Here is a 139,046-nt window from a genome sequence, read left to right on the forward strand (position 1 = left end):
ATACTTTATCGATTGTTAGAGGTAAGACGTGTCTTCACGGTTTATTCACTCAACAAATGTGAGCGCTCTTCTGTGACAGGTGCCAAGGGCGGGGCTGGGATACCCCTCTTTCCTCTCCGAGCCGGGACCTTGGTCATGAGAGGCCCCCCTCCTCCGTGTGGCCGGTCCTTTCATCTCTGACGTCACTTTCCTCATCCCCGGGAGGGAATGGCATTCTATCCCAGAAGGCAGTCACGAGGTGGAGGAGCTGGTGGAGGACAGAGGCCCTGTGCTCCCACGCACACGAGGGTCATGGCGTGTCTGGCGCAGAGGCAGACGGAGGAGGTGGCCCGGGCCAGGGAGAGGGGGGGTGGGGAGTGAAGTTTAACGGGTAGGAGCTTCAGTTTTGCAGGATGACAAAGTCCCGGAGAGGAACGGGGTGGTGGCTGCTCAACACTGTGAAGTATGTAGTGTCACTGGCTCTTTTTTAAAGAGAGAGAACGGGTGGGTCAGCTTTTATGAAGCCTCCCTCGTGGCTGTCGGGCTTTGCTGCCCCCCACAGTGGACTCTTGAACCCCGAGCCCTTTGCTCCTTGCAGCTGTCAAGCGGCCCCCCTATCCCAGCTCGTCCATCGCTCAGTCCCTGCGCTCATCCATCATCCCAGGCGCCCCAGGCACCCGCCCATCTCTCAGTTGGACCCATACCGCCCGCCTCTTGCCCACCTTCCCCAGCCCGCCAGCCCTGCAACATGGGGCTTGTCTGCGCCATCTCTCTGCCCCACCCGCCTCTCCTCCCCCCTTGCCTCTGGGACCCTCTCTTCTGCCCTCCCTCATCCTCCTCCAACCGAGGGAGACACAGGAGCCAGAAGGCAGCAGGTGCTACCGTGGCCGAGATGGGACCACCTGCCTGGAGCTGATGCCCTGTCCCATTTCAGGGGAATCTGCGATTCTAAGACAGCGCGGGCACGCCAGTCGCCGGGGCGTCTTATGAAGCGCAGTCTGAGCCCGGAGGTCCAGGTGGGAACTGGGACTCCGCCTGCCGGCCCGCCTCCCAGGCGGTTCGGATGCTGCAGGTCCAGGGACCACCCGTTGAGGAGCCACATCTAAGACGCACCCAATCCCCCGCCTGCTGCCTGACCCCGGACTCTGAGGAGGAACCCCAGTGATATGGGGGATCTTGCTTGCACACTTTGGGGAAACTCCAATCACCATTTGGACGCAATCACAATGTGGGGTGCGATCTTTAAGTTGCCTAGCAGGTGTCAACCCTCTGGGAGGAGGATGGGTCGTCAGGGGAATGTAAGAAGTTCTCTTTTTACAAAAGTAATTGATGAGGGAAGAGGACAAGCTTTCATCACAGAAGAAACCCAAACAATGTAAGTAAATATGGCCCCGACCAGGGGGTGGGCATAAACCCCTCCTCCCAACAAGTGAGAGTGGAAAGGAGGAAAGTGGCTGAAGAAAGTGGGCAAACACCACCTTGACCAGGCGATCAAGGTCACCACCACCTGTGAGGACAGCGACCGCGTGATGGGAAAGGCACTTGGTCTCTGTGCTCTTCCTCCCGGGCCCCCGTCACCCGGTCTCAGCGTGAGAAAAGCATCAGACAAACCCCACTTCAAGGACATCCACAAACGCCAGGCCAGAACTCCTCAAACCAGTCAAGGCCCTCAGCCAACAAGGAGAGACTGGAAAGTTCAGAGATTGAAAGAGACGTGAAGAGTCTGTGCAACGTGTGACCCCGGATGAGACCTAGAAATGAAAAAAGAAACACGATGGTATAAAAGGTGGTGAAAGCTGAAGTCTGAATGAAGCTTAGCCCAGCCGGTGTGGCTCAGGGACTGAGCGTTGATCTGTGAACCAAGAGGTCGCCGGTTCGATTCCCAGTCAGAGCACATGCCTGGGTGCAAGCTCGATGCCCAGTGTGGGGCTTGCAGGAGGCAGCTGATGGGTGATGTTCCTCTCTCATCCATGTTCCTCTTTATCCCTCTCGCTTGCCTGCGTTCTAAACATCGATAAAGACATTTAAAAAGTAAGTAAAGTCCGAATGAAGTTTAGTTAACAGTTACATGCCAGGTTGGTTTCTTCCGTGCTGTGCCCACCGTCAGTCACGGTCCCAGGGCCGCCCCTGGAGGACAGGAAGTCCCGATATCCCCTGTCTGTCAGCGAGGGCTGAGCCACTCCAGTGCCCATGCGCAGTCTCCCCTGGAGAGGGGTGTAGATTCAGGCCACGGGAGCGCCACGCCTGGGGATGGGGACACAGGCAGGGGACTGGGACCTCGGGGACCTGGGGGAGAGCCACCAGGAATGAGTCCCCTCCCTCCGTCCTGGGCGCCTCCTGCCCTGGACCATCAGGCTGACCGCAGCGGCACCAGCCCCGGGCTATTCCCTCCTGGCCACCGCTGTCCTGGGTCCGGGCCCGGGCTTCCCTGTCGGACCCTCAGTCGCCTCCTTGTGAAAGGAGATGGTCATTTGATCGGAACGCCATGATCTTGATTCCCTTTTCCCTTCAAATCAGAGCAGAACCTTTTCTCCCGACGGCGTATCACACAGATGCCTTAAGCCTGGAGCTAGAAAGGGCGGGTGGCACATTCCCCTCCCAGTCCCCGAGCCTCGGGGTTGTGGGCACCTCAGCAGACGCTGGAGGGAGGGTGAGCCGCTAGAAAGCAATCTGATGAAATCTACTGAAATCGCAGAATTCCGTCGTCTTTGACCCACTCCTGGAACTTTATCCAGCCACACAGACATGACGGTGACTACCCAAGGAACACGGGCAAGGGTTTTGATGGTGGCACATTTTGTAACATCAAAAAAATGGGCGTGCCCTGGCCGGGGGCCCAATTGATTGGAGCGTCCCATACAACAACGAAAGGCGCAGGTTCCATTCCTGCTTGGGAAGCATCCTGGAGGCAACTGATCGATCGATCACAGCAATCTCTCTCTCTCTCTCTCTCTCTCTCTCTCTCTCTCTCTCTCTCTCTCTCTCAAAATCAATTTAAAAAGAAAACATATCCTTGGGTGAGGATTTAAAAAAACAAACTGGCACAGGCCCGTGTCCATCAGTAGGGAGGTGGCTGAGTGATGACGATGCGTCCAGTGTGGAATAGTATGCAGCTCTCAAAAAGAATGAGCCCCCCCTGGATTTTAACTTGAAACTACGTCCAGGACGTATTAGTGACCAAGGCACCTGGCGGATGAGATAGGGTGTGACCCAATGTCTGCAAAGGGGACAGTCCCCCGTGCACAGTTATTATCTGGACTAAGGAGAGGGGAAGGGATCACACAGCCAGTGATTTCTGTTGCTTGGCTGATGGGAGAGGGTGGTACACCCCGCTGAGTGTCTTAGTTTTCCTTATTTCCGTAACTACTGCCTGCGCACAGCCACAACGGTAAGAATCAAAACCAACACCTCTCCGAGCTGCTGGCAGGAGGCGAGAGGGAAGGGCAGCATCGGCCTCGCCTTTGCCCTCGGCCCCAGGCTGTCCTCCCGGCTGGGCCATTGGTTGCAGAGCACCCCCACCCCACCCCCCCCCCCGCCTGTCCCGGCCGCCCCTGGCCCTCCCAGCAGCCCTCCTGGGCTGTCTCAGGTTGACAGGGTCCATGCTGCCCAGCCCACCGGCTCTCAGCAGGCCTGCTGCCCCGGCCCTGACCCCAGCTCTCCGAGAGGTTGAAAGGCCACTGTGAGATAACCCAGCTCCGCGCCCCCGCCCCGCAGAAGGTCAGTTAAAAAGCATCGACGCGGAGGAACCCCCTTGGCTGCCTCTCCAGGGTCTCTTCAGAGCCTCCTGTGATAACACCACACGGCACTGAGCGCCTGCGGCGTGCCAGGCTCTGTGCTGGGCCCTTTAACGTTTTCCTGAGTCTCAGCCTCACAGCAGGGCTCACAGTGAAGAGCATGGACTCTGAAGCAAGGCACCTGAGATCTCTGGGCCTTAGTTTGCTCATCTGTGAAATGGGAATGATAATAGTACCTTCCTTCCCTGTAGGGTTATTGAGAGGATTAAATGATTATGTGTGTGTGTGTGTGTGTGTATAAAATTACATAATTGTGTATGTATACATATATCTCTTATCTGTATGTTCTTTTATCTATATCCTCCTATCTACATATTCCCTTTTCTATATATACTCTTATCTATGTGCATAAATAGTTATATATATGATAGGTAGGTAGCTAGATAGGTGACAGATAGATGATGGATAGATAGATGGATAAATATGTGAATAGATAGATGATAGATGGATAGATATGTGGATAGATAGGTGATAGATGGATAGATATATGAATTGATAGATGATGGATGGATAGGTAGATAGATAGATGATAGATGGATGGATAAATAGATGACAGATAGATGGATAGATAGATAGAAGATAGATAGATGGATTAGAACAGAGCCAGTGTTTACTAAGCACTGACCCAGGTAATTTGTCTTGAGGATGGTAGATAAGGGCTCTGGTGTTGAACCCGGACTGGGCCTGGTTTCCAGGCCCTTTTCTGTGGATAATCATGAAGTCTCTCAAGATGATTGGCAGGGGGAGGCTGGTGTCCCCTGTTGCTACCCCTCGGAGAGTTGGTGTCAGATGGGACGTGCCCCTGCCCATTAGGAGCCACTTGGATGAATCTCTCCAAGGAGAGAAGACCTCTGGGCGGGCATTGGAGGGGTTTCCCTACCCGCTGGGGCCTGGTCTGTGCGGGGATGGGTGCGGGGATGGGTGAAGAGATGGCTCATCCTGCTGCAGAGCAGAAGGGGGCACCGCGTGCACTGCATTCTGGGTGGTCTGTGCGCACAGCTGCTCTGGGGGCTGTCAGACTGTGGCCCCGTCAGGACCGGCTCAGCCAGTGACCTTAGGAGTGTGCCGAGGAGGAGGTAGAGGGGGGTCCACGCCCAGGCCTCAAGGCAGCTCACTGTCCTATCCGACCTTCGTCAGAGGTTGGCCTCGTTCATCTACTAGAGCTTCCTGTAAAACGGGGACACTAGCAGACCAGGACCTTAGACTACTAAAAACAACAAATTGTCTGTTCATGGTTAAAACGTTACGGTGCAATCAACGGAACCTCTGGCTAGGTACATTATGCGTGCTCTCTCGTTTCGGTCTCCCCACGACCCCCATGAGCTGGGGCCTATTTTAGTCCCCAGTTTTCAGGCAGGAGGCTGCGGAACTGACAACATGAAAAGCTGTCACGTACCGAGCGCCCGCCAGGCACAGTGCTGAGTACCCACTTTCCTCACCAGGCTGCTATGATGAGTAGACCATGTGGGTAAAAGGGCCGCTCCCCCCATTTCTCAGATGGGAACCCTGAGGCGCAGAGAGCTCCAACCACGCACCCAAAGCCTGGGAGGGATGCAAACCAGAGGCTTTTCGGGCTCCAAGTGCCTTTCTCCTTCCGCAAAGGGTTGCTTCCGCTTGAAGAGCGCGGGGGCCCCCTTGTGGCAAAATTGCGCCTCGTCTGAAAACAGTTCCTGCGGAAGGGGGAACGGTGGGCTGGCAAGGGGAGGGGTGGGGAAGCTGGCCGGAGGGATGTTTTCCCCCCTTGTGGCGAGAGAAAGGGAGACTCCCGTGAAAGCAACTGAATTATTTCATCTCAGCCGTGGCAAGAGGGTGAAAAATGAAAACCAACCCAAATGTGCAACAACAAGAGATTGCTTCAGTCAATCCATTTATATAACGCCCTGCAAGAGGCCGCTTAAGCTCGTGTCACAGGACAGTGAGTAATTTGGAAAGAAAATGTTCAAAAGCTTCGTGGAAAAGCAGGCTGGAAGCAATCATGTCCGACCACTCCGTCTTTTAAAAAAATAATCTGCGTCTTACAGCCTCTCGGCCATGCAGTAAATCAGTGGTGCCTGCTGATACCTGAATGGTAAGATTAATTACAGGCGCTTTTTCAATATCCTTCCTTCCTATGTAGTCTCCAAATCTGATACACCTAACCGCTTTACTTTTCCTCTGGATAAAGACACTGTTCTATTAAAGATTAAAACTTCTTTTTATCATCCTAGGAGAGAAGAAAGTCCTCGCCCTTTGAGGCCTCAGTCTACCCACCTTATAGATGACATTGGACTACACGACCTTCACATGACCCAATCGTGTCCCATTACTAGACACACTGCTCATGTTTTGGGATGTTCTCAAAGTTGGGGTGCACCCAAAGAGCTCTTCTAGTGGGGCTGGGAGGGTCATATCATCCACCGCTCATTTCCATCCCCTCTCTGTCCCACAACCTCCCGGGGAAGGCGGGATGCCTGATTCTACCCATTTGACAGAAGGGCAAGTCGCTGGCACGTGGGCTTCCGGTTCTCCAAACTCCATTCATGAGCTGCAGCTAAAATTCTCCAAAGTGGGGGGCCCTGCAGCCCCTGCTGGGCATAGTCTGAGGACCCCCTGCCAGGAGTTTCAGTCAATCCTCTGATCCGGGTCACTGGCTGCCCACATGACAAGGATTCACTCATGGACACAGCATGCCTCAGTGTTGCTTTCTGTTAAATGGGGCAACAAATTGCATCTTGAATCCTTCCTACCAGGAGTTGGACGGGACTGGCAAAAACTGAACTGTATGGGCCCTGGCTGGGCAGCTCGGTTGGCTGGAGCATCGTCCCAGTGCGCCAGGGTTGCGGGTCAATCCCTGGTCGGGGCACATGCAAGAAGCAACCCAATGAATGCATAAGGGGGTGGAACAGCAAGCTGCTCTCTCTCTCTCTCTCTCTCTCTCTCTCGCTCTCTCTTCTCTCTCTCTCTCTCTTTTTCCCTCTCTCTCTCTCTCTCTGTCAAATCAATATATTTTTTAAAAATTGAACTCTATGTGGCCAACAAGGACCAGTTCTCCCCCTAAGCCTGTCCTTAGGGTGGGGGTGGGGGTGGAGGATAAGTTGGGGTGAAATCTGGAGAAGGGGGGGGACATTTGAAAGCACCTAAGAGAAACACTTTCAGAGAAACATGCCTTTAGAATGTGCCCAGGAATGGTGTCGCGCCCTCTGCCTGACACTTGGCAGGGGCCCTGCAGGTATTTACAGAATATAAGCCTAACCAATGGACATGAACACCAGGGGGTTGAGGGCATGAGTGGGGGGATGGGGTGGGTTGGGGGATTAATGGAGGGATGAGGACACATATGTAATACCTTAATCAATAAAGAAATTTTTTAAAAAGAAATCCAGCCGCCTCACGCTTCATCAGCCGCATCCTCAGGCTCCAGCCATCCGTGCCTCTAGCCAGCGAGTCCCACCAGCTGGCGTCTTCCTCTCTCCGAAGGATCAGCCTCCCCAGATCGGGGCGGGCTTCTGGCTGCGCTAGCCTGCCGCCTCGTTCTGCAGAGCATTTGAAACCAGTCAAGCGACTGACATTTCCTGGGACATGGAGCCGTGGCAAAGGTGGTTAGAGGTCTGGCCCTGACCCTGGCTCTGCCACTTCTATTTGGGGGACCTTAGGCACCTCCCTCTCCTCATCTTACCTGGGAAGAAGCAGGCTCAGAGCGGAGCAGTGATGCATCCAAGGTCACACAGCTGCTAAGTGGCAGAGGAGAGCTTAGAACCCAGGTCTGTCTGGACTCAAAGCCCTCTCTCCTCCGCTCTGCCGCCTCTGCTCTGCCTCTCGGCCCTGGACCGCCCTGGCAGCTAAAAAGGGAGCATCCCAGGTTAGGGTGGGCCACCTGGTGGCAAAGCCCAGGTGTAATTAGAGAGGTTCAGGGAGTCCTGGTCCACCCCTCCCCAATCTCTCGGCCCCCGGGGCAGTGAGCCCAGCTTTCAGATGCTGTCTGAGCCCTGCATGAGCAAAGGTGGTGGGTGGGCCTTGGGGCAGAGCCGGGGCCCCAGCACAGCCCTCTGAACCCAAATCCAGATGCTAAGAAGGTCCCAGGGGGTTCCCGTGCAGCAGCCTAGACCCCCATGAGGTACAGGTGTACCCGTTATTCCTCCCACCCCCTGGCTCTCATACACTGATGGTCTCCCCTCTCTCAGTGGGGCGCGGGGGAGCTGTGAGGCGCCCTAAGTTAAACTCGATGTTATTTTCCGGCCAGCTCTCACCTGATGGGACTCTCGTTTATTGAGCACTTACTACATACAGGGCGCTGTGCTCAGGGCCCGGTGACTCACATCAAACTCTCCTGCCCTCGGAAGGAGGGGCGCCATCGCCCCGTTTCCTGATGAGGAAGTAGAGGCGCTGCTGTGTCACCTCCTGGGGACACCTGGGTGTTTGGAGCTACCTGGGCCGAGGTCGCGGTTCCCAAAGTGTAGGCCAGGCCGGCGGCGACAGCAGCAGCCTCCCCCCCTCCCCCCCCCATTGCAACTTTCCTCTGCGACAGAGGCGGCCTCCCTCTCCTGCCCCCTCCCGGGCAGGGCACCTGCAGTTCCTGACGTCCCGGGGCCCAGGCCGCCGCGGGGCTGAGCGCACGCAGATTCGCAGCCTTGCCCGCCTGGACAGGCTACTTTGGGTCACAGCCTCCCCTGCTTGGGCCCTGAAGCTCCAAGTTTCTGATCCACCGGCGACTGCAGCGGCTTCCCTCACTCGGCTCCTTCTCCCAGGCTGAGAGAGTGCCCCCTCTGTGCAAGGACTGTCTCCCGGGCCCCCTGCCCGGCTGGGCCAAGACACACAGCTCCCACCTTTCCACCCAGCCCGAGCCCGGGGCCCGGCGCCTCGGAGAGAATGAGCCACTTTGTGAGCCCTGCCGGCCGCCCTGCCTGGGGTGGTCCCCCGGCACCTGGGAGCCTGGCCGCCTCTGCCCTGGCCCCCGGCAGCCCCGCCAGCTGGCCTGACACTGGGCTCTGGGGCCGCGCACGCCCAGGGAAGGCCACACCCCCCTCTCTCATCAGAGGTCCGAGGCGTTCTAGAAGCGTCCCATGGTGGTTTTCCAAAACCCTATTTTACTTCTGTTCTGAAATAAAATAATCTTATAGCCAAAGGAAAGGCGTGTGGGTGGGGGGCTGCCCGTGCATGGCAAGCTGATGAAGAGAGACACCCCCCTTCTGCCTCACGCGTTTAGAAACTGACGGCAACTTGGGGTTCTGTCCTCACCTTTCCAGGAAGAGTTTCCCCCATGCCACCTCAGTCATCTCCAAGTCTCTGGGTCCTGGGACAGGCCAGGTTACCCCCTTCTCCTCCAGAAGACACTCGGCAGCTACAGAGCCCCTCTCTTTTGAATGGAATTAGTAGCAATCTGTGACACAAGGTGACCCTCATCGTCACCTTCCCCGCCACAGTATCTCTTGACGCTGTGACTGTTGGGCCGTGGCCACCCCCAGCGTAGCGGCCACCCGCCTCTCGCACCAGGATGGCCACAGGGGCTCCTCCTGGCCTCCCTGCCTCCATGCTGCCCCCTGCCGGTCACTCCTTGAAACAGCTGGGAGGGCTCTTCAAAGTACTAGGCCAGTGGTCGGCAAACTCATTAGTCCACAGAGCCAAATATCAACAGTACAACGATTGAAATTTCTTTTGAGAGTCAAATTTTTAAAAAATATATTTTATTGATTTTTTTTACAGATAGGAAGGGAGAAGGATAGAGATTTAGAAACATCAATGGGAGAGAAACATCGACCAGCTGCCTCCTGCACACCTCCTACTGGGGATGTGCCCACAACCAAGGTACATGCCCTTGACCAGAATCGAACCTGGGACCTTTCAGTCCGCAGGCCGATGCTCTATCCACTGAGCCAAACCGGTTAGGGCGAGAGCCAAATTTTTTACACTTAAACTTCTTCTAACGCCACTTCTTCAAAATAGACTCGCCCAGGCCGTGGTATTTTGTGGAAGAGCCACACTCAAGGGGCCAAAGAGCCGCATGTGGCTCGCGAGCCGCAGTTTGCTGACCACTGTCCTAGGAAGTCCGCTCCAGGGACTGGTCTGCAAGTCCTCTGAGGATTGAACAAACAGCCTTCTGTGAACAGAAAGAAAGAGGCGCTCCGTGAATTAGGGCTGGAGGGGGCCTTGCTCGGCCCTATCACCAGGACCCCACGGCAAGCACGGGGCTTGAGGACGGAGACTGCTCGCCTCCTCCAAAGAGCAGGGCCCAGACAAGGACGGCCACTCTCGCCACGGCCACTCCGCATTGTCCTGCAGGTTACAGCCCCAGACTCAGAGAAAAAGAAATAAAAGGCAAGCAGACTAGAAAGGAAGAAGTAAAACTGTGTCCCCTCACAGATGCCCCCACCCCCTGGGGCACGCAAACCCGGGAGTCCGGACTCGTAGCAGGTACCGAGTTCTGTGGCCGATTTGAAGACGTCAGAATGGTGGCCCCCAGAGTGCAGCAAGGAGACGTGTGCAGAGCCGCCCGAGGAACCACGTCAGGTTCCAGAAGAGACCTCCCCTCATGTGGCTCTTCCTCCGAAAGCCCTGCTTTGACTTCAGTGGCACGTGTCCGGCTCAGAGCAAACACTGAGCGAAGATACATCCAGGCGGGGGCTGCAAACACTCCCCATGGTGCTAAGCGAAGTCTGATGTCCTCACTCGGGCCTCCGAGGCCCTGTGTGGCGCGGACCTGCCCACTCTCCAGCTGCTTCTTACAGTTCCTCCCGCCCTGCATGCAGCCACTTCATCCTTCCTTCTCTCCCTCCAATGATCCAAGTTCTTCCCGCCCCAGGGCCTTTGCACGTGCCGCTTCCTCTCCCAGAATGCCGCCTTCACTCAGCTCGGTCTTGTCCCTTAAGTCTTTGTTGAATGCGGCGGGTCTCAAATGGGGAGAGATTTTTGGTGGCCACAACCGGAGGGAAGCTACCAGCGTCTAGTGAGTAGGGACCAAGGATTCTTCTCAGCATCCCGCGATGCCCAGGACAGCTCCCAACTGCAGAGAATTGCCCAGCCCCGAATGTCAGGAGTGTAAGATGGAGACGCTCTAGCCAAATGTCAGGGTGCCCCCCCCCGCCCCCTCATCCTACCCCCCCTCTGCCTCCCCGCTCACCTTGTTAACAGAAGGAGGTTTTCCCGTTAGTCTTTCTCCTCATGTCCCTCCAGCGCAATCTGGACCATGTTATTTACCGGCCAGCTCTCACCTGATGACATCCCAGGGTATTTGAGAAGATGCGTGGATGCTCAGAACGCACAACATGGTCCCGCGCATGTCAGGTTCGCAGAAGCAGGAACTGACACGGAAGAGGTTTGTGCACGTGATTTATGAAGGAAGCGCCCTGGGGGAGCCCGAGGCGAGGCAGCGAGGCGGAGGGGGAGCAGGAAGAGCCGGGCAGGGCGAGGTCTCCGCAAAGCCCCAGCTTAGCCTGATCCTGTGGGGACTCAGGAGTGTAAATTACAGCTCGGCGATCGTCCACCTTCTTCCAGGCAGAGCAGCTGGGCTTCCGTACCCCTGTCCTGTCCCTCCAGAGCGGTGCCCGGGCGTCTTCCATCGGCCACACCATCGGCCCTCCGGGCTGCAGGCCGGGCAGCGGGCAGCCTGGGAGCGGACCGCCAAGGAGAGCCGCAGGTGCGGCCCGTGGGCCGGTGCTCACGGAAGCGAGAGGATGTTCGCACAGACACCTCTGCAGGGTCGGGACGGAGGACTGACCATGCGAATCTGCAGGAAACCTGGGCCATCTCATGTGACTTCGCTGGTCTGCAGAGTGACAGGTCCTGTGGGTGTGTCCCGCTCTCCCAGGGCCCGGCAGAGGGGACAAGCACCGGTGAGCAGCCCCCGGGAGCTGGGAGAGGGGCCGTGACATCAGTGGGCCTTGTTGGTACCAAACCTTTGCCCGGAGCTTTTGCCGCGCATGCCCCTCCCGTCACGGAAGGAGAGAGGCTTCGCTCCTCCCCGGTTTATGTTCCTGCGGAGTTTGCTCATAAAAAGAACATTCGTCTGTCAAGTCCACTTGACTCCATCAGCTCCGAGGGCCTCTTCGCTCCCGTGAAATCCTCCGCCTCTTTGAGCCGCTAGCCATCTCCAGGAGGTCTCTCATGCCACCACGGACGGACGGACGGACCAGGTTGGGGGTGGCTGAAGTTGTTTCCAGAATTCCATGTGGGTCTGCGTTCTCAAAGTGAGGTCTGTTGGTGTCCAGGTGGCCCGAGACCCAACACACATCGGAAGGTAGAAGGTAGAAGGTAGACGTTCCGCTGGCTGCAGCACCGAATGTTCCATTTCACCACGTCCATTGGTTTGCTCAGGCTGCCGTAACGCAATGCCGCAAAGCGCGGGACTTAGAAATTCACTCTCCCGGTTCCAGAGGCTGGAGCCCAAGATCAAGGTGTCGGCGGGTGGTTCCTTCTGAGGCTGAGGGCGGAGGTTGGCGCCTCGCCTGTCCCTGGCTCCCGGTGGCTTGCGGGCAATCTAGGTGTTCCTGGCTGGAGGGTGTTTCACCCTGACCTCCGCCTTCACCTTCCGGGGGTGTTCATGTCCGCCCCCCGTCCCCCATGTGCAGTTCTGTACCCACAAGCCCCCTTTTTATAAGGACACTGGTCCTATTGGGCTAGGGGCCACCCTGCGCCAGTATGACCTCTGCAACGACCCTATTTCCAAAAAGGTCAGGGTTTCCAGATAAGAACATTCGGGAAACTCAATGCCCTGCCCCTCACTCCTACTCCCTGGGGTCACCTGCCTGCACAGGAGCCCTTGCCTCAAGCTCTGGTTCAGACCTGGGCTACGATATTCTGCAGGCGATGGCGACCGGGAAGCAGGGGTGGCCTTCTCCGCGGTGCCATCAGCACGTCCCCTGTGGGCCCTGATGAAGCTCTCGGAAGGGCGAAGTGGGAGGTGAGAGCAGGAGGTGCAGGGACTGGGGCATCCGGGCCCAGGGACAAGCACTAGGACAGCCCCGTTCCCCCAAAGCCCCGGATGTCACACACTGTTGTTTGTAAGCTTGCTTCCCTAACACCCCATTTCCCCCCAAATGAAAAATGCTCTCTCCCTGCTCCCGAGCAGCAGGAGTGCACAGTCCTGCGGCCACAGCTCGAAGCTTTGACGCCTCGCCAGTTACTCAGAGGCTCTGCACCTCGGTTTTCTCATCTGTAAAATGGGCTCATCGCAGTGCTGGCCTCAGAGTGTGGGTAAAAGGTTCATGTGAGGTCAGTACTGCAGGCGGCTTCCTGCCCTGCCTAGTTCCCAGTGAGTGGCAACCAAGAAAAACATAAGCCAGTGGTTTCCACAGAGCGGGGAGTAGCGGGGGGAGGGGGGAGGAGGGGAGCGGCCGGGAGGGGGCGTGGCCAGAAGGGTGAGTGACCAGAAGGGAGCACGTTGACATTTATTGGGGCTGAGAACTTGCCGCTGGTGTCCTGGCTATGACAGCGCAGGGCGCTGACGCACACTCTCTCCTGCATGTGATTTACTTTATTTAAAAAACATGTTCTTACTGATTTTTACAGAGAAGAAGGGAGAAGGATAGAGAGAAACATCGATGAGAGAGGAACATCATCGATCGGCTGCCTTCTGCACACCCCCTTCGGGGGATAGAGCCTGTGCCCGGGCATGTGCCCTGACTGGAAACCGAACCAGTGACCTCTTGGTTCCTGGGTCAATGCTAAACCGCTGAGCCACGCCAGCTGAACTGTGTGGTATCTATATATCTCTCTATATAAAAAGCTAATATGCCAAGTGTCCTCTCGGGAGTTCGACTGGGATATAGGGAGTTTGATTGCTCGCTATGACGTGTGCTGACTACGAGGGGGCGGCGCAGAACCAAGGAAGGCCCCGACCAATCAGCCCTGATTGCAGGTCAGGCCAAGGGACCCTACCTGTGCACAGATTTCATGCACTGGGCCTCTAGTACTTCAATAAGACATTTGAGGCCAGGAAGTAATAACATTGCCCGTTGCTGCCGGTGGTGGCATCATCGAACCCAGCCTGCAGGAGGAGGTGGGAGGATTCTCGGCCTCAGTGAACAATCTTGTTAGCAGTAGCCCAACCCTCCCATTTAGGGTTTGGGGTACCTCCCAGGTGGGCTGGTTCCTGGGTGCATGACTCCCCACCTCCAGACCTCCGTTTCCCCACAGGTCACATGGAAAGAAATCCCCCTTGCCTAATTGCAATGTCTCGTCCTGGCTCTCCATTTTACTGATGGGGAAACTGAGGCCCTAAACAGTTCCACTGAGGAGGCACTACTATTCTTAGTAGTGCCACTGAGGAGGCACTACTATTCTTAGAATGGCCCTAACTGCCCTGGCCGGTATGCTCAGTGGTTAGAACGTCGACCCACACACTGAAGGGTCACGGGTTCAATTCCCGGTCAAGGGCACGTACCTGGGTTGCAGGTTGGATCCCTGGCCCCAGTTGGGGCACCAGCGGGAGGCAACCAATCAATGTGTCTTTCTCACATCGCTGTTTCTCTCTCTCTCTCCCCCCATCCCTCTCTCCCTTTCACTCTCTCTAAAAATCAGCGGGGGGGGGGTGGGTGGGGGAATATCCTCTGGTGAGGTTTTTTAAAGCAAAGAATGGCCCTAAGGGCACAGAGACACCGGCTGGCGTGCATGCGCTCCGGGGACCACGCACTCCCGTCTTCGCTCATTTCATCCTCCCTCGGTGCTCCCATTTTGCAGAGGAGGAAACTGAGGCACCAGGAAGTCAGAGCCACAGAAGCAAGGCTCCTGCTCCTGACTGCCCTTAGCGCCAGGCCCCGTGGTTGGGGACGGGGGGGGGGGTTGTTGCTCCTGGCTTCCCCCCTCCCCGGCCCCGCCTCCCCCTCCCCCTCCCCCTCCCCCTCCCCCTCCGGAGCATTAGCCGGGCTGGGCCCTGGCCAAGTCTCAGCTGTCACAGCGTTCCCACCTTTGATCACCAGTCAGCGTGCTTGAAGTGCCGAGTCTCCCAGATGTTGGGCTGATCAAAGGCAGCTGTTGCCCGGACCCTCCCCAGAGCACGAGATTATGGAGCGGGCTGGAGGGAGGCTGGAGGGAGGCTGGAGGGAGGCTGGAGGGGGGCGGGCGCTGGGCGGGGCAGGCACGTGACTGACGGACGGAGCAGCGGGGCGGGGCCAGGCTGGGCGCAGGGGCTGCAGGTTGAAGAAGGACCGGGTTCCGCCAGCGCTGGACAGAGAAACTGATGCTTGGACCACATATGCCTTGGGCTTCACTTCGAACACGCAGGCACTAGCTACAGGGACCCTCCCACCCAGATCGGAAGCCAAATCTCAGAGATTAAATTCATTACGTCACTAATAATGACATCATTCTTTTCAATGACATGGATGCCGTTTTTTCTTGCAGGTCGTCAAGAGCTGGATTTTATTTTTTTTATTTTTTAAAAAATATATTTTATTGATTTTTTACAGAGAGGAAGGGAGAGGGATAGAGAGTTGGAAACATCGATGAGAGACATCGATCAGCTGCCTCCTGCACACCTCCCACGGGGGATGTGCCCCCAACCAAGGTACATGCCCTTGACTGGAATCGAACCTGAGACCCTTCAGTCCACAGGCCGACGCTGTATCCACTGAGCCAAACCGGTTTCGGCAAGAGCTGGATTTCATATTTCCAATTAATTAAAACCTCGGAGATGTACAAATAATGGTGGGAGTCTTGTGTTTTCAGCAGTTACAGGAACGGGGGGCGGGGGGCCAGGGAGAGACGCTGGAGGGCTACACCAGAAACCTACGTGGTCTTTTACTTTTATCCTCATTCATTGATCCTACAAAATGCATGGGCATTATTCCCAAATAACAGCGCCTAAGATTTACTAAGTGCTTGTTGGACTCAGAAACAGCTTGTCTCTATTTTGCACTATTAATATACGCTATTTTTGTAATAAAGAGATTTTTCAAATTTAAGCAAAATATTAAATGGCGGATATCAATTTTCTAAAAGACATGACACAGCTACGTAAAGGATAGATGATATAGAGACAGATAGATAGACAATCAAGTTATAATGCTAAAAAAAAAAAAAGCATTGATGGCGGGCATGGCTCAATGGTTGAGCGCTGACCTATGAACCAGGAGGTCACAGTTCAATTCCCCATCAGGGCATGTGCCTGGATTGTGGGCTCAATCCCCAGTGTGGGGCATGCAGGAGGCAGCCAATCAATGATTCTCTCTCATCACTGATGTTTCTATCTCTCTCTCCCTCTCCCTTCCTCTCTGAAATCAATATATATATATATTAAAAAGCGTTGATGTACACAAAAGCCCCAGCACCTGCAACTTGATTGGCAGGTGGCTAATCTCACGGCCCTCGTGCCTCAGTTTCCATTTCCCGTGGGAGAAATAGAAATGCCTGGTGTGTGAGAATGGCTCTGGTTCCCACCCTCAGAAACCCCGCGGTTACAAGCTCTAACCGGACCTGGGATGATGGCGGCTCCCTCTTCTGAGTGTGTGGCCTGGGCCAAGCCTTTGAATACATTTTCTCTAACCCGCTCAACACCGATGTAGCAAACACGGCCCTGACTTTACCAGCTGAGGAAACCGGAAGGCAGGCGTGTGCAGGCGCGGCTCTGACCAGCTCTTGGGAGCGGACTGTTCAGTTTGCAGGAATTTTGTGCATCGGTTGTTAAACATGGCTGTTATTAACAATTAAATTGTGTAAACTTACAATTAAATAGATTATATTAAAAACCAAGGAAATGCTCAAAACTCCCCCCTCTCTCATTGCTTTACTGCACTTTTATCTATGTTCTAGGGCAGTGGTTCTCACCCTTCCTAACGCCGCGACCCTTTAGTACAGTTCCTCATGTTGTGGTGACCCCCACCCATAAAATTATTTTCGTTGCTACTTCATAACTGTAATTTTGCTACTGATATGAGTCATAATGTAAATATCTGTGTTTTCCGATGGTCTGAGGCTCTACAGCAGCGGGTCTCAACCTGTGGGTCGCGACCCGCTAGCAGGGTCGCCTAAGACCACCGGAAAACACAGATATTTACAAGACGATTCATAACAGTAGCAAAATTACAGTGATGAAGTAGCAACGAAAATAGTTTTATGGTTTAGGAACTGTATTGAAGGGTCGCGGCATTAGGAAGGTTGAGAACCACGGTTCTAGAGGTCACTTCTGGCTGGTGGCATGCTACATTGCGTTTATAGAAATCAGCCATGGTGGGGCCATTGACACCAGGGAAACTGGCAAATGCCAAGTCTCCCAGGTGCGTAAAGAAATAAAAGCTAGTTTCACGTCAGCGAAGACGAGTCATTCTATTTGCCACATAAAGCACGCAAGTCGAACCCTGTCCTGTCGATGCGCCGAGCTTTCAACAAGGTCCATCCTCGCTGCACCCCTGCCTGGGAGGTGGGCGGTGCTTCCCTGAGCACACAGCTGAGACGTGCTCCGTGTTGGTGAGGACCGTGGCTCTTTATTGAGCGCTTACTGTATGCCAGGGCACGTGCAGAGCCCTTTAAGAAAATTATCTCATCTATTCCCCACAGCAGATGTTTGGGCGTTTAATACGTTCAGGGAGACCCACCCACTTCATTCCCCTGTCCCCCTAGTCGAGGCCCCAGGTACACGTCACCCTTGGGAACAGAAGGTGCCCTGACGCGCAGCTAACGGTGCCCGGCCTTGCAGAATCTGTCCTCCTCCCCAAATGCCATTTCCTAAGACACAAGAGCAGGCACCGGAAGTCACTGCCAATAGTGAGGAAGTCCGGCGCCCGCCCTGGTGCCGCCCACGGCCAGGGTGGCCTGGGCACTGCGCACGGCCACGGGGTTGGAGGTCAGGTCAACCACGTCCCCGCCCCATCCCGAACCGAGATGGGGCAATGCCAACTCCCGAGCAAGGTCAAGGCCCAGCGTGCTCGGACCCACATTTCCGCCTTCAGTTCATCCTCGAGGTCCCTGTTTCCTTTATGACCCGGCTCCCCACGCATCTCGGCCCGCACGTGCCGAGGCCCCCACCCTCTGCCCTGCACTCAGGGTGCTCTTGCCCGAATCCTCTCCTCCTTCCAGCGCAACTCTGGGGCCTCCCTCTCACTTCCTCTGGGTTTCTTCCCTCCTGACCCGCCCGGGCAGCTGAGGGCCTGCTCCGTGACCCCCAGGCTCTCCTAGACACCGCAGGGGTGAGCATTCAACATCGCTGATGAGCAGCAAGCGGGGTAGCCGCCCCTCCAAAGACTTGGACTCCAGCAGAGGGATTATGTCTTGGAGACAACTGGTCTACCTGCACTGCCGGGCACGGCTGAGCATCGCCTCTGCTTAGCCCTCTCGCCACGCTGGGCCACACGGTCTCTCTCCATCTCTGCCCCCTCCCCTGAGGATGTGAGCCGTGTCCCTCTGGAGGAAGGAACCACGTCCCACGGTCTCGGTCAGTATCCCCTGCGTGTCGAAGGGACTCCAGCTTGCCTGGTTGGCAGCTGTTCTGAGGCCCATTGGTAAAATGGGTCCATAGACGTATCTGCCTGCGGTTTGGCATCAGGGGGGCAGAGAGCTTAGCCTGCTCCCATCGGTCAGGGGACTTGTTTATGATGGCTTTGCCGGGTCGGTTTCCTGGGCTTGTTGGCTGAAAGAAGTCCTTCCCAGGGAAGGAGAGAGGGCGTGAGCGGCGCGGGTGCCAGCGAGGGGTGCTCCCGGGGCTGGAGTCCCCTCGCCCCTCCGTCCCGCCCCGAAGAGCATGAGACCAAGGAGGGCTGATCAATCACCAGGACTTTAAAGGCCGCTCGGCTCTCATGCCCGTGTCCTCCCAATGTTTCTCTTAGCTGCGTGCTAACACCCGTTTGTTTGGGGCTCGCAGCAAATACATCTCGGCGAGGACTTTGATCGCTGGCAGCTGTGTACGTGTGAGTGAGGCGGAGTCCCAGGGGCAGACAGAGCCTGGGAAGGAGGCGGGCTGGCCTCGCCTCTCTGATGCCCCCTGGGTCCGGCCCTTCATCCCCTGCGGCCCCCCCCCCCCCAGCATGCTGCCCGTGGAGGCAGAATCAAGAGCAAAAGCCCCTGGCTCCAAAGTCACAGAGTCCTGGGTTCCAACCAGAATCTCTTACTTTCCAGCTGTGTGACCTGGGGCAAGTCACTCCACCTCTCTGGGCATCCCTTTCCTCATCTGTTAAAAGGGCGTTAGAATAGTTCTGGAAGCCAATGGTTGGCACAGGAATAAGTAAGGTCCTGCCCAAAGCACTTGGAGTGAGGGAAGAACTTAAGTGTTTGAATGAGCAAACATTTTGGTTCTGTTTGCAAGGAAGTCGCCACAACATTGCCAGTAAAAGCACAGACAGTCAGGTGCCGGGTGACGCCAAGCTCCGAGGGTCCTGCTGTGTGACCTCGGGCGTGTCACTTCCCCTTTTTGAGCCTCAGTCTCCCCATCTGTGACATTGAAAGCATACCAGCACCTCCCTAACGGGGAAGCGAATGGGAGCATGATGGAGGCGGGACTTGAAAGTGCTTAGGACTGCGCTCAGCACACTGTGCACTCAGCACCTGTGATCTCCATCCCCGTCGGGACCTGCGGAGTAGCACCGCCCTCCCCTCTCTGAGCGGATTCCCAGCAGATGATAGCAACCCACAGATGGCGGAGGCACTACGTGAGGCCACCTGGGCAAGAGCCCGGCCTGAAGGTGCCTCCATGAAGACAGGTGATGTGATGGGTCATGGGGTCATTTAGTTCAACATTTCCTCGGTTTCTCCAGCCCGGGCTGTAGGACGCTGCCCCAACCCGATGACTCAGACGTGGTGCTGCACGTGGCCCTCTCCGCGGCCCGTGGGACGCGACATCTCTCCCAGCCTTGCTGAGGAGGTCCCCTCTCGCTGAGCAGAGCGCTCCATCGGGACCACGCAGGAGGGCAGCGGCTTCTGACGGTTCCTCTCCCTTCAGCCTCAGGGGCGGTGAGTGGGAGGGTCTTCCAGGCTGGCTCAGAGACGAAGGCGAGGAAGGACCCAACTCGTTCCTCTCCATCCCCAGTGCCGCCCTCCTAGTCCAAGCGACCACCCCCTCTCACTGGACAACCGTGGCGGCCTCCTCAATGGCCTCCTCGTGCAGAAAGACCCAACACCCATTCTTGTTTGCTCCATTAATAGGACTCTGAGTTGGTCAATGGTGGCAATGGTGCACCTGAAGAACTACACTTCCCAGCATCCCTTGCAGCTAAAGAGAGCCTTGGGTTCTGGCTACTAGTCAGTAGGCAGAAGCTGTTGGGAGGACCTTTAAGGGCATCTGATTTACTGGCAAAGATAAAGGAGAGGGAGCAGGAGGAGGCGGGGAGACCCTCCAGATCAGGATACAGGCCGGGCACTTGGGAAGGAAGGGGAAGGAACAGCAGCAGCACAGCTGGGGGACAGGGGAGGGGCGGCAGGAAGGGGGGAATCTCAGACAGCCCACTAGGGGGCCCAGAGCAAAGACGGTCCATCAGAGGAGTCCCTCAGCAGCTGGGAATAGCCTGGCTCCAGGACCCCACGCGCTCAGGGATGGATGGAGACCAGGCTGGGAGGGAGTGTGGCCTTCACATGGACCCAGGACCCAAAGGCGTGGCACCTGCGGGTGGCTGGACAGCTGTCCTGCCTGTAACAGGTTTGGAAGGAGCTGAGTGGCTCTCCACAGCTGCCATGTCACGTTCTCCTTTCCACACTTCCAGGAGGGACAGCTCCCCACTGTTGCTAAGGCCCCCGGAGCGCCTGCACCCCCCCTCCCCGCCACTTTGTTCTCTTAGCCCCGACACTTCCCTGCCTGGAGTTAGCTGGCTTTAAAGAAAAGCAGTCCTGGCCTTTGGGGGGCGGTCCCACGTAAGCGAAGCCTTGTGGCCAGGGCGTTCCAGCCGCTGTAACATGTTCCTGTGATGTGTGAGGCAGGAAGGGACAGGGCATTGCTTTGTATCCAGCTTCTAATTAAGAACGGGCAGGGCCGCCTGCAGCACATAGTAGGCTTTATCCACATAGTAGGCTTTATCCACATAGTAGGCTTTATCCAGCAAGGCGACCCCTGAGGAGAAGAAATGATAAAGCACTAAGGCCATAGCAACAGCAGGCAGCTGCTCTCTCCCCAGGAAGCTGAGGCTCTGAGGGGCACTCCTGTAGCTTGGGGGCAAGAGGGGGCGGTTTGCCAGCATTCCTGGCTCGTGGCTCCAGCACCCCAGTCTTCAAGGCCGTCGTCTTGAAATGTCTGCTCCGTTTCCCATCTCACTCCGCCTTCCTCTTCCAAGGACACGTGATTGCACTTAGGGTCCACCTGGAAAATTCGAGATGCTATCACAAAGCCCTCAACCCAGTGGTTCTCAACCTTCCTAATGCCGCGACCCTTTAATACAGTCCCTCATGTGGTGGTGACCCCCAACCATAAAATTATTTTCGTTGCTACTTCATCACTGTAATTTTGCTACTGTTAATGAATCGTTATGTAAATATCTGTGTTTTCCGATGGTCTCAGGCGACCCTGCTAGCGGTTCTCAACCTGTGGGTTGAGTCTTTGCAAGAAAGTCATCACAACATTGCCGTTAAAGGCAGACAGTCAGGTGCTGGGTGCCGCCAAGCTCCGAGGATCCTGCTGTGCGACCTTGGGCAAGGCTTAACCTAATCACACTTGCAAAGACGCCAATTTCCTTTCTTTGGCCACCTAAGACTCAGGTTGAGGGTTTGGGGTGTGGAGATTGTAGTGGGGCCATTTCTCAGCCTGCTGTGGGCTCCCACTGTCTCACATCCTGGGCATCTCCTTCCCCTGCCGCTGGCTCTGCAGGCCATCCATCCCTTCATTAAAGACTCTGCAAGCCCTCAGTGGCCTTCTCTCTGCTCGATGCCCTGCCCAGCACAGGGTCCCGCCTTCCTTCCCAGACAGCACTCTCGCTCTTGCTCTCTGCACTAGGCCCCTCTGGCTTCCTGTAACTCCCTCCAGGTTCAGTCACTTTATCCAGCAATACGCACTGCCCCACTGTTGGGTTCAGTCAGGTTCACAAGTGGGGTTTCCCGGGTCCCGCCTCTCTGCACGGGTTTATACGCGATCCTCTGGCGCCGCCTAGTGGCCCACCTGTAGATTTGCAGGGAGCCGTTCTAATTGGGCCGCGCAAAGATAGCTGAGAAATGCTGCTTCTAGCCCAGTAAGGAAAAGGGGTGGAGGGTTGTGGGACGTGATGGGCATTTAGCAAGAGACCTGGGAGACAGGAATTCAAAATGAGCAAAAAGGCGGCAAGCTGAGCCTGGCCATTCAAGGAGCGGCTTCTACTCTGTACAGAATAGTAGATGGAATGCAGGCTCTGGATCAGGGCTCCTCACACTTTTTAACCGGGGGCCAGTTCCCTGTCCCTCAGACCGTTGGAGGGCTGGACTATAGTTTAAAAGAAACTATGAACAAATTCCTATGCACACTGCACATATCTTATTTTGAAGTAAAAAAACAAAACGGCAAAAACGCCCGCATGTGGCCCGCGGGCCGCAGTTGGAGGACGCCTGCTCTGGATCCTCGCCTGCTGCTTCCTGGCTGAGCAAGCTCACCTGTGAGAAAGTGGCCGCCGGTGTGGCCGGAGCTGAGGGATGGGCCGAGGTGGTCAGTCAGTTGGCTGCATCTCACAGGAGCTCAAGGCCAAAGTCAGGAAATGAACTTTCTTTTCAAACCAGGGCTTGGGGGTCATTGGAGGCATCTGCCCGCAGCACAGCTGAAAAAATCAGAAAACGAAGGACAGTCCTGGTTTTATTCCCAGTTCATCCCCTGATCATCCTGCCCGGCCTCAGCCCAGCAGGCGGCCCGGGATTAAACAGGAACGGGAATTTGGAGCCTCCGAGTCCAGAATAAGGCCCCCGTCCATGTGCCTCCTTAGACGGGGCTTAGCTTTTCCCAGCCACACCCTGACTGATGAACGATTTGTGACGTCGGCTGAGAATGTTTAGGTTCAGCGCCAAGAGCAGGAGGGGCCCCAGTTCTCTGCTGTTCAGAGCCCTGCAGGGCCTGGCGGGGAGGGGCGGCAAGGTTCAGCCACCTCTGCCTGCCACCGGTGAGCCGCCGACGTCCATGCAGGTGTGGCTGAGGCCGGTGCACACCTGCCCTCCGAGGGGCTGCTGGGGGATGGGCTGTGGGATGCTGGGGCCCCATTCAAGGTGGGAGGTGGAAACCCCCTGGTTGGTGGTCTCTAGCACCACGTAGCTACCCCTACTTCCTGACTCCTGGGGGTGATCACAGGCAGAAAGGAGCAGCCCCCTTGAACCTGACCTTGGTCTCTGCTGTGTGATCTTCAGCAAGTGTTTTCTCTCTGGGCCTCCATTTCCCTGTGTATGTACAGCTGGGAAGACCAGGGCCCCGGCGCCTGTCTGCTATGGAAGCTGACATGGTCTCCGAGCCTTTCTAACAAGGCTTTCGTACACCCACACGGGACTCGGTAATGACAAAGGGGAAAGCTGTTCAGAGAAGGGACCTGGCAGACGGCTCCTTAGCCATCAGAGGTGCCGTCACCCACGTGGGGGCAAGTTGACATCTCAACCCGAATCTAATCATGCAGAAATATCAGGTTAACCCACAGCCAGGGAGAGAGACGTGCCGTTCCACCCATTCATGCATTCATTGGTTGATTCCTGTGTGTGCCCTGCCCGGGGATCGATCCCCCAACCTTGGTGTATCCGGACGACGCCCTAACCAACTGAGCCACCCGGCCAGAGCGAACGTAATATTTTTGAAGAGTTCTGATCAGGGTGGGTTTTTTTGTTTGTTTGTTTGTTTGTTTTTTAGGATGTTCCTCCACTGGGTTTGTCTGATGTTTCCCCATAATTAAACTCCTAATGTGGAGAATATTGAGTTCTGGGTCCTCCCTCCCTCCCTCCTGCCTCTCCCAACCCCTTCCAAGCTCTCTCCTCACTGCGGGCCTTTCCCTGGCGGGCAGTTAATTCCCTCAGGTGCAGACACGTCCTCTCACAGCCTCGAGGGTGAAGGCGCCGTTGGGAGGGGGGAGGGGGGAGGGGGGGGCTGGCTCAGACCTGGCTGGTTGTTGTGGTGTTTAACCCCCAGGTGTAATCACAGAGGCCAGTCCCGCGGGCCCAGGCGCCCTGGATCCCATTTGCTGGGAGAGAAAAGGAGTCAGGAGACCAAACAGGAAGTCAGGAGAGCAAAGAGGCTAATAACAACCCTGTCCCGTGGCTGTTTATTAAATGCTCGGATATATAGCCCGGGAGCGGCCCCTCCTTCCCTGACATGTGGCGACCATATTTTCTTGGCCCGGCGTGGAAACGTATGGATTGGTCAAGAGCCTTTCGTTTTCTTTTAAGACCTCCGATTTGTGAATTTCCTTAGGGAAGGCTGCGTGTAGTTGCGCATTTTTAAAAAGGCAGTTTGTGAAAATAATGAAATAAAAGAGTCCGAAACCAGGACTGGCCGGGCAGCCCACACTTGCCCCCTCCTAAAAGGCCAAGCTCTCGGAGCTGCTCCGAAAGCCCGCTCCTCCCGTCCTGACGCCGGTCACAGGTTGCGCCAAACAAAGCCCTGATGGGCATTTCCCTAAAGGGCACTGGCACCCGGATCAATACCTACCTGTTGCATAAACAAGGGACTTGAAGCACAGTGACCCCTGAGGTCATCTGCTCTGAGCCTGAGGGTATTTTTTCCCATGTGTAGGGATGTTTGCTCTGGATAGACAGTCAATCTGCCTGTTTCTAAACGAGGCATGCCGCCCGCGGGCCGCGAGTTTGACATGCTTCGTCTAGATTTCAGATGGGCCCTACACCCAATGGCCCTACACCCAATGGCACTGTCCTAAGAGGAAAGAGGCAGGTGGGTTTGGCTGGGACACTAGAAGGGAGGCGCCCACGGGCAGATGGAGGTAGAGGGGGGAGTGACCTACGTTACCAGGAGCTGCCTGGAGCCACCAGGGGCCGCGAGAGGCAGGGAGGCCGGCCCCTGAGCCTTCCAGGCGGACACCTTGAATTTGGATGTCTGGCCCCCAGAGCCTTGACGAAGGAGATTCCTGTCGTTTTAAGCCTCTAAATTCCCGGTAATTTTTTTTTAAATATATTTTTATTGATTTTTCACAGAGAGGAAGAGAGAGGGATAGAGAGTTAGAAACATCGATGAGAGAGAAACATCAATCAGCTGCCTCCCGCACACCCTCCACTGGGGATGTGCCCGCAACCAAGGTACATGCCCTTGACCGGAATCGAACCTGGGACCTTTCAGTCCGCAGGACTACGCTCTATCCACTGAGCCAAACCGGTTTCGGCAATTCCCGGTAATTTGTTACCGCAGCCCAGTAATCCCATCGCTTAAAACCACTTCTTCAAAGGACTTGTATGCATGCATATAAGCATAACCAATGGATGCAAAACTCTGGGGGGTGAGGGCATATATGGGAGTGGGGTGGGGGGTGGCAATGGTAAGATATGTACACATATAATACCTTAATAAAAAAATTGAAAAAAAAAAAAACCACTTCTGCTTCATACTGCTGGGGAGCCACACGCCTCGGAGCAAGCTGCTTCCCTCCTGGGGTCCCCAGTTTACTCGCTGGCAACACGGGGATGTTTTCTTTCCCGTGTCCGCATTCCCGTAGTCACAGGCGATGCTCAGCCGTAGGCTCACGGCGCCTGGCAGCCTCTCCGAGCCTCCGTTTCCCCATCTCTAAAAGCTAGGCAAGAACCGCTAACCCCGTCCCCGTCCTCAGGCTTAGAACGCGACACTAAAGGGCCACAGGAAAGGCGGCCAGCACGCCTGGCGCTGCGCTCCTACACGAAGGGGCCACCTCAGCCCCCGGCCGAGGGTAGGCACCGCCGCCCCCCGCCGACGTAGCGCTGGTCTCCTCCGGTGCCGCCCTGACAGCCTGCGCCTGCGCAGAATGCAAGCGCTCAGGCCCGCCCCTCGTGGGTGTGACTTCCTTGGGTCGCTCGGCCTGGCCACGCCCACTTCCGGAAGGGGCTGCCCCAGGCCTGGAGCACGTGACTGCAATCCGGCTCGGTGAAGATGGCGGCGCCCAGGGCTGCGGCGTGAAAGTGGTCTGCGGGGGACGCTGTGCACCGTGCTGGCGTCAGGACCGCGGGGCCGTGCGCCATGTCGCGGCTGATCGTGAAGAACCTCCCGAACGGGGTGAGTGCAGGGGCCTGGACCCGGGGATCTGAAATTAGGGCCGGTCGGGAGCCAAGGGTCGGTAGGAAGCCGGCTGCGGAGAGTTGAGGGGTTTTCCCTCTGGGGCGGGACCCTCGGCTTTTCCCCCTTTGACAGTGGGCGGGAGGGAGCGTAACTGCTCAAGGTTTCGCAGCCGGCCGGTGGGTCCCTGACGCCCAGCCCGACAGCTTCTCCCAGGGAGGCCCCAGTCCCCACCTTGTGCCGGCCTGGCTCCCCCAGCCCCTCGCGTCCGGTCACATTTCGTGGTTGTTGACTCGTGGCTGGGTCACACCCTGTACCTAAAGCCCTTTTCCACTCGGGGGGCTGATGGGCGGCAGGTGGGGAGTCATAGGCTGAGGGCCTGCGTTCCGGTTCCCAATCCCGTCATCGGGGCAGGTCAGATTAGTTTAAGACAACCGATAAACGGGCTTTGAACCATTCATTTATCCAATACTCGGACTGTGTTTCCCCAGAGTCCAGCACAGAACCTGTGGTAGGCATTCAGTACACACGTGCCCAGTAAGTGAGGGGAGAAGCAGGTGAATGTGGGGTCAGAGGATTGGTGCTCTGGGTCATCCTCACCTCCCTCCCTGTCACCTTTCCTGCGTGGGAAATGTACCACCCCGCTGGTGCGGCCAGTCACCCCATCCCCCGAATCCAAAATGTGCCATTTTGGTAGGAGGTCTTCTGTGCTCTTGACTCTACCCCTTGGGACTCTCGCCCCTTAGAAAGAGGAAGGACACAAAGTCACTGCTGTTTCATTGCTGTGATTTTTTTAACCTCACCTCCCCCTTGCCCCTCCCCACCACAGATTGGGCATCGGAAGGCTATGACACAATTTTTTTAAAATATATTTTTATTGATTTCAGAAAGGAAGGGAGAGGGGGAGAGAGATAGAAACATCAATGATGAGAGAGAATCACTGATTGGCTGCCTCCTGCATGTCCTCTACTGGGGATCAAGCCTGCAACCCTGGCATGTGCCCTTGACCGGAATCGAACCTGGGACCCTGCGGATGACGCTCTGTCCACTGAGCTGAACCAGCTAGGGCGGCTATGACACAATTTAAAAAATTTGGACAGCACAGTAGTGTATAAGCTGAGAAGCAGAGTTTGTTCCCTCTTACCCTCCTCTTTCTCCAGGAGTAACCATCTTTGGCTTATTTTTAGGACTCCCCATAGGTTTCTTTCTCTGCCCAAATATGTGCCCCCATTTCTTGGCCTGTTTACCCAGTGACTATCTGCTGACCCCCACTATGAAAGATGAGGAACCTAGGTCATCTATTCCTCCGTTGGTAATTTTTTATTTTTAAAAATGTTCTTATTGACTTCAGAGAGAGGAAGGGAGAGAGAGATGGAAACATCATGATGAGAGAGAATCATCAATCAGCTGCCTCCTGCACGCCCCACACTGGGGATGGAGCCCGAAACTCAGGCATGTGCCCTGACCGGGAATTGAGCCTTGACCTCCTCTCCTGGTTCATAGGTCGATGCTGAACACTGCGCCACACTTACTGGGAGTGTTATTCGTTATTTTTAATTCACCCATCATTTACCTTAAAATGGTCTACCTTTAAAGTATCTATTATTGATCTATCCATCATATCCATCAGCTTTAGGCAGTGTCTTTTTTTTTTTTCAATCCTCACTCGAGGATATATTTTTATTGATTTAGAGAGAGAAAAAGAAACATTGGTATGAGAGGGAAACATCAATCATTTGGTGGCCTCCTGTACGTCCTGACTGGGAACCCGAAACCTTTGGTGTATGGGACGCCGCTCCAACCAACTGAGCCACCTGGCCAGGGCTAGGCAGTGAGTGTCTCTTGCTGCCTCACTGTGACGGATGAGGATGCTCCCCTTCCCATCCCAGCTTCCATTCTGTCCCTGGGCTCTGACCTCCCGCGCTCCCTCACGGTGCCCCTCTGTCCTAGATGAAGGAGGAGCGGTTCCGGCAGCTGTTCGCCGCCTTTGGCACGCTGACGGACTGCAGCCTCAAGTTCACCAAGGACGGCAAGTTCCGCAAGTTCGGCTTTATCGGCTTCAAGTCCGAGGAAGAGGCCCAGAGGGCACTGAACCATTTCAACAAGAGTTTTGTTGACACGTCCCGGATCACGGTGAGTCGGCGAGAATCTCGCCCCTGCCTGCCTGTCGAAAGCGATCTTTCCCTCCCTACCCCTGTCCCCTTTCAGGCTGTGATGTGCTCAGCGTCCCTCTGCTTCTCAATCTTTCCTGCCTATGGATCCCCGGAGAGTTTGTTAAACTGGTTTCCTGGGCCCCGTCCAGAGTTTCTCATTCAGTGTGTGTGTGTGTGGGGGGGGGGGGGGGGGGCCCACCAGGAATGTGCATGTCTAACAAGCTCACAGGTGATGTGACACTGCGGTCCCCAAATGAGAACCATTGGTCTATGTCATTCATTCACGCGCCTGTTCAGCCAGCACTTGATGAGCACTTACGTCACGCGGGGGATTTAGAGTGGATGTGGCCCCCTGGCCCGTCCTCATGGAGCCAGCAGCCCACGGGAGGACGGGGGGCCGCTTTCAGTCACTGTGGTCAGTGCTGAGGAACAAATGAGGTGCCTTCCTTGTTGGGGGGGGGGGGGGGGGGGGAGTCAGGAAAGCTTCCTGGAGGAGGAGGTCCTACTCTGTCACTCACGTGCATTTAATGACTTTGTAAAGACATCGAGTTTTCCAGTCTCCATTCTGACCCTTTCTACCTGGGTGATCTGGGGCAAGTCACTAACTTCCCTGTGGTTCGGTTCCTGGCCTGAGAATTGGGGGAGTCACGGCTCCTCCCTCGCTCTGTGGGGAGGCTCAGCGTATTTCTACTTGCAAAACAGCAAGACTGCCTGGTAAAGGCTCACGCCCACAGGGCTGTGAAGAGGGCAAAGCCCAGGCGAGGGGAGGGTGCGGAATTTGCTTCAGCCAGCTCAGCGAGGCTGTGGCAGCGGCCTTTTTAAAAGCCCAAGCTCCTGGCTGTGAAGTGTGGCTGGGCTGGGCGCAGAGGCAGGTCCCCCCTCACCCCCCTCCCTCGCCCGTGCAGGTGGAGTTCTGCAAGTCGTTTGGGGACCCGACGAAGCCGCGCGCCTGGAGCAAGCATGCCCAGCAACCAAGCCAGACCAAGCAGCCTCCGAAAGACAAGGACTCGGTGCCCCCAGAAACTAAGAAAGTGCGTAGAAGGCCACTCCTGCCCTCGAACCCGGTGTCAGCAGGGTGGTCACCCCTGGGGGCTCGGGCAGGGGAGCAGGGGTGACCTGGGACTCCCTCTCGGGTGGTTCCTGCAGTTTCGTCTCCCCTCGCCCTTCACCTGTGGGCCTCACCATCTGCACCTTCCGTTTGTAGGACAAGAAGAAGAAAAAGGCAGCGAGTGAGCTGGAGAAGGTGAGTCTGTCCTGGTGCCCAAGAGGGTGGGCAGTGGAGGGGTCTGGGGAGCGCTGGAGCCGAGTCTGGTTTCCTAGGCTTCTTGTCCGGTGAAGCGTCCACTCGGCCCTCCTGGGGCTGCCCCGGCTGCCCCAGGGGAAATGAACTTGGAGGGTGCTCTGACCCGCCGGGAGTCAGGAGGGGTGAGCTGACTGAGTCGTCCTGGCCTGTGTTTCCCTCTTCCCGCTGCGGTGCCACCAGCTGAAGGAAGACACTGAGTTCCGGGAGTTCCTGTCGGTTCACCAGCGGCGGACACAGGCAGCCACTTGGGCTAACGATGCCCTGGACGCGGAGCCCGCGCAAGGGAAGAGCAAGCGGGCCAGTGACTACCTGAACTTCGACTCCGATTCGGGCCAGGAGAGTGAGGAGGGAGCCGGGGAGGACCCCGAAGGTAAGGGCAAGGACACGCACCCTCGGGTCCCTGCACGCCTGCTGGCCTGTGCTCACGCGGGCCTGCACAAATGCCCTCTAGTACGTCGGCCTTGACTGATCTTGGTCACTTATTCATTCATTCAGCCACTCAAATATTGAGTACCTACTATGTGCCAGGCACCGCATTAGGCATTGGGGATACAGCAGTGAGCTATAGACGAAGAATCCTGCCCCCATGAAGCTGTCATCTGGTGGGCGGAAAGACACCGTAAAGAAATCACCCACTAATTAGTGTGTTATGTGAAGACACAGAGAGAAAGCGGGGAAGGGGAAAGGAGTTCCCGAGAACAAAGATCGGAGGGAGGTGAGGGGCAGCCCCGCCCTCAGAAGGCGCTCACGGTGTAGTGCGGGGACGGATGGGTGTGTGAGCAGTTGCAGCCCAGGACGCGAAGTGGTGGGTGAGGGACGGGAATCCATTGTGGCTTAAAGCACAGAATGGGTTCGATGTGGATGTTACATACGGTATAGCTTCTGTGCAAAGCTGGGGTCCGAAGAACTCGCTGGGACTTGGTGGGACACGGTCGTGGAGGGGACAGGCGGGGTGCAGGCAGAGGGAGCAGCGTTCTGCAAGGCTCAGGGTGGCTGCAGCGTGGGAGCTGGAGGGCAGTCAGCCGTCTGAGGGGCAGGAGCTCGGGTTTCTCCCTGCGAGCACCTGGTAGTCGCCGGAGGGTTTAATCCAGGCCAAAAGGTCCTCTAGGTCGCAGTTGAAAGAGTGGATGACGAGGGCAGGGCTGCTGCGGGGAACACGCAGCTCCCGACGTGTGGCACGTGGAACCTCAACACTGCAGCGTCTCACCCATGTGACTGTTAATCAGAGGGCTCACCAGGGCTGCGTGGCACAGGCCCCTGGTCCTGGTGGGCTTGGCACCTCGTGCCCCTGCTGTCCCAGGCCTCCTCCCTCGGTGCCAGGACCCGTCCCTGACTCCCGGCCTCCCTGTCTTCCCAGAGGAGGGCGGCCTTGAACCGAAGGCAGCCGTGCGGAAGGAGCTGTCGGACATGGATTACCTGAAATCCAAGGTGGTGCGGGCCGAGTCGCCATCTTCCTCGGAGGAAGAGGAGGAGGAGGAGGAGAGTGAAGATGAGGCCGTGAACTGTGATGAAGGCAGTGAGACCGAGGAGGAGGACCCCTGCGCTGCCCCCATCCGGCAGGGCCAAGAGAGGACAGGGCCAGGCCCAGAGCAGGGCACCCTGTCTGGGACCAAGAAACCACAGGGGGCCAGCGCCACGGTGTGTGGATCGGGGTGGGTCTGGGGGTCCGGGGAGCCGGTGGGGGGTCCCCCATGTCCTCGCCCGCGTACCCTGCAGGCCCCAGACCTGGCTACACATCTCAGCTCTGCTATTTGCTCTGTGACCTGTGCATGCACTTCTGTCTGAATCTGTTTCCTGTCACTGGAGAGTGAGCTGCTGACGGGTACCACCTGTTATACTTCGTATTTAGTGCAGTGTACACAGATGTCAGCCCATAGTCGATGACAATACGTACGATTAAGTGAGCACTTACTACGGGCCGGTCCAGTGCCTTCCGTGTCCTTTGTCGTTGACTCTTAAGACAGTCTGAGGGGCAGGCATTCTTCATGTGCGGTTTCACAGGGGAGGGCGCTGAAGTCCAGGGGAGACCCAACCAGACTGTGCCTGATGGTGCCTGCACAGTGTGCGCAGAGTGAGCCCCGTGTTGGTGGCGGTGAGCATCACCTGACCTCAGGATGCTCGCCGGCACCCCGGCTCGCCCGGCAGCGCGCCTCTGCGCACTCAGTGTCACCGTGCCAGGGACTCACTCCCACTCTGTTCTCTGCCGTCACTCAGACAGAGAAACCAGCCGTCCAGCGGGTACCCAGCACCCCCCACACCGTGAAGCTGCGTGGAGCCCCGTTCAACGTCACAGAGGTGCGTGCCCCTAACGGGACAAGGGCCAGAGCTGAGGGTGGGGTGCTGGGAACCCCTGCTGCAGGGGCCTCAGGATTAGCGGAGGACGAGCTGGGAAGAATTGGGGGCTAAAAGCTGCACCAGCCCGAGGAGGGCGGCTGCCTCACCCATGGTGCGCCTAGGGCTGCGCATACTTCTCCTGCTGGAAAAAGGGAGGGCAGCGGGTCAGTATTGAAGGCTTTGTGAGCCATACTCTGTGCTAGTGCATTTTAAAGTGTGTTTGACTCGCCCTCATGTTCGGATTAGAGAGACCGGGGGGCGGGGAGGGGGTGGGGGAGGAGTACGGGGGACGGCCTGCAGCAGCACCATAAGCGGCTGCGAGCCATCACCCTGAGGGGACAGGGACAGGTATGCCTGCACTGAGGAGAAGCGGGAAAGGCCAGACTTAACCCCAAATATATAAAAGGCACTGGGGGGAGGGGGGTGTCAGACACAGTGCCTTAAAATGCCGATGGTGCATTACTATTTTATATTTACATCCTTCACATCCAGCTTTTCTTCAGATTTTTTTTCTTTTTTTAAAAAATATATTTTATTGATTTTTTACAGAGAGGAAAGGAGAGGGACAGAGAGCTAGAAACATCGATGAGAGAGAAACATCAACCAGCTGCCTCTTGCACACCCCCCACCGGAGATGTGCCCGCAACCAATGTACATGCCCTTGAACGGAATCGAACCTGGGACCTTTCAGTCCGCAGGCCGATGCTCTATCCACTGAGCCAAACCGATTTCAGCTCTTCAGATTTTTTCCAAGTTCGTTTTATTTAGTGATGGAGGAAAGCTGTGTATATTTAGAGGAAAGAAATGAGAAAGGATGAAACACTGGTAATCTTTCCTCGTCCAGAACTTCGGCCCGGGTTTCTTTGTTTGGGCTGCGCTTTTATTACCAGTTGATAAAGGAGGAACCTTCCCTTCCTCTAGAAAAACGTTACGGAGTTCCTGGCGCCCCTGAAACCGGTGGCCATTCGGATCGTGAGGAATGCTCACGGGAACAAGACAGGTGAGGTCTGGGTGTCGGGGGCCCAGAGGCAGCTGGGGAAGGTGGAAGGTCAGGGCAGTGGAGTTGGGGGACCCTTAAGGGGTGGCTGTTCTTGTTCCTTTGTGGTTCCGGCTCCGTGGATTGGCTAGGCTGCTCGGGCGAGGGTCTCTCGTCCCTGCCTGAGCCTGGTGCGTAGTTGTCACTGGTTCTCTGTCTCCGCTCTTGCCAGTGGGCTCGCCTGTTGCTTTAAACAGATGTCCCCGGCCCAGGTTTGCTGTGCCGACAGGCAGCACTCTGAGCTGCCAAGAATGGGTGCTGCTGCCCCTCACTGTCCTCAGCCAGGGTTCCACTCTGGGCAGCGAACATGCTGGAAGGAAGGGTCTGAGCTTGGAGAGGTGGGCGCCCCCTTATGCCCCGGCGGGGGCTGCAGGACACGCAGCAGCAGAGTTATGCTCCCAGGAACCTCGCCGAGGCCTCTGGGCAGCGCTGGGCATGCAGGCTGTCCTTGGCAAGAAGCTGCAGGAGCTGCTGGGGCCAGAGTCCGGGGAAGAAGGGCACCTGCTTTAGGGGTGGTCTTGTTGCCTTCAGGTTTCTGTGTCCGCTCCCCGGCCCTCTGAGCACGCAGCCCTGCTCTCCAGGCAGGCCCCGTGGCCAGCGGCCCTCTCTCCCTGCCCACCTGTTCGGGTACAATACAGGGCAGGGGAGAGCCTGCCCAGCTTCAGATCCCAGCTCGGCCACTTCAGATCCTTTGCCGGTCCTGGGGCCTTAGACCAGAACATAGAGTCAGTTTCCTCATCGGAACAATGGGGTGGCCTTGTCTCGTTTAGTTGTGAGGACTCAGTGAGTTAGTGTGTACAGCGTTTACAACAGTGCTGACCGCCCATCCACGCTCCCTGCGAGCCAGCGTTAGGACTGGCTCTTCAGAGACCAGCGGGAGGGGCACACTTGAGGTGTCAGGACAAGGAACCATATTGGAGGCCTTGGAGCTGGAGAGAGCTGGCCTGTGAGCATGACGCTTCAGGGAAGTAATCGGATGTCCCCATGAGAGCTGCCGAGGTGGCAGGCTGGCCCCGCGCTGAGGGCTCAGTAATGGCTGGACTTCAGCCCCCGGTGCAGGCTGAGATTGGAAAAGACCCCCACGCTGGTATTTATAACACCATTCATGGGCCATACAAAATTACCGACTTAATTCTTAACTCACCCCTGATGCCTTGGCAGGGCCAGACCAAATGGTTCCGCAGGCCTTGGACGGCCCCTCCCTCCTCCCCCCCAGCCTGAAAATTCTGCGAAGGGAGATTCGGCCACAGTGGGAGGGAATCTGCATTTTGGAGAATTGGCAAAGCTGCAAGTTCTTCCCCACTCTCTGCTCAGCTTCTCCTGAACACCTAGCACAGTGTGGGGGACTCCTGCGCGTGTCTGCGGACTTGACCTTTGTCATTGTCCTTCCTCAGGGTATGTCTTTGTGGATTTCAGCAGCGAAGAGGAAGTGAAGAAAGCTTTGAAGTGCAACAGAGAATACATGGGTAAGGACACGGGGACAGGCCCCGGCTCTGTGTGGAGGCAGGGTGCGTTCATTCATTCCTTTATTCATTCCTTTACTCCATCACGTTTGGTCGAGGGTCTGCTCTGTGCCAGGCACTGCTCTGGGCACTGGTGAGACAGCAGCAAGCAGGACAGCTTGTGCAGCTGATGGAGAGTAAATGGACATAAGGGGAGAGAGGGGGCGGCATCCGGTGGGCTGTGCTGTGGGGAAATGCAGAGCGGAGAGTCAGGATTGGAGGAGGCACGTTTATAAACAGGAGTGTGTCCACTTGGGCCTCCCCGAGAAGCTGAGAAAACCCAGAGGCTCAGAGGGAGCAAGCCCTGGCCTGGTGGGGCAGGCCGTTCCGGTACAGGGAACAGTACAGGGGCAGCATGTGCAAGTCCCTGCATTGGTCTGCGAGGACGTGACCTTTGACCTGCCCCTGGCATGGACAAGTGATTCAGATCCAGCCATCGGCCCCTAGTGAGGACGCAAGTTCTGTCAGGGAAGGAGAGAAACCACGCAGTCTTGTCAGCCAGTCAGGCAGTAGGTGTTTATTGAGCACCTACTGTGTGCACGTGGAGGAGATAGTGGTGGTCACTGTCTAATCAGGCCCCGGGTGATGCTTGTGAAGAGTTCACTAGGGCAGGGCGACGGGCTCCTCGGCGTTGGGTGTCATACGTCATGTGTTGCTGTCCTAAGGCAGAGTAGCCATCGGTGCCGGGACACATGCCCTCAACTCAGAGGATGCAGATCTGGACGGAGGCGGCCCAGGCAGGCTCCCCCCGGTTGACACTGACTTGCAGGATGGATGACATGGGGAAAGGGCCTTCGGGTCAGGCCAGCGCTGCGGCCTGAGCCTGGGCCTTGGCATCCGGAAGGCGGCGATGACGAGTTTGGAATCGTCAGTCAGGAGTCACTGGCAAGTCCCAGGCCTCCCCGCAGAGCCCTGACTCCTCTCCCTGTGCAGGTGGCCGCTACATCGAGGTGTTCAGGGAAAAGGCTGTCCCCGTGGCCAAGGGGCCCCTGAAGAGCAGCAGCAAACCCTGGCAGGGCCGGACGCTCGGGGAGAACGAGGAGGAGGAGGACCTGGCCGACTCGGGGCGGCTCTTCGTGCGCAACCTGCCCTACACCAGCACCGAGGAGGACCTGGAGAAGATCTTCTCCAAATACGGTGGGCGCGGCTCCCCGCAGCACGCGGCTGAGAGCAGGCAGGCCCGGCTTCAAGTCCCAGTCTGCCCCTCAGCTCTTGACCTTGGGCTCATGTCGTCCCCTCTTGTCTCGGTCTCCTCATCTGTGAAATGGGCTGATGATCCCTGAGCTGCTGTGAGAATTCGCACATGCTGTGTTTGATAGCGAGGGTGGTTTTACTGTAGGCATTGTTGCTATTATTTCACAGGACATGAACATGAACTTGAAGACCTGTCGTTTAGCTGGGTCACCCTGGGCTGTATTCAGTTGTAAGGTCACAGCTGTGAAGGGAAGGAAGTTAGGGTTTAAAGTGACGGTGAGGTCTTGATGCCTCTGAGATCCCTTGGAGGCTCTCCTACTTCTATTCGGAGGCCGTCTCTGGGTGGTGAGGGATCGGGGCGTGGTTGAGTGCCTGGTGTGGGACAGGGAGGCCCTGAGCAGGATTCTGCCATTGGTGTAACCTTCCAGCCTGCGGTTACTGCTGTCCTGAGCACGGATCCTTCCCCCCAGGCCAGCACCCTAGTTGATAGCAGGGCCGGCTGCACACGAGAGGGAGTCAGTAGATTGGAAGCACTTCCAGGGCACTGAGCAGGCGCTGTTAGTACACTTCATGTGTCAATGCCTTTAACCCTCCCAGCACCCGTGAGTCAGGTGCTCTGATGATGCCACTTTGCAGATGAGAAGACTGAGGCACCTGAAGACCACACCTGTAGGTGGTGGAGGCAGGACCTAGCCCAGCACCTGTGCTGTCAGGAGAGACGCATAAAGGGTTGTGTCCGGGACACCCTTGACCTTTGAGGTGGTCTCACTGCAGCCTCTGGCCACGGGCCGACCCAGAGCGGCAGCCCGATGCTCTCGCCAGTGAAGACCGTCACCTGCTCAGTGCCGAGGTGCAGGCCCACCCCGGCCCCAGACACTGATCCCCCTCCTGTCCGCAGGCCCCCTGTCCGAGCTGCATTACCCCATCGACAGCCTGACCAAGAAACCCAAGGGCTTTGCCTTCGTCTCCTTCATGTTCCCTGAGCACGCGGTGAAGGCCTACGCGGAGGTGGACGGGCAGGTGTTCCAGGTGACTGCCCAGGGCCTGGGGCTGCTGGGCCCAGGTGGCCGGGAGAGGCCGTGTGTGTGCATGCATGAGTGCGTGCGTACGTGCGTGTGCACGCCCCCACATCGCTAAGGAAGCACACTAGTGGCTGGGAGAGGCCGTGTGTGTGCGTGTGCACACCCTCACATTGCTAAGGAAGTGCACTAGTGGCCTGGGAAGCTGTCCTCACACCCGCCCAGAGGGCAGCGCCCTGGGGGCTGGTCGGCTCTGGTCCCACTGATCTGTCAGCACCTGGGACAGCGCCTGGCGCCTAGTGGGCACTCCCAGAGGGTTTGCTGAATGAATGAATGAATGAATGAATGAATGAATAGGCTCTCCGTCTGGAGAAGCAGCACTTGGGAGAGGAAGAAGGAAGGAAGGAGTTGGGCGTGGTCATGTTAAATGGCCACAATAGAGTGGAAGGCGCTCTTGTCTTTTTTCCCAGCACCTCCAAGTAAGGTGCTCAGTGCGCACCCCCAACCCAGGCTCCGTCCCCCTATTCCCTTTCCATCCGTGCCTGCATAGTGCAGTGAGCTCTGTGGCCTCCGGACCAGACCTCCCGTGCAGGCCCTACGTGTGCAGGGGCAGGATGGGCCTGGCCTCGGGGTGGGGGTGGGTGGCACTTACAGGCTGACCAGTCTCCCTTGTGAGGCTGTCACTTGCCCTCCATCCCAGTGTCAGGCCCCGGGTCCCGTGGCCACGTCCCCATTCTGGGTTGAGGGTAACCACAAGGTCGTTCGGCCTGAGGCCACGTCTGAGGGTTTCAGCACCCGGTGCTGCCGCCTGCTCTCGGAGAGGCCGATCTCCCGGGGCAGGATGTGGAGGCACCTGCCCCCTCCCTCCCCTGACCCCTTTCCCTCGCCCCCTCTAGGGCAGGATGCTCCATGTATTACCCTCCACCATCAAGAAAGAAGCCAGCGAGGACGCCAGCGCCCCGGGATCATCCTCTTACAAGAAGAAGAAAGAGGCCAAAGACAAAGCCAACAGCTCCAGGTTCTTACGCACGCGCAGCCTCGGGCCTGACCAGGCTCCTGCTGCCCTCGCCCCCTCTCCCCCAGCCGCCGCGGGGCTCTGGCTCCTTGTGGTGGGTCCAGCCTCGCTATAACCTTGCTGAGCCCGTTTCTCATCTGCAAAGTGGGAGAATCAGCGGTGCTGTGCTATGCGGAGTCCTAGCGATTAAACAAGTGAACAGGCAGAGCTTGGTCCCCGGCACAGAGTGGGTGCCTGACACATGGGAGGGTTGTCCATGTCATCGTCGCTGTCCGCGTCCCCAGGCCCTGGGTAGGTGGCCCACTCCAGGGGAGTTGGGGGGAGAGAGGCTTTGGGGTTTAGAATGGCAGGCCGAGGGCTCACTTCTCAAAGGTTTCGCATCTGAAACAATATCCCCGTCGTCGCACTGCGGTCTGACGTCCCTCTCCTGCCTCAGCTCTCACAACTGGAACACGCTGTTCATGGGCCCGAATGCAGTGGCCGACGCCATCGCACAGAAGTACAGCGCCACCAAGAGCCAAGTGTTTGACCACGTGAGTGAGCGGCCCGTCTGATGTACCCGGCCGGCGGCCAAACCTGAGGGGGCCAAGGGCAAGGAGGGGGCATCGTGCTGGGCCGCCTGGGAGTGGGCCTCTGCTGCACCGTGGGCAGCCTGGGCCCCGGCACGTCCAGCCACCCCTCGACCCTGGCTCCTGCGGGGTTGTGTGGAGCCACCCCGAGAGGTGAAAGCCACAGCCAGCCGGTCAGTGGGTCGGGGAGGGCATCGGGGGGTCCTCTCCATCCAGGCCTTCCTCGCAGGCTGTGGGCCACGGAGGCTGCTCGTCACCTGCCCGACAGCCAACGGCCTCTTCCTCCCCTCCCACAGGAGACCAGGGGCAGCGTGGCCGTGCGCGTGGCCCTCGGGGAGACCCAGCTCGTGCAGGAAGTGAGGCGCTTCCTCCTGGACAACGGGGTCAGCCTGGACTCCTTCAGCCAGGTGGGTGCGCACCAGCTCGGCGCGGCCGCCGGCCACGGGAGCCCGGAGCTGGGCGGCGGTTCAGGTTGGCGGCGTGGCAATGGGTTTGAGGATCCGGCCTGTCGAGGGTGATGCTTGCTGTTAATTTTTAGTTTCCAAAGATAGGAAGAAAACCACACGGGTCAGACAAGGCGCCTGTCTGACTGGATAGTGTCTCGGGGGCCATATGCAAGAGGGCTACCTCGTAACCTTCATGCAGACCAGGGGGCCCCAAACATCCCGTCCCCCCCCACCACCACCACCCAGCTCCTTTCTAAGAGCAGCTGCTGTCTGTCTGAGTCGTAGGCCTTCCTTGAACCAAGTAGGGGAGCGGTCACCTCCATGTGCTCACTCCACCAGGTGGGGTTCTTAGGGTTATGGCTGATGAAGTCTTGGGGGTCCAGTGAGCACCTAACATCCTCAGACAAGGAAACTGAGGCCCTGAGGGCGGGGGGTGACTTAAAGGTCCAACAGAGAGACTGTGGCAGGAGCCTGGGCTCGGTCTCAGCTCCCGCCTCCCAAACAGCAACTTCCTCAGGTTTACCTGCCTTGGACTTGACCTTAAAAGGTGCCTAGGATGGAAGGATGGGCGGATAGCTGAGTGGGTGGGAAGCGGGGGCGATGGATGAGAGGGAGGTAGGGAGGTGGGTGGATGGCTAAGTAACTGTATCACTAGCTAGCATCTATCAGGACTTACCAAAGCGCCCTTCCGAGTTTCACGTTCCTAACCCTCGTGGGAAGCAGCACTGCTGTGCCCGGTCATACAGAAGGGACCGTCACAGAGGTGCAGGCCCTCGTTCCAGGCCACGCAGCTGTTCATGGTGGAGCCAGACTTGAAAGTGGCCCCGGAGTCCACGTCCCAAATCGTTACACTTGCAATCTGAGTTGCACCTACAAAGCCCATGGGTGCCCTGCCTCTCCCACCTGCAGATGTGCCCTCCCCTATGAGGAGACCCTGGGAGGCCTACAGTATGGGTGTTAACCATTAGCCCATTTCACAGATGAGATCACTGAGGCCCACGGGGAAAGCAGCTGACCCGAGGTTTCAGGCCAGGTCAGTGGCTGAGCTGAGAGTCCTGCTCAGATGATCCCAAACCTGGAACTTGCCCATTACATGTTTTTGGCTCTCCTGTGCCCCTCCAACATTGTTTTCCATGAAACAGTTGCTGGCATTCACACAGCGCTTACGCTCTGTGCGCCCTTTGCCTGTGTGAGCGCGGCTGTTGCAGCCCTCTCCCGGAGCGGCCCTGGAGATGGCCCCGGGTCCGTATGTTAGTGAGGGGCCGGGCGCAGGGCAGTGCGTCTCAGGTATCTAGTGTCTTGGTTTGGGTTCTTCCAAAAGCAGACTCAGAGGCAAGGGCAGGTGTCGTCTGGGGCAGCAGACAGTGAGAAAGGCCAAGGGCAGGGCAGGAGCCCGGTGCAGGGCGGGCTTATGACAGCACCTCGTCCGGCAGGGCTGAGCTGGATCTGGGGACATCTGCAGAGCCCTCCCTGGGACTGTCCCACCCACAGGACCAGGGACGCACCAACCCCTGGGAGCCCGGGCTGCTCCCAGCCCTGTCGCCTGCCATGATGTCACAGCAGGCGCCTGCAGTCGCAGGAAAAGGCCCTGGGCCTGGGCTTGGGCCGTGAATGCAGATGCTGCCTGGGCTGGAGCGCCAGGATGTCCCGCAGGGCTGCGGTGGGCAGTGGCGGCATCTGCCACGGCTCCACAGTGGAGGGGCGGGGATTTGACCCAGGGGGTCCACCCTGGTGTCCTCACCCTTACCCACTCCACAGAGCCGCCTCTTATCCAGGAGCCACGCGCCTGAGATGGTGCCGTCTCCCGGGCCGGCCTTTGGAGTGTCTGGTCTGGAGTCGACCACAGATCGTGCTGGTGGCAGGGCCGGCCTCCTGTTGTCCCTGATGTGTTCCTCTCCTCCCTCGCAGCCCGCTGCGGAGCGAAGCAAAACCGTGATTCTGGTGAAGAACCTGCCGGCGGGCACCTTGGCGGCCGAGCTGCAGGAGACCTTCGGCCGCTTTGGCAGCCTGGGCCGCGTGCTGCTGCCCGAGGGCGGCGTCACCGCCATCGTGGAGTTCCTGGAGCCGCTGGAGGCCCGCAAGGCCTTCCGCCACCTGGCCTACTCTAAGGTAGGCGCCGCCTGCGCCCCGGGTGACGGGAGCGGGCCCAGCGACGGTCTTAGCAGGGCCTGGCCCGTGGGAGCCCCTCTGAACGCCCCTGCTCTGTGCTGACGGAGCTTGAGCCCCCACTGAGATCACAGATGGAGAAGCTCGGGCTCCTCGGTCTCCTCGGCGTTCTGCTCCCTCGGACTTGACCCTCATTCTCCTGCTTTTGGGATCTTGTACCCACAGTAGTTTAGAAGTCAGTTCTGTAGGCGGCTGTCTCCTGTCCTTGGTATAAACAAACGTACACTCACACACAGATTAATTAGTGTGGTAGTTTCCTGTGGCCGCCATAACAGGCTACCGCCAGCCTCGTGGCTTAAAACAACACAAATGTGTCCTCTCACAGTTCTGAGGCCGGAGGTGGGAAATGGGGGTGTTGCAGGGCCGTGCTCCCTCTGAGGCTCCAGGGAGGGCCCCCCCCCCCCCAACTGGTGGCGCCAGTGCCCATGGCGGTGGCTGCTGCACTGGCCTCTGCCTCCTCACGTGCCTTTTCCTTTCCTCCATTTCTGGCTGGACCCAGGATGACCTCACTTTCAGATCCTTCACTTAATGACATTTGCAAACCCCTTTTCCAAAGCGGGTCACACAGGTGCTGGGGGTCAGGACACGGACGGATCGTCTGGGGCCACCTTTCAGCCACTGCAAGTAGCTTCTCTGTCAGGCTCGTTAGCGATGTGCAGCCTCTGTCAGTGTCTGGTTTGTCCTTTCAAAGAACAGCCGCACGCACGTATGTGCACATGCGTGGCCGAGAGTCTGTTGCGGGGAGAGAAAGCGTGGTCTCCAGCGGCCCCACTGCACTTCCTGCACGAGAGCTGCATGTCACCCTGGTCTGTCCCCGCCCCCTGCCCGCTCAGACCCCGGCCACGGCAACCGGGACTCACATGCTTGGCCCCTCCCCCGCCCTGAGCTGCAGCAGGCCCCGTGCTTCTCAGGCATCGGGCGGCGGAGGGTTCTGGGCTGTGTGCCCCTCGGCCCCCCCCCCCCGGCTCTTCCCCGGGCGAGTCGCTCGTCCTCTCTGACCCTCGTCCTCTCTGACCTTCATCTGTGTAAGACACCGAGTCCCTCCTCACCTGTCTCTGCAGTTCCACCACGTCCCCCTGTATCTGGAGTGGGCTCCCATGGGCGTCTTCTCCAGCTCAGCCCCACAGAGGGAGGAACCCCAAGACACACCGGTGGAGCCTGCGGAAAAGGATCGGGCGGAGCCAGAACCCGGTGAGAGCTGAGTCCCGGGACAGCGGCGAGGGAAACGGGTGGGCGGCACCATTTATTAGGTTTAAAGTTCATTATTCGTCCCCAAGGCCAGTGGGTCTCAGACTCTTGGATTTCATAGGCGCATTCTTAGAAAATAGAGCGTAAACATGATGGGTGCAGCCAAGGCAGCCAGCTTTTTGGCTTGTCAATGAGAGGGTGTAAGGACAGTCAACTACTTAGAACCTGTTACTAGGGACTCGGAACACAGCCAGTGAAAACAGCCTTCACACACCGCGGGGATGCCTCCTGGGCCAGGGTGGCTGGTGGAGGAGTCATTCCGGAGGGTCCGGGAGTGGCGCAGCGCCCTCTGGCGTCCAGGGGCTGCAAAGGCAGGGAGGGAGGGAGGGGTGCCATTGGCAGTGGGGCCTCGCAGCTCTCTTGTGGCGATGTCCTGAGGATGGTGAGACACTGCACGTTCTGGACCCACCAGAAGGGTCAGGGGCGCCCCAGTGGTGGATCACCCGAACCCCCCGAGGCCAGTGCAGCCCCCAGTTGAGAACCACTTAGTCTGGAGACGGTGACCGCATCCTAGAATTAAAGGCCTTTAGAAAAGTTTTTAAAAGCACTGTGACGGTTTTTAGCCAGGGGCCAAGATCTTGGCCGTCAGTAACATTTCTCCCCCTTTCCCTCTACCCCTTGGGGGTTACCAGTTTATTTAAAAAAATAAGTCTGGTATCTACCATACCCATTGTTCCTGTTTTTTAAAAAGTGTTAACAGCAAGGAGAAGAAGTGCAGGTTGGGGCCATGTCTGCTGGTTCCGAGCCCTGTTGTCAGGTGAATCCCCCAGAGCTCACCCGGGGCCTCTTTTTGTTCCTTTGCTAACACCATCACGTACACAGCCCCCTCTGTCCCCTGCGCTGTTCCCTGTCACCCGCTCCTCCCTGACGGCCGCCTCTCCGCATTGTTCCCGCAGCTTCCCCAGGCCCGTCCGCACCGCACGGGCTCAGCAGCCAGCCCTGCGTGTCCTCGGGCTCCCCAGGGGGGCGGGCAGGAGGGGCGTGGACGAGCCTTTCTGTTCACCCCTCTGTGCAGCCCTCCGCTCTCTGTACCAGTCCTGAGGGAGGGGGGCCGTGTGTTTTATCTCCCCACAACCAAGACCTTCACCTCCAGATAAAGGCCTCCGAGGGGGAGGGGGCCCCGAAAAGCTGCTCGCTGCTGATAACAGTCTGTGCTGGCGGCCGTCGCCCCGAGCGGAGGGGAGGGAGCGGCTAAATTCTGCCGCCTGATTACAATGAGGCCCCACGCGGCGGTGCGTGACTGGATTTATTGTGCTAACCCGATGGCAGCGCGTTCTCCCAGGCCTCCCAGCTCCCTCCCGCCCCCCTCTGCCCACCCTGGGCCCAGCCCCGCCTCCTTTCTTACTTCTTCCCTCTTCTGGTTCCTGGTGATTTCGTTGGCAAACATCTGTTTGAGTTCCGCAGTTCCTCGTTTATGCTTTCTAGTCTTTCTACTGTCTCTCCACGCGGGGCCAGGAGCTGAGGGGGTGTGAGTGTGTGCATGTGCGTGCACACGTGTAAGTGTGCGTCTAACTCCATTCTCTCGGTGAGGATGCTGCGGCTCCGTGGGTAAGGCACAGTTACCCGGAGCCGCACTAGTATCGGCATCACTCGTTTCCCAGGCCGCGTGCTCTCCCAGCTCTGCGCTACCTCCTGATGAGTCTGGGCCCCTTCTCGTCTCTCCCAGGCCCCTCTTCTCAGCAGATCACAGGCTGCGGTGCTCTTGTCTCCTTAGTTCTTCCCGCAGCCCAGGGGGGTGCAGGGGCGGGAGGCGGGCGCGGGGACACAGGTTTAGGGAAACGGCAATGGCTCCGTGCTGTTGGAGGAAGGCCAGGCCGCATTCGATCCATGGCCTTTATTTCAGTCAGATGCTCCTCAGGTGTTGGGGTCCGGAGTGCTGGTTGGCTCATTAGAAGTGGGAGGGACCAGAGGAGCCGGGCAGGTAGCAGGTCCTGGCCGTCCTCACAGGCCCCTCATTCATCCTGGGCCGGGCCTGAGGGCAGCTCACTCGCCAGGGAAGGAGGCTCTGTCTGGTTCTGGGGTGCTACACTGACTGTCGACTCAGAGCTGTCACAGCCCAGACGTCACCCCTTCTGGGCAGGTACCCGGGGCTTTAACCAGACGCAGACCCGCCCCTGCCCCTGGGTCGGGAGGCAGCTGGCGTGGGGAGACTCTGGCCACGCTCAGAGCTGCTGGGCCCCTGAGCTGTTGGTCTTGAGGCTGCGACGCCTGGATGCCACACTGGGCCTGGCTGGAGTCCCGACCCCCGGGAGAGGCCGAGGGAGGGGCCAGCGGGCTTGGCCAGGAGTCTGCCCGGGCGGGAGCGGTGGAGCACAGGGCGCCGGCTGACCGCTGGCGGCCACGAGCTGACCATTGCCCGGTGCAGAGCTGCGACATGCGTGAGCTCGTTGCCAAGGCTTTCCACCATGGGTTTTCCCGGACGAGCTGGACTTTCAGCTTCTCTGGAAACATCTTAACATCTGACCACCCTGGGCTGACCGTCCTACGTGGCAGCCGTGGCCAATGTCAAGAGGGAGCTGCCCCTTAAGCTGCTGTGAGCCCTCTTGGTCTCCATCATCCCCACCGTTCTTTTTTTTTTTTTTTTTTTTTTTCAGTCTTCCATAAACCCCTCTCCAACCTGCAGGCACCTGAGACTTAGGGTTCAGCCCCAGAATTTTCCCTGGGAATGTGGCTGCTGAGGTCCCTAATGAGACAGCACACTGAGGCCTGGAGCCGCGTGCCTGCCCAGCGTGCGCCTCAGTCCCTTCCTTTCCCCTCCCCTCCCCTCCCCTCCCCTGCCCTCCCCTCCCCTCCCCGACGCAAATGCAGGGAGAGCCAGGGTGGAGCTGTCCTCCCAGCTAAAGGCCAGCGTTCCTTTCGATTGAAGTTCTCACTTGGAACCTAAGTCTTAGCTATTTGCATAGCTCTGCTTCCCCATCGTTAGTGATACAGTTTGTACCCTGCTTTGCTTTGCAAGTGGGGATTGAGTACACATGGCCACACCATGGGGGCCCTTGTTGGGTAAATTGTGTGGGAAGGAGCCTTTATGTAGATTCTTCTTTGGTCCTGGAGAGATGCTGGGTTCTAGCTTCACCTCCGAGGGAGGGAGGACGCCTGTCCCACTGATGTTCAGCGGCCAGTGGACAGCGCGATCGCCGTCAGCGGTTCCCTTAGGGCTTCAAAGGGTTGTCCTGTGACAAAGCAGTTGGCGCTTCACTAGGACTTGTAAGCATTAGGCGTGCAGCAGAAAGGGGGCGGGATGGAGAGGCTTCGGTGCTCAGCACAGGTGTGGGGGACAGACCTGAACCCGAAGCAGCCCCCACCCCAAGAAGCCCCCGTGGGTCACAGAAGTTTGAACCCTTTGAGTGCTGGTGTGTGCGAGAGGCAGGGATGTCTCTGTCAGCTCTGGGTGGCACGCCGAGCAGCCTGGCCAGCCTGTGCCAGCCAGCCAAGCAGGGTCTGGATCTGCAGGGAGGGGCGGGCCACCTGCTCAGAGCCCTGAGGGCGAGGGGGGCGGGCCCACTGAGGGAGGGCTGCCTTTGCTGAGATGGTTTATTTCCTGGAGTCTGTGGGAGGGGCGTCAGAAGCTTGGATGTGGTGGGGGATTTGTCCCCAGCCCCGATCATGTGACTTGGGGGGAAATTGGGGAGGTTGATGGAAATTGAACACGTTTCCGGGCATCCCTGTGAGGCTCGGGCAACCTCCGGTGGAATTCACACTCTCAGCACCAGGGCTGGCCGCCTCTGTGTCGCAGCCACACACCCACCTGCCAGCTCCCTGCGTCACATCTGCTTTGCCCTCTCCCTGCGATGCTGTTCCTTCGGAGCAGGAGTGGGGGCGGGGGGACAGATGAAACCACAGCCTCTGTCACCTGTCTCCAGAAATAACCAGGAGCACCGTGAGCATTGCTTTCCTGCCTCGTGTGTGTGTGTGTGTGTGTGTGTGTGTGTGTGTGTGTCATAGGATGGAAGTTACTAAACTCCAGAGTATTGGGCGTACGTGAAATAAGCCCAGCCTGCACAATTGGCGAGTAAGTAGAACCTTAAAGTGTCTGCAGTCAGAGCTGGTTCACAGTACACACCGTGTCCGCAGGACGGGGCGAGTGCAAACACGGGAAATGAGTTCCTTAAGGAAGGGTGAGAACGCTTGTTTGAACAACTTAAAGTATGAATGAGGGCACGCAAACACAGAACCAACCGAAACACTGTTTTTCTTTTTTGAATGAAAAACTCACACCCTGGCCAGTGTAGCTGAATGGTTAGAGCACTGACCCGTGCACTGAAAGGTCGCTGGTTCGATTCCAGGTTAAAGGCACATATCTGAGTTGCAGATTTGATCCCCAGCCCCAGTTGGGCGCGTGTGGGAACAGCCAACCAATGTCTCTCTCACACCGATATTTCTCTCTCTCGGTCTCTTCCTCCCTCCCTTCCACTCTCTAAAAATCAGTGGAAAAGATATTCTCTGGTGAGGGTTAAAAAAACAACAACCAATTGTCCTGCTTCCTTCCAGGCCTGCTGAGGAAGTGTGAGCCCCCTCAGGACAGTCCCGGGAGCTCTGCTTCTGTGCCGGGTGTACGGAATGTGAGGGGAGTGAGCGGCCTTGTATAGTGTTTCCTGGCTTACTTTTCTCCTAATCTTCTGTTATGAGCATCGTTTTCTTTTTAGCAACTCGAGCTGCCCGTGAACTTGTCCGCGTGGTCTCACATCCTTCGGAAGCATCGCTGCCAGTGACCACACCCCTTATCCCAGCCGCGGGTGGCCCTGTACCCTCCTCTCCTGCTCGTGTGAACGTGTGGTGTGTGTTTCCGCGTTCCCACTGTGATGCTGACTCTGAATGGAACATGTCACGTGTGGGTGAAAACACTCCTTCGTGAAGTGCTCCCTGACGCTGTGCGTGTTGGGAGTTGTAATTGAATGGAACATGCCTTAGCCTCAAGGGCTATTGAGGATGTTCTGCGTTCTGTTCGCATTCTGTAATTTCTGAAAAGTTTTAAAGTTGAGATTTAGTTTGAAAGTTCACTGAGTATTTTTTCTTTTAGAAAAAATAAAACTTGCTGTGGTTTGGGGTTCAAGAAAACTGTTCACACAGCAGTTGACCCAGCAGTTGACTTGGAAGTTTAAATGAGTGTGGGTAGTCCGAGCCTTCCAGGGCCATCGTTTGGGGTCTGTGTTTCCTGTTCCTTTCTCTTCAAAACAGGAAGGGGCGGGACCGCCTCTCCCAGGCTCTCAGGACTTGCTAACCCAGCCCGGGCTGCGGGCGGGGGGGGGGGGGTCCCTCCTGGCGCCGCCCACCCAGCGTAACACCCTGGATCCAGCAGGTTCTGAGCCTGAGGCAGAGTAGGCGTCACTTAATGGATTTTGGGTGTTTTTTTGTTTTTGTTTTTTTGATGGGGATCCAGTGCCAGACAGCGAGAGCCATGAAGGTGAAGAGCCAACAGAGGGAGGAGCAGCCGACTCTTCGTTGAAGATGGAGGAGGAGGAGGAAGAGGAGGAGGAGGAGGAGGAAGAGAGCCTTCCTGGGTGTACCCTGTTTATCAAAAATCTCAACTTCGACACAACTGAGGAGACGCTGAGGGGGGTGAGTGATGGCTCCGGGGTTTGGGCTGGAACCCCGTCGGCTCACGTAGTCGCTGCCGTGCCCTGCCTGTCAGCAGGCTCTTGTGTTGATACAGTTGAGCGGCCAGCGCCCACCTGCCTGACGTCTCTGCCGGGCCGTCCAGCGGACGTGTCGCCCGAGACCCGAGCAGCAGCCAGCCCAGCCTGGGGCTGGGGAGGGAGGGCCCCCACAGCACCCACGGGACACGCCGGCTGCCTGGGAGGCGCCCGCCCTGTGAAAGCGCAGTCCGTCCGCGGCACGGACTTAGGGAGCAGGCCCTCGCTGTCTGCGGCTGCGCAGCCCGTGTTTAAGGCCCCGCCTGGGACGGCTGCAGGAGCGGCCGGCGACACCTGGTGCCACTCTCTTCCAGGTGTTCTCCAAGGCGGGCGCGGTGAAGAGCTGCTCTATCTCCAGGAAGAAGAACAAAGCAGGTACCGCCTTCGGAGCCTCGGCCAGGACGAAATGGTTCCGGATAAACTGGGAGCTTTGGGTGGGGTGAGGGCGGCTCGCACGGGGTTGTTCCGAGAGTCCTCTCTTGTTCTGAAATCCTGTCACTGCCGAACCCGCTTGGCAGAGCGGCCCTGGGTCCTGTGTGCCCGGAGACCCTGGTGCCCAGCGGGGCAGCTGCGCACATCAGGTTCTGGGAACCTGGACTGTCGGACGGCGGGGGGGCAGGCCCTGGGGCCAGGAGGGTGGCACCGTTCAGAGGCAGAGGCCCCTCCCCCCCCAGCACCTCTGCCCTGGGGACTTCCTGGGAACAGCAGGCAGTGCCGATCCAGGGCTCCCTTCCCCTCCGAGAAGTAACCCAGATGGAGAACATCTGGAAGGTTCCACCGAGGCATTAGCCACGCACCTCGCTGGTCGGTGGGTGCCAGGGCCATGCAGAGGCCGCCGTGGTCTCCATTCGGCCTCGGGTGTTGTCCCGAGTTGCTCGGCCTCTGCTATGTCTCCTCTCCAGCCCTGCCTCCTGCAGGATGTTCTGAGAGATTTGTTTTGTGTGTCCTGTAAAAGCCCCTGTGTGTTCACAGCCACGCAGTCCCCATCCCCTCAGTTTGGGGGCATTTGCCGGGATGCCACAAGTCCTGCAGCTGTGTCCTGAGCGACACACGAGCTGGTGGCTGCAGCACAGGGCGGAGGGGGTGGGGGTGGGGCAGCTGGCAGGTGGAGGCAGCAGGCAGCAGGCAGGGGACAGGCTGGAGGCGGGAGCAGCTGAGTGCCGGCAGAGTGCGCAAGGCAAAGGCGGGAGACGGGAGGGACAGGCTGGTTCCAAAGGACAGAGTGGCCTCCGTCAGGCCCCAGCCAGTCCTCCTGGAATTCACCTTGTGGGGGGCACAGAATGGGCTCAGTAAATGTGTATGAAATGCCGGGGGAGGCATGCATCCCATTTTGTGTCAGAAGGGCAAGATGTACTTAGAGATCTTACGTTGCGTGTCCTCTAAAAACCCCGCCCAGTGCTATGCACCTGAGGTCGGGAAGCCCGAGCTGCTCATACCGTTTGAGCTTCCCTTCCTGCCTGACGGCCTGATGCCGCCTCCCTCCCGCTCCCAGCCTCATGTCCGACGCTCAGAAGCACTCGTAAAGAGTGAGCCTTGGGCGTGTGGGACTGCCACACGCATGTCCATCTCAGGCGTGACGTACAGGAGGGCAGGGGACTGCCCCGGGAGAGGCTTTGCCACTGGTCACTGCCATGGCCGTCCCCGTCGGTTCCCTCTCCCTCCCAAAGGCGGAATTCTATTACGAAGCTAATTATCACGTCAGTCATCTGTTAATTCATAGGCAGCCGCCTCGGGTGGTGGCTATATAGCTTCCTTGGCTGACTCTTCGAGATGACTAGTAATAAATGGCCAGCCAGGAGCTGAAGTGTTAGGGGGACAAAGGGGTGTGGAGAAGTGAGGATACGAAGCCGAGGGCCAGGGGCACACAGGGGCCCTTGCACGTGGCCTTGGGCTCCCTGTTTGTGTTCCTCCCCACCAGCCACGCGGCGTGATTCCCGCCTCTCTCTTCCAGGGGCGCTGCTGTCCATGGGGTTCGGCTTCGTGGAGTACAGGAAGCCGGAGCAGGCCCAGAAGGCGCTCAAGCAGCTCCAGGTAAAGGGTTTCTCGGGAGAGGGCCGAGTCACGTGGCAGGCGGTGGGGCGGGTCCCGCCAGCCCTCCCACACGGAGTGGGACCGCGGGATCCACCCCCCCACCCCACCCCCGCTCCCTCCAGTTCCCAGGGGACTGTGGCCCAAGAGGAGCCGGAGCCTTCCTCAGTGTCCGTAGTCACTCGTGCATTCCTTCATCCACACCTCGTCGTCAAGGGCCGGGGTGTGCTCACCACCCCAGCTCTCGTTCCTCTCGCAGAGGTGCGCGTGGGCCGGGCACAGTGGAAAGGGCGCCCTGCTGGGTCCCCGCCCGGGCAGCTTCGCTCATTTGTAGGAATGTAACTGACTCTCCCAGGAGAGCTTCCCGGTCAAGGGAGCGGCCTTGCGGGTCCTAACTGGGCACGTGGCCAGCACAGTTGTTCTAGCAGAACGCTGACCTTCCCCTTGACTCAAGGCAGCTGCACGGAGGGCTGAGTTGGGTTTGGGTAGGATGATGGGGACGTGATGGCCTGGGGGCCTCCCTCCGCCTTTCGTTTGAAAGGCTCTCTGCAGCAGGGATCGCACAAGCAGGTGCCCACGGGGGCCGAGCGGTCAGTGAAGGGGCAGGCATTACCCGGAACAAACCCGGCATCCTGCCCGGCCTAAAGGGGCAGCCGCTCCTTGGCCTCAGGAAGGTGGGCCCGGCGACCCGGGTCCGGGGTGTTTGGTTCGTGCTGTTTTCTGAGCGGCACTGGGAGTCAGCTCTGCACACCCCGTGGCCCTCCTTCCCTCCCATGTGAACCGGATCTGCAGGGCTCTGCTGGGCACAGCGTCACCTGTCCTCGCGGTGCGCACACGTGTGCACATTGTGCAGAGAATCGTTTGCACGGAGCCGTGCGTGCTGTGTCTCATGGGCGATTTAAGGGATTTCTAAGGGTGATTTTGCTAATAGCCCAGTTTTGCCTTGAGGGACCGACCTCAGAGCCTCGCTTAGATGCAGCTCCACTGGGATTAGACCTTTTTTGAAAGAGCATACAAACCAAACTGAACTCTGCAAGCTGGACCGAAGGGGCTTGCTGGGCTGAAAACACTTGCAGCCACGGAAAATCCTGTGCCCTCGCGTGGCAGAATGGTCCAGGTCCCTCGTGGCTCGAGAGGACATTGGAGCGCCGGGTCTCTGACCACCAGCTGCTGCCGGCTCAGCGCGAGCGTTTCCAGGAAAAGCCCTGCTCTGTCCTGGGCTCCAGCTGGTCCCTCCTCCCGGGACCGGTCAGTGCTCCCTGAAGCTCCCGTCCCCTCACTCAGCCGAAGCCAGGCCTGGGGCAGGGCAGGGGGGTGGGCGGGTGTTTCTAAGAGGAAAAGGGACAAGAGTGTCGTCTCACCTCATCTTACCTCGTAGGGTCTCGTCGTGGACGACCACAAGCTGGAAGTGAGGATCTCGGAACGAGCCACTAAGTGAGTCCTTTCGGTGCCGGTGCTGGTGCCCCGAGGGGCGTCTCGCGGCCCTTACCATCCTCTCCCTGACCCTTCCTAATTAAGGTGGTGGCACACTCACCAGCTCTGTCACTGTTTCCCTGACGGATGGGGGGCCAGGCCAGGCCAGTCCTTGGAGTAAATGTTGAATACTCGCAGCGGGATACAGGGACGCAGGCGGGAGAAACAAGCACATCTCACTACCCTGGGCCATGCCCGTAGACCAGGGAGGGCGTGCCCCTGGCTGGCACGTGGGCCGAACCAGAAGCCGTGAAACCTAGACGCGTCCCTTCATGGGGCTTCTTATTGTGGAGCCAGACAGCAGTGCCCCGACGGCCTCCGTTCCTTGGAGATTCAGTAGGTGTTAGAGGCGGTGACGGGCGGCAGACAGTGCCCGGGCGCAGCTTCCTGAAGCAGTGAGCTCTTTTGAGCTTTAGTTTTGCCCGTATATCTCCACCTGTCCGTACGTCTAAATGGGCGAATATACGTGAGGGGCTTCACACGACGCCCAGCACGGAACACGTGCGCAGTGTACGCCATCATCACCATTGCCGTTACCATCCACCGGCCTCAGGCGATGGAGCGACCACATCTGACGGCCCCTGGGCCGGTCTCAGACATGTTGGTACTCTCAGCCACTCGGTCCTTTGTGTGGTCCTAGAGGCAACTAGCTCTCAGTGAGCTCACCTGCTGTTTCCTCCCTCTTCTCTGAGGTTCCAGCCCAGGCCGTCCGGGTGCTCCCATCCCGGTCTGTGCCACGCAGAGCATCCTTAGCGAGAAGAAGTCTCGGGACAGGAGCCCTTAGAAACCCGATGGGTTCCCAAGCTGCGGTGTGAGCCTGGGCGTCCAGACTCCCACGGCTGTGGGTTCCAATCCAGGGCCGTGGGACCTTGGGGGTGACTACGCCTGGAATTGAAACGCAATGGCTGGAGGTTGTGCAGAGCATCTAACGCGCGGGGCACACGAGAACTTGGCCAGGGCGGCGATCTGGCGACCTTTCCTTAGTCCCTGTTTCTAGGGAGTCGGGCTGTTGGCCAGCACAGCCCAGACACAGACAGTGAATAGAAACGTGGGTGAATGTCCTTGGCTGTGAGACAGCGATTGGCCCCAGGAGGAGAAGCGAAGCTGGGGTTCCTATGTCAGCGGAGATGGTAGGGAGGGCCTCTGTGGCGGTGACGTGGGGCCGACCTTCAGGAAGCGGGTCGTAGCACAGTCATCGTGGTGACAGCTGCCATCAGAGGGGTGCTTATCACACGTGGGTGCTGCTGCACGGTGTTTGACGTGACCTCTCCCGTTAAGTCCTCAGGCATTTTGAGGTTGGCACCATTTCTAGACCCTCTCTGTGGTTAAGGAAACTGAGGCCTAAGGGGCCAAGTGACCTGCCCCAGCCACACAGATCCCAAGTGGCCGAGTTGGCATTTGCCCAGGATTGTTAACTCACAGCGTGCCTTGCCCTTCATGGAGCGGGAGGCTCCTGGGGAGCAGGGGCAGGAAAGGCAGGGCTGTGTCAGGGTGGCCTCGGGCCTCAGGCTAGTTTCTTCCCTCCCCCTCCCCCCCGGTCCAGCTCCCCGAGTAGAAGCTGGATGTGCTCCTTGGTGAGTGAGGAAAGCTCGCCGGCAAGACCTTTGGACCAGCTGAGGTCTTTCTGCGTCCGGAATGAGACAGAGGAGACTGGGTTTGGGGAGAAATAGGCCTCTCCTCATCAGGGCTCCTGTCTTCAGTCCCAAGGGCCTCTAAGTCTCTTGGATGAAGGGCAGGAGACACCCAAGGGTGGGATGTGTCGACCGGAGAAGATGATTATGGTCTATATTCCTCGGGGAGACTGCCTCCTGCCCTGTGACCTCAGCCTCGTCCACACTCACTCCCTAACTCCCTCACCTGAATGGAAGACCAGCCTTGGTTTGGGGGGAGGGTGGTCGAGTCAGTGTAAGGCAGCAGCTACCGACCCCCAAGTGACCAGCCCCTCCCCCACCCTCCAGGCCAGCCCTGACATCCGCTCGGAAGAAGCAAGTTCCCAGAAAGCAGACCACCTCCAAGATCCTCGTGCGGAACATCCCCTTCCAGGCCGACAGCCGGGAGATCCGCGAGCTCTTCAGGTGAGCAGCGCTGGCTTGGTCCCGGTTCGGTCCGGGGGACGGCGTGTGCGTGGGAACCTGCCGGAGCTGTGGGGAGGCGGCCTTGGGGCCGCGGTGGCTCCCCTGGAGGCCAGCGCCGTGGTCTCTAAAGGTCGTCGGTGGCTGCCTGTGATTTATCTCCCTGAGTCCCAGCTCTGCTCTCCCGTGGTCTTTCTGACGTTTCTTCCGCTCAAGGCCCTCCTTTGGTTTAAGCCAGTGGTTCTTCACCTCGGCAGCCCCTTCGAATCACCTGGTGACTTACGAGCTTACCTTTGTCAGGCCCAACCCCCAGAGTTGGATTCCCTTGGAAAGTCCAGCCAGGTTGGGGACCCCTGGGCTGCGTGGCTGTCTGTGGGGAGCACCTTTTAAAATGAAGGTGCATCCCCTACATAAATAATGCCACCCAGCAGAGCCCTCTCGGGCCAGACAGGTGAGGGGACCTGCAGGAGCAGGCCGGGCGGGGACTGACGCGGGGATGTCGTGCAGAAATGCAAGTTTGATCAGCCAGTTCTTCCCACGTTTGGAAAGAGAAACTGACAATCCGAGTTTTTAGGGGGAATATGTTGGCAAGTCGTTCGCTTTCTAAAATCAAACACCGTGCAGGACAAAGCCTGTGTGGACCGGATACGGCGCAGGGGCCACTGGGCTGCAGCCTGTGCTGGTACATCACCCTGTCCGCTTTCTCAGGTTGGTCAGCTGTCCCCCAGCACCAAGTCCCGGATGCAGCGGCGCTATGAGAGGGGATAAGGGAATGTTTAAGCCAAGGCATGCCCAGCTGTGTGCTGGACAGCACAGAGAGGCCTTCTGGCCCTCAGAATGGAAGGGCAGGTGACATTAGCCCCAGCCAGGCAGCTCGTCCAGGCTTGAATGGGACCTAAGAGAGTTCTGGAAACCTGCATGGGTGACTAATGAAGGATTCTACACACCAGGCCTCGGCCATGCAGCCTGTGTGTCTAGTTCCAGCATGAAGAGCTGAGTGTGTTAGAATTGCCAGTTAGCATCTTACACGGTCCGCTGTGGATGCAAAGATAAGTTCTGTGTTCTAGAGACTAGAGCGACGTTTCCTTGTGGGAAATCTACCCCTTTGCTCTCACTCGGTGGTTTAAAGAAAGGGAAGCTGGTTAGAGGATCTGCTTTAAAAATCTCCGTCCTCCCGCCATGCTAAGTCACATGCTGGCGCACGATTCCTGCAGGCGTGGGTTCCTGCAGGCGTGGTTGGCCGGGGTTGACACAAAGACACCGGCCCCACCGGGTTCTGAGGAGCAGGGTCTTCGCTGTGGGCCAGGTCCCCTGTGTGGGGACAGCCTGGTGAGATGGGGTCTCACTCTGGGGGGATGTTTTCCTGCAGCCTGGATATCAGTGGAGAAGAGTGTGTGAGCAAGGGCGTCGCTACAGTGGATACGGGTCGTCTGCTTGGTTTAACATGCCTCCACTCTTTAAAAAGAATCCAATTTAAGAGCTGCCAGCTCAAAACGGCGCATGTTGATCAGGAAATAGTACCCTTCGAAATGACAGTTTCACTTGGCTCGCAGTCTATTTAGGATGACACTTACCCAGGGAACAAAAGACCGCACGGCAAGGGAAACGCACTTTGTTTGGTCTTGTGTTTTATCATTTATTTTGAGAAGACAGGGAATTAGTGTCCACTGAACATAATTACACGCGGTGCCTTCTCCCTGCCATTGTTCTGCTGGGATTTGCATCAACCCTCTGAGACGGAAAGGCCTCTGCCAGGGCTCACCTTGCTTTGTTGTGCCTGTGAGCTAGGAGTTTGAGGCAGTTCTGAGGGGCGGCCAGCAGGGGTCGCTGTGAGCCTTCTCAGGGAGACCAGCTTGTGAGGAAACCAGAGACCGATTTCAGACAAAGCCAGTGGCCAGCAGGGTTTGGGGGAACCAGTCTGATCCATTTTGCCCGGCAGGTTTTGTGGACTTGCCCTACCAGGTGTAATCAAGATCCCAGCTCCGTCTACGGAGCTCTCACTGCTGTGGGCTCCACGCTGGGCTCCTTCCCGGGCAGTGTCTTCCCCTTGAGCTGCACAGCAGCCTGCAAAGAAGCGGGAGGGATGCCGTTGCCTCTTCTGCACCCTGAAGGGAACTGGGACCCGGGACATGAAGCATCCTGCTCGGACCACACAGCTGAGCCCGGAGTTGAATGTCCCTGTCTGACTCAGAGCCTGGGCCCAGAACCACTCCTGTCTCCCACGTCTAGAGAGGGCAGCGTCGTCTCGCAGAGCACCGAGTTATAGCTACTAAACGTGAGCCCTTCAGTTCCCCTCCCACTGCTCACTCCCGGCCCCCGCCAGGGTAGCTGGCCTGGCCTGTTCTCCCGCAGCCCGCATTACTGTCCACCCAGCCCGGCCCACCACTGCCCGGGGAGTGCTGTCCACGTGGTGGTTTCGTGTACCTCACCCCTAGCCCAGACTGCAATCTCAGACACACTGGCTGCCTCTCTGCTGTGTCCACAGCTCCCTGATACAGAGCCGGTGCTCAGTGAATGTTTGCTGAGCACACACATCCACTGTGCAGATCCTTGCTCCATGGAATCCTGGTGAAGACGGAGCTCATGAGGCACAGAGAGGCTAAGGAGTTGCGCGGGGTCACACAGCTCTGCAGCAGCATGGCCAGGTGTCTCTCAGTCTAGAGGCCCTCCCCCCACTGTCCCCAAGGGTCAGCGATGTCCGTGGGAGCTGCTGGCAGGTCAGGCGGCTGGGTGTGGCTGCAGGCTGCGGAGGGAGAGCTTTTCATCTGAGCCTCTCTTTTTTCATTGTTAGTTTCTTTCTCGGAGGTGTGAACCACCTGCTAGGGGTGTGAATGGGCGAGCTCACAACAGGTGTCTGGAGGCCCTAATTACACGGCTTGCATCTCCTGTGCCCGGTGCACCTGTTGTGTCCGGCTTTGTGGACAGCGACTGTCCGTCCCTGACCTCCTCTTCTCATTTCCTCTCTCAATGACCATGACCATGACCATGACCGTGGAGGGAGGGCTGAGGACAGCTCGCCTGCTGAGTCCTCCCTCGCCCAGGTGTGGGGTCACTGCCTGATTAACTCCTGGTTTGTCAGCTATACTTTTCCAAAAGCCGCGAGCCTCCAGCGCTGTCATCTGCCCTGGGCGGAGGGGCTGCTTCCTGTTTACCAGGCTCTTAGGGAAGAGGCTCTGCAAAAAAAAAAAAAGAAAGAAAGAAAAGAAAAGAAAAGAAAACAGCCTTGAGCAGCTCCCCAGGGCCTTGGAGAAGGGGTGTGGGGGGAGAGGAAACCCTCAGCCGGGTTCTATAAGGGGTGGGGTGGGGTGTGGAGGGCGAGGCTTCCCCAGGTGCCCCTCCCCCACCCCTGCAGAGAGACCCAGGTAGAGGGTATCCCATCCCATCACTCATTTTCGTGTTGTCCGTGGTGCGTCACACCAGCGGCAGCGTTGGTAGTAGCCTCAGAGACCAAATGACCCTCAAGCCTATAAACGATTGGCTCTCTGGCCCTTTAAGGGGACAGGGTTGATCCCCAAACGAAATTAAACATGGCCTCATGGAGATGGGCACGCCCTAGGTAAGGGTTTTTGGTTTTGTCTTCTAGTTTTAGTTACACAATTAAGGTATGTTTTCCTCCCCCTTTTATAAAATGTACAAACGTTACAGGTAAGGCTGTAGCCCATTGACCCCCGCTAAGGACAGGAGGTGAGGGCCCAGCGCCGTCTGACCCGTTTCCTCATCATGGGCCCCTGCCCCTCCCACTGTGCTGAGGTTTGTTTTGTTTTAAGACTGTTTTCTAGAGCAGGTGAGGTTTACCTTGAGAGGAAGGTGCAGAGAGTTCTCCCATGTCCCTTGTCCCCACCCACATAGCCCCTCCCCCCATTATCCACATCCCCCACCAGAGTGGGACATGGGTTACATCAGTGAATCTACACTGACACACAGTGATCACCCAGCGTCCAGGTTACAGGTGGTTCCCCCTTGGGGTGTACATCTGTGGGTCCGGATAGATGCATGATGGCATGTGTCCATCGTTACGGTGTCAGTCAGAGTAGTTCACTGCCCCAACGTGTATCCGCTTTGCTGGGGAGCATTTGGGCAGTTTGCAGTTTCTTTATCTATTTCAAGAATGAACATTCCTGTGAACATTCCCGTGTGTGTCTTTTGGTGACCGTGTGCCTGGTTTCTATAGGGTGTCTACGGAGGGGTGGCATTGCTGGTCATGGGGTGTGCGCAGCTCAGGTCACTAGATACTGCCAGACACCTTCCAGAGCACTTGTATCAGCTGGCACTGCCTCCACCAGTTCGGGTGTTCTGGATGCCCCTCGTCCTCGCCAACACTTGGTATTGTGTGTCTCTCTCTTTAGCCATTTTGGTGGATAAACAATGACATCATCACATTGTGGTCTTAACTTGCACTTTCCTGATGGCTAAGGAAATCAGATGTTTTTCATATATTTATGAGTATTTGGACACACTGTGTTGTGGAATGCCTGTTCAAGTCTTTTGCCCATTTATTAAAAATTAGGTCATCTGGTTATTTTCCTTACCAATTTTTCTTACTAATTTTCTAGTCACTTCTTATATTATTTTTTAAAAATATTCTGAATCCTAGTTCTTTGGTGGCTATATGATTGGAGTCCCTCTCTCTCCCATTTTGTCGTTAGCTTAATGGTGTCCTTTGGTGAATAGAGGCTCTTAATATTGTCAATTTGCCATTTTTTCCTTTATGGTGAGCATTTCTGTGTCCTGTTTAAGAAACCTTTGCCTCCTCCAAGATCATGAAGGAAGTCTGCTGAGTTTTTCTCTGCAAGCTTTGACCTTTCACCTTTAGGCATGCAGTCTGTCTGGAATTGATTTTTGTGTATGGTGTGAGGTAGAGATTGAGGGACATTTTCCCTCACATGGATATTCAGTGGGTCCAGCATCATTTATCGCAGAGACCATTCTTCCCTCTGCTCTGCAGTATTGATTTTGTCATAAATCAGGTCACTGTGTGTGCGAGGGTCCGCTCTGGACGCTGTGATCCGTTCCACGGGTCTATCTGTCTGCCCTGTGCCAATACCCGCGGTCCTAATCACCACGGCTTTGTTATCATGTGGTGTCTAGTGTCTTTGTTCCTCAAGATCGCCTGGGCCCGGTCCGCTCTTTGCACGTCAGGCCTCTGGGCTTTTGTAAAACCACAGCAACTGCAGGTTCTGAGCAGAGGGCGGCGGGGGTGGGGGTGGGGGGAGGGCGCAGGGGTGTCTCACTTATATTGTCAGAGATCTTGTGGGGAGCAGAGGGGTCAGGGTGGGTTTGAGGAGGCCCCCCGGGAGGTTTCTGCAGTCACCTGGGCCAGAGCTGACTGGCTGGACCAAGTGGTGGAAGTGGGGAGCTGCCGGGTGGATTTGGGGATGCATTTGCAGAGAGCCTGACGGTTCAGTGAGGACTGGGATGCAGAGAGGAAGCGAGGACAGCAGTCGGGTGACGGCACATTCGGGGTGGAGCAGCCAGGGCGAGGCCTCAGCCCCACTCCGCACGCCACCCCTTCCTCGCTGTGATGTGTCACTCACAACCCCTGGCCGCAGCGGTGGTGCCCGGGTCGCGGGTCTCCGTTGGCCTGTCCGTGGGGTGCGTGTGTTTGGGGGTTCTGTGAACACTCCTGTGGGAACAGCTGGTTCAGGGTCGCCTCCTAGCTCCTCGGATGTCAGCGGCTGCACCAGCATCGCTGTGTCGCTGACCTGGGATCGAGGCTGTGTTGATGGTACCTCCGGGCAGTTGCAAAGCCCTTACTCTCTCTAAAACCAATAAAATAAAATACCTTATTAAATGTTACTTTTTAAAAAGTTGCTGCCGCTGACCCCGGGACCAGGGCGCAGCAGCGCTTGCTCAGACAAGATGCTCGGGTTCCCCGGCTTCTCCCTTCTCGCGCCGTCCTTGTCCTCCGTCGTCAGCAGTTGGCTGTCAGCTTGGAAAGGAGCCCGTGTGATTTTCCACGTGAGAAGAACACGGGCGGGGGAGTCGGGAGACCTGAATTCTCGCCCAGCTCTGCCCTGTGTGACCTTGGACGTGGCGTGACTTCTCAGAGCTTCCATTTGTTGAGTGAATCGGTGGCGGGGTTGGGCGAGGCCAGGCAGGGTAGGTAGCTGCCGCCTTGCAAGCCAACACCAAGCCTTGTTGGCCGCGGCGGGCTAGAATTGGGTTGGAGGATGGTGAGGGCGCCTGGGCTCCTGGGAAATGGCATGGCAACTGGTGAGTGATGTCCGCCCGGACCGTCCGCAGTAGGTACGCCACCGCCGCAGGTATTTGCCTAAGAACATGGTGTTCATGGCATGTGGCCAGAGCTTTTCCGATTCTGTCCGACCAGCAGCGCATCCCAAACCAGGGCCCGTGGGAAGCCACGGAGTTTTCCTCTACTAAACCAGTCACTTCTGAGCTGGAGAGTGTGGGGTTGCGGCCTCCTCCCTTCCTTTGCCATTCCGTAGGCTTGGTCTTCCATTGCAGCTGACGTTTCCTTTTACTCCACAACCGGCCGGTCCAGACAGAGGCCCAGGGAGCACCCCGGGGCGGCCGTATGGGTTCTGGGGGGGCGGGCAGGGTGGCACTGGGCGCCCTGAGTCCCTGCAGTCGGACGCCGTCACCGCAGCCTCCGCTCACCTTGCCTTCACACACCTCCTCTCTCTCCATTCACTTCCGTGCCAGCTACAAGGTCTCTGCGCTTTGTCTGGGCTTGTGGGGAGGGCGCAGGCGGCTCATTGTTGCAGCTGCTAATTGTGCTCCTGTCTCCGGCGTCCCGGGTGCTGAGAGGCAGCGGGAGCCCCGGACGTCTCGGGAGGCTTCTGAGCAGGAGCAGCTTCCGTCTCCTCCTGTCTCGGAGCTTCCGTGGAGGAAGGCGGTCTCAACACACTGCTTTCTGGTTACGAGAGCTCGTCGGTTTAGCAAATATTTACTAAGCATCTCTCAGGAGGCAGGGACGTGGCAGGTGCATTCACAGAAGCAAACGTGAGTGCCAGGAAGGGACTGTCTTGGCCTAGGGCCGTGGTCGGCAAACTGAGGCTTGCGAGCCACATGTGGCTCTTTGGCCCCTTAAGTGTGGCTCTTCCACAAAATACCACGGCCTGGGCGAGTCTATTTTGAAGAAGTGGCATTAGAAGAAGTTTAAGTTTAAAAAATGTGGCTCTCAAAAGAAATTTCAGTCATTGTACTGTTGATATTTGGCTCTGTTGACTGATGAGTTTGCCGACCACTGGCCTAGGGGAATGTGCACCCTGGGATCACCCCACTAAAGCCCTTCCGTAGAGGGCAGGTCTGCTACATCGTCGGCCTGGTGACAGCTCGGGGACTGAGAGTCCGTCCCTGTCGAAGGGCCAGGGTAACACCGTTTGGTTTGCTGTAAGGACAAGGTCAGTGGTGCTGGCAAGGACTTGGCCTTCGGCCCGGCCCAGGGGTAGCTGTCATCTAGTGTGGCTCACACCTACAGCTCCTGCAGTGCACGGGGCGGCCCCGAGAGCCAAGGAGCTGGGCTCCTGCTCCCAGCCCTGCTGCTGGTTAGCTGTGTGCTCTTAGGAAAGTTACCCGACCTTTCTGGTCCTCCCGAGGACACTGGGCAAGGGAGCTCAAGTGCATGGTCGTCTGTGAAAGGGTTTTCTGTTCTAACGGAACATTCCACAAAATCGGGGGCCGGGCCCGGTGTTTCTCCGACCCGAATGATGTCTCAGGAGTCCTCTGAAAGGAAACATCTCGTGGCCCTACCCCCACGCAGTCACGTAAATATCGTTATTAATATGCGACTTAAGTGTGTACAAATGTAAAATTCTGAACAAACTGACAACTTATGCTCATGGTTCTCTTAGGACTATAAAACCAGAACACATTTTCAAATTAAACACAAACAGAATTTAAAATCAATGAAATTCAAATTAAGAATGTTAGTTTAGTGTGATGGATGGCATTGTTTTGCGGGAACGAGATCCAGAATGTGGGTTTTGGTATTAGGAAGATGTAGCCGCGGGTCCAGATCTATAATCTGTCTCGATACTCTTCCGTCAGTAACACCAACGCAGAGTGCCTTCTGGTGACTCTTAGCGCCTTCTCTGCCCCCTCTCTGTCCATTGTCGCTCTTTAACTCCAAAGCCAACCCTTTTCAAATTTGAATTGCACCCTCGCCGGTTTTTGCTCAGTGGTTAGAGAGTCGGCCCATGGACTGAAGGGTCCCGGGTCCGATTCCAGTCAAGGGTACCCCTCGGTTGCAGGCTCGATCCCTGGCCCTGATTGGGACACATGCAGGAGGCAACCAATTGATCACATCAATGTTTCTCTCTCTTGTGTCTCTCCCTTCCACTCTCTCTCTAAAAATCAATGGGAAATTATCCTCAAGGTGAGGTTTAACAAAAAAAACCCACAACCTCCAATTGCATTAAATGAAGATAGGACAGTGCCACTTTGGTGAGGTGTTTTTTTGACCAGCGTTTTATATAATTTCAAAACTCTTTCATCTATAGAACTCTTTGGAATCTTTCTCTGTTATTAGCAAGTCAGACCTTTAGTCCTTTAAAAGTCTTTCTTCTGATGAGAAAAGCAACCCATTGCAGAGAGTTTGGGAAATTGAACAAAAGCCAAAGCCACCGCCCACATTCCCACCACATGACAGCGATCCATCGATCTATCGCTTTGAGGGGCTTTCCCGCATCCCTTCTCTGCACGCCTCGGTAGGCGGGCAGGTATTAACATCACCATCTCACAGGTGAGGAGCCGGCGGGTCTCGTAGCTGCTTAAAGGCCGCACCGGGCCCTGTAGGTGAGGTTTGACGTAACCCCAGATTGGCACCCCACCTTTTCACGGGGTGCCGAGAGCCTCTTGTCCTTGCGAGTGTGGCGTGTAAAGGCCCAGCTCAGAGGAAGTGACAGGCTGCGCTTCCTCGGAGGGAGTTTATATTTAAAGTGCCTCCGCTGGCACAGAGGGGTTATCGAGGTCGCACATTGTCACACACAAGCCGAAAAGGCTCCGTGCTTACCCCACACATGGACGGAGGGATAAAGGCGTCTGTGAGGGAAGGCGTGGGCAGAGAGAGGGGGGGGTGTGGAGGAGGTTTATAACGCACGCAGCCTGGATTAGACAATTAGACTCAGCCTACCTTGAGTTTAAATAAAGACCCTTTAACAGCTTGTTCGCAAAAGTGCTTTTTTTTTTTTTTAAAAACCTCAGCCTGAGCCTTCGCCTCCGCTTCTCTTAATATAGCCAAGCTTAACCCAGAACAGCCAAAGAACAAAAAATAATAAAAAATTCAGTGGGTTTTCTAAGGGCCCCTGAACCTCCTGGGTGAGTGTGGAATTTCCCCAGACATTCTGAAGCCTCGAGTAAATGCATGTTACAGCCCTGCCCACCTGGACAACACGGACCCTGCCTTGACCGGCAGAGAGAGACCCAGTGAGGCCCAGCCCAGGCAAGTGCGAAGGAGTTCAGACCCGCCCGCCTCTCCCCGCTCCGCTCGGAGCCCCTCCGTCCTGGGAACCGGAAGTGCTGACGACAACAGTTTGCACTCCCTGGGGCTTGTTTGTGCTTTTCTACACAAGCTGTGTGTGCTGGCATCCCCTTCCCCAGGGAGAAAAGCCCACGTTCTAGGGAAAGAGTTGGCTTGATGAATAAAAACAGAAAAAACAGCCCAGTGGCCTGGCTGGTGACTGCGGGAGGGGGGCCAGGCCCATGTGGTGTGGCCTGGGAGGGAGCTTGCCCGGATTGATGGACAGAAAACTCCCACGGGTCGTCCCCACTCAGATTCCGTCAGCACATCCAGTGCCGCTCCGAGTGCGCGCGTCCCTCCTGGGGAGGATTCTGGCCCCGCGGGACCCCTGGGAACCCAGGGGAATCGGGACAGCCTTCCATGTCCAGCTGGTTTGGTTGGGGTTTTTTGGTGGTGGTTTTTTTTTTAACTGATCTTTCCACTGTGGCCTGAACTAATCTCCAGCATCCCCGCGCATTCCCCGCCACGCTGGGGAGCCAGTGGGGTGGGGAGAATGTGGCCGGTCCCACTCACGAAGAGTCCCTCATTTGTATCTCATTTTCGAGTTATTATCGAGCCGCCGGTTGTGAGAGTATTTTGACAGCAGCTGTCAGCAAGGTGCAAGCGGCTGCCATCGCCTCCGATTGGCTGAAGACACCTATGGCAGCTGAATAATACCCAGGCCTACCCAGCCCTGCCGGGAACGGGAGCAGGAGGACCGGGCGGGGAAGCCAGGGAGGAAAAGCAAAGGCAGGGTGACCCCGGCCACTCCAGGCCCAAAGCCGCCGGGCTCCCCGCATCGTTAGCATTTTCTGACTCCCGCTGGAGAACCGGCCGTAAAAGACTCCGATAGTGTCTTGTGTTTTATTTATTTTAATTGAGGTTTTGGGCAGCGAGGGGAGGGGGGATGAGAGAGGATCCATCCAAACAACCATTTAGTCTTGTCAGAGTTCATTTACTGAATTAGCGAGGTTACTGCTCCCGGCCCCCAGCTGCCGGCCCAGAAAGCCAGAGCGGGAGCCGCTAGGGCAGCCGATGGAGAAGGCTGCCCCCCTCCGCTCAGCGGGGGAGCAGGGGAGTGCGCACGTGTTCCCTCTGCCTCAAAGCGTCTTCTCTCCACAGTATATACGTCGTTCCTCGTGTCTCCTTCCGAGTGTGGGCATGAAGGCCCGGGATAAATAATGCTTAGTATTCACTGCCTTTTACCCAAGCAGTTTAAAATTCATTCCCTTTTCTTTTTCAAGTATAAAAAAAATGTTAGCGGCACCAGAAAGCAGATGTTTCGTGGACGTGAAGCGTACTTCTGCCTTAAATTGAGGACCCGTGAGGGTAGTCTCAGATGCATGGGGCCTGCAGGAGAATGTCAGCTGTGTGTGCCAGACAGGGGAGACCACGTGCATTCCTGTTTGCTGCCCCCCAAACCCCCACACCCACGCGGACTTGCACTTCTCTCACTTTGGGTGTTAGCTGCTGCCATCAGACTTGAGACGCGGGCTCACTGCATTCCCACGGTCTCCTTTGCCCGCTGGTACCGAGAGCTGACAACAGATAGGTTCTCTTCGTGTTCAACGTGTGCCCGTCAGGGGACATTGGGCTGTGTCTGAGGTCGTTTAGAGTTGTCACAACGTGGGGGGCGCTGCTGGCCTCTGGTGGGGGGAGCTGGGATGCTGCCCAGCACCCTCCAGTGCACAGGACAGCTGAGGACGAAGCGCCCACCCCAGGTGTCGGCTGGGCCGAGGTGAGACGCCTGGGGACGACAGGGCAGGGCTCTGTGCAGAGGGGCCAGGGCTGTGCGTGTCCCGGTGTCCCCCAGGAGGAGTGCTGCACGCATGGAGGCTGTCCCAGGCCACCCAGCGCTCCCCATCCCCGTGACAACCAGAAACAGCCCCCACCGATCCCCAAAGGCCCTCGGGGGGGAACGGTGACCTGCCGTTCCTTTGCTTTCCGTGGTGACCATGTGCTCAGTGCCAGGCCGCGTTCTCACCCGCTCTTTTTACGTCTAGTCTTCGCGCAGTCGCAGGAGAACGCTGTTTTCACGTGCGTGTTAGAGACGGGAAGGGCAGTGAGGCTTCGAGAGGCGGCATCCCCTGCCTGCAGCCCAGAAGCAGGGAAGACGGGGTTAAAACCCTTCCTGTTGGGGGCCGTGGTCTTAGCCACTCTGCTCATCTTTGGTCCTCACAGACCCTCAGTTTCCGCATCTGCTAAGTGGGAGCAAATGGTACCCGTCCTCCCACCTCGCCTGTTTTTCTTGCGAATCTTTTTTTTTTTTTTAATCCTCACCTGGGATATACTTCCACTGATTTTAGAGAGAAGGGAGAGAGAGAGAAACGTTGATTGGTTGCCTCTTGTATGCGCCCCGACCGGGGATCGAACCCACAACCTAGGGTGCTGGCCCGGTGCACAGTCAGTCGGTGACGTGTGGTCCGTGGACACACACCCAGGAGCGGAAGGTGTGTGCACCTTCCTGTCCTTCCTTCCACCCAGCGGAGTAATGGGGCCTCCTAACAAGACACCCAAGAGTCGGTGGTCCGAGGAAGCGAGGGTGCCCGCAGAACGAGGGGTCCTCCCCAGCCTGCGGGAAGCCATCTCTGAAAGCCCCGGAGGTCACGGGGCGGAACAGCGCTCCTTTCCTGTCCTGCCCTCAGCTTCATCTTCCGTCCTGAAGGAGGGAGGGGCCGTCCCGGGCTTTGACAAGCTGTCGCTGTAAAGGAGGACTCTCCGGGCTCTGGTTATGAAAGGAATGTGACGGCGGCCGGAGGAGGACGCTTGGAGTAGAACATCCGTACGGTTCCTCTGATTCGCTTATTTCCCTCCCACAAGGTGGATGGGGAAGGCATTCCCACCTGGGTCCCCGTGCAAAGCGTCCTCTCCTTCCATCTCTGCAGCCGCGGCTGCCCTGGCTGCGGGAACGAGAATATTTTTGGAGGCGGGGACACCAAGCCACACGGCACCTGTCCTCCTTCCTGCCTCCCCACGTCAGATCGTTAAAGTGTTCCAGGGGAGCCAGAGCTCTGAGGCTCAGTCACGCGGCAGCGATGTCATGGCAACTGTACCGGCTCCCGTCCTGTCGCTTCCTTCTGCAGCCCGAGCCGCCTGGAAACTTGGTCGAGAAAAGTCGTTATGGGGCCAGGTGGGGAATCCAGGACCAGAGGGTCCCAGGGCTCCCTCCCTGTCCCTGCCCTGCTAGAGCAGCACCCGGGGGGTGGGGGGGGGGAGTGTTGGGGGAGGGGGTTGTTAGGGGGGGTTGGGGGAGGGCAAGCGCCTTGCCTGTGTAAGGAAGCAGATTGGGGCAGGGGCATTTGTATGTGATGTGGGTGCTCGTGTCGACGGGCCCGGACTCCAGGGTGTCCGCGGATGAAGTGAACTTCGATGACGGCCTGTTTCCCAGGAGTGGGGGAGGCAGAGAGGGCCCCTTCTTCCTGCAGACCTCCTTTCCCCTTTGTTCCTTTATTTCCTGGATTATCGAGCGCGTGGTACGGCCATGGGGGTCCGTTGGTGGCCAAGACCAGTGAGGTCCGGCCCTGGCGGAGCTGGAAGACACACGTGGGGCCGTGGACAGCAAACGGGTGACGTCATTGCACCGTGCTGACTTGTGGGTGCTGGGGTCGGCGGTGCCTGGGAGTGTAGGTCAGGGAAGGCTTTCCTGAAGAGGTGGCTGTGACCTGAGACCCCGATGATAAGAAAGCTCTAGCCTTCACCCCAGCCCGCGGCTGACCCAGAGTCCAACCAGGGGAGGGGGCTGGCAGGGCGGAGGGCGTGTGAGCGCTCGCGAGACTGGCCCCTCGTGCTGCTCCCCACCGGCAGCCGCTGCGGCAATGTCGTGTTTCCATCCAGAAATGGTTTTCTGTGCACACGTTAACACACCCCTCCCCCGCCACCCTTTTTTTTTTTTAACCCTTTGGCACTTGGCTTTTTTTTTCTTCCACTTAATCACACATCTCGGTGAGGCTCTAGTTTGGGGAGCAGTTTCCTAACGTGGCCCCCCACATAGGTGGCCTTGGACTGCCTTCCTCCTGTCTCTGAGTCTGTGCTGTGTGTGTTGGTTGAGTGAGGGTGTGTGCCAGGTGGGGAGAGGGAGGGGCGCCCTGTTCCCTCCCAGTACTGAGCACTGAGCACTGAGCACTGAGCACCGAGCACAGTGTTGGGAGGGCGAGGTGAAGAGGCCTAACGACTCTCAAACCCCTCGTTACCGCAGACTTGGTTTTCTCTGGGCCTCTGATGAGTGCCCCGATCTAATAAGTACCTGATCGAGGAAAACAAACTGCGCAGGGAGCAGAGGCGAGGACACCTGGGTGTTGGGGTGACGGAGCAGCGTGGTGCAGGGATGAGGCCTGAGCTGGGGGACAGTGAGGGTGGTGCCTCGGTGTGGAGTGGGTTGGGCCAGGGCGTGGGGTTGCTAGATCTGGGGTCCTCGAACTCCTGTAAGGAGCCTGTGATGGTTGACTTTGTGTGTCAGCTTGACAGGGCCACCAAGTGCCGACACCGGGTGAGGCACGGTTTCTGGAAGCTGAGGCCAGCGTGGACGGGCCAGCTCACTCCACACTTGTGCTGGTAGCCTCTACGTCATCGATGCCCCCAGACTTCCATCTCCCCGAGTCTGACACGGGCTACTAACTCATCCTTGCTATGGAGGAGCAGCTCCCCTCCAGGGTGGGGGACACCCCCCCCCCCTCGGATCCAGGTGGGCGTTCTGTCCCACTGGGAGCATGAATCCCGCCGGGAACCCACGTCAGGTTTTATTTACCTCCCACCTGCCCCACGAGGGTGTGAAACCTCTTGATGATTTTCCTCCAACGTTAACTCCCACGCCACCCCTAGGCGCACGTCACCCAGGCCTGCTGCCTCAGAACAAGCTGCGGCCACACTTCCTGTCTTCCACCGGGAACGGGGTGGGAGGTGAGGACGGGAGGCGCAGCAAGATGCTCGCACACAGCGCCTCTCGGTGCGCGTGAGCAAGCCGGAGATAAAGCACGGCTAGGGCTTTGTGCGGCGCCAGAGACACGATAATTTACCTTCCCTCCTCGCGAACTTTGCAAATGATGCTCTTTAACTGGCTTGTGAGATTAACAGTGTTTGTTGCGAGGCCTGCTCCCCCTCTGACTGTTGGTTTCTCCCGTTCTCTCCACCTCTGCAGGGCGCCTTGGTTTCCCCACACACCGACCTGGGTTTCTTATCATGGCAAGAGCCCTCCCCACCCACGCACACCCAGATTCCCTGTGGTGGGGCCCACCGGCTCTCACACACACAGCTCACCGGGAACCCACCCTCCAGGGCTTATTTCTCTCTCCCGCCTGCCGATCCCCCACTGGGTCTCTGCTTCCAATGGACCATCCGATTCTAAACTTCCTCTGCCCCTTCTGCACCTGAATCACATTCTGTGTTGGTTTCTTTGGCCCCAAACAAATGGTCCCCCTCACAGATCCATTCCCACCTCTCACTGCATCTTAAACCTCGCCAGCCGTCCTGAGCTCGAGCTGTTTTATTGTTGTTTTCCTTCCCAGACTTTTAAAAATAATATTTGTCCCGGCCGGGTGAGTGTCTCTCCCCGCCCTCCGCGCTGGCGGCTCAGCGCCATGAATCACCTCCGCTGCTCCCTGTCTCCCTCCCATCGAAGGCCCGTGCTGTGTTTGCGTCTTGCATCCTGCAGGGGCGTCTCAGCTGTCATCCCCCGATGAAGATCGTCCTGGCTTTCGGTGATGCTCAGGTGTTGAGACTGCTCAGTTGCCTGAGGCACACCCCAGCCTGAACCTCATGGCACCAGAAAAGGGGTCACCTCTTATTGTGACTTGTCGGTCTGGGGGCCCCCAGGGAGACAGAGTGACTGTACTCTGCCTCTTCCCAACCGTCAAGTCAGATGGGTGCAAGAACCTGAGGAGCGAGTTCAAGGGCAGACGCGGGCGACTCTGCCCAGAGCGGGTGGTGCGCAGCCAAGTAGGAAGTCTGCCAACTCCACAGTCCTGGGTGAGCGCCCTTCGAGCTGAGACGGGTGGGGAACATCTGACCTGCAGGCCATATAAGGCCGGTGAAGTCATTTGGTCTGCCCTGCCAAGGCGACTGTAGGCAGGACTCGAAATTCAATAAATCGAGAAGCTTTTCTCATAGCAACATAAATTTATATTAAGTGCATTGTATTAAGCGAATGATGTCATAAATATCCAACTGGTCCTTGGCAGGAAAAAGGTTCCCCACCCCTGCTCTGGACCGTGAACATAGGGCATCGGGGGCAGGTCGGGCACGGGGAAGCGCTCGGTAAATGTAGGCCCCCTCCCCACCGTTTCTTGTTTCTGGTTTTGAGGACCTGGGTGCTGAGAGGGCCCAGAAACGGAACAGTGAGGAAGAGGCAAGCATCTGTTCCTACCTTAGTCTCTCAGCAGTCAGCTTGTGCCGAGTGGGCTGCGGGCGCTGTCCGGGGTGCTGACCAGTCAGTGTCCCGCTGGGAGACGGACTGGAGCAAAGAGAGAACAGAACACACAATCGAGTGTCAAGTCTGTGCTGACCAGGAGGTGGAGGGGGGCAGTAGCAGCAGCACACGCCTCTGCAGGTGGGTGGGCCAGTGGGAGAGCCTTCGGGGCTGTGTCCTCCTCCCAGCGTTCTCTGCCCGTCTTGCCGCTTAGCGGGGTAGCTGCTGGGTTTATGGTCCTTACTTTTGTCTCGTGCTGAGAAGGTCTCTAGGCCGGTGGCAAGACGTATGGTTCTTGGCTCTGTGGGACCTGGCACTCACCGCTAGGTGCAAACACACCATAACTCAGCCTGTCACCCGCACGATGCCTGTCACTTCTCCCGCCTCTGAGGAATGAGGGCTTCCCCGCAGCGCCCGCTGCCTGGCCTCCCAGCACCGTCCCCTGAAAGCGCTGCTGTGCGTGGGCGCCTTTCTGAAGTGCTCGGGGCCTCCCCGCCTGTGCAAAGGGGGCTGCGCCCAGGCTGCACTGGGCACCGTCCACCAGTGTCGGCGTCTTCTGGCCTCAAACCTCCCAGGACGTGTTCCTCTGGATCAGAGTGGAGGTGGAGTTGGTGACGAGGGCTGCACTTGGCACTCTGACTGGGAGTGTGTGGGGGGGCTGGCATTGATGGAGAGTTTCCTAATGCCCCATGACCGGAACTTTCACCTACTCACATGTGCCCCTTAAAGTCCCTACAAAGCCTTGCAGGCTCGGCACAAGTTCTTTCCCTGTTTGTAAGACCATGCTTCTCCTCCCATCTTGCTCCGCTCAGCTGCCCTCCGCGTTCCCCAGTCAGAAGGTCCAGTTCATGGGAGACTGGTGGGGAGTTAGGACAGGCGTGACTCATTCGATAGCAGAGGAGGCTGATGGCCTGGATTTGTGATGTGCCTTCCTCGTTCAGGGTCTGAGAATTGAAATGAGTCCAAAAATGAAGGCGAAAGGGCCCCTTGTGTGTGGGGGAGATGGGGCCGGCAGTGGACAGTGAAGGGAGGTCGAAGGTGCTGGGGAGTGAGTGGCCATCCTTATCAGGAGGCCTGGCTGTGACCTGGCGGCAGGTGGCATGAGGGGGTATGGGCCAGTGGCAGTGGGTGTCGCCCACCTTACCACCCAGACCCACCCTGAGCCAGGTTGTCCAGCTGCCTGCTTCGTTGTGCATGGAAGCTCATCCCACCTTCTCCTGCCTTGTGGAGACTCCGGGAACAGCTGGTTTAACCCATGGTCAGGTGTCTGGATTCGGTGGTTACATGGGGGCCCAGGAGTTCACCTCTTAGCAGTCCTCCTCCGAGCGAAGCAAAAAGCGTCGAGCAGACACAGTCCAACCACAGCTGCTGACCCCTCCTCCCACCCCCCACCTCCGGAGTCACTGTGGAGACGTCGGGCATGACGGAGATAATGGCGATAAGCAAGATACGCGGCGGATTCATTCTTTAACCAGATTTAAGCGAACAAGAAAGAGGCCGGCTTTTTTTTTTTCTTTTTAATTTTTTCCTTCCTCCTCTCAAACATTTCCTGAACTGAGGATAACAACACCAAAGGGTGCTAAATTGGTTCTGAATGTCCACCTCTGGCTGGCCACATTCTTGCAACGATTTCATTAGCCTGAATTATCCACTTTATTTTCTTGTAATGGGATTAGCTGTACTTGAGGCAGCTGAAGACCAGAGGGGGAGAAAGTGAGGGGAGCAGTGCTGTGTTTCATTAACTCACCCGGCAGAGGCGGGGGCTGGCCAGCGTGTCCGCCCCGGGCCAGAGGAAGGGGACACGGCTGCTTCAATGGGCTTGCTCAGCCCAGGATGGACTTGGTGCCTGGATCTGGCTGAGCGAGACCTCCTCAGGGACAATTGCTTCCAGTTATCTTATAAAGCGAGCAGGACGGGTGGATGAGATGGAGAACTGCGTCTGTTCTCAGGGCTCCAAGAATCACAAAGCCACACCCGGCCCTCTGAGGTCAGCTCTTTGCTGGAACCCCTGTGGTCCCCCGGGAGGGGCCTGCCTGGCCCGGCCTGCTCCTCAGCTTCCATCCGAAACATCCCAAGGGCTTGGGGGGCATCCCTTGCTTGGCGCCTGTACAGATCCTTTTAGTGGACATGGGCATTGCCAACAACTTCCGCTTCTTCATCCTGAGAGAGGCCGGAACCGTGGAGTCAGCAGCCTTGTGTGGGGGAGGGGGCCCACTTTACAGGTGACAAAACTGAGGCTCAGAAAGGTGACGTGGGTGCAGGGATGGGTCTGAACCAGGTCTGACTCCAAACTTAGGTTCTTCCAGTGAAGCTGTGACGTGGCCCCTCTCTGTCAAAGCCAGGCATCTCTGTAGCAGGTCCCCCCCTGCACAGTCCCCGGAGAATAGGTTTCGCTGAGTGTTAGGGCAGAGGCGTCCCACCTTACTGTGTGCTCAGACCGTCCGCAGTGACCGGCTCATTCCTTTGTGTTTCCCACGCTGTATTTCCCAACTGCGCTTCATGGAATAGCAGGGTCCTGAGAGATGCTAATAGGTTTTCTTGTTTCGGGGGAGGGTGACTTTGAGAAACAATCTTCTCTCTCACTCTTCCATGCACCTAATATATATGGATATTAGTTGTTAATCCTCACCTGAGGATATTTTTTCATTGCTTTTCAGAGAGTGTGGAAGGGGAGAGAGAGAGAGAGAGACAGAGAGGGAGAGAGAGAGACAGACAGACAGAGAGAGAGGTGAAAGGCACATGGGCTGTTTGCCTCCCGCAGTGCCCACAACCCAGGTACATCCCCTTGACCTGGAATTGAACCCACGACCCTTAGGTGTGTGGGGCCCACGTAATATCTTTAAGGTACTGACAAGGTCTGCAGTAGAGGAACTTTCAACTAGATGTCTCCCAAACTTATTTAATCCCACAAGCCCTTATATACAAAATACCTATTAGCACCACTCAGGGTAAGTTTGAGAAGTCCTGTTTTTTAAAAGTTACCTCTGATTTTAAAAACTATTCTGGTGACAGTTTCTGCCTAAGGACTCTACTCAGGTTCAGCAGACAGCGTCCAATCTTAAGTTGCTTCTTCAGTCCTTCAGCCGTGCCCAGATGGACCCCTCACGCAGAGCGGGGTTAAGAGCACGGCTTTAGCATCCATCCGGCTGAGCGAGTCCTGGCTCTGCCACGCACTAGCCTCAGGAGTGCTGGCAAACCCCTAAAGCAGCCTGGGCCTCCTTTCTGGGGATTGCTGGGGGTTGCAGAAGGTCACACGTGGAATATGCTTACTGCAGGGCCCGGCCTGTGCTGTGCCTTCGAATCGTGGGCCTCTGGAACGTGCCCGGTACCGTCATTTGCGGGAACCAGAGGAAAATGTTGGAGATCCCATTTCTGTTTATGTTTTCTCTCATCCTTTAAATTCTGTCTGGTGTTTAAATATCTAAGGGTGAACATAAAGAGCAGCACTTGCAGACATTGTTTATAAATTACAAGTGTGCATATACTGGGGATAAACTCAAAGCTGTTTTACTGAAGGTATGCACCGACCCCGGGGCGGGGGGACTGAGAACCACCAGCTTAGGGTCAGCGAGAAAGAGGTGGTACCCGTGGAGGCAAGAACGTGTTGGGTCCACTGTCCCTCCCAGCACAGAGCCCAGGGCCTCACACAGGACGTGCTTGAGAGACAGGTGCCGAGGGAATGCTCGGTCCACAGGCCTGGGTGCGAGGCATTGACATTCCTACCGAGCCTCCATCTCGGTCTGGGGAATGGTGGGGAGGGGGTGCGTTCAGTGCCCGAGTAGCCACAGATGTGTCCATGCCTCGGGTAGATGCTGGGGGCAGACCACAGTGGCAGGACTGTTTGTCCTCCAGGTGCTTAGAACCCCACACCTGTGAACACAGGCAACCGAGGGGGTGGCAGGCTGCAGGGGGCCGGGAGGAGAGACAGACCCTCGGTAATAAGGGCCTAAGGTGATTCCACGATTTTCTAAATAGACAAGCCCTTCTGACCACTTAGGACCGACTCAGAACGGAAGTCGAGTGTGAAGGTGCTGTGCAGGCTGCGTCTGTTGTTCTTGGCGACACTGTGGCTGCCCCTGCGCCCTCCGTTAGAGCAGACTTGCTCACCTGGGGGGCTTGTTCCAACCTGGATTGCCCCACCTCCCCCACCCCCCCAGTTTTGGAGTCAGAGAGACCGTGGCCTGAGTCTTTGCATTTCTGGTGAGCTCCTGGGTGCCCTGATGCTGCTGGCCAGGGTCCCACAGAGCGGGCCCTCCTGGCTCCTTCCATCATCTGCCTGCCCCGAGGTCCAGGACCCGGTGCCAGCATCCTCCCCTTCTGCTGGCCCGGCTCTGGCATGTCTCAAGATCTCAAAATGCCTTCATCTCTCTCTCTCTCTCTCTCTCTCTCTCTCTCTCTCTCTCTTTCTCCTTTTCTTCCCCCCACCCCCGCTCCCTCTCTCTCTCCCTCTCTCTTCCTCTCTCTGTCTCTCTCTCGCTCCCTCCCTCCCTACATCCTCCCTCCCTCCCTTCCTACCTCCTCCCTCCCTCTCTCCCTTCCTACCTCCTCCCTCCCTCCCTCCCTCCCTTCCTACCTCCTCCCTCCCTCCCTTCCTACCTCCTCCCTCCCTCCCTTCCTACCTCCTCCCTCCCTCCCTTCCTACCTCCTCCCTCCCTCCGCCTCCCCCTCCCCTTCCCCTTCCCCTTCCCTCTCCTTCTCCCATCAATTCAGCCTGGAGCTCTCACCTCCCGGGGGCCTGTCCCCTCTGCCAGGACCTCGCAGGAGAGTCTGGGTTCCGCCTGGACCGCGGGCGCTGACTGATTCAGGATACCATTTACTGCTTGTCCCCGGGATCCCTCATCTAGAAAACGAGAGGGTCACGCTCGCCTGGAAAGGACCCCGTGAAAGGCTATTGAAGCAGCTAGACGCCGTCCCCCGCACTTCCTTCCCCACTTTCTTGGAAACCAGGCCATTTTTCAGCCTTCGAGAGGCAGACATAAAAGGGAGCGTGCGCTGATGGTGATAAGGTAACCTTTCTCCCTCCGGCCCTCACCGTAATGAGCGGCGAGTAATTGGAAAGTTCCTTCTAAAAGGCCCTCTTTAGAAAGGAGCGCGAGGGAACAAAAGAGGAAGAGACTCCACGCGTAACCGCCGCCATTCAGCAGCTCCCAGTGCTCAGCGTTGGCTCCGCGGGGTTGATGCGCGCTCACCTGCGTGACCTTTGGGGGGCGTGGAAACAGCCCTGCAGGTCAGGCCGCGCTGAGACCCCGCCCCTGCCCGGGCCGGGCCAGGGTTGTCTGGAAGGAAGCCTGTCTTCTCCACCCGACGGACCTGATGGTGGACCTCATCCTCCAGCCACAGGCCCTCGGCTAACATCTAGGCAGCCGTTTTTGCTGACTGTAGCTTACTCCCTGCCGTAGAAGGAACAATGGGAGCCCTTTGAAAGGAGCATGGACCCCCGGCCACACTCCGGTGGCAGCTTGTGCTTGTCCTACATGCCAGGCTGTCCTCGGGACAGGGACAGAGACAGCCGGGGCGTGACGGTGCTGCCACCATGGCATGGGCATCGTGTGTGATGTTCCCTGGAGAGCGGCCCGCACTCGGGGGGCGGGGGGGGGTGGGCTGGTCAGCGCTGGCTGCGTGACTGAATGCGCGTAGCGTCGTTTAGGTGCCAGGCACCGTCCTGGGCTCTGCAGACACAGAGCCCTGCCGTCTCGGATTGTTCTTCCTGTTTCTAGAACGGAGGGAAAGACAAAAAGTAAACACACCATCTCAGACCAACGTGACAGGGGTCGGGGGTCGGGTCCAGAAGCATCACTGAGCAGAGTGGCCACAGGAGGTCTCTGAGAAGGTGGCACTTGAGCTGAGATTGTGTGTCAGGGAGTTGGTCGTGGGACTATCTAGGGAACGAGGTTTCCAGGGTATCGAAGAGCAAGGTCAAAGGTCCTGAGGCAGGCAGGAGTGCGGCCGCCTCCGGGAGGGGAGGAAAGCCAGCGAGGCTGGAGGGTTGGGCGAGGCTGCCGTCCTGAGTGTCCGCATCGCAGAAGTGAGGGGATTGGACAGCAGGTCCTGCCCCCGAGCATCCCTCACTCACCTGACACCGCGGGAGGCAGGGGTGTGTCCACTCCACTGGGCCCCTTGGCCACAGGCCACTCTGTAAAGAAAGGGGGCCTGGGGCGGGACACTGGGCAAAGCCGCTGCCCACCTGCCACGTTCATTCACCCAGTGGGACTACTCCAGCCTGTGGGTTCAGGGGTGCGCCCCCTGAGGGTGGTGAGCATGGGGGGGCGGAAGTGCGCAGAGATCAGAAGCCCCCGGCTATAGCCGTTCGCAGTTGAGATGAGGGCCTTTATCCCAAAGTCCTCTTGTGTCTCGGGGCAAAGGGGGCCCCGCTGTCTGCTCTTCCCCGAGGTGAGGGTGGCCTGAGCACAAGGCTGACGTCTGGCACCGGGCAGGGGCTCAGGGACAGACCCCCACGTGGGGCCCCGCTCGGCTCATTGTCACCTGTGGGACCTTGGGCACGTTAGCCCTGTGGTAGGTGATGGCTCTCGGTGGCCTTGGAGACATCACGTGACTGCTTTGGGCCTCGGTTTTAGATGTTACACGTGTGCTGTGTGTTAGAAAATCCTGGTACATTTGAAAGGCATTTTCATGCCCAGAGATTTGGCTCCTTTTTCTCGCCTGGAGAAGGAACAGAAAGGAGCCGTCGTGGATTCCCAGGAAACCTCCCCTTTGCCTTGTGCAGACGCACTGTTATCTGATCCGGTCCCGGGGAAGCTGGTTCCCCCGCAGCCATCCTGGAGCGCAGGTGGGAGGAAGTCCTGCCCAGACTTTCCCGCAGGACCCGGCACTTCTGCTGGGACCGGGTGCTTCACTGATCCCGACGGGAGAGAGAAGGACGAGGGTCCCGGAGCCGCGCAGCCTGGGCTCCTCCGTGTGCCCGACCCCCACGTGGTGTCGGCGTGCGGCCCGGGGGTGAGGGCGCCTCCCAGCCTGGACCAGAGCAGCTGCAACTTCGTGGACTGGGCATCTCCCGAGGGTTCTCTCTGCCTCCCTGCCCCTCCCCCCGGCTGCCTTCCCCTGACCCATCATTTCAATCCGGAGAGAGGACCAGTCATCCCTTGTTTGGTGCCAGAGCTGAAGACCCTGCGCCGGCGCCATCCAGGGCCTCACACGCAGACGTGCCCGCACTCGGGCTGTGTGCAAACACGATTTGCACGCCCAGACTTGTTTATGAGGGCTGGCCTAATTGGCTTGCCTGGCACAACACCTCGGCGCCCCCTCCCACTCCCTCCTGCCCCTCACCCCACCCCTCTGCACACACCTCGAAAGAAATTAGAAACGTGACCACAAACGCCGGTTGTTGAAAACCCGCAAATCCGCCACCAGTCATGCGCGCTCGGCGTGGCGGAGGGGGCGGGCCGCGGCGTGGGGGAGTAATTGGTGAACCCGAGGTGAATGAAATAATTGGAAAAGTGAGGTGTGAGTTCGTTACTGAAGTGTGAGCGTGGTGGGGGAGGGAAGGAGGGCCATGTTTAAAAGCCCGGTGTGTCCCTTTTATTCACAGCTTCTGATACAGTAATTGCTATTTTGTGGTTTCTATTATCTACACAGTGGGGAGCGTGCGGGTCTCGTGTCTCCTTCCCCAAGCGGCAGTGTCTGGGCTCGGGGAGGAGTCCCGGGTGCCTGCGGTGTCCTCCCTCTCCGGGCCCTGCCGGCCTCACCCGTGGCGGCCTCGGCTCCCAGGACACCGAGTCCACACACCACTTCCTCCCAGAGCCGCTTAAAATGGCTCCGCGGGCTTGGCTATCAGATAAGAGCCCTAATAATGGCCGGTGTATTTGTGTATCGCTCATCTCCAAGGAGCTAAAGGTACTTCATCGATTTTCTTGTCTCCCCCATCCCTTTCTTTCTCCCCATTTTAATTCTCGCTCTCTCTCTCAGATCACTGGTATCACCCTAATATTACCCCACACGCTCATACAGGAGCCACAGCCCTCCACGCCGGCCTGGTTCTGGAGCCCGGGGCCTGGCGGGTCACATGGCCTCTCTGGCCCTTGGTTTTCTCACCTGTAAAATTAGAGGGGTATCACTCCTGCCCCCCAGTCATTGTGCCTGGAAACAGTACATTTAAAAGCCCCAGCCCATCACAGGCACCCGATCACTGGGCCCCGGGGTGACGGCAGCAATGGCGATGTCTTCACATCCCAGCCCTTCATTTCACCGTTTCCAGCCTCGGGAAGTTCCTTCCAAGACCTAACCCTGATCTCCAGCTGCTCCATGGGCCCCCGCTCTCTCCTGTCCTCTCCTCAGACAGAAGCGGGCAAGCTCCCATCAGCGCCTCCTGAGCCCCTGAAGAATAATGGGGATGGGTCTTGGGACACAGCCTTTCGTTTGCCCGGCAGATACCTTCTTGCAAACCCCAGACGGGCTGTGATCCTCCCCCACCCCGGCCCCCTCACTTCTGGGACAGGGTCCCAGTTCTCTGGTCCCTCCCCACGATCCCCCGTGGATCCAGGGTACCCCTCTGTCATGCCTCCCCCACCCCCACCGAGCTCTCAAATGCCACTTCCCCAGGCCACGTAAGCATGGCTCCTCCAGCCTCTCCTCATCAGCTCTTTTCTCCACCTTTTAATTATTTCCCTCGCCTTTCTCCGGACCCTGAGCTGCTTACCATGCACGGAGCATCCACAGCTTGCCGTGTGCTGCAGAGAGGGAGGAATTAACCTCTCAGTCTCTCTCTCTCCCTCTCTCCTCCTCTCCCCTCTCCCCTCTCCCCCGTCCCTCTCTCTCTCTCACATGCACACACACAGGCTGCTCGCCAGAAATGAGAGAGGACTGAGAGGAGATCTGGGCAGAGGCTGTGAGACCATCAAGGGTCAGGACTATGGCCGTGGGCAGGGGCAGGAGGTTGTCCACGCGCAGGTGGGAGGAACTGGGCTTGGTCAGCCGCCCTTGTCCTGGGGACAAGTCACTGGACATTCCTAGCCTCCCCATTCCTGAAAGGGGCCAGTCCCCTCCAGGTAACTGAGGGGTGAAGCGGGCGCAGCAGAAAGGGAGCTCAGCATCAGACACCCCTGAATTCACATTCTGGCCCTGCCACTTACTAACCAGAACTGCTGCCTCCCTGAGACTCGGTTTCTTTATCTGTAAAATGGGATGGTAACACTGATCGTTAGCCTTCGTGCTGTTCGTACGCAGCCCGTGGCCTGTTCTAGGCAAACCTCATCGCAGCGCTCTGAGTGAGTATAGGCTAATGCACCAGGGGTCGTGTCTGCCTTTAGGGCTACCGTTTGCCTGTTGGTTCATTTCAAAAATACTGTCAGGCATCCACGCCGATCCAGGCACTGCTCTCGCTGCTGCAGGCCCCGTGAGACACAAGACAAGTGTGAGTTTACTGTGGCAGAGCGGGTTCCAGCCCCAGGGGAGGGCAGAGCTGCTCCTGGCGGGCGGGCGGGTGGTGGGGTAGCGGGGCCTGAAAGAGCCCGGAGCCTGGGCTGGGGTGGGAAGCGGGTGGAGAGACCAGCACACCCACAGGTGGTCTGGGACGTGTCTAGACCGGACCTAGCATGGCCTGGGCACATAGGCGGTCTCTCCGAGGCCTCCCTGTGCCCGTCAGCCTCTTCACACAAGGGGTGAATGCTCGCAGACTCCACCCCCAAGGCCATCAGACCCTCCATCCCTGCTTCTCTCTGGCTCTCTGAACAACTGGAGCCTAAGGCCCCTGTATCTGAAGGCTCTGACACGGACCCTCAGCCATCCCCTGCCCCCTCCGGGCCGGGCCGGGCCGGGCCGATAGAGGCCCGGAGGCCCGGGCTTCCGTAGAGGAGGAGGCAGCCTGTCTGTCGTGGGCCACGGCCGCCTTTAGGTGGCAGAAGAAAGCCGGGTTTGCGGCCTGGCTCCTCAGCTGTCACATCATCTTCTTGCCTGTCCCCACCTGCCCGGCTTCTGAGCCCCAACCCGCCCCCTCCACATGGGCCAGGAAGACTGACAGGCCTCCACTGCCCGTGTGCGCCAGCCCCTCCCCTCCCGGGAGGCTGGCCTCGGCACCTGCAGCCCCGGTTCTGGGTTCTGTCGCCTCGCCTGCTCACAGAGGCGCCAGGCGGGGGAGCGGCGCTGCCGGCAGGCTCCGCGGAGACGTGCAGATTCATCCTGAGGACTCATCATGCCGCATTTACACAGTGTCCTGACTTGGGAAATTGGGCTGGCAGATGCCTGGTCATGCTGGCAGGGCCGCGGGTTAACGCTCGGATTCAGCTTATATCGTTTCGCCAGAGCAAACGGCCTTTACCGTGTTTTTACCCGATCGGTCTTTGGCCCCAAAGCCTCCTCGACCGCCATGTGTCTGTGTGCCCAGGCGCCATCAAGTGTGCAGAGATTTTCAAATACAATAATTCCTCTCCTCAGATGCCGGGCACATTAAATATTTACTGGCAGCAGTTTGCACGTGTACGTTTGATAAATGGACATCAGGACGGGGCGGGGGCGTGCGGGAGGGGGAAGGAAGGGAGGGAGGCCTGGTGCTTTTGTCCGGGAATTTCCCTGAGGTTTATGCGGGAGGACAGGAGGGCCAGGGGTGGTCCCACCCTGTTTACCTGCCTGATCCCTCGCTGGGAGCCGAGCCGCTTCCTCCCCCAGAGCTCTGCCTGCCCGGCTTAGCAGACATCGGAACGGACGTGCAGAGCGGGGGGACGTGGGCTCAGGGAGTCGCTGTGTGTCATTCGGGCGTCTTGCACTGAGGATACATCCCAGGCCCAGCCTTGTTCAATGCAGAGCTCCGCCGTGGGGTGGGTTCAGGTCGGGAGACGCCGCCGACCCCGTGTGGAGCCTCGGCTGGCACCCAGGAGCAGCCCTCGCCTCCGAAGTCTGCCACGAGTGTACAGGGCTGGACACCCCGTGGGCCAGGGGCAGAGGGGTGTGCCGGGCCGTCAGAGAGGAGCCGAGTGTTGTCCGTCAGCACCTTCAGCCTGCTCGTTCCCCCTGTGCCCAGCGTGGTGGCGGGCCCGGAGGAGAAGGCCGCTGGTGCCCTGGGCTGGCGTGCAGGCCGGTCGGGAGCTGGCACGAGGCGTGTGCGCGTGCGTGTGTGTGTCCGCCCGCGCTTCCCTCTCCTCCAGGGACGCACCGAGCCTGTGAGCATCAGCCTGCCCCCGCCCCCTTGGCAGACCTCCCTTCTGAAACTGCCCGTGTGCCTCTCTCCCTAGCACCTTCGGGGAGCTGAAGACCGTCCGCTTGCCCAAGAAGATGACCGGGACGGGAGCGCACCGGGGCTTCGGCTTCGTGGACTTCCTCACCAAGCAGGACGCCAAGGTGAGGGCCCCCACCGCCTCTCCTCTCTGGGCCTTTTGTAGGAGGAGCAGCAGAATTCTGTGGTTTCTCTCTTTTTTGCTCCCCCCCCCCCCCCCACACACACACACACAACCCTGCTAATTTGCATGGTGTCCTGGGAAGAAAAGGCCCGGGTTTTGTGTTTGGAGAAAGGCGCAGTTCTGTGTCCCCTCCCTCCCTCCCCCACGTCCCTATGCAGGGACCTGGGGTACCAGTGGCCTGTGAGTGGCTTCCCAGGCCTCCCAGCTCAGACAGAAAGCGCCTGGTCGCGCACCCCCGTGGGCAGCAGAGATGCTGTGCAGAACGCAGCGGGCCTCAGGGGCAGCTCTTGGCAAGGAGAGTCCAAGGCACCCGAGTGGGACCTGGGGGACCCGTCTCCCTTCCCCCTTCCCCCTTCCCCCTCCCCCCTTTCCCCTTTCCCCTTCCTCTTGGTGGCTGGGGCTTCGGCTTGGAGCTGGTTGCAGCCCAGCCTCCCTCCAGGCTCCCTGGAGACATGGAACGCCCTCCGCTCTTAGCAGGGCAGCCTCTGGATGTGGGGGGTGCAGCCTCGGGCTTCGTTCTTGCGGTGGGAACTGGGCCTGGGGTTCCAGCTTTGTCAGCGGTCACTGCCCTGGCCAGACCAGGTCAGAATCCCTGGGGAGGTGGCGGTGGCGCTGTCATCTGACCTCTCCCGGAGCCTGTGCCCCGGGCGGCATCTCTCCTCTCGCGGCCGATAAAGCCTCGCACAGGTCTCACTAATGGCAGGGAACCCCTCCACCTCCAAGAATAGCCGGGTGTTTGCTGGGTTGCGCCCGTGGCCTTTAGCAAGTCGGCGTTGCCGCGGCCCGGTGGGTGGGCGAAGGTGACGTCCCGGACACAGCTGGGCCTTTGTGGGCCCTGGGAACACGCACGGCGGAGAGGGCGCCGCGCGACTCAGGGAGCCTTGCCAGCACCTTTGTCTCCGTGTCTTGAGCTCAAGTGCCTGTTTTGTCGACGCGTGGCCACGTTTGTCCAGACATCTGCTCCTCTTTCTTCTCTGCTGGCAGCCTTTCCCTCGCCTCCCGCGGTGGCCGCGTGCACCAGCCCGGCCTCGGCTCCGGAGCCGGGGACAGCCGTCCAGAGCACCGGCAGCTCAGCTTTCCGAGCCCCGCGCCTCAGTTTCCTCACCTGTCAGAGCGGAGATTACAGGTGCCTCCTCACAGGGTGAAGGCAGACGGGCCCTCGAAGCCCGGCACCGGGCCTGGCACACAGGCGCGCTGTTCCCGGCTCGTTTCCACCAGCAGGTCCCTTCAGAGCTGCCGGCCCTTCGTGCGTGGGCCAGTGCCAGGGCCCGGCTAGAGCGCAGACCTGGAAGCCAGGCTGCCCGAGTTCGGATCTAGTGCTGCCGCTCACCTGCCCGGGAGCTGGGGCGGGCGGCTCATTTTCCGTGTGCCTCGCTTCCCCTTCTGACATGGCCGTGAGGTTTGGGTGAGGGCCCGCCCCAGCAGCTCTGCCTGTTAGCTGTGAGGAGGAGGGCGACGGTGCGCCGGTGATGATCTGAAAAGGGCGGGAAGGAGCCATCCTCTGCGCTTGGCCTCTCCGGGATGGGTGTGGCTCGCAGGCCTAGCGGGTTAGACCCGGCACGGGCTCCCCGTCTTGAAATTTCATGGGTCCACGGCCAAATCGTGGTCATCATCAGAACAGAAAGCGGGGGGCAGGGTGGGGGAAGGCTCTCAGGTGGGCAGGGCAGGGCGCATGCCCGGGTGGCCAGGCTGCGGATGTGATTTCCAAGGCCCGTCCCAGCATCTGGTGATGTGTGGACATGGCTCCTCCCTCCGTCCTTCCCTGCCTCCCACTCTGGGCTCCAGGAGGAAGGGCACCCGGGAGAGTGAGGACTCACCCCACAGCCCCTCGCCTCCCACAGCTGGCAGCCTGGCTGGGAGGCTGTGTCAGGCCCGGCCAGCCCGGCAGAGCCTCTTCCTGTCACTACGTGCGGGCACCCATTGTGCCGCCGCCAAGCAAGCGGCCTTCCGCGAAGCCCGGCCCACGGAGCGCGTCTCTCCTGCAAAGCTCCCTTTGCTCTTTTTGCTTCCGGGGAAGCCGCCTGGCTCTCCCGCCGGCTCTCCCGCCTGCCTGAAGGACCTGATTGTCTTCCGAGTGGGACATGTAGCGCTCTCCACTGACCCAGAGGCGCGCACTGCCTCCTGGTGAATGGAGTTGTGAATATGGTAAATGTCTAGTTAGCTCGAGAGTGGGCGTGAGTTACAAGAGGGTGAGCAATGCTGCGAGGAGCTTTCTTACCTTCGGGCGGATGCTGGGCGCGCGGGGAGGTTTGCGGAAGTCCGTCCCCGGCTCTGTGCGCCCTGGGCCCCGGGTCCTTGGGCGGCCTTCCTTTTTGGAAGCACTCCAGGAAAGCGACCTTTAGAAACCTCCCCGGGGCTCGATTGCCCCCCCTCCCCCACTTGCCTCCCGCCCCCAGGGCTTCACCCCCATTTCCCATCACAGGAAGATAGGCGATCGGTCACTCTTGGCTTCAGCACCTACTTGAACTTGGAGCTGTGAGCCTCCTGTGGGGGCCCCACGCAGTCCTCAGATGGGAGGGAGAGAGAGAAGGAGGGAGGGAGGGGAAGAAAGGATGAGAGGGATGGATGAGCAGATGTTCCCGGGGAGACGTAGGGAGGGAGTAAGCCTGATTGTGGAACCTGCGTCTGTAAAGCTGGTTTCTGGGCAGGGCCGGGCCGGGGCCGGGGCCGGAACCCAGGTGTGGGCTCCCAGCACAGTGCTCTCTCCCTGGCACCTGTCAGTCCCCTGGCCCCAGCGCCTCTGCTGGGCCCCAGGCAGGTGCCATCTGCGTGCTCCCTGCCCAGGGGTTCTGAGTCTTCCCGCCCTCCTCCGTGACCCTGCGTTCCACCCACACATCTAGGGGAACTCTGTTATCTGGAAGCCCCTCGAGTCCAGCACACACCTGGAACCTGGGAGAGGATTCTAGCACACGCCCCAGGAAGGCTGTTGTGGCCCAGCTCAGAGTAACCAGGCAACTGATTACAACAGCCAGAGGCTCCCGTGGCGGCTGCGTGGCTTTGTACCCGGCATGGACACCGCACGCCGTGTCTCGTCCCACCCGGCAGCAGCCCCGGGCTCGGCGGGAGGTTTGCGGAAGTCCGTCCCCGGTTCTCTGAGTCTTTGCTGAGCTGCGTCTGTGCACCAAGCCCTGTGGACCCGCCCTGGGCACAGGCTCAGCCCCGATGTCCCACGCAGTGCGTGTCATCCCCCAGGTGTGATGGTCCAGCATTGTTCAGAGAACCTTCCCCCATGTGGTGGAGAGAAGCAGGGGTGGGCAAAGGTAGACGAGGACAGATAGGAAGTCAAGGACTCGGACACGTCCCCATGCAGTGACCTTCCCGGGGGCCCTGGTCTGCACGTTCGTGCATGGCTGTCTGCAGTGTCTGAGGCGCCAGCCACGTGGTCCCTGGGTGCGGATGATGATTCTGGAAGGGCAGCAACTTGGCTTTGGTAAAAGCTGTCAACTCCTAGAAGCCTGATCTGCATGTGTAACTTTTAACTCTCCAGGGAGTCTAGGAGATGGGAGGTGGGGAGCCATATGACAGATGGGAAAACCGAGGTTCGAAGGGGTGAAGTCACTTGCCCAGGGTCCTACAGCCAGATCTGGGCAGGGCTGGGTCATGTACCACCATCTGACTCCAGAGCCCATGAATGCAGGGCCTCCTCCCTCCCTTCATCCAGTTATCCACTGAACTTGAGGGCCAGCCCCTCCTCGTTCCAGCACCCCCATCACCTCTCACCCAGCCCCACCTGTTTCCCAAAGAAAAGGACTTGCCGGATCAGCGACAGTTTGGGAGAAAACCCAGAGTTGTCCCTTAAAACATCTCTTGGGATCAGGCCCAGAGTGGCAGCTCATCCTGGCCCCCAGAGGAGGAGTGGGCATCCCTGCAGCAGGATCCTACCTGGGCAGGTGACCTGGGGTTCCCAGCCTGGTGTGCCCATTCCCATTGGCCGAGAAGCCACCAATAGCCACTGGGATTCCGTTTAGAAGCCACCGCCTCCTTTCTTCACACAGACCAGGCTGGTCATGGAGGGAAGAGGGAAGGGAAGGAACGCGAGAGCAGGCCTGCAGCCGGACACCAGAAGATTCCCTCTTCCCATGCACGCGCCTTTAATTCTTCCTCCCCAGCCCACCACGCTGTGTTCTTCTGCAGTTGCAGCTGTTTTTATTTGCCGCCGCCGCTGTTGCTTTAAAAGGTCTATTTTCACATGGAATGTTATCCAATTAGCAGAGCAATGTGTTGGCTTAAATAAACACTTGGGGGGAGCCGGCAGTAGGGAGACGTGATGGCGGTCGGCATTGGCAGCCAGAGCTATTCTCGCCGTGGTAAACAACCGCAGCTTTAATTGCGGGTCGCACAGCGAATGTCGCCTTCCTCGTGTCTCACTTTTGCACGCTGCTGGGGGAGGGGCAGAGGGCGGGTGTGGACACGGGGCTGGGCCCACCCCGGTGGGGGTGATGCTGGGCACCCTGGAGGGGCCCCCGTTAGGCTCCCTGCCCGTGGCCTTCACCTTGTAGAGTCCACCGACCAGGCGTGCGTTGGGATGAGCAAGCCAGACATGGCTGCTTAAGCAGTGCTGGGCCGCGTAAAGGCAGTGAACGGTGATCGCCACCAGATGGTCAGTGGCGAGCGTGCAGCACACACGTTTGCTTGAGTGCAAGGAGGGAATAGAGCGCGGTCTCCATGGGGCTGTGAGGAGGCAGCCAGGGACTGACGGGGACACGGCCGGTGGAAATGAGGGACCCGTGGGGCGTGTCATTCCTGGGCAGCCGCGCAGTGGTTAGCAGCGTGGCCTATGGAGTCAGCTGCCTCCTTCCAGCTGCCTGACCATGGACAGGGGACTCCATGTCCCCAAGCCCAGGTCCCTCATCGCACAACAGGAAATTGTCACGCTGCCCCTAGTGGCGATCGAGAAGATAGAAGCAGAGCTGCGCGTGAAGGGCCTCACTCAGGCCACGCACCAGCACCAGGGAATGGAGGCAGCGGGTGCTGGGGCCCCGGGGCTGGAGGCGTGGGGGCTGAAGCCCGGGTATCGGTAGTTCTTTGTTCCCAAAATGGTAACTGGAAGCAAAGGCAGGACGTGGGGTTGGTCCCACTTCTCCGATCAGGGGTGAGGTGTGTGCCTCACCCAGGTTTTGTGTAGGCGTCGGAGCCTCGGGAAACAGAAAATGTGTTGGAATCTGAGCCTTGAATTTCAGGGCAGAGGCTCGGGCTCAGCCGACACCGCTGTGGGCTGAGAAGCCGGATCAGGACAAGCCACCCTCCTCAGACAAGCAGGTGGCCGTCCTTCCTCCGCGGGAGCAGCGCAGGGCACACCGACTCCCTGGTGCAGAGGCCCATGAGGCCAGGGTGGAGAGACGGGGCTCCACAGCCTGAGAGGCCTGGGGTTCGCTGTCCTCCTGCAAGTGCCTCGGAAAGGCAGCGAGCCCACCTGTGCCCCTCTGTGGAGCCCACGGCCATTGCCCGGCCACGCGCCTCATGCCTTGTCGCTTCTGACCTTGGCTACCTGGGACTGGTCTCTTTTATCTCTCCCAGAGGTCGGAGGTCATGTCCCCTTCACATCCGCTGTTTTGGTCTTTGGCTCACAGCAGGTCTTCAGGATGTTGAGTTGGATTGGATTGAGCTGAGTGGATGGATGGATAACTGAATGGAAGAGACCGCTGTTTATCTGAAGATTTTAGGCACGACAGCCTGGAAATGGGGCCCTGGGTGTTCCTCTTAGAAGCTCGCCCTTAGCTCCACGGTATCATACCTTGCAGTGGAACAGGGTGCCAAGTGGGGGTGCATGGTCAGTCACCCAGTATTGAGCAAAGAGCCCCACAGATTCCAGGACCCGCCTCTTCCCAGCTCCAGCCCTGTGGGGCCAGAAACAGCTGCAGGATGGCCCGGGCCTGTGTGCAGGACTCCGGGAGTGGGGGGCGGGAGGAGGAGGACTGACCCTGAGACACAGGACCCAGCATCCCGAGGCAGCAGGCTCCTCCCAGCCGTCACAGGCCCCGGTCCTTTGCCCGCTGCGCAGGGAAGGAGCCCCGCAGCTCCAGCTCAGCCCGGCGCCCTGCTCCCTGGGCTCCTGGGCGCACGTGGTCATTGGCCGGCTTAGGTCACGTTTCCCCCAGGCGAGGAGGGCACAGATGGCTTGGGACAGGTTGGCAGTGTCCGTGTTCAGGTGGATTTGGCGTCTGCAAGACACAGAGCAGGAGGGGCCAAGAGGGCGCCCTGGACTTGCAAAGACAGAAGGCCTGTCCTCGGCTCTGCCCAGAGCCACGGCCCTGGGACGCGAGTCCTGCCAAGGGCATCCAATGGGCCTTTGTTGCCGGGGAGGAGGTCTGTCTCCAGGGAGAGCTGTGGAACGGTCGGGCCGCGCCACGCTGGCAGCCGTCCAGGGCCCTCCCTGTTCTGGAGAGACGGCTGTCAGGCTGGGCACAGCCGAGCCCATGCCGTCATCCCCCTCCGCCCTGGCAGGCCTCCTCCCGGGGAACGCGGGAAAGGCAGCTGAGGCGAGGGCTCGGGGTGTCCTTAGTTGGCGGCTCAGGTCGGAGGAGATCAGAGAGGTGTGACTCCGGGACCACCGAGCCAGAGGACCGGATGGGCAGCTCGACGCCAGCTGGACGCGCAGAGCAGTCCCTGCCGGCCTCACCCTCTGAGCGGGACCGGGCCCGAGACCTGCTCTCCGAGGTGGGAGGCCATCTGCCCCGGGCCGAGGCAGAGCCTTCAGGCCGCCATCTGGGTCAGGAAACAGAACCTGCCCCCAGATGGTCCAGAGGAAGAGCACTGAGAAGCCGGGAGACGAGTGCTTGGAGCGGGAAGAGGAAGGAAGCAGGAGGCTGACCTGCACAGGCGGGGCCAGTGCCTCAGTTTCCCTTTTGCTGAAAGGGGGAATCGTGTCAGTCCTCGTGCATGGGGAGGCCATGTGCTTAGGGCTCTGGAGCCAGGAAATCCATGGCGCACAACCAGCGAAGGCCCTGGGGCTGCAGGGAGGAAACCAGGCAGCGGAAGCAGGATTTGGAGACACACCAAGGGCCAAGACGTCTGACTCCACTTCCTGTTGGGACACCCGGCCCTACGCTCCCCGCTGGGCCTCCGAGGTGCTGTGCCGGAGCCGAGGTCAGACTCTGTCTCCGGGGAGAAGGTGGCGTGGGCCTCAGCGCATCAGGTGTGGCCCAGAGGCCGAGAGGAAGGTGCTGCCGATCTCAGGCCGGAGGCTGGGGCTGCACTTTCCCTCCGCTGCGCCCAGGACCTCCCAGGTACCGCAGTGCCTCCCCGCACCTGCCACACCTGTCTCCTCACCGCCACCCCCACCACACACACACACACACCCCTCCTCGAATGCCTCAAATAGAACAAACTCTCACTAGGCTCTTGATGAAATGCAGTGACTTTGATTACCCGAGTCACTGTCCTCGCCGCCTGTGACACTGAGGCCACCACATTCCCGCCACCAGGCAGTGTGCACTGAGGACTGCAGCCTGATTTCGTGTTAACCTGACTCCTGCTAGGAGAGGTAGCTCGGCTGTTCCTAGAGACCGACACACTGTGCTCAGACCTCACATACAAAAGGGCTTTTGTGTCTGCCTGCCATTGTTCCTGCTCTGTAGGTGGTGATGGGAAGTGGAGGGCATGCAGCACATGTAATAACAGCCAGTGTTCGGGGGGCTTCCATTGTGCCAGGCCGCCTTGCAGGTGTTAGTTCATCGAATCCTCCCATCCATTCTTTGCTGCCTCCTCTCTTGTACACATAAGGAAACTGAGGCTCAGAGAGGTTAAGCAGCTTACCAAAGACCACACAGTTTCTAAGTGGTAGAGCCGGGATTTGAACCAAAGTGGCTCAGGTCCTGAGCCCCCAATCTTACCTGCTGTGAAAAGCCCTAACAACGAAACGGAGGTGGAAATGGGAGAGGGGTTCTGTCAGATGGAGGCCACGAGAGAATTTTCATCAAGTCCTACAGCGAATGAGACCTCTCCAGGGTCTGTATGACACGGGGATGGAGACTGGGTTTCCAAGGGCGAGAGGGGATCAGACGTCTGACGGCTGGGGTCAGAGAGGTCACATCTGGGCATTCGCCGGGCCCTCCCAGGCTCTGTTATTTTATTCTTCCAAGTTCCAACTCAGCTTCAGCTCGGCCGCCCGCCCGACTGCGAACCTGGGACTGCAGCTCCTCAGGGACCCTGGCACCAGGATGGAGTACCCGCCGCGCCAGGCTCCCGACCAATCTCTCCCCCGTCTCCAACCCCAGCTCCCATCAGGCTGTTTCCCCGCCTCGCCAGCTGAGAGCGCATGTGTTGTAAAGCTCTGAATGGGCCATTTCGGCTCGGAGTCCAGATGCACGTTTATATCCTCGTGGAAAAGAACGCAGAGGCTCTGCTGGCAGTCACAAAGAGTTTTTTAAATTAAAGTAAAAAAAAAAAAGGAGAGAGAGAAAGTTTCCTGCACCTGGCCCTCCTCGGAAAAGCATGGCGGAGAACAAAGCATTCCTTCAATCGGCCACACGTCTGGTTTGAGAAAGACGCGGGTCCCGCCCACCTTCCACTCGAGCTTTGCGCACGTTGCTGCTGAAGAGCCGTGGGTGCCACCACAGCCTGTTTGCGGACGAGGACGCAGGCTCAGGGGCAGCTGGCTTACCCAGGTCCCTGTGCCGTTGTCGGAGGGGCTGTAACAAAGCCCCACAGACTGGGTGGCGTAAAGCAGCAGGAACGGTCTGCTCTCCCCGTTCCAGAGGCAGAGGCTCACAATCGGGGTGTCCAAGGGTGGCTCCCCCGGAGGCTCTGAGCGAGAGACTGTCTGGGCTCGTCATTCCCGCCTCTGTATCCTCACAAGGCCGTCTCTTGGGAGGACACCAGTCATTGGATTAGGGGCCCACCCCGTTCCAGTATGTCCTCCTCTTAATTGAATGAACTGCACCTGCAAAGACCCTCTTTCCAAACAGGCTCAGCCTGAGGGGTTAGGGTTCCCACGGATCTTCCTTTGGGAGACACAGGCCCACCCCTCACAGCCATGCTGCTGTCCAGGGCCAGCGTTGGGTTGGTTCTGGTCCAGAACCCTCCTGCTTATACGCTGTTTCCTCGAAGCATCTAAGAAGCAAGAAGGACACACCCCACCGCTCTCCTGTGGCAGATGCTGCTGCCTGCCACCCAGCGACTCCCCGCGGCCGCTGTTGGTCCAGTGCTGACGAGCCCGGGACCAGCCTCTTCCAGCTCAGCGCCTGCCTGGCCTCTGCAGAGAGAGTGCACCGGCCGCACGTCTGCACTAGCAACGCAGCGGCGAGAACAGCACCTAGTGAGCGCCGACTGTTTGCACCCACACTTTCTGGGCCTGTTAAGTCTTTTTCATCTTCCCTAGAACCCTTGCACTGGAGTACCATTAACATCCCCATTGTATAGATGAGGAAACCGAGACCAGGGAGAGTCATTCAATTTGTCAAGGTCTTGAAGCTAGGGCGTGCGGGGCCCAGGCAGGGTGGCTCCCGACTCCGGGCTCCTGACCACGAAACACAGTGGCCTCTGTACCCCGGGATGTTTCAGGGAGAGCCCCTGCCCACACCATTTAGCTTGAGGCGCAGCGATGTTGGACAGAAACCCGCCGGTTCTGTGATTCCTTTTGTATGATGTCCAGCATAGGCAAATCAGGGACAGGAAGTAGATTGCTGCTCCTGGGAGTTTGGGGGGTGGGGGTGACTGCTGGTGAGCACGGGGTTTCCATGGGGGTGGTGATGATGAAAAGGCTCTAAAGTTGGTTGTGGGGCTTGATAGTCCTGCAGCTCTGTGGCTAGTAGAGACCATTGAATGCTGCACTTCAGACTTGAATGGCATGTGACCTATATCTCAAAGCTGCTACAAAACAAAAGCCAAAAAGCGGGAAGTGGGCAGAGTGTGGGGTCCGAAGAGCGAAGACGGCGAGAGGGCAGAGCGCGGGGCCGGACCCAGGCCGCTGATGGCTGGGAAGGAGGGGGCAGTGAGGAGGCGGAGGGCAGCACAGAGAGATGGCAGGAATCGCCAGGGCCAGTGAGGGACAGAGCCCCACGTGGAAATGAGGGGCCTGCCTGGTCGCCATCGAGTGCAGGCAGCTCTCGGCTTTCGTCCCTGGCGCTGCCCCTGGCAGCCGGGTGGAGGCCACACGCCGTGCCCGGCCAGACCCAACGCCAGGCCCGGGCGGCAGCATTGACTGCACGGGCCCTTGCAGCTCTCTCCCTGGGAACGTCACCCGCTGATGAAATAGCCGTGCCAGCGGCTGGCTCGCCTCGCCCGGGAGCAGGTGTCATCGGGGCCAGAGCTGACCTTCGGGTCTGCAGTGCGGGCGGGACGGAAAGCAGTGCCCCAGGTGAGGGCTTCGCTGATGCGCTGTGTTTTTTCTCGTCCTGTCCCCAGAGAGCCTTCAATGCCCTGTGTCACAGCACCCACTTGTACGGCCGGAGGCTGGTGCTGGAGTGGGCGGACTCCGAGGTGACCCTGCAGGCCCTGCGGCGGAAGACGGCCGAGCACTTCCACGGTGAGCGGCGGGGCTGCGGGACAACCGCCTGGACCCCTGGGCCTGGGGCCTGGGGCCGGGCGCCGGGAGGCAGCCGTGTGGACGGCATCGGTGGCCGCCATGCCCTTTGGCCTCTGTCGGGTCACTGGGAGATGTGGCGGGAAGTCGGGGAGAGCAGTGGGGTCAGGGTGTGTACCCTCCCTTCCTGCCGGGCTTCGTGGCCTGGCTCCCAGCAAAGGCTCCCCTCCAGGGCCTCTCCACCAGCGCTCTCCGGGCTCCACTGGCGGCCCGGGGGGCTCTCAGGCCATACGGTGACAGCACCGCATTCCACCTCTTACCCACGTGGTGCCACTTGGCCTCCGATTATTCAGTCCCTCCCCAGAGAGGCTTAGTGGGCACCTGTCCTGTCCTCGGGTTGGGGTGCAGTAGTGACCTCAGGGCTGTGGGCTCCGATGGGAGAGGCTGGGGTGCAGCAGTGACCTCAGGACTGTGGACTCCGATGGGAGAGGCTGGGGTGCAGCAGTGACCACGGGGCTGTGGGCTCTGATGGGAGAGGCTGGGGTGCAGCAGTGACCTCAGGGCTGTGGACTCCGATGGGAGAGGCTGGGGTGCAGCAGTGACCACGGGGCTGTGGGCTCCGATGGGAGAGGCTGGGGTGCAGCAGTGACCTCAGGGCTGTGGACTCCGATGGGAGAGGCTGGGGTGCAGCAGTGACCTCAGGACTGTGGACTCCGATGGGAGAGGCTGGGGTGCAGCAGTGACCTCGGGGCTGTGGACTCCGATGGGAGAGGCTGGGGCGCAGCAGTGACCTCAGGGCTGTGGACTCCGATGGGAGAGGCTGGGGTGCAGCAGTGACCACGGGGCTGTGGGCTCCGATGGGAGAGGCTGGGGTGCAGCAGTGACCTCGGGGCTGTGGGCTCCGATGGGAGAGGCTGGGGTGCAGCAGTGACCTCAGGACTGTGGGCTCCGATGGGAGAGGCTGGGGTGCAGCAGTGACCTCGGGGCTGTGGGCTCTGATGGGAGAGGCTGGGGTGCAGCAGTGACCTCAGGACTGTGGGCTCCGATGGGAGAGGCTGGGGTGCAGCAGTGACCTCGGGGCTGTGGGCTCCGATGGGAGAGGCTGGGGTGCAGCAGTGACCTCGGGGCTGTGGGCTCCGATGGGAGAGGCTGGGGTGCAGCAGTGACCTCGGAGCTGTGGGCTCCGATGGGAGAGGCTGGGGTGCAGCAGTGACCTCGGGGCTGTGGGCTCCGATGGGAGAGGCTGGGGTGCAGCAGTGACCTCAGGACTGTGGACTCCGATGGGAGAGGCTGGGGTGCAGCAGTGACCACGGGGCTGTGGGCTCCGATGGGAGAGGCTGGGGTGCAGCAGTGACCATGGGGCTGTGGGCTCCGATGGGAGAGGCTGGGGTGCAGCAGTGACCTCGGGGCTGTGGGCTCCGATGGGAGAGGCTGGGGTGCAGCAGTGACCTCAGGACTGTGGGCTCCGATGGGAGAGGCTGGGGTGCAGCAGTGACCTCGGGGCTGTGGACTCCGATGGGAGAGGCTGGGGTGCAGCAGTGACCTCGGGACTGTGGACTCCGATGGGAGAGGCTGGGGTGCAGCAGTGACCTCGGGGCTGTGGGCTCCGATGGGAGAGGCTGGGGTGCAGCAGTGACCACGGGGCTGTGGGCTCCGATGGGAGAGGCTGGGGTGCAGCAGTGACCACGGGGCTGTGGGCTCCGATGGGAGAGGCTGGGGTGCAGCAGTGACCTCAGGACTGTGGGCTCCGATGGGAGAGGCTGGGGTGCAGCAGTGACCACGGGGCTGTGGGCTCGGATGGGAGAGGCTGGGGTGCAGCAGTGACCACGGGGCTGTGGGCTCCGATGGGAGAGGCTGGGGTGCAGCAGTGACCTCAGGACTGTGGGCTCCGATGGGAGAGGCTGGGGTGCAGCAGTGACTTCGGGGCTGTGGGCTCCGATGGGAGAGGCTGGGGTGCAGCAGTGACCTCAGGACTGTGGGCTCCGATGGGAGAGGCTGGGGTGCAGCAGTGACCTCAGGACTGTGGGCTCCGATGGGAGAGGCTGGGGTGCAGCAGTGACCTCAGGACTGTGGGCTCCGATGGGAGAGGCTGGGGTGCAGCAGTGACCACGGGGCTGTGGGCTCCGATGGGAGAGGCTGGGGTGCAGCAGTGACCACGGGGCTGTGGGCTCCGATGGGAGAGGCTGGGGTGCAGCAGTGACCTCGGGGCTGTGGGCTCCGATGGGAGAGGCTGGGGTGCAGCAGTGACCTCCAGACTAGGCCCGGGTGGGAGAGGCTGGGCACGTTGTTTGAGCGAGAGGTCCAGAAAGGCCACCCCACAGAGGGGACGTTTGTACCCATGAAAGGGCTGCCTGAGCGGAGGGACCCAAGGTGGTGTGAGCCTGACACACGGGGTTGGGGGGTGGCAGGGAAGGCAGGGGTCTGGCTTGTGAAGGGGCTGGGTGGTCTGCCTGCAGCTCCCCCCATGGTGCTCCGATGTGGCTGCTGCCTTTGTCCCCAGTGAGTTCCAGCACAGACGGTGGTGGCCCAGCTCACAATGCTTTCCTGGACGAGCCATTACTCCTGCCCCTGCACTGCTCCCCTCAGCTGTCCCGTCCCCATCCCCATCCCCATCAGCAGCTGGGCCCGCTGTGTCACCTGGGGACATGATGGTTTCCTGTCCCAGCAGTGACACATGGCCTCCCAGAGCAGACAGCTTAGGGGCAGTTGGGGGAGGTTGCTCTGTGGAGCCGTGAGCTTTCCAGGTGGCCCACTGGTCCTGTTGGGGCAGCGGGCAGACCGGAGCAGGTCACAGCGACGCAGCACTGTGTCCCCCGCACAAAACCCCTCTGCTGACCCGGCGCCTTTGTAGCCTATTCCCTCCCACTACACCTCCCAGAGCTCACTGTGCCCAGCCTGGTGGGACTCGGGGTGTTTGCATATGCTGTTCCCTCTACGGAGAAGGCCTTGCCCCTCAGGTTTTTGTTTGTAACCTGGCAAGTGCCTGTGCAGCCTTCAAGGCCCACTCAGATGGCACTTCCTCCAGAAAGCCGCCCCCCCCCCCCCCCTCCCAGGTATCAGGGATTGCTCCGTCTTCTGCTCTCCCACCTCTGTCCCCGGAGTGGGACTGTCATGTTCACCTCATCACCGATCACTTCCTCTCTGGGCCCCGGGCCTGGCATGGTGTCAGGCCCAGGCTGGGCCGTCTGTCCGAAGTGAAGAAGAAACCAGAGAAATCGGGGTTCCGCACACCGTCACTGGCTCACAACTCATAAGCCCCCACGTCCCGCCCCGCAGAGAGAGCCATCCTATCGACAGCATTGACAGGCCCAACGCACCTCGCAAATGTTAGTGTAAGGGCTCTGCCGCCCCGCGCCCCCCCTGCAGGCTCAGCACTTCCCCGTGGCCGAGAGAAGCCCCTTCGATAAATCGAGCTCGACTGCCTCCCCGCTCGGAAGGCTTCGGGGGGATTGGCTGTCTCCACGGCCCCCTCACGCGCCGCTGAGACCCGGCGGGGCAGATGCAGTGATACAGGAACAAAGGCCGGCGTGTGTGTGTGTGTGTGTGTGTGTGTGTGTGTGTGTGTGTGCTCTGCCCGTAATCCCCCGCAGCCCTGGGAGGCGACACGGTCAGCCCCGTTTCACGGGCGTTGGAGTAACCGGTGACAGTGTCGTTTGTGAGCGACTTGCTCTGTGCCAGGCCACCCTCAGCATGGGGCGCGCCCTGTCTCATCTCGCAGACAGCTGTGGGCACCGCTGCCTCGCTTCTGTGGCCGGAGGCACAGGCTCAGCGATGTGCCCGCGGTCACTCAGGTGGAAAGTGGTGGAGCTGAGATTTGGGGTCCAGACCGATGAGAGCTCCTACCCTCTCCCCCTCAGCCCCCCTCCCCCGCACACCCTGCCTTGTACCAGCCAACGCCATGTCAGAGGTCTTGGGCCTTCGTTAGATCGGGGGTATGTGTCTCCTGCATGGCTTCCTTCCTCCTGCGTCACCAAGGCCCCATCCCTAGAACCTGCAGGCTCCTTCCAGAAATGGAGAGAAAAGTGATAAATGACAACAAAGTGTCGTGTGGCCCTCAGAGTGGACGTGTCCTTTAGAAGCCCTGCGGGGCACGTGCAGGCGGAGACGGGCTCGGAGTGGGGCCAGCCCCGAGGTCAGTGCTGAGTGTCGGAGCCATTGCCCTCCGGGTGCTGGAAGGGCCGCCGGCTCTGAGCTGGCCAGTTGTGCCAAAGGCGAGCGCTACCCAGCAGCTCTGAGCCCCTGCCCGCAGCGAGGGAGGACCGCGTCCCCACGGGATCCCCCGGTGGTGGGTGGTGGCAGGAAGAGCCCTGATGCAGAAGCTGCGGGCGGGGGGTGAGGGAGGTTGGAGGTGAGAGTAGTGAGGCGCTGCACCCCAGGCCGCCCCCTCCTGCTCCCCTCCTGCCCTAGGAGGTGGACGCCCTTAATCTTCCCCTTTGACAGATGAAGGGACAGAGACGCAGAAACTGGCCAGGGTCACACAGGCGAGCAGTGGTGGCCGCGCCTGGCTGTGGTGCCCCCCACGCAGGTGACCGTTCCAAGCCGGATGCTGCGGGCAGGGGGTCCAGGTGCTCTGGAAATGGCCCCCCTCACCACCCACCCCTTTGTCTGTTTGATCTCTTCAGGCAACAGGAGGTGCCCGCAGCGGCCTCGAATGTTCAAAACGGGGCTGCTGGCCTCCTGCCCTCCTGGCTGGACCCTTCCCCCGGCTCTGCCCGCCCCTGTGGCGAAAAGTGCCCGGCTCATTTGTGTTGAAATCCGCATTGTTCAGAGCTTCCCAGGCCCTGGCAGACTCGGGGCAGTGGGAGCCGTGCCCAGTCCCACCCCGGCCCGAGCTGTGCCAGGAAGGCACTCAGGTCTCGGGCGGGGGGCCCTGAGCCCCATTTGCCCGGCCTGAGCCGCTCAGCCACACAAAGGGCTCCCTGTGGAATGTGGGCCTTGGAATGAAAGGCAGGCATCTTAGCCATTCGGGAGGGCCAGCAGGAAGCTAGCTGGTGACACCGCAGCCGCCTAGCTGCCCTCTGGGTCAGTGGGAGGGGCCAGGTGGACAGAGGGGAGCGCTGGTCCCCGCCACAGCCCTCATTGTGGCCGCAGTCAGCACCGTTACCCCAAGTTCACCCCTGTGCCTGGGGCTCAGCTTCCCCAGCAGACCAGCCACTAGCTGGTGACCTGGTGCCCGGCCCCTGTGAACAGCCTTTCTCCTCCCTCAGGTCCGTGATGAGCCTACGTCACGGGGGCAGACAGCTCAGTGTGCATCAGGCCAGATGACACATTATTATTGTTCTCATCATCGTTTTTGCTGTGATAACCTTCATCTGTTAAGCCTTATTCCGTGGGAGATACTACCTACAGCTTTTCATGGGTCTTAATTCTGCAGAATCCTAGGAGATAAGTATGGTCATTACCCTCTGTTTCAAAGATGAGGAAACTGAGGCACAGAGAGGGCAGATAACTCGCCCAAGGGCACCCCGCTGCTAGCAGCCAGCCGAGGCAGAAGTCAGACCTGGGCTCCTAGCCGTCCTGCTGGACCGTGCCTTCCTGTCCGTGGGTGTGTGGCTGTCCCTTACGTCACTCGGCCTCAGCTCTGTCGCCTGTGCAATGGGACCAGGTGCGTCCTCATTAGGGGAATCGTGGGCTGTGAAGGAGACGGGCCCGTGAAGCTCCCGGTGCACAGCCACGTGCCACAGACACTATGCGTCCTGCCTCCTCCTCTGGGCTCAAAACAGTCCCCTCGTTCTTGCACTCTGGTTGGTCCAGGCCGAGGAAGGATGCTGTTAGTACACGGTAGCTTAGCCCTGAGTGTGGCACGTAGTAGGCGCTGTTAGTACACGGTAGCATAGCCCTGAGTGTGGCACGTAGTAGGCGCTGTTAGTATACGGTAGCTTAGCCCTGAGTGTGGCACGTAGTAGGCGCTGTTAGTACACAGTAGCATAGCCCTGAGTGTGGCACGTAGTAGGCGCTGTTAGTACACAGTAGCATAGCCCTGAGTGTGGCACGTAGTAGGCGCTGTTAGTACACGGTAGCATAGCTCTGAGTGTGGCACGTAGTAGGCGCTGTTAGTACACAGTAGCGTAGCTCTGAGTGTGGCACGTAGTAGGCGCTGTTAGTACACAGTAGCGTAGCTCTGAGTGTGGCACGTAGTAGGCGCTGTTAGTACACAGTAGCATAGCCCTGAGTGTGGCACGTAGTAGGCGCTGTTAGTACACGGTAGCATAGCCCTGAGTGTGGCACGTAGTAGGCGCTGTTAATACACAGTAGCGTAGCCCTGAGTGTGGCACGTAGTAGGCGTTATTAGTGTACAGTAGTGACGAAGAGGAGTGTTCCCAACGTCTTGGCTCTCAGTGCAGTTGTGGGAAATAAACGTGCCGGATCTGGTGCTCGCTGTCTCGCTGGGCTCCCCTGCTGCCAGCGGAAAGAAGCGAGTTTGGTTTTAAGCCCCCCTGTACTCCCTCCACCCTCCAGGTGGACGCCTTCACTCTATCCATTGTCCCTGGACAAGGGCAGGGTCATATTGTCCCTTACCAGTTGATGCTTACAAAATACCCATGAAATTGAACAGCAAAGAGCAGGTCTTTGAAAGTCATTTGAAAAGCTGCCCTGACCAGCAAAGACCGGGACATCAGGCAGGTGCTTTCGGGAAAGGACCAGAATAGCAAGACGACCGCTCTGCACGGATCGTCCTCCCTCTCCCGGCCCTGCCCCCGCCTCCCTGCCCAGCCCAGCATCCCAGCATCCGCCTTCTCCTTTCTCGTTCGCCCCGGCAGGTGAAGGTGAAGTGCAGTTCGGAGCCTGGCGTGTGGGAGGGTGGAAAGAGCGAGCAGGGAGGGAAGAAAGGAAAGCGGCCGCTGCTGTGTCCTTTTCTTCCCGAGCGTGTTACGAACCAGCAGGGTCGCAGCATCGAGGGGCTTTCAGGGCCTGGCAGGCCGCGGTACCTGCGCGCGCGCCGAGAATATAATGGCACAGAAGCAATCCGCCCGCAGAACCCTCTGTTTTCAAACGGGCACAGCCAGGGAGGCGCAGGCAAAGCAGGCTTTTATTTGGCCGGGAGCACGGCTCCGCTCCCCGCCTTGTCTTCCTCCAGCTGGGAGGACTGATGGGCTGTGGTTAGCGCGGCACCTTTCACCTCCGGAGCCGTGAGTGCAGACATGACCCGCATGGCAAGTGGCTGGCAGTGGCGCCGTGCCCGCCCGCCCGAGCCAGGCCAGGCCCAGAGGGGGTGCTGTCCCGTCAGTCACTGGCCTCTAGCACACGGCCGCCCCCAGCCCGGCCGGGAGGCTGACTGCTGGAGCCCTGGCCCGTCCGCCCAGCCCCCAGCCCCGTGCCTTCGGGGCTCAGCCAGAGGGTCAGCTTCTACACGTCCCTGACACCCCTTTTCCTCTCCGCCCCATCACGCCCTCACCTCCTCTTCCTGCTGCTCGGTGCTCACATGCCGATTGTCTGGTGTCACTGCTTGTGAGTAAACGAGCATAAGTAAGAACCGAGTCATCAGAATGGCCGGTTCTCGTTGAGCATGGAATACGGATGAGGGCGTGCCACTGCCAGCTCAGCTCCGCTCCGCCGTCCCCCACAGGTCGGGGTCCCGGGGCTCAGAAGGGCTGGACCATGTGCTGCGGGCCCCACGGTTAGCCAGGTGTCGCCAGCACTGGAGCCCTGTTGATCAGAAGCCAGATACGCCTAACCTCGAGCCTGGGAACACCACCTGTCTGCAAAGAGCAATCGTGTGACTTCTTATCGACGATCAAGTCAGGCGAAAGAGAAACGGGGGAGAGTTTTGTCGGGGACCTACCAGTGCCAAGTGGTTTCTTTGTGGCCTCAGCCCCCTGGAGAGGGGTGCTGCTCCCGTTTGTCTGAGGTGCACACGGAGGCCTAGAGAGGTCCGTGAGCTGCCTGCGGGCACACCGCTCTGTGCTCTACAGCACCAGTCACCCTGTCTCAGCCCTCCCTCTGTCCCTGGCCGTTCCCAGATCCCTAATGGTCCCGCCTTGTCTGACCCGGCTCCCTGTCCAGGTCGGGCAGTGGTTGCAAACCACAGCCACAGCTGGATGCAGCCCGCAGCCTGTGTTTGTCTAAGTCGAGTTTTTTGGTGCGCAGCCACGTCCATGCGCACGTGTGTGTCTGTGGCTGCATTCTCACGCCGCGAGGGCAGAGCGGAGTCATTGTGGCCCCAAAACCTAAAATACTGTCTCACCCTTTCCCGAAAAAATCTACAGCCCCTAAGCCTCATGCAATGGCTGCTTTTATTTTAGCCAAAAGCTGCCAGCGGCTAATTCCTCCACCACGACCTGCCTTTTCCCAGAGAGCAGACAATTCTGAAGGCCCCGTAACTGCACCCTCGCCCCCCACCTTCCCCTTGGCATGCTCTGTTTTCCTGGGAAGGAGGCCCTGTCTCTTGCTTCTCCCTCCACTTCCATTCATTCCTTCACTCAGTTCTTCCCTGTCACCGATTATCAAGCCCTCACCACATGGGGAACAGAACAGTGAACATGGGACTGTTTGAATGGGAGAGACAGAAGATAAAAGGGAAAAAGTTAATAACAACACAGTTCTGACGATAGCAAGCCATGGGAGGAAATCAGAAAGGCTAACATACTGTGCCCTCAGCGCGGAGTGGGAGGGGACGTCCAGTAAGGGGGTTGGGAAAGCCTGCCTGAGGGGTCAGTGTTCTCACGTGATGCGCAGGAGCCAGCCAGCCAAAGATCTGGGGGAAGACGGTCCAGGCGGGGGTCCCGCAGGTGCAAAGGCCCTGGGGCAGGAGCGTCTTCCTAGCAGGCCCTTGTGGCCAGAGTGGGGAGCGGATGTAACAAGCAGGTCTCCCTGTGGGTGTGGTGGGGAGCCTGGCTTTTACTCAGGATACAGGGGCAAGTCCCTCGAAGGTGAAGGAGGGGAGTGTGTGCTTGACTCACTGCCGGCCTGCATCCTCACTGCTGCGTGGGGCATGCATTGTTGGGGGATGAGAGTGCAGGGAGGGCCACTAGTCATCCCAGCAAGCGAGGGGGTGGCCTGGGCAGAGACGCGGGTGGGAGGAAACAGGTGGATTGAGCACTGTGGTGGAGGTAGAGCCAGCAGACTTGCTCCTGGAAGTCCGGAGGGAAACTGAGGCCAGGGCAGAGCCCTTTGCTCTGAGCCGCTCAGAGGATGGTGGTGCCGTGGGAGGCTGGAAAACTGGGAAGCGGCGGTGATGGAGGCAAGACCTGGACACTGGGTTTGAGATACCTATTAGGGCTCCCCGTGAGATGTCAAGCAGATAGATCTACGAGTTCGGAGCTCAGGGGCGAAGTCTGGGCTGGGATATAAATTTGGAAGCCATCAGCACACAGATGATATTTAAAGCCTGCATCAGTTCACCCACACACACCCCCCCCCCCATAACTTAATCACTCATAAGATGGCACATTTTCAAAAGATCGGGGGCCGGGGGAGCCCGTTATCCCCACGCCAGCCCCTGCAAATACGCCTCCTTGGTCTTGGCAGGGAAAGCAATCACCGGGCTTTGAAAGTCACGGTCAGGAGAGTTCAAGCAAGTGGGCGGAGTCACAGGATGTGTCATTCAGAGACCCCTTTGCCATGGGTCTTCCCAGCGCCCTGGAGGCAGGCAGGTCCCGGAGCTCGCCTGGCCTCGCTTCATCCCTCCATTTGGGTGGTTCTCTTCCCTCCTCAGGCTTCTTGGTGGCAGGTGAGGGGACTGTTCCAGTCGCCACGAAGGGCCTGCCCGGGAAAGGCCACCGGGGGGTGGGGGAGGGGAGTGTTGGGGGCCTGTGGGAGGTGTGGTATCCCTGGTGTGGAGGTGGGTGCCCTTCCCTGTCTGGAGGAGTGTGGTTTGTTCTCCCTGCTCCCCTCTGCTGGCAGGTGGCCCCAAGAGAGAGGCAGAATTGGCCTGGAGACCCGCTTTTCTCACACGCCCCAGCCCCCTCGGCTGGTGGAGGCAGAATGGAGGGAAGAAAAATGAAGGAGCGGGAATTGTTTTGGTCAAGGCAGCTCCTAGGTAGCGGCTGCTAGCAAGGGTGCGAGCGTGGGGAGGGAGCCACGCTCCCAAGGCCGAGTGCTCCTCCCTGCAGAGGTGCTGGGAGGCTGAGCAGGCCGGGGCAGGTGTCCTCCGATCTCCTCCGCCGCCCCCCACGCCCCGAGCCCCTTTGAGTGGTGTTTTGGAAATATTTCCAAGCGCTTGGCAATATCCTGCACACTCCTGGCCCCTTCCCCCGGGAGCGGCTGTCCGTGCGGGAAGGTACTTGCTCCCAATCCAGCTAAATTGTTATTGACTTGTGTTCTCTGCGTTCCGCAAACATTTCACTCAGCCGTCGCCAGCCAGGCCAGGATTCCCTGCTAGGGCTAACGGGGAAACCAGCTGTGCGGGCCATTTCTCCTGCTCTTCCTCATCCATCACGGAATTAAACTGACAGAAGGAGAATTTCAGAGCGACTTGGGAGGGGCAGGGGCTGGGCTCGGATTGGACGAGGCCCGGGGGCCTGGGGACCAGAGCGCTGGGAGAAGGGGCGGGAGGTGGTGGGCTTCCTCCAGGGTTGGCTGGCAGCAGGGGGCGGCCAGGTTTGTTCTGGACTCGAGGCTGGCCCAGGCCGAGAAACCGCAGGAAGACACACAGGCGAGGAGGTTATTCCTGCTCCATGATCACAGGCAGAGCCAGGGGGCCCTGCAGACGGAGGAGAGAGAGAAAGGCAGGCTGCATGGTCGAGCCCTCCACTAAGATCGGCCACAGATCTTCATCTTGCCTACGAGGCATGGAAACCAATGGTTCTTATTAATCACCACTCTTTTGCTATCAGGTTTGGCCTGAAATTTGAGAATCTGGCTTCTCTTGAGAAACAGATCTGACCCCCTGGTCCTGCATCCCTGTGAGCAGCGGTGGCTGAGGTGCGCGGCCTTTCCTTTTGCCACAGTCCGCGGCCCTCCCTATAGTCACCCCCCTAGACCACCGACTGCATCACGTGTCTGCCTGGCCTTCAGGCCTTTGCACTCACAGCTCCTGGCACAGACATCATCCCACATCGGGCCTGTGAGGCACCCGTACTGTTCCCTTCCTTTCAGCCTCTACCCCGACCCAGGACCTGTGCCCGGAGAAGGGGACAGGGAGCTCATGTCCACCAGGCCACTTGAAACTGAAGGGTCCCTCCAGGCCTGCGGCAGGGAGTGCGGGTGCTTTCCAGTCGGGCCTGCCTCCTTTTCTCTCTTCCTCTCACTGTCGCCTGGACACTCCCCCAGCTCTCTGCCTGCTGAGGGTTGGGCTAGGGTCACCACTAGGGGGCCGGCAGCTGAGCCCGGGGCCGTGGGGATCACTGTGGATCCAAGTTCAAGGCCCTGCTTGGGAGTGGTCATGTGCCTTCCCCAAAGCCCAGCGTGGCTGCCTCCACACCTGACGAATGTGACAAGAACATCACCGGCTCTGGGTGTTCTGAAGTCCACCAGCCTGCTGCCCGGAGCCTGAAGAGCTCCGACCCAGGACCCAGGACGCAGGCGCTCGCTGACGCCGGCTCAGCCCGCAGCACCCACCGCGTCTGCAGGGTCCTCAGCTGACTGGGCTCTGCTACCCTCTGGGTGTCCTCGCACACTTCCAGCGTCTGCTCCTCGGCACCTCTGCGTGCTGTCTCGCCTGATTTCATCGACTCCCCGCAGTGGGCACCATGCCCGTTCTGCAGACAGGACTCTAATTCAGAGGGAAGCGGGGGCTTCGGCTCTGCCCACCCTGGGGCCCAGCATGGCTTCCACGGCCGGTGGGTCAGTAGATCCGTTGGGGTTTTCTTGGTGCTGTATCCCCAGCATCAGGCCTGGCACAGAGTAGATGCCCAGTGAATACTTGCTATGAATGCCTGCCAGCAGGAACCCTAAAGTCCCCCGTGAGATCAGGAGAGCAGGCGCTGTACCCACTTGACAGAGAGGAACATTGAGGTGTGGAGTTTAGCTCCCTTCAGTCTCCAGGTCCGCTTGCTGATGCTGTGGGTAGGTCACCCCAGGAGGGTCCCTGAAGCCTCTGCATCGGCCCAGGGTTTTACCAGCCCAGGTTTCACAGAGACGGGAAGGGACAGTAGCAGCTCCTATCAATGACAGTAAGTAGGCTAACCGTTATTGAGCGCCTACTGTGTGCTAGCCCTTCTAATACTCTTAAGCACCCTCGGCGCTGGGTGCTGTGCAGTAACTGCAGACTGAGCCCAGAGAGGCGCGGCCCCTGGCGCGGGTCGCCCAGCTGGGAGCCGGGAGCAGCAGGCGTACAGCCCGCAGCCCGGCTCCAGCTGGCACGCAGGCCCTCCCCTCCCGGCTGTTCCCGCTGCCTGGCCTCCGGGTGCCGCTCGGATGCCTTCTCCCACTTGCCTTTCCTCAACGTTCTGCCTCCGAAACAAAACCTCACGAAGCGCTTTCTCTTGTCCTCCCGACAGCTCCCCGCCCACCCCCTTGCGCCTTTCTCTCTGCCCGCCTGTGCCTTCCATGCAGGGCGCCAGCGCCAGCCAGGGACGGCAGAGAGACATGGGCTGGCATTCTGTCAAGGAATTAATTGAAAAATAAAATCATTAGATGGGAACTCCAGAAATGCAGAATGGTGGTTGGAGGGGGGGGGGAGAGGGGGCAGGGCTGGGGGGGCTGTTGGGGGCCGGCTGAGCTTTTTGTCAAGTTAATTTCTCGGGTGTGGATGTTGGGCGACATTCGCGCGTTGTTTATCTTCGGGTGCAGCTGTGACACTGAAAGGAACGCAGCTTGTTGCGTGTATTTATTTTACACCTTTTCCCGGTTCTGCATTGTGTGTATTTGGTGAAAACCCACTGAGGCTTTGATGGTGGGAAGTGGGATTTCTGCAGCTGTCCCGGCGAGCAGGTGCGGCAGGGCCCGCGGGGGCTGCTGGGTGGGAAGTCAGGGCCTGATGTGTCTTCTGGGGGCACCTGGGGGCCCCACCTGAGCCAGAGATGCCAGGCCCACGAGAGGATGCTGTAAGGGGGTGCCCGGCGTGAGCCCAGATTCACGCACTGGCCCTTGCAGCCCCCCCGGGAGGGGGGGTCCTGTTTTCACCCCCAGTGCCCAGACCCAGGGAGCAGAGGTGACTTGCCCAAGGTCACTGAGCCATGAAGTGGGAGGCCTGGGACCTCAGCCAGCCTGCCTCCCAAACCCTTCACCGCACAGCGGTCAGTGGGTGCCCCGGGCCTCCGTTTTCCAACCGGGGGAGAGGAGGCAGTGTGGGTCGGCCTGACGGGAGAGAGACATGTGACATCCACGCCTCTTGTGGGTCTAATGGTGACAAAGACACGGTCTCAGCATCATCGGGACCCTCCCAGGTGCCGGCATTTCTGCTTTCACTCCTTTAACCCTCCCAACAACCCATGAGGGGTAGTTATTAATAGCGTGCCCATTTTGCAGATGGGGAAACTGAGGCACGGAAGGGCTGAGTCCATGATAGGGCTGTGGCATCAGCGCCCGAGCTCCTGAGCGGTGCTCTGAGAGGTGTTCGCGGGAAGGAGGACCCCTGGCCTGCACCAGACGGTCAGGGAGGCCTGGGGTCAGCAGGGGTGGCCGCCGAGGAGGGCGGGGGTGGAGGGCTCGCCCTTTCCCCCCTGTAAACATGAGGGATTGAGTCTTGGACAGCGAACACGCCCTGCCTGAAGTCACACAACTTGGAAGTGCTAAAGCCACATGCGCCTCGTTCTAAAGCCAGGTGTGGCGCCACATGCCCTTTCACAGGTCCTGTGTGACCTTGGCCATGCCCCGGCCCTCAGGTATGGGGTGCAGTTCGGACACTGAGGCTGCCGCGTGGTCGCTGTGGGGCTCGGGGTATGCTGGTGTCTACGCCTCTGTCTTCCCCCTGGGAAATGGGGTGCTGGTGGAACTCTGGTGAGATGCTGCTTGTAAAGTGCCCATCCTGTGTGTATTTCCTCTTCCGGCTGCGGCCCCTCCCTCTGGGCCTCGGTGTCGCCAGCCAGGTGACATCCCTGCTCGGCCGCTGGTTTCTTTTATGGCTATCCCGACATTAACAGTTTTAATTTTAGAAAATGTACTCACTTAGTAGCCATTTATTCTTTTGTTCAACAAATGATCACAGAGCACCTACTGTGTGCTGGGCCCTGGGGCACAGCCACCCATGAGACACACCCAGCCCACCCTCCCATTGTCAGTCACTGTGAGGGGGTGTCAGTGATGGCCTGCTGCCCTGCTATTCCCCGGCTCCTATTACCTGCCCACAGATTCATTTCTAGAGGCCATTGTGCCCCTCCAGAGCCTGGCGATTACAGGAAACCAGGAGCATCGAGGGGGGGCAGGAAAGGAAGCGGGTGTCTGAGCCGTGGGCTGCCGCTCGCCCCAGCCCGTTCTGTCCCGTCTCTTTTCGTGACTAACAATGATGGATACAGCTGCCAGGCCTTGAGGCTCCCCGGGCAGATGGGTGCGGGGGCAGCCTCCCTCACCTTCCTCACCCTCGCAAAGGGGGCAGCTCGCCATGTCCCCCCTTCCCACTCCATTTGCTAACCCCTCATTCGTCAGATATTAATGAGCCCTCACTAGGCGCCAGGCAGTGTGCTAAGGCAGAGGACACAGTGGACGGGACAGTGTCTCTCACCCAGACGTGCTGCTGCAGGTAGAACCGCAGACGGGGGTTGAGGGCAGGGGTCCTGTTTGAGACAGTGGTCAGGGGAGTCCCCTCTGAGGAGGGGACGGGGGAGGCCCGAGCCCAGCTCCCCCCACTCCGTTTCCGTCCTGGGGGGTCAAGGGGCCCAGCACGCCTTCTCCTGCCTCCCTTCGTCTCCCTGGCGCTCTGCCCCGGAGGCTTTCCTGGAAAGTGGAAAGGGCTTTGGTGGGCTTCGGCTCAGTTCCTGTCTGAGGCCCAGTTCCCTCTCCTGTGAGAGGCAGGAATAATACCTACCTGCCGGACTGTTGAAAAGAGTAGTCGTAGCACATAGTAGGTACTCAGTCAGTAGCATTTGGGGCCCAGAGGGCATGTATATATATATATTGCTGAGCCCACCATGCCTTTCATACGTTCATGCCGCGCATCTACACCCCCTCCCCCTCCCCTCACAGAGAATTCCTCTGCATTCTTCAAAACCCAGATCAAATCACCCATCCTCTCTAAAGCCACCCCCACCCCCCCAGTTGTTATTCCCTCCGTGCCTCCTCGGGAATCCTGAGCGTGTATTTATTCGGCACCTACCTGGTGCTAGCCGCCTGCTGTGCGACCTCCGGGAAAACAGCAGCTACCACTTGTTTCTTCAGCCATCGCCCTGGCTGGGCTGGCCTCACCCCAGGCAGAGAGGCCTTACCCTCTGAACTGCTGGAGGGGTCTCCTCCCTCCCCTTCCAAATGGCCCTTTCCTCTGGGGGAGGCGTTGGGGAGGGGTTGGCCCCAGAGCCGAGAGTTTCTGGGCCAGAAAGAGGCAGCTCCCCAAGGCAAAGCCGGAAACTGACCCACAGTGTCTCTCTCTCTCTCTCTCTTTCCCTCTCCCTCTCCCTCCCTCTCCCTCTCCCTTTCCCTCTCCTTCTCCCTCTCTCTCCCCTCCTCTCTCCCCCTCCCCCTCCCCCCCTCCCCCTCCCCCTCCCTCTCCTTTTCCCTCTCCCTTTCCCTCTCCCTCTCTCTCCCCTCGCCCTCCCCCCTCCCTCTCCCCCTCCCCCCCCCCCCTCCCCCCCCCCCCTCCCCCTCCCTCTTCCTCTCCCTCTCCCCCTCCCCCTCCCCCTCCCTCTCCCCCTCCCCCTCTCCCTCTCCCTCTCCCTCTCCCTCGGTTTCTCCCCGCTTCCCCTGGCCTCTCTCTCTCACACCTCCCCCTTCCATGCTCTTTTCCCCCGTTTTCCATCTTATTTCTTCTGCGTCTCCCCTCTCACTACATCCCGTTTCCCTTGCGTTCCCATTCCTCGTCCCCACCCTCCATTTTGCTCCCCCTCTCCCTCCTCCCTCCCCCCCGCCATCTCCCTCTGCCTGCCTCCAACCCCCTCGGCTGTTCTTTTCTCCTCTCGTGCCATCTGGGCGCCCACAGAGCCCCCGAAGAAGAAGCGGTCTGTGGTGTTGGACGGGATCCTGGAGCAGCTGGAAGACAGCGAGAACGACAGTGAGGAGCGAACCCTTCAGCTGTGAGCTGGCACCGAGCGGGTACGTGGCCGCAGGGCCTGAGGACGGGACAGCCGCTCCGTGGCTGCGTCCTGCCGTGGGCCGGGGCCTGGGGCGCCGCCTGGGGGTGGGAGCAGCAGGCAGCCCGCCCTCCGCGGGTCCGGGGTCGGAGGGGATGATGGCCGCCCGCCGGAGCCCTGGATCCCGAGCTGCTCTGTGCCTGCAGGGGGGCGGCCCGGCACCTGAGGGAGTCCTTCCTGGCTGCACGGGGACCTGGGAGCAGCAAAACAACCGGCCTCCCTTCAAGCCCGCTGTTTGCTGCGCTCACAGGGCTTCTCCGAGGTCCTGAGACGCCACAGGGTCTCATCCTGCCGGTAGGAAGGTCAGGGTACAGAGGGCCCCAGCTCACGGGAGCAAGGACCCGGGCACCCCACTGCCCAGACCCAGGGGCTGGAGGCAGCTCCTTGGAGCTGGGAACAGCCCCGTTACCTCACCTCCTGGCCCAGCCTCCTCACTGACTGGGTCCCCCCTCAGGGCTTTAGTGAGAAGGAAACGCTGGGGTCACCCATGGGAGGCGCCAGGCACAGTGCCTCCATCCTCGCTCTCCCTCCAGGGCTGCTGAGCTGCAGTCCCACCTATGTCTGTCCGTCCGTCTGTGTCCAGGGGGCTGCTCACTGCCTCCGTCCTGCCCCATCCTCGTCACCTGGGACTGCAGGCCCAGCTGACCTGGTGGCCAGGCTCATGGGTTGGGCCCAGCTGGGCCTGTGAAGTGCATCCAGGTCCAGCCCAGCAAGATGTTCCGAGGCTTCTCCCAGGCGTGGGGCGCCCACTGCGCACACCTCAGCCAGAGACCAGCCTCCCCCACGAGGAGGCCTGTGCCCAGCACTTACCAGGACGCAGGGCAGTGGAGAGGAAAGAGCTACAGCCCGTGCCACCTGGGGCGGAATCTCGGCCTGGCCATCCCCAGCTATGTCACCGCAGACCACGGCGGTCCCCGCTGGTCCTCAGCATCGTTTCCTGTAGCGTGCGGCTGTGTGCCTCCCTCGGAGATGGTCCTGGGACTGAACCCATCCAGGCTCGTCCCACTGACTCCTGTTTACTGCTTAACGTGGGCCTGCGGGCGGGGCTCCACGGGAGTCTAGGAGCCTCCTGCTTTATGTGTGAACCTGGCCTTCATTGCAGGGCGTTGGTCTTCAGTTCTCAGTGGCCTGGGACCCCCGCTGCGCTCCCCGCCCCCGCTGCCCTGCGAGGGTGCGGCCCCGTGTCCCGGGGGCAGGCGTTTCTGAGCAGCCCCAGCTTATCGCTGCCGAACCTGGAGCTGGGCCTGTGAAACGCACCCAGGGGCCCAGCGTGGCCCGTCCCCGCTTGTACAGAGGGGACCACAGCCCCCTTGGACACATAGACAGACGGACAGACGGCCAGAAGGCTGTGGCGGGGTTGATGATAAACCTCCCCAGGCCAGACGCGTGGTGACCAGGCGCCCCAGCCACCGAGGGTCTCGGGGTGACAGGCCTGGGGCCCGCCCGTGCTTCCCTCTGCTCTGTGCAGGGCCCGTGGGTCCTGCTGGTCAGACACCCAGCGTTGGCCGTTCCTCTCTGTTAAAGCAGCTGTTTTGTCGGGAGGGACAGGGCTGGGGATTGCCTCCCCTGGTTCAGAGTCCAGCTGTCCCCGCACAGGCTGCTGTGACAGGGAACGGCGTGGGGGCGGGGCAGGGCCTGGTAGCCGCCTTGTTATTATTATCATTATTATCATTATTCTGGAGTGAAGGAAGGTGTGGCTAGCGAGGTCATAATAAAGTAAAACCAGGTCAGTACTGGGCCCGGCCCACAGGAGGCGCCGTCTCGCCCCTTTGGGAAGAGGGGCCGCCTGTTAGGAGAAAAGCATCCGTCAGCATCAGTGTGCAGGGTGACCTGGGGGACTTGCGGCGACAGACAGTCCCCAGGGAGGTGGGTGCCAGAGAGCTGCGGGAAGGGGCTCTGTCGGGTGTGAAGTGAGGCTGGGACTTCAGTGGTCTCGGCAACCAGAAGGTCTGGGAGAAATGAAGGCACAGGGAACGGAGTGCCACCCGGGGCCCCGATGCCTGTGCAGGCTGGTGTGGGGGCGGGAGACAGGCTCGTCCCCTTGGCAGAGGGGTCCTTCACCCGCATGGCCGGGACAGAGCTGGGGAGACAATGTGATGGAGGAAGAGTGGAGCGGGCTCCCGGGAGAGCAGAGGAGAGGTGAAGCCAGGATCACGGGGTTCAGCGGGGTCGCTGGCACTGGCCAAGGCCCACGGCCGTGGGGTGGTGTCTGGGTGTACAGGGGAGGCCTCCTCCTTCCTCCTGGGCAACGCCAGCTGGCATCCTCCGGCGGGCCGGCACTCGGGGCAGGGGCTGAAGGAAGGATCGGGACCACAGTGAGCCCAGGCTCCAGCGGAAGCACCTCAAATCCGGAGGGCGCCAGGCACCTGTGGCTTCTCAGAAAGGCAGGCGGGAAGGGCACAGGCCAGAGGCAGAGACCGGCAGAGCCACCTGCTGATCCTCACCCCAGGTGTCCATCCATCCATCTGTCCAACCATCCATCCTCTCAACACTCAGCAGGTGCCCCTGTGTGCGAGGCCCTGGTGGGCACCTGGGATACAGGGTTAGAGACGCTGGCCTGTCCCCCAGGCCCGGGGACCCACAGTCAGGCCGAGGACAGCCTCCAGCGGCCTCTGCCGTGTTTCCTCTCGCCGCCTCCTTGGCCCGTTTGTCTTCTCGGCCGGCCCGCCTCGCAGCGCCGCTTGCCGCAGCCTTCGGAAAGGATTAGTGCCCGCCGCGCACGCAGGCTTTGCTGAACAGAGCCGAGCTCGGTTTCAACATCTAATTCAATTTGTTCTGCCGAGATTGAAATATGAAATGGTTGCCAGTCAAACGTTCAAAGGACGGCGAGCGCCTGCTGAAATTTAAATTTTAATGAAAATGACTTTAACCCTTTGGTGGGCCTCGCAGAAGTGGGACACACTCCATCCCGGGAAACGCCCCTCGGGGCCTCCACCCGCTTCTCTGCTGAGCGTCACGCCCAATAAGTAGTCTTTTCCCAGCAGTATTCGCACTGAGAGATGAGGGAACACGTGCTTGAGGATCATTTGTTCCCCGCTTTGCCCCAGGCGTTGAATAGACACCTTCCCATACCTGACCTTTGCAAGCCCGGCCGTTAGATGCCCTCGGACACCTGGCTCCTCCCTGGCCCCTGTGCCCGCAGGAATGTGGGTCTGTGTGGTGGTTTCCCGTCTGTCCTCCCTCCGGTTGTGAACCCCCGGCGAGCAGACGGCGTCCCCTGCCTGGCGGGAGGGAGGCGCTGGCCAGCGTAGATGAAGGAACGAACCACGTCATCCTCCCAGCAGCGGTGGGAAGCGCCGTGGAGCTCAGAGAGGCAGGCACATTCCCCAGGGGCACCGCGCGGGCTGGCACCCAGCTCCACGGAGCGGAAGCCCGGGTTCCTTCTGCTCTCCAGTCTCCGGGCAGCAGGCGGTGCAGGAGAGCCTGGCCCCGTGCCGGCCGTTACTTACCGTCAAATGCCCTCAGTCCCTGGCTGGGTGTGCGGCTCAGCATGGGGCCGCCCTGGGACGCAGGGACTCAGAGCTGTGGAGCCCCACGAGGACGTAAGACACCTGGTGCGTGTGTCCCACAGGTGTTTGCTGAGCCTGCTGTGCAGTGGTATGAAGGAAATTATTAAGATCATAATATAAGTGGTAAAGAAGGGACATGAATGGTCTAAACCAGTGGTCGGCAAACTTCGGCTCACGAGCCACGTTTTGCTGCTCTGTTGACTAATGAGCTTGCCGACCACTTACCTAGACTCTCGATTCCAATAATTACAGGCTGTTGTTGTTCCTTGTGATTGAGCCCCTATCCCAGTGGTCGGCAAACTCATTAGAGCGGCAAACCGTGGCTCTCGAGCCGCAGTTTGCCGACCACTGGTCTAAACCAGGCATTGGCAAACTACGGCCCAGCCGCTGCCTGTTTGTGTAAATAACATTTTATTAGCACAAGCCACACCCGTTGGCTTTCGTCCTGTTCAGGGCTGCCTTCCCGCTCGGCGGCAGCAGCAGCCGTAGGGCCATGAAGCTGAAGTTTGACCAGCGGGCCCTTCACATCCAGTTTGCCGGGGCCGGAGGTGAACCCCACGGGTGTGACAGCTCAGAGGTCAGACCAGGGAGGGCGAGCGGCTTCGACTAGGTCACGCTGTGGCCGAACTCTCCACTGTGTGCCCTTCACCCTCCACCACGGAGCCAGGCCCCTGGGCTTTGATCCCCGCTCTGCCACGTACCAGCAGCGTGACTTTGAGCAGCTCCTTGACCTCTGAGAGCCTCAGTGTCCCCACCTGTGAACTGAGAGCACCAGCAGCCCCGGCTCACGGGATGTGAGGATTAAATGAGTGGGCTGTGAGCACTGGACCAGTGTTGGCTGTTTTACCCCACCCCCCCCCCAGCATCAAAGAGTATCCCCCACTCCCACGGGAGGCTCTCGCCATCACCCGCCACCGGGAGGCCACAGTGCTCCAGCCCCGAGCTCGGGGCCCTGCAATCCAGTCAGCATCGCCAGAAGCCAGGCTGCGTCCCTGAGCCCCCTAATAAACCCCACTTCCCCTAATTGCAGCTTTTACGAAAACGACCCCCTGGGACCGCAGCGCCCCGTCCTTGGGCGCGGCCAGCAGCAGGCATTTTTCTGTTGTGCCTATTTCCGGTGGCAGCGCCCCCACCTTCCCTGGGAACTGTCAGGAGCCCCCCTTCTGGTCCCCAAAAAGATTCCAGGCGATACCGCTGCCCGCCCGCCCCCATGTCTGCGCGTCACCCTGCGCTTTGCAGAGCCCTCTCCCAGTCCTGAGCTCCACGGTGGAGACGGTCCCTCGCTGGCTGCACAGGTGAGGTGAGGTGAGCGCCAAGGCTGACATTCCAGGAAGACATCGCAGGGAGCCCCCTTCCCTCCAGGCATCTCCACCGGCCAGGGCTCCACAGTCAGACTTCCTCCCCTCCCCTGGGCTTGGCGGGGAAGTGGTGGGCCACCCAGCACATGCTGGACACCCTGGTTCCGGTCGTGGTTCTCAGAGGAGCTGGGATGGGGGCCGAGTGGGTTGAACCCCAAGCCCTTAACCCCCCCACCCACCACCACCTCCAGTATTTCTACTCGTGGGTTCGGATGCCCAGCTCATAGGATAAGCATCTCACTGCAACAGTTTTAAGCCCCAAGGTGCCTTGTGGACCCCAAAATGCAAGCCAGGTCCTTCCTCCGGTGCCCAGCCGGAGCCCCAGCCACTCCAAAGCCAGGGGCAGCGGCCAGGGCCTGCGGAGGCGCTGTATTAGAGCGTCTCAGACCCAGATGTCAGCGGTTAAGATGAGGGGGCTGACTTCTCTCGGGGGACAGTGGGGGCGCTGCCTGGCCGTCCTGGGTCGTTTTCTAGATCAGTTTGTGCCGATTTCTGCCCTTGGAGCCAAACGAGAACGGAACCCCGTGTGAGCATCGTCCGAAGGGCCACACGAGACGCTTCCACGGATTCTTTCTTTGTTTTGGATTCTGGGGGAAAGTGACCCCTCGAGCTCCCGTGGGTTCTTAGCCCAAGAGCTTAAGGCCCCTGTCTCAGACACAGCCGTTGTCAGGGAACACCCCAAAGAAACACGTGTTCGCTACCTGCCCCATTCCCAAAGCAAGGCACGTGGCAGAGCCCAAATTCAGCAGGAGGGGACCCCGCAGGCGAGGTGTGGGCGGGTGGGGTGAAGAATTGGGCCGTGAGTGCCCTCCTGGCCACACACGAGGGGGCACCGACTGAGTGTTTGCTGGAGCCCAGGTTGTCCGGAGAAATGGGCCTTCCGAGACGCTTCATTGCCAAGACCGGGGACATTGCAGCCGGCAGGTGGCCCAGGTGGGAGGGACCGTCAGGCTGATTGCCGCCTGCCGGAAGGTCCTGTGCTCGTTGTCCCCCGCCCCCCTAAAAGGTGCTCAGGCCCTCCCACAGTCGGACCCGTTCACGGCGTTCCTAAGACTCGTCTGCTCACACCCGTCTTCCCCGGGACACGTTTGGCTTTAGAAATCAGAGCTTGGGTCCTGGCTGGGCGTCTCGGTTAGCTGGGGCCTATCCCCTGCACCAGAAAGTGGGGGTTCGATTCCCAGTTGGGGCAAGTACCCAGGATGCGGGTTCGGGACGCGGTCAGGGCACAGATGGAGGCAACCGGTTGATGTTTCTCTCCTTTCTGTAAAAAGTAAAAAAAGAACTCGGAGTTTGGGATTTAGCTGCATTTCTCTGCATCGTGGTTCCTCTCTAATCCCCACGCCTTTTCTGCTCCCAGCTGGTGCAGCCTTGTTTCGGGGGGGGACAATGGCATTTCTACTCATAGGGCAGGAGGTTAAAAGGTACCTTCTCTTTCTTCTTTGAGAAGCCCAAACTTTAATTCTCTGTTGTCTGAAAGGGAGCCCCGTTTCTCCATCTCTCCCCTGTTCAGCGTGTAGGGATCCACCCGGAAGAACATACACGTATTCTTCCCACCCTCAGCAAAGCGGCTCTCGGCGGGAGGGGTGCAGTGGGCGTGCGTGTTTCCTCTGAGTTGCCCATCAGATACTGTACTGCGTCTTGTCCGGGACTCTCGGCTTCGGAGAAGCCACTGGACCCTCAAGATGGGGCACTTTCCAGGACCCCAGGCCCGAGGGGTGGGGGGAGCTCTGCCCTCTGGCCCAGAGCACAGGCCTGAGAACCCCCAGCCTGGATACTGCTTTCCAGGCTCTGCACCCGCTTCCGCTCGGCGGGGGGTGGGAGGTGGGGGGGAGGGGCTCCCGGGCCGGGCCGTGCTTTACTGAACGCCGCCCTGTGCCAGGCCCAGGCCCCTGTGGAGCTCTGCCCCAAACCCCAGAAACGGGACCGTCACCCACCCAGAGCGGAAGGTCCTGCTGGCCCCTCCAGGGGCCGCGCCCCCAAGCTGAGTGTCCCGCCTGGGGGCCGCTGCATGTGGGCGGCTCAGATCCGCTCCTCACCGCCTCCTCCCCGAGGCGGGCGTCACGTGGCAGCCGAGTGAGGTTTCAGATGTATCCACTCATGAATATCAATCAGGCCTGGTAATTCACAGTAAGTGCGATCCAGATTGACTAATAAGCAAGGCTTTCACCCCAAACTGGGTCTGGGGATGGGCAGGTGTGGGCACGACGTGACCAGAATTGAAAACCCCACAGCCGAGTTGCAGATGGCAGAGGGGGCTGCCGGACAGCCTGGGGAGCGGGGTCCCCTCCCAGGCAGCAGCCAGCACCCTGGCGTGGGAGCAGGCTCTGGGCCCCGGGACCCTGCAGGTTCCCTCTACCCGCTGAGAGCCTCTCTGGGCTCTCCTGACCACGGTTGTGGGGTCCAGGCAGACGCCCAGGAAAGATGGGTTACTGGGGCAGGCCCTCACCAAGAAGGAGGGCAGGTCCTGAGGGTCAGGTGGAGCCGGTGTGAGCACTTCCCACGGGTGCCGCGCTCCTCCCCCCACGGCGTGTGGTCTGAGTTGGAGGCAGCCGCGTGGGGACAAGCCAGGCTGCTGGCCTACATCCAGCTCTGCTGCTTGTGAGCTCTGACCCGGGAGGTGGGGGAGTCTTCTGCCTCCACACAGACAAGCCCGTGTCCGTCCGTGACAGACGTGGCCGCGTCAGGCAGAGGAAGGGCTGGAGGTGGAGCAGGTAGCGGGACCCCTGCCGAGGAAGGGGCGGGCACGCTGCCCGTCCACCGGGTCCCCGCGAGGATCTAGAGGCAGCTGGCCCGGCACGTCCGCACCGTGCCTGGCACGCAGCGAGTGCTCAGGGCACGGCAGCCACTGCGGGGATCATCTTTGTTCCCTGAGCTACTCTGCAGTCCCCGCGATTCCTAAGCAGATGCCGGGGCAGCTCCAGATTCCGCGGCCTGAACTGCAGAGCCGGGCAGTACTCAGGGGGCCTTGGGGGTGGCCGAGCCCACTTGCAGCTGCTGCTGATTTTTATTTGCATCTCAAGTGTGTGCCGTGGCGGCCGGCCTCCTGTCCAGGGCTCCCAGTCCTCTCTGCCCGCCCTCGGGGTGGCCTTCGGAGCTCGGAGGCCCAGCCCACGCCTCCCAGGGGACACTGGGTAGTTTCTCATTTTCCCCTTGAGCAGTTCCACAGCCCAGTTAAACCTGCAGTGGGGCTCCCGGGCTGGGGAAGGAGGCGGGTGAGGAATAAATCCACCCAACAGAGGGCTGGGCTGGGCCGGGCGTGCTGGGCGATGCCCCCAACAACAACAAAGGCAAACCAGGAAGAGCTCCAGGGAAAGTGGCTTACATACAGCCCTGCCCCTCCCGGCCCGGCGGAGTCCTCCCCCACTACAGGAGTGCCCCAGCACGTAGACCCCCGCTCAGCAGCAAACTGTGCCGAGACCCGTTCCGCCTCCTTATCCTTTAAAGCAGAGGCTCGGCCCCTAAGCCTCGCCAGGTCCGCCTCCCTGCGGCTCAGCGCAGAATTCTTCGGATTGGGACACTCAAGTGGCCGTTGGAGGGGGTCATGTCACGTTTATCAAGACCGTCTGCTGAGAGCCTCCCCTGAGCTAGATCCTTGTTGTTGATGCCTGTCCGTAGCCTGAGTGGGACGCCTGTGCCCATTTTCCAGGTGCAGCAGCTGAGGCTCAGGGACATGTAGTGCCGGCCCAGGGTGACACAGTTCAGAAACGGCAGTCAGGCTTCAGGCCCAGGGTCTGTCTGACTCCAAAGCCAGTGTCCTTCCCAGAAACACCCTGACGTGGGAGCAGCGAGGGGAAAGCGTCTCCCGCCCGGGTGCTGGGCAGCGCCGTCCCGACAGCATCGCTCTGCCTCTGGGCCCCTCGTCCCTCGGCAGCTTTCGGTCCTCGGAGCAGCTGGACTGAGAGGCCCTCGCAGGGCCTGCCAGGCCCACGGGCGGGCCAGACGCCACAGATGGGCCCTCCAGGTGCTTCCTCTCCCCATCGGGGCTCTGGGAGCCGCTCCGACCAGGCGCCGTCCAGATGGGGCTGCGGAGCCCAGCTTCAGGGGGCTGAGAGCCTCCGTGTCCCGCCCTGTACTGAGTCCACTCATTTTCTTAGCAGTTGCCACCTTCTGACACGCTTTCTGTTTGTTTGTTTATTGTTCCTTCCTCCTCCCTCCCCCAACTAGGCTGTTCCGTGAGGGCAGGTGAGCCCGGAACAGCGTCTGGGGCAAAGGCAAGTAGAATTGATCCTGATTGGAGAAACCTGTTAGGTCGTTAAAGCGCGGCTTCTGCCTCCTACAGTCAGAACAACCCTGCAAGCTGAATCTTCTCCCCACTTCACAGATGAGAAGACTGAGGCCTGGGCCTGGGTATCGAGGCCATGAAATCCGTCACCTGCACAAACGCCCCATTTCTCCCTGCAGTGGCGGCTAGCAGCAGGAAACTTTCTCGTCCAACAAGGAGGGTCATTGACGCTTGGCCAGCCACCGCTTTCTTAAAGAATAAAATCAAACCAGAAGTGGGAAGCTTCGGTCGGCCTGTGGGGCTCCGAGCCACCGGCCGCTGTCTGTGCCCGAGCGAGCGGAGCGGCCGGGGCCTTGGGGTTTGCTCGCAGACGGCGGGCTGAGGTCTGCGCCTGGACTTACTTAGAATTCAGCCGTTAGATCGCTCCCTTCTCTCTGATGGCTGGGAGTGATTGACACTTACAAATTACCCAGCCGAAAGTGTCGAGTCTTTGACCCCTGAGTAACATCTTTGGCAAGCCTGAGACTTGCCAGCATTTTGTCATCTAATTACTACAAATCCCTTGAAAATTCACTGGCTGGTGAATTTTTAATGCGGGGCAATTTCAATGTGATGCATTGCCCAGATGGGTCCTTGCCTTTCCCATCTCTCTCTTTTCCTCTTCTCTCTCTCCATCCCTCTTGGCTTAACTTGAATCATCTCAAACTTCTGAATGGGGCCCCGCCCTGATCATCGGGGGAGCTGTTGGAGGGTGCTGGGTCTTTGCCTCCTAGCCTTTACGTGCGGCATCTTCAGGAATGTGCGCACAGACAGCCACCAGGGAAATGTCCACTCTTGCCTCCCGGACAGCACGTGGGGCTGCCTGCTCCCCACACTCCCCCCCCACCACAATCCCCCCACCCCCACCACCACCACCTCGCACAACCGACCGGGCAGCGCCCATCAGCCAGCCTCCTTCACGGCACACCTTGGCTCTCCCTGGCACGTGGGCAGCGGCTGTCCCACACGGTCCTCGTTTTCACTTGCTCCTTAGATCGCTGGATGACGGTGCTCGCCAGGCGCGAGAACGCGAGCCTGTGCCTTCCACCCCGTGTGCCTGGACAGCCTCCTGCCTCCTCAGACCCCGAGCCGGAAGCCGGACTTCCTGCGTCCAAGCACCGCACGGACCTGCTCGTGCTGCTGAGTGAACTTGGACCTCGGACCCACCGGCAGCCGTGGGGAGCAGGACCTGTCTCCGAGCGGGGGGTGAAAAGTGGCTCCCGATCCTGCGTGGTTTTTATATATGCACCCCCACCTTTGATATGTATATCGGATTTTTATTTCTAAATACAAAAGCAAGGTGCCTTTTAAACTCTGTCCCCCCTGCTGCCCGCTGTGGGGACATCTTCCTCAATGACAACACGCAGGGCGCAAGCCTGGGCCACCGGCGGGTTGACCCCGCCCGCCCTCTCCACCCCGCCCCTTCCCCCTATTCAGGGGAACGAGGGCCTGCCTTTCAGCCCGGATTCCGGTTACATGTGTACATGGCTGATAAAATATTCCACTTCACCCCTCTCCCCGTGGGACCTGCCGTCTTCCGGGAAAAGGGTTTGTATGACAGCAGCCGCGACAGCCTGCGTGTCGCCTGGAAACCGCGTGGGGGTGGGGTGACTGTCCCCCGGGCGCCTCTTTATTCCGATTCCCTCTTCTGGTCCTAACAACGCATCGCTGGGGAGAGAAGCCGGGGCCTCCACGGGCTCCCCCGAGGCCCAGGTGGCCGCCCTCCCATCCTTGAGGGACGTGACCGAGGTCCCCAGTGTTCGCTGCCGGGCAACACCCACCCCCCGTGGACCTCACCTGGGGTCACCGGGGCAGGCAGAGGTCGGCTGTGGGTGCTGAATGAGCCCACTGCCCTTGGGCATCCTCAGACGGCGGGGCCAGAGCAGGACCTGGGTGGGGGGACGTCCCAGAGAAACAAACTGGCAGATGGACACAGCCCAGCTGGTGGGAGGCAGGGCTGGGCGAGTCCGTGGAGGGGGCGGGGTGTCACGGCTGCTGAGGTCCTCGCGGAGGAAGGAGACAGCGGTCTGGGGTTCTACCCAGACGACCCGGAAATGACTCGGGATGCCTCCGAAGTGACTCCTGCTTCTGTCCTCCCACTTGGTCCTCTATGTCTGGCTCACTAGTCACTGGAGTTCTTCAAATCCAGAGGCACCTGCGGGGGGAGGGGGCTTACACACAGCGACAGCGGACTTAGCTCCGAGGCCCCGAGAGCAGGGACTTAATGCTCCGCATTGAGCGCTGCCCCCTGTGAGCTCCGCGATGGGCCGGGCACGGCCGGGCTCCGAGGGGCAGAGCCCACACCCTGCGCCAGAAGGAGCTTCGCGTTGGGTGCGGGGCTATCAGGCAGGAACGGACTGAGTAAGTGTCACATGGGTGGTGCGTGTCTTCTGAAAGAGGGGAAGAAGGCGGGGTTCAGGCAGGAAGGCAACAGGCATTTAATAAGCACCCACTAGGTGCCAGGCACCAGGGTGGCAAAGATGAGAGACAGGCCTGGCCTTAGAAGGTTCAAGTTTAGTAGATGTGACCTTTGCATGGAGTTGACCTTGTATTTATTTTAAATAGATTTTTATTGATTTCAGAGAGGAAGGGAGAGAGAGAGAAACATCCATGATGAGAGAATCATTGATCGGCTGCCTCCTGCACGCCCCACACTGAGGATCGAGCCCGCAACCCGGGCATGTGCCCTTGACCGGAACTGAACCCAGGACCCTTCAGTCCACAGGCCCACGCTCTAGCCACTGAGCCAAACTGGCTAGGGCTGGAGGTGACCTTTTAGAAGGAGGGCATCAAGGGGGGAGGTTGTTGGCCCTCATGGGCAAGTACCCACGTGCCCACCAAGCCTGGCTGGGGGGCTCGGGGCGGGGGTGGGGGTGATGGACGGGGGAGGAGAGCCTCTTCCAAACAAAGGTGACACAGCCCGGTCGCTCCTTGGCCGGGAGATTAGCCCGACCTGGCAACCCTGGGCCCGCGTGGAAGGAAACGCAGACGAGAGAACTGGGATGGTTCATCCCGTCATCTGTCCCCTCTCTGCTGTGCCGCCGTCGCCAGCCCCGTCCTCAAGACAGGAATGAAGCAAAGAGGCTGGTGGGCAATGGGAACGAGTCCTTATTTTTATTAGGCCCCGAAATGTCTGCGTTTTCCTTCTGGTTTTGTTTTGGGTTTCTTGGGGGGAGGTGTGTGTGTTGTGTGTGTGTGTGTGTGTGTGTGTGTGTGCATGCGCACTCATCTTCCTCTAACGGGTGCTGTTAGAAGCATTTAAAGTCCTGGGCTGGTTTGAGCCGTGTCCCCACTTCACAGTACCTGCCAACAGTTCGGAGACGCTCGGCGTTTTTTCATTCTCGGTAAATACTGAGAGCCGGCACTGCTTTGCACGGAGACACGTGGCCAGGGCAGCCAGTTCTACCTCCTGGGGTCTCGGGGAGAGAGACCATCAACCAGGAGCAAATGAACGCCTCATTCCAGGGGGGATGAGGGCTAGAGACGGCCACGCCGGGGGAGTGACACAAGGCAGGACCTGAAGACGGAGAAACAGCCGCCCCTGGGTGCCGGGCATGGCGGTGGGCGAGCAGCATCGGGCAGAGAAGCAAGTTCAAAGGCAGCAGGAGGACACTGACCTTGAGGACCTGGAGGTGGCCAGGGTTCCCGGAACAGTGGGTGGGGTGATGTAAGAAGGGACTTGGCCCTAGCTGGTTTGGCTCAATGGATAGGGCATCCGTCTGCCGACTGAAGGGTTCCCGGTTCGATTCCAGCCAAGGGCACATGCCTGGGTTGCAGGTTCAATCCCTAGTGTAGGACGTGCAGGAGGCAGCCAATCAATGATTCTCTCTCATCATTGATGTTTCTATCTCTCCCTCTTCCTCTCTAAAATCAATAAAATATATTTTTTTAAAAAAGAAGAAGGGACTTGAGAGAGACTAGTCTCACAGAGGTACTGGAGAGGGAGGGCTCCCCCTGCAAACAGCCATTCAAAAGACATGGGCGGTGCAGCCAAGGGGTGTGGGTGAGGAGAGGGTGTGGCAGGTGCTGTGTTTTCCATTCCCTCACCTGTGCTTCCTTCCCATTGCTTTTCCTGCCTCCCGGGCAGCTAGCCGTGTCCGAGTCTGTTAGCCAATCAGACCAAACAACAATCTGCTCGAAGCTTTCCGGGAAAGTGTTTTCCTGATTAAAAAAAAAATAGCAAAACTCCAGGCCCTTTCCTTCCTCCTTTCCTTTTCCTTTAACTGGGATGTGGTGCCTGGAGCTGCGGCAACCGGTGTGCAGCCGTGAGGGAAAAGCTAAGAGAATCGCAAACAGGAGCCGCTTACCACCAGCGGCCTGTCCCCAGCCTTTTTCATGATCGGGAAAGCATGGGCCCCACTCATGTAAGACACGGCGAGTCGCTTTTCCTGTTGTTTGTCAAAGGCATTCCTGGCCTGGTGCCTGGAGTCAGGGATCGGGGCTGGGGAGAGGTGAAGATCAATGTCGATGAGTCTGAGTTCAGAAGCAGCAGCCTGCGGTCCTAACGTGGAGGGCCCGGAGTAGACGAGCCGTCTCTGAAGGCAAACTGAACCTGCTGTTTTAATTCCTCCACTTCCAGTTCCATGTGTATTAGGAAGGGCAGAGGGGAAATGAGTCAGGACAGACTGGGGTCCTGATTTTACCTGCAATCCTGACCTCACCCCAAAGCAAGTTGGACAGACAGACATCGCCAAGGGAGGAAGACAGCTTTCCGGGGTTTATTCACGTGCCCTTGAACCTCGATGGGGAAGGGCCAAGGTGGTGGAGAAAGGAGAGCAGATGCGTTTTGGCTGCCCAGGCTCCGAAGAGGCCCTCGCACTGTCCCTGGCCTCCCGGGGTCTAAGGCACGTGGTGACAATAAATGTGTGTAGTAGGAAAGAAAAATTATCAGAATGGGCAAATTATTTACACAATGATAGAAGAAGGAAAAAAGAACATTTATTCAGCGTGGCGTGTGCTCTCGGGAGGCCCACATCAATTCTTGTCAAGCGAAGGTGTGCACTGAAATAGAAAGCGTGCAATAGCCACCAAGCTGGAGGTGAGGCTGCACAGATCGCCTGGTGAAAGGAAGGCACGCATTACAGGGACGGGATGGGGGTGTGGGCCCTGGTTCCCAGAACCCAGCAGCAGGCCAGTCCCGGTCCTGCCCCTTCTTCTAGTCCCAGCTGAAGGCAAGGTTCCCGGAGCAGGGCCTTGAGGAGCCGCCGTGGGGCTAAGAGGAACGAGCACGCCCCAGGCGAGGGCGCAATGCAGTCGCTCGCTGCCTGAGCCAGTGGCGTGTTGGCATCCCATCAACAGACACTTGTTGAGGACCTACTGTGTACACACTGTCCTGGGTGTTGGAGTCATCTAAGACCAAAGGATTATTAACATAAAAGATGGATGCCAAGGAAGCTGCCGGAACTTAAAATCAAGAACATTCTAGCCTGGCCCGTGTGGCTCAGTGGTTGGGTGTCAACCTAGAAACCAAAAGGTCACAGTTTGATACCCCATCAGGGCATGTGCCGGGTTGTGGGCTCAATCCCCAGTAGAGGGTGTGCAGGAGGCAGCTGATCAATGGTGTTTCGCTTCCATCGATGGTCCTATCCCTCTCCCTCTCCCTCTCTCTAAAACCAATAAAAACATATTTTTTAAAAAGCAAACCTAGGGCCCTCATAGGTTTAAAAAAAAAAAAAAAAAAAGGACATTCTAACTGCCACGTTCTCTGCTGGGAAGAACTCGGCCGCCTCTCAAGCAGGACACGATCAGGCTCTGCCTAGAGAGCTCCAGATGTGGCATAAAGGCTAAAGGTCAAACTGCTGTCAGCATTAGCCTCATCTGGACCACTTCAGGATAGAGCAATTGCAGGAAGGACCCCAAGGCTGTGCCCGCTGCCCTGGGGGTCATTGAAAGTGCAGTGACCTCCAGGGCAGAAGGCAGATGTGCAGACGCCGCACGGGACTGGGGCGCGGCTCTGCTTTGTGCCCTGGTCTGCAGCAAGTCGGCCCTTTCTCCAGCTTCCGGGAGGCGGCCGCCGAGTGCTCTCACTGCCTTCTCCTAACTCCAAGTATCAGTGGGGACACATTCACCATGAAAAGTTGGATTCGGGGCATAAGGTGGAAGTCGAAAGGGATAAAATGTAATTAAGAATGGAGACAGCAAAAGGTGGGTCTATGCCCCGGCTGGTGTGGCTCGGTTGGTTGGGCCAGTTTGATTCCCAGTCGGGGCACATGCCTGGGTTTCGGGCTCGATCCCAGGTAGGGGGTGTGCAGGAGGCAGCTGGTTGATGTTTCTCTCTCACATCAATGTTTCTTCTGCTCCCTCTCTCTAAAAAATCAATAAGATCTTAACAGGAAAAAGGTCTTTATAAAAATGTTCATAGCAGCTTCGTTTGGAATACTTAAAGAAGCAACGCACATGTCCGTCGGCAGCAGACTGGGTCGGTGATGGGGGTCGTGCTGGGGAAGAACTTGGGGAGTCTGTGTGGGTGTGCGAGTGCGTGTGGGTGTGTACATTTTTATAATCATGGTGTTTGCGTGGAAAAGTCTGGAAAAATCGACATCAAACCATTAACTGTGGTTACTTAGAAGGTTAAGGACACAGATGGACCTTCATTTGCTAAACCTTTACTTGCAGTGTTTGAAATTTTAAAGCAGACAAAGCAGATTGTTTTTAAGTCAGTAATGCTTATCTTGCCTACCTATGGAGCAGACCTTGCTTATGTAGCTGTGTGTGTGTGTGTGTGTGTGTGTGTGTGTGTGTGTGTGTGTGTAAGCGGGTAGAGAAAGTTCCAGAAAGCCACAAGCTGGGTGGATGGTTGCCTGGGTCCTGGGCACCATGAGGCTGGATTGCCAAGCGACGCTACTGCCCTCAGAGGTGACCCACGGCCATGCTGTGGTCCCTGAATCCCTGCAGGTGTACCACATGGAACAATCTGCAGTTGCCTCAAGCCACTGGGACCTCCTGGGGCCCTGGGCCTGGCCCTGGGGGTGCCCACAGACACCCCGCAAGTGTGAATGCCCCCCGCCACGACGTCCCCCGCAGTTCACAAGACAGGAGATTCTCATTTTCACCCAGCAGACAGCCTGTCGGAGAGCGAGGAGCCTCCTTCTATTTTTTTTTCTGAATGATAATTTCTCCCCCCTTTTTTTTGTAGCTAAAAATCACCCAGGCTTGTCCAGACGAGAGGGCAGAAAATTATGCGGTGAAAGAGAAGGGAAGATAATTTCTCTGGGTCACAGACATTCTCGCTTGTCATCCGTCTGCAGGAGACGCGGAGAGGGAGGGAGAGCCTGCTGGGATGCGAGGCCCCGGAATGAAAATGAAGGCTGGCCCAAATCCATCACTGTCCTCCTCGCTCTCCCCGGGGGGGCGGGGGGGCAGCCCGCAGGGAGACAGGGGGGCTTTGGGCTCTGATCAGGGGCCGGGAAAAGAGGGAAGGCTGCAGAGGGTGGGAGAGAGACTAGCCCTGCTGTCACAGCTGGACCGGCCCACTTCCTGCCTCGGGCCTCAGTTTCCCCACTGAGAAAACACGGCTGAGACCTCCCTCCTCCGCTCGCCACCTGCACCCCTCCCGCCCACGGGAGATGCCAGATGGGAACATTCTGGAGAATCTGGACCGTGAAAACACAGGTATGGGAGGTGACGCACCTGCCCAGCAGGGCAGACGCAGCCTGCGGGCACTCCTGAGAGCCCGTCCGTGGGAACTCCTGTGGGTGCGGCTGCAGCGTGGGCTCTGGTGGCCTCGACTGGAAGCCTGGAGCCTGAGGGGAGAGGCCAGACCTTACAGATCCTGGGAGGAGCTTCAGGAGGGTCTGGCTAACAGCTGGGCTCTCTGCCTGCCCCAAACCCAGGTCCTCTCGTTGTCCCAGGAGGAAGAGTGTGGACATACACAACAGAGGGAGGGGCGACCCGCACGGTGCTTCAAAGGCCTCCTGTGCCTTTAAAAAAAAACACATCAAAATCCCCTACTCTGGCTTCTCTTTACTCCTGTGTACCAGGATGGGCTGTATCTGTTCATTCGTTCATTCATTCATTCATTCAACAATTACTGATAGAGGGCCTACCAGGTGCCAGGTTGAATGGTTGGGAGGACCAAAAAGTAGGAGTAAGCAAGGTTCTTACAAGGAAACAAAGGGGGCAAACGTGGTCGGAGCAAAGTGAGTGAGGGCAGGGGCGGTTCGATTTCATACCAAAGGACGGGGAAGCTGGATCGGTCAGCGATGGCTAAACAATGCTGCAGAACAAAGCACCGGGCCCTTAAGACAATAAGCACTTTTTACTGCTTCATGAGTCTACAGGTCAAGGCCTGGCTTGGGCTGGGCTCTCCAGGGCCTCTGTGGTCAGCTGTCGGTCAGGTAGGTGGCTCTGCTGACCGAGGCTGGCCGCTCTGTCGTGCTTGAGGTCAGCTGGCTGGCAGTTGGTGCAGAACGGCCTCTGCTGGGAGGACTGGGCTCTCCTCCACGCGCTCCCTCTCCTCCAGCAGGCCGCCCCGGCTCATTCTCCAGGTGCAGGCAGGGAGGAGGGCTACAGGACAGAGCGGAGGCTGAAGGACAGAGCGGAGGCTGCAGGACAGAGAGCAGAGGCTGCAGGACAGAGAGCAGAGGCTGCAGGACAGAGTGCGGAGGCTGCAGGACAGAGCGGAGGCTGCAGGATAGAGAGCGGAGGCTGCAGGACAGAGCGGAGGCTGCAGGACAGAGAGCGGAGGCTGCAGGACAGAGCGGAGGCTGCAGGACAGAGCGGAGGCTGCAGGACAGAGCAGAGGCTGCAGGACAGAGAGCGGAGGCTGCAGGATAGAGTGCGGAGGCTGCAGGACAGAGAGCAGAGGCTGCAGGCAGAGAGCGGAGGCTGCAGGCAGAGTGCGGAAGCTGCAGGACAGAGCGGAGGCTGCAGGACAGAGCGGAGGCTGCAGGACAGAGAGCAGAGGCTGCAGGACAGAGTGGAGGCTGCAGGACAGAGCAGAGGCTGCAGGACAGAGTGCGGAGGCTGCAGGACAGAGAGCGGAGGCTGCAGGACAGAGAGCGGAGGCTGCAGGACAGAGCGGAGGCTGCAGGACAGAGTGCGGAGGCTGCAGGACAGAGTGGAGGCTGCAAGGTCTCTCGAGGTCTCAGCTCAGAGCTGGCCCAGCATGTCCTGGGCAACATGCTATTGGCCAAACCAACCTTGGAAGCCAGTTTGTTCCACATTTATCTCCCCCCACAATAGAGCACAGCGCTGGGCACAGGTGAGGAGCTCCGTCCGTGTCTGTGGGATGGGGAACAGGCGGAGGGAGGACGGATGGATGTTCTTGGGCTTTGGCGGAGCCCGAATTGATGACAAGGGGTTAAATCCCCCAGCTGGCCGATGGGGAGCCCCGGTGCCCCTTCCCCGGAGCTGCAAGGAGCAGAGAAGACAGCGTCTTCCGCCCAAAGTTTAATTAAGTGATCTGCCTCCACGGGGCTAATCCTGTTATCACTGCCCGCGCTGACCGCAGGGGCGGTGTAAAATGTCAGCTGTCCGGAGGGCCTGGTGGGGCGCTGAAAGCCCCTGGAATTTGGGGACAGGCAGGGGGCGGAGAGGAAGCCAGAGTCCCCACGGGGGCAGGACGTCTGCTCTGCAGACAGAACACAAAGGGGAGGCTCTCTCTCATCCCATCCCAGGAGGAGGTGAGGAGGAGGAGGAGGAGGAGGAGCGGGAGGAGGAGGAGGGACTCTGCTAAACTTCTGGCTTGGATGAACTCCGCTGTGTTGACTCTGGCTGCTGCCCATCTTGGATGTCACATTCCAGAGGAGAACCCCCAGTCCCACATTCCCTCCTCTTCTGAAGCAGCGGACACGCCATCATCTCAGACCAGCTGGGCTTGGATTGTCTATCAGCCATTTCCTGTGTGGCTTTGGGCAGGTTACTTAGCCTCTCTGAGCCTCCATTTCCTCATCTGTACCCAGCGAGTGCTGTTCCGGCAGCCCCTCCCTGCTGATGATTACATGATTCCCGATGAATGGGGGACTGTCTTTGTTCTGTCCCAGCCACGTGTCTGAGAGAGGCTATGTCTTCAACATAAGGCTACCTCCCTGCCATTCCCGGGGCTTCGACCACCCGCTGGCCTGTGACCAGCGCCCCTGGAGGTGCAGAGGTCAGGCTCAGTGACCTCACAGGCAGTTTTGCTCGTTGCCAAATCCCAGCCCTTAACCCGGTGCTTGGCAGGTGCTGCTTCCATGTTCTACATGTGACTCCATTCATTCCATCCATTCAGGAAGCAATATTGGTTGATGCCATTTCAGGGTTTTCTTTAACATGTACAGTGGGCCTGGGTGGGGCAGGCCATCGGACAAGGCAATTCTTGCTCTAACATGCAATGGTTTGGGGGACACTGAGGATCCCCCCTTTTTCCTGAAAGTGATTCCCTTAGCTGGCACCTGCCAGTTCTCCTAAGGGCAGGTCTTGGCAGTCCCCCGCCATGGGGACTTCAGGACCCCTGCTGAGGTGGGAGAGAGGAGCAAAGCCCCAGGATGTGGGGGGAGGAGGACATGGAGCCCGGGGCAGAGGCGACGTACACGAGAGCCGCAGGCTGACCCCGGGGTCACCTTTCTAATAACCCCAGAGCTTTGCACCTGCCACACGCTGTCCTGAGCACACAAGTTTCATCTTTCCAGCCAGCCTAGGAGGCAGGTACGACTATCACCCCCATTGTACAGATGAGGAAACTGAGGCCAAAGTGGTGCCCAAAGTCACACGATGGTGTGTAGGGAGCTGGGCCACCAACCCAGAGTCCAACGTCTTCATGGCCCAGGCGTTTAGCCTCTTGGCTGTAAGGCTTCCTGCCTCCGTTTCCCACCTGTCAGTGGGGCTCCCTCCCTGCAGACCTGGCGAGGGGGTGGAAAGGAGTGGGGGGCCCCGGAGTGCTGCTCCGGGTGCTGAGGGCCGTCGGGGAGGCTGAGGCAGTGACGCCAAGTGGCCAGGCTCAGGCTCTGATGCCAGACTTCACTGGGCAGGAGCCGGGGCAGCCACTTACCTCTTAGAACCTCTGTTTTCTCACCTGCAAAATGGGGGCGATTCGTTGTGCCTACTCCCAGGTGGCTGGGGACCACGGGCTGTGTGGGTGCCTGAGCAGAGCGTGGGTAAGAGGCGCTCTCGGCTGGAGGTGGCGCTCGGGCCTGGGTCCCCGGGATCGCCGGCCGGGGATGGGGAAGAGGCACGTCTGCCCTCGCCACCGTGGTCTCCCGAAGTCACGCAGCCACGGCAGCCCCGAGAACTCCATAAAACCCACACGCTAGTTCAGCCAGACTTCGGAGTGAACAGAGGTAATTAGCACACTTCCCACAGAGAGTAAAACCCAAATGTCAGGCAACGCCGGGCCATTAAAGCCGGCCGCGGCGGCCGCTCCCGCCCTGCTGCTGGCTGGGTCTCCCCTCGCCCGTGACCTTCTCCCAGGCTGCGGACAGCCTGACGGGCGGCGCCCAGGCCCGGGGACTGGACCGGGGGACCCTCGCTGAGCTTCACATCTGCTCAGCTCTGGTACCAAGAGAGCCTCCTCTTTTTCATCTGTTCGGTGGGCTTTCTGTCTCCTAGGATTGTAGGGAGGATAAGTTCGCTCGTGGATCTGGAATGCTAGGCGCCTGGTAGCCACTGTCTGTGAAGCAGGCAAATACCACAAGGACAAACAGTGCCCAACACACACTCGGCAGAGGGGAGACGGCTGGTACCCCATCCCCATCCTCTACCCACTGCCCCCACCCCCACTATTGGGGTGGCTGCTAAGGCCCCCAGCTCCTCCCTTCTCCACCTGCATGCCCTCTGCCAATGGGAGCTGCCATTGAGGGTGGGGGTTGCCACCCCGCCCCGGGGCCTCCCACAACCAATGCCTGGTGAACGCGGGGTTCGAAGGCCAGCCCCTGGCTTCGGGAGTGGGAACAGCTGTGTGGCACTCTCGCTCATCTCGGCTTTCCCCATCACTACCGTGGAGGGGGGCAGCCCTGCCTCCAAGCACTGTGAGGCGGCAGGTTGGCTGGGTCCACATCCCTGCCCTCCCTTCGGGGGGTGGGACCTGGCCCGCTGACTTAACCAGTTTGTGCCTCAGTTTCCTTGGCTGTAAGAGGAGGTGGCGACGGAAGCTGATCCATAGGGAGGCTGGGAGGACGGCACAGTTGAATGAATGGAGCGCCAGGAGCCACGCCTGGCCTTCCCCCGCCTCTGCGTGTGGCCCCTGCTGTTCTCCGTATTCAGATTATTCATGGGAATATTATCGTAACGAACGAGCCGTCGCGTCCAGCACCCCACACAGGGCCTGCGGGGCCGTCCGTCCCTTTCCTTCTGCCCATGCACATCCCGGCTGACCCACCCCAATTAGGTGACGCCCATGTGAATATTGACACACAAAGGCGCCAGCTGGTGACCTCTGAACTCGCCTCACTTGGGATCACAGGCTGATTTCGGCCCCGGCCCTCAGCCCCGAGAGCAGGACTCCTAATCTTCTTTGACATCGAATGGAGCTGGCCTCGCCCCGACCTTTGCTCCCGGCCTCCCTGGTCCCCGTGATGCCTGAGCCTGACAGGGAGTCGCCTGCCCACAGATGGGCGCGGCCTGGACCTCGGCGGGAGGCCGGCCCGGGCCACCGCTTGCTGCTTGGACAATGAAGAACCTTTGGGTCCACAGCCCCCTGCATTCCAGGTGGAGCAGACACCTGGGGGCCGGTCCTGCCAGGGAGCCCAGCTCCGAGGCGTCTGCCAGCACCCAGGTGCTGAGACTGTGCGGGGGTGAAATTGCAGGGCTCACTCACCCAGGGGTCTGGGAGGGGGTGCCCAGGAGGGGGGGTTTGTCTCAGATTGCTCCGGGCTCACAGCGAGGGGTCCAGGCGCCGCACCATCGCCCTGTCCCTGCTGCAGGTGAGTGACCGGAACTGGGTGACGCGCATTAGAAATGACCTTGGGCCTCTGCCCCGAGTCTCCACCCAAAACCAGTGCCAGCCTCGGCCCCTGACCTCCAACACTGAGCCCAGGAAGGAGACCCAGAACCTGGTGCCGCCGAGGAGTTGCCATGGCAACAGGCAGCGGGCCCAGCAGGACGGACGTTTTGTTGAGCCTCCCCAGCTCGCTGGCTGCCCCGAAGAGAGGGCACGGGCCCGCCGCTGTCCCCGTGGAGCTGGCTCCGGGGGACTTGGCTTTGGACGTTCCACCGAAGGAGAGCTGTGCCCGTGGATGTGACACTGAGGAGGCGCAGCTCGGGCCCCTCCCGCCCTCTCTCGGGGAGCTCACAGTCAGCGCCAACGCGGGCACGTGCCCGTGGCGCGGGCTGCACGGGACTTAAGACACGACAGTGGCGACAGAGCCCTGGGCTCACATCGCGGCTCCGCTTGCTCCTGAGCTGGGCAGCCCCTTGGCCCCTCCAGGCCCCTCACCCAGGAAGTGGGGGGACCAGCAGGGCTCGGGGGTCCGGCGGGCACACCATCGGGCACGTGGAAAGCGCTTCATACGTATCACACCTACAACGAATAGGATGTGGTGTCTTATTCTGGAGAAGTGTTGAAAGTTAAAAGCCACGAGCGTGGAGGCCGCAGACAGACCTCCGTGACCGGCGGTGGCTTCTCCTTCCAGCCCTGGAGTCGGAGAGTCCGGGCTCCCCCCGTGGATCCTGCCTCCCGAGCCCCCGAGCTGTGGGGCCGTGGGTGGGGCTGGGCAGAACCGGCTCACGTGCTGCAGGGCCCGGTGCGAGAGGAAAAGGTGGGCACCCTGTTCAAAACGATGAGGCGTTTCAGGATGGTGACCGCAGAGCATGACACCAAGCACGGACCCTTCTAAGCACAGGCCCCCCGCTGAGGCCGGCCCTCCACGCTGCCTCTGTGAGCCTCTCGGTGGTCCCCGGCCTCCAGCCCCAATCCTGGCAACACGAGGAAGGGGATGAACCAATGGGCCGAAATGGCCTGAATCCGCACACAGCCTCGTACAGTAGGTAATGGTATCGTCCCGTGTAACAGGTGAGAAAACTGAGGCACGGAGGGGCAGACGACCAGCTGGGCCACCAGAGGACATACAGGAAGTGGCTTAGACCTAGGTCTTTGGGAAGCTACACCCCAAGATCTGGAGGCATCTCACCCCACGAACCCGTTCCTTCTGAAAGATGAAATACATGTTCCTCTCCACCCCCAATCCAGGCGGCCTCTGATGTGTGTGGTTTAACCCAACTGGAGGCCACGCAACCGGAGCTTTAATCCCAGCTCCCAAGGGCACCTCCTTCCCACAGCACCCGTTCCTCCCCCCGGGGGTCCCTCCCTCCAGCGGGACGGGGTCTGGCCGCCCCCGGCGCTCCTCCGGCGGGCGGGGCCGAGAGTCAGCCACGGAAGCGAGCCTGGAGAGAGAGAGCGAAAGGACATGTCAAATCAATCATATTTAAACAAAAGCCTCTCCCGCCCAAGGGCCCTTTTAAAAGCTGCTTATTTAATTAAAAGTCCCATTTTCCATATTTATGGCCCTTATTCAGTTAAATATTAACCGCTGGGGCGAGGGCTGGTGTGTGCTTTGCGAGCGGGGTGTGGGGAGGTTCATTACCGAGGCCGGACTTATCCGACGGTGACGCGGGCGGAGGATCAATGTGCCTGGCCTTGGACAAACACCCCCGCAGCCCGCCTCCCTCCTCACCACCTCCCCTCCCCCTCCTCCCCACTGGCCTCCTGTGTCCTCGCCATCTCTCTCTCGCTTCCACGTTGTCTCTGCCCAGAGACGGCGAGGCCGCGAGACACCCAGAGAGGCCGCGAGACGATGCGTCCTCTTGCTCTGTGTTGGCTGCCTCGCTCAGGACCGGGTGCTCACTTCTTGGGCCCCCAGTGGAAAATGAAAAGGGGGGGGCCTTGTTCAAAAATGAGGAATTTCAAGATGGCTCTATGACTGCACGAGGGCGGGGGGGGGGGGGCATGTCCCGGTCTGTCACCATCTCTCTCTCTCGAGATGCGTGTGCTGGGTCCAGAGAGGAGAGGGGCCCACGCCAACCCCACCCGCCGCTCTTCCTGGCCCCACGTCACTGGGAGACCGGGGAAAAGAGAACAGGCCCTGCCGGCGAGCTCAGTGGTTAGAGCACCAGCCCTTGGCACCGAAGGGTCTCGGGTTCCATTCCCGGTCAAGGGCATGTGCCTGGGTTACAGGTTCAATCCCCGGCCCTGGTCAAGGCACGTGCAGGAGGCAACCGATAGGTGTGTCTGTCACACAGATGTGTGTGTGTGTGTCTCAGCCGGGTGTGGCTCAGCGGTTGAGCGTCCACCCAGGAAGCAAGAGGCCACCGGTTCAATTCCCGGTCAGGGCACAGGCCCGGGTTGCGGGCTCGGTCCCCGGTGCGGGGCGCGCAGGAGGCAGCCAATCAAGGATTCTCTCATCATTGATGTTTCTCTCTCTCTCTTCCTCTCCCTCTCCCTTCCTCTCTGAAATCAATCAAAATGTATTTAAATAAATAATAAAAAAAAAGCAATGGAAAAAAACATCCTCGGGTGAGGATTAACCAAAAGAAGAAGAAGAAAGAAAAAGAGAAAGGGGGGGAAGGCTGGCATCTCTTCAGGGTTTGATCCCCCAAAAGCTCAGGGGCAGGGGCTCCCAGATCCTGGAATTCCTCGGGGATGGCGGTCCCTGAGCAGGAATTAAAAAGGAGGGAACAGGCGGGTCAGGAAGGCGTCTGGTCATGACCCATGGCGGAACCCCACAGTGTTCCCTCGGGGCAGGCGCCACGTGGCGCTGTCCCAGTACCAACTCCTGTATTCCTCACGTCCATCCCATAGGGTACGTACCGTTCTGATCCCCACTTTACAGATGGGGAAACTGAGGCTCTGAGAGGTTAGGTGCCGGGCCCAGGGTCACACAGCCAGTGAGGGGCAGAGCTGGGATCTGACCTGGGTCCTCTGGCTCCCGACCACACGGTAGAAATGGCCGGAGTCGCTGCGGCAGACTGAGGGCCACTGTCCTTCACACGCTGGGTGACCGCACGCAAGCTCCTGACCTCCCTGCGCCTCGGTTTTCCTCTGAGGGAGACTCTCGGGCCATTTTTAATCCAGCGTCTGGCTGCTTCCCCCTGGGTCCTCTGCCCACGCCGTGGCCCCAGCCTGCACCTGGCAGACACCCTCCGCGGGTCTGGAACCCGCTGCTCTCTCTTCGCCACCTCTGAGCCCCGCCTGTGCCCACGCATTCGTCCTGGTGGCCTCTGTCTTGTCCGCTCCCGATCTGCCCATGACGTGACCCTCGAGATGTCAGGGGCAAAGCCAGATGCCTCCACCTGGTCTGTCCAGTGCTCAGGGAAGCAGCCTGGTCAATGGAAAAGGTACGTGTTAAGGCCACAGGTCCTAGGTCCGAATCCCACTTCTGAACTTACTGGCTCCGCAAACTTGGGCTTCACATGACCTCTCTGAGCCTCAGTTTCCCCATCTGCAGAATGGGGCCATAATTCTTGTAAAGAGCTTAGCAGTGCCCACACCCAGGGACCCGGTCGGCCAGCCCTGCAGGGCCTGAAGGGACGGCTGGGGATGCGGCTCGTCTGGGTGACAACTCTGAAGGGCGTATTGCCCACTTCCCGTCCACCCTGTGGCCTCCCAGTGGCCTGGGAGGGGGAGGCTTAGGCTCCACCCCACCTCTGGCTCTTCTGTGACCTCAGTCCTTGTGCACAGCACTGCTCTCCTGGGCCTCGGTTTCCCCATCTATGGAACAAGGGGGTTGCTGGGTTTAGAAAAACTCGCAGGACCATTTTCAGGGTTAATGCATCTCGGCAGCGGAAGGCGTGAAGAATCTGAGCTGAAGGTGAAAATCTTGGTAAAATGTGCCCATTTATGTTCAGGAAAGACCGTGTGGTGACAGAGACCAGTGCCCAGGCCCTTGCAGCTGTCTGTCAGCTGTCAAAAGCCAGGCTGGGGAAGGCATCTTCTACATCACACACATGCGTGCAAACAGACATGCATGCACATATAACATGCACAAGAACACACACCTGCACATGCACATAGCACATACATAAATGCACGCCTGCATGTGTGCACACACACATGCAGGCACATGCAACATGCACATGGACACGCGTCTGCATGCAGACACACATATAAATATTTAATATATAAACATACCTGCACGCATGCACACACCACAGCACACCTTTTGCCTCGTGTTCTAACCTCCGTTTGGATCCTGTTAGGAGCTTGGTTTCTTCCACCACCTCCCCCTCCCCCAAGAGAAAAAAAATTCTGAAAAGCCAGATTAGAACTTCACAAGCACATCACCAGGAAAAATCTATGTCTCATTTTCATATCTAGCAAAATAAAATGACACAGAACACTCCCGCAAACCCCCAGAGGGGGAGCGTGTCTGCGGAAGAGAGGGGTGGGGAGACACCTTCCCCAAAGCGGGGAGGCCCTGGGGCCAGAATCACGGGAGGGGGCAGACCTGCGGAGAGGCTGGGGATGAAACTGATCAGGTCACGCTCTCCTGGGGTGGGAGGAAGGTGGGGGTCCTGGGGGGCTGCATGGAGGGTGGGGAGGCAGGGAGAGAGGGAGAGAGAGGAGGAATAAAATCTTGGGGATGGTGGTGTGAGTGAGGGAGCGGGGGGGGGAGAGAGAGAGAGAAGGAGAGAGAGAGAGAGAGGGGGAGAGACACTAGGTTATCAGAGAAGTGTGAAGACAATAATACAATCTGACATTTCTGAAACAAGACCCCCCGGTTGCCATGGCAACGCCTCATGTGGGAGCAGCTCCCAGGAGACGGTTCCGAGATGTACTATAAATGATGTTTGATTAGAATTTAAATCATTTAGGCAGAGAGAAGATAGGCCTTTTGTCAGCAAGGGGACCTGGGGGTGGGTAGGGAAGGGGCAGGGGGGGGGGGTGGCGGGGGAGGGGGCGCAACCAGAGACCTGGACTCGGCTCCATCAGCCTGGGCGTGGGGAGCGGGATCGGAGGTCAGCCCGGGGGTTGATTACTTTTGCCCTCGGCTTCATTCCCGTTTACAGTAACCTTTCCACGGTGGCCAGAGGGACCCGGAGGGCAGGAGGGGCCAGGCCTGGGGAGACAGGGGCGTGGGAGGGAGTAAGAGTGGCAGAGACAGGGAGAGGCAGAGAGATATATGGAAAAAGCAGAGAGATACAGATGGGGAGACAGACAGACAGAGGGGCAGAGCTTATGAGAGGCAGAAAGAATATAGACCAAGACATAGACTGAGAGACACAGAAAGGAGGGATGGGGAGAGGAGAGGAGACTGTAGAGAGAGAAACAAAGAGAGGCAGAGGCCAAGAAATAGGGGGAAAGAGACCGGGGTGAGACAGAGGAGTGACAGCTGGAGCAATCGATGCCAAAAGACAGAAGGACAAACAGCAAGAGAGACAGAGGCAGAGACAGGGAGCAGGAGAGAACAGGGGACCCGTGGACCCACACACTCGGAATCCCGCCCCCGAGCACCGTGTCGGGCACGTGGGAGCCTGTGTGAGCCCTGCACTTAGAAAGCGGTATCTCCACCTTCACCTCCCACTCTGGTTCCCCGGCCCCCGGAAGCCCCCGGGCCTGGGGATTTCCAATTCCATGGGCAGCGCCATCTGGAGCACTGTGTTGAGAAAGGTGCTGTGAGCATATCTGCACTTTGTGAGCAAGAATGCCACCATCAATTAGTGATGTCTGCCCTGGGCAGGGACATAGCCACCATCGATTAGTGATGTCTGCCCTGGGCAGGGACATAGCCACCATCGATTAGTGATGTCTGCCCTGGGCAGGGACATAGCCACCATCGATTAGTGATGTCTGCCCTGGGCAGGGACATATTCACCCATTTGCTCTCCTGGGTGAGATTATTTCTAGGTCCTGAGAAAAGAACCATCCTCTTCCGTTTCCAGGTGTTAAACTGATTCTGGGCAGTTTTTCCTTCTGTAGGGTCAGACTGTGCCTGGACAGGGGCACCTGAAGGGTGACTCCTACAAAAGCCAAGGAGGCAGGGAGGGATCATTCGATCATTCGTGAGTCGGGGGTCATGCAGCATTGCTGTACCGATGAGCTGCACACCAGAGGGGTCCCTCGGACTGGACCCCCCATTAGGAGAGGCCTTTGGGGGCCCATGGGATTTGCATAAAGAAAGGAGAGAAGCGCCCTTTTTTAAAAATATATTTTTATTAATTTCAGAGAGGAAGGGCGAGGGATAGAGAGAAAGAAAGATCAATGATGAGAGAGAATCATTGATCGGCTGCCTCCCACATGCCCCACACTGGGGGCCGAGCCCACAACCTTAGGCATATACCCTGACCAGGAATCGAACCAGGGCCTTCTGGTTCATAGGTTGACGCTCAACCACTGAGCCCTGCCGGCTGGGCGAGAAGCCCTTTTGAATTGAATGAAGTCATAAGCAAGATATTGCGTGCGGCACGCTTAGTGCGGTCGCTGGCACAGGGGTGGTTTGTGGCATTTGCCTCTGGTTCCTCATGCTCGGCCCAGCTCTAATTACAATTCTGTGCCAGCAGGCCGAGAGTCCGGTCTGTGCCACCGGCATCCGACCGCTGTCCCGGGTCTGTCTAATGCCATGGGAACCCACTTGGCTGCACATTTAGGGTTGAGGCCTGGATTCGTTTCCCATGGATGCTGTATTGAATGACCACGAAGTTAGTGGCTGGAAACAACACACACTTCTAACCTTACTGTTCTGGAGGTCGGGAGTCCGACAAGGGACCCGCTGGGCTAAAAGCGAGGCCTGAGTTCCTCCTGGAGGCTCTAAGAGAGAACCACGTCCTTGCCTCTTCCAGCTTCTAGGAGCTGCCCACATTCCTTGGCTTGTGGCCTCTTCCTCCATCTTCACGGTCAGCAATATTGGGCCAAGTCCTTCTCCCATTGCTATCTCTTCTGCCCCCTCTTCCACCTGTAAGGACTCTTGTGATCTTGTTGGACCCACCCAGTTAATCCAGGACAATCTTCCTATTTAAAAATTTTTAAAATATATATATTATTTTAGAGAAAGAGAGGAAGGGAGAGGAGAGAGAGGAGGGGGGGGTGGAGAGAAACATTGATGAGAGAGAATCATTGATCAGCTGCCTCCTACACACTCCTTACTGGGGATGGGTCCCACAACCCAGGCATGTGCCCCGACCAGGAATCAAACCAGCAACCTTCAGTGCATGGGAGAATGCTCAACCAACTGAGCCACACTGGCCAGCGCCGATTTCCCTATTTTAAGGTTAGCTGAACAGCAACCTTCATTCCTTTTTGCCACATCCCCCGACATTTCACAGGTGCGGGGGATAAGGACAGGGACAGCTTTCGGGGGCTGTTATTTTACCTACCACATCACCCCTGGGCTCAGCCCTTCTAAAAGAGGAGGACGGTAGCCAGTGGATAGCGCTCCAGCCTTCTGGTCTTCCATCGATAATTCCCAAAGGCCCTCGCCACCCTCCGCGGGAGGCCCCGGAGAAGTCAGCCTCCACTGCCTGCAGGCACGGCCGCAGGAAGGCACCCGATGCTGGCGTTCCTCCTCCCCCGCGTCACGCTCCCGTGTCCCTCACTCACGCTTCGGGAGATCACCAGCCAAATAAACCATCCGAACCCACATCCTTGTCTCACGCTCTGGTTTCAGGGAAGCCCAAACTAGGACGGCGCCCACACACGCTAGGGACTGCCTTGCTGGCCAGGGTGTGCTAGACACCGGGTCAAAGTGGGGAGCAGACACGTTTCATTCTCACTGACTGGAGCGTTTCTAGTTCATCTAGGACTTCAGGCACAGCTGGATCCAGTCCGCAGCGTCATCGACTTCGTCTCTTTTCCGATTTGGAAGCTGTGCCTTCCTCTGTGCTGGTTTCATTCCGGCAGCCTCTCCTCATACATTGGCAGAGATGGCCCCCGGCTGCTCGGCCATCGAACGCAGCAAAAACGAGAGTGGATTTTGTACCCAACGGCTCCAGCAAACACCAGGCATCCTTGTTCCTTGGCTCCGATGGACTCATTTGGGGTCATGTGCCTGTGCCTGAGCCGGTCACGGTGGAGAGAGGGGATGCGGTGCTCTCATTGGCCTGCCTGGGTTCACCTGCCTATCCCAGCACCTGGGGGCAGGGTCAGCCCCATGAAGGCCCCCTGTCCTGAGCGGGAGTGAGCTGAGGTTCCCCTAAGAAAATTGGGGCACTTGCAACCTAAAAAGGGGTAAAGGAAAAAGCCCAGACGTCTCTACCGACAAGATCATCACGTACCGTTCATTTTAGCTAAACCTCTGCCGAGGACGGGAGGCGAGATGCGCCCAGCAGGTGGGGGCCTAGAGCTGGGAGGAAGGGAAGCCAGGCACGGTGCCAGTCCGCAGTGCCAGCCCATCCTGGCTGGAGGGAATTCTCAGGATCAGAAATCTGCGGGCTGAGAACTTGTCTATATTTTTGCGATTTCTATTTCCTTTGCTGCAAAGCTGAGGGACAGCCAAAAAGAAATGGAGTTCCTTTCAGAAATGCCAGCCTGTCTGTGCCGTACGGAATGGCATATGAAGAGAGAGACAGGGCCTTTTGTGGAGGCTTGAGGGGAAATAAAAGGGGGTCGGGTGGCAAGGGAAATGTATGGGAAACCCCACCCCCTGGCAGGGAGAAGCAAATGGGGGGCGGGGAGGAGGGTTCTTTCTGCACAAGCTGAGTCCAGGAAGATTTACATGTCACTGATCTTGCAGATCATACAGACCCGGGTGTGAACCCCAGCCCTGCCACTTCCTAGTGGTGTGGCCTTGGGCACAGTTCACAACTTCTCTGAGCCTCAGTTTTCCCATCTGTGAAGTGGGAGCGATGATCATAGCACCTCATCCTAATGCCTTTTGTGAAGATGAACTGAAATGGTACCTATGAAGCCCGTAGCCTGATGTGCTTGACCTCTGAGGAGGCCTCAAACAACATCGGCCATTATTATTAGGGAGGGGTGCTGTCGTGACTGGTCCAATGTCATGGCCCCCGTCACAGGGAAAAGGAAATCCTAGCCCGCGTTCCACCAGAGCGTGGGAAACGCGGCCGGCACAGCGGCGAGCACGCCGCCTCCGTGGCCTCCCACGGCTGTGACAGGTCACCACCACGCCATGGCTGCAAACAGCACACGTGTCTTCTCCTCTGACTCTGGAGGTCAGACGTCCAGCGCCCAGGGGCCAGCGGCCTGCACTTCCTGGAGGCTCTGGGCGGAAACCTGTTTCCGGGCCTTTTCCGATTTCTAGCGTCTGCCCACATTCCTTGGCTCGTGGCCCCTCTGTCGTGAGCACCCCCACCCCTGGGTTTATGCAGGCCCGGCTGGCCACGGCCAGGCATGGCCGATGGCTGAGCAGCTCTAGATATGACGGCGGAGGCCACTGCCCGGAGGAACGCACCCCTGCGCGCCGGCACCACGCCGGGGCCTCCGTCTCAGGGATGCCGTTTCCCAAACACGGAACTCACCGGCTCTGCCTCACACCCCGACTCGGCCTCCCAGGGCCCGTTCCCCAGGTCTGCACTGCTTCCCTCCCCCACCTCCTTAGACCGGGCGTCCAGACCTGCGGGCAGGGGGCAGGCAGATGGTATGGATGGGGGAGGGCGCGGACTTTTAAAAATGAGTTGGGGGAGCGGTGAAAGGGGGCCGGTGGGAGCCACGTGAGCGGCGAGGTGGGGAGAGGACCAGAGACCGTGGGCGTCCAGTCCCTCATTCTCGGGTCTCTGATTCTGGCCCCTTGTCCCTCGGCCTGTGGCTCTCTTTTCTCTGTTTCAGCTGCCTCTGCCTCTGCCTCTGCCTTCCCTTCCTGCCCCCCTTCTCTCCCCCCTTCCTCTCCCTCTATCCCTCTCTTCACTCCCCACCCCCCATGGGCATGTACTACAGCTGCTGCCATTCACGGGATGTGTGTCACACGGGGGACGCTGTTCTAAACCTTCCGCTCTGCACGGCTCCACCCTCACACCGCCCGGGGGCTGGCCAGGGAGACGGCGGCCGGACGCTCTAGAGTCTAGACCGGTGATGGCGAACCTATGACACGTGTGTCAGCACTGACACGCGTAGCCATTTCTGATGACACGCGGCCACTGAGGCGGCCGCATGCTGAGGATGAAACATTTGTGAAATAATGTTTTTTCCTCAAAGTGACACACTACCCGAGTTATGCTCAGTGTTTTGGCGAAGTTTGACACACCAAGCTCAAAAGGTTGCCCGTCACTGGTCTAGACCTCGTCACACACTTTGCACGGGACATGCTGAGACCCCAAACCTGGTTGTCGATCGGAAATTCTCATTGCACTGGCCCCCCTGGACCTGTGTCTGCTGGATCCGGC

The 139,046-nt window shown here is 59.0% G+C and overlaps 1 protein-coding gene across 2 annotated transcripts; it reads left to right on the forward strand.

Moving 5' to 3' along the window:
* The first annotated feature begins 25,654 nt into the window (after positions 1-25,654).
* On the forward strand, positions 25,655-117,176 carry RBM19 (RNA binding motif protein 19). Of its 2 annotated transcripts, XM_054712699.1 has the most exons (25): positions 25,655-25,779; positions 27,730-27,912; positions 28,838-28,963; positions 29,137-29,175; positions 29,416-29,605; positions 30,593-30,873; positions 31,450-31,530; positions 32,491-32,569; positions 34,000-34,071; positions 35,041-35,244; positions 36,200-36,330; positions 37,217-37,338; positions 37,772-37,868; positions 38,201-38,311; positions 40,259-40,459; positions 41,578-41,707; positions 47,142-47,320; positions 47,709-47,769; positions 49,346-49,425; positions 50,801-50,856; positions 52,854-52,970; positions 80,008-80,113; positions 90,517-90,637; positions 106,584-106,696; positions 116,857-117,176. In XM_054712699.1, exons 1-24 carry the CDS (start codon positions 25,744-25,746, stop codon positions 106,679-106,681), a joined length of 2,901 nt encoding a protein of 966 aa, XP_054568674.1. In that variant the 5' UTR covers positions 25,655-25,743; the 3' UTR covers positions 106,682-106,696; positions 116,857-117,176. The 2 variants fall into 2 exon arrangements, with proteins under 2 accessions (XP_054568674.1, XP_054568675.1); XM_054712700.1 differs by lacking the exons at positions 80,008-80,113; positions 116,857-117,176 and having other exon boundaries at positions 106,584-106,666.
* The last annotated feature ends 21,870 nt before the right edge of the window (positions 117,177-139,046 follow it).

This window comes from Eptesicus fuscus, chromosome 23 (assembly GCF_027574615.1).
Source record: "Eptesicus fuscus isolate TK198812 chromosome 23, DD_ASM_mEF_20220401, whole genome shotgun sequence".
Classification (NCBI taxonomy): domain Eukaryota; kingdom Metazoa; phylum Chordata; class Mammalia; order Chiroptera; family Vespertilionidae; genus Eptesicus; species Eptesicus fuscus.

Excerpts from the sequence above, each read along its gene's own strand:
- RBM19 (XM_054712699.1), top strand. The coding sequence starts at position 25,744 with ATGTCGCGGCTGATCGTGAAGAACCTCCCGAACGGG. Across the intron at positions 37,339-37,771 it reads GACAAAGCCAACAGCTCCAG|CTCTCACAACTGGAACACGC; the intron begins GTTCTTACGCAC and ends CTCCTGCCTCAG. Across the intron at positions 49,426-50,800 it reads AGGCGCTCAAGCAGCTCCAG|GGTCTCGTCGTGGACGACCA; the intron begins GTAAAGGGTTTC and ends CTTACCTCGTAG.